General features: G+C 40.6%; 10 protein-coding genes across 14 annotated transcripts; 4 read left to right on the top strand and 6 right to left on the bottom strand.

Moving 5' to 3' along the window:
* Nucleotides 1–16,025: 16,025 nt before the first annotated feature.
* On the bottom strand, nucleotides 16,026–21,631 carry ca7 (carbonic anhydrase VII; the record flags this gene model as incomplete). The annotated part of the gene is made up of 7 exons (XM_079186232.1): nucleotides 16,026–16,145; nucleotides 17,683–17,838; nucleotides 17,938–18,000; nucleotides 18,609–18,704; nucleotides 18,938–19,056; nucleotides 20,885–21,082; nucleotides 21,595–21,631. The coding sequence occupies 7 exons, from the start codon at nucleotides 21,629–21,631 to the stop codon at nucleotides 16,026–16,028; spliced, it is 789 nt and encodes a 262-aa protein (XP_079042358.1).
* Nucleotides 21,632–22,793: 1,162 nt separating this feature from the next.
* Nucleotides 22,794–29,598, top strand: nae1 (nedd8 activating enzyme E1 subunit 1). Of its 2 annotated transcripts, XM_079179200.1 has the most exons (20): nucleotides 22,794–22,866; nucleotides 23,298–23,401; nucleotides 23,492–23,552; nucleotides 23,635–23,665; nucleotides 23,817–23,888; nucleotides 24,236–24,315; nucleotides 24,670–24,779; nucleotides 25,544–25,653; nucleotides 25,746–25,808; nucleotides 25,906–25,969; nucleotides 26,059–26,150; nucleotides 26,294–26,353; nucleotides 26,473–26,606; nucleotides 26,769–26,844; nucleotides 27,102–27,141; nucleotides 27,709–27,795; nucleotides 27,900–27,992; nucleotides 28,355–28,469; nucleotides 28,561–28,610; nucleotides 28,729–29,598. In XM_079179200.1, the coding sequence occupies exons 1-20, from the start codon at nucleotides 22,817–22,819 to the stop codon at nucleotides 28,836–28,838; spliced, it is 1,602 nt and encodes a 533-aa protein (XP_079035326.1). In that variant the 5' UTR covers nucleotides 22,794–22,816; the 3' UTR covers nucleotides 28,839–29,598. The 2 variants fall into 2 exon arrangements, with proteins under 2 accessions (XP_079035326.1, XP_079035327.1); XM_079179201.1 differs by lacking the exon at nucleotides 27,709–27,795.
* A 20,521-nt stretch (nucleotides 29,599–50,119) lies between these two features.
* On the bottom strand, nucleotides 50,120–54,678 carry LOC306697163 (uncharacterized protein). Its single transcript, XM_079160926.1, has 2 exons — nucleotides 54,588–54,678; nucleotides 50,120–52,564 (listed from the first exon to the last, which is right to left on the bottom strand). The coding sequence occupies exon 2, from the start codon at nucleotides 52,554–52,556 to the stop codon at nucleotides 50,679–50,681; it is 1,878 nt and encodes a 625-aa protein (XP_079017052.1). The 5' UTR covers nucleotides 52,557–52,564; nucleotides 54,588–54,678; the 3' UTR covers nucleotides 50,120–50,678.
* Nucleotides 54,679–58,304: 3,626 nt separating this feature from the next.
* On the top strand, nucleotides 58,305–71,553 carry dync1li2 (dynein, cytoplasmic 1, light intermediate chain 2). Of its 2 annotated transcripts, none has more exons than XM_079171643.1 (13): nucleotides 58,305–58,418; nucleotides 59,190–59,263; nucleotides 59,775–59,891; nucleotides 60,011–60,241; nucleotides 63,381–63,544; nucleotides 64,604–64,697; nucleotides 64,858–64,993; nucleotides 65,202–65,313; nucleotides 65,402–65,461; nucleotides 66,094–66,138; nucleotides 66,267–66,384; nucleotides 67,277–67,414; nucleotides 69,210–71,553. In XM_079171643.1, exons 1-13 carry the CDS (start codon nucleotides 58,333–58,335, stop codon nucleotides 69,224–69,226), a joined length of 1,392 nt encoding a protein of 463 aa, XP_079027769.1. In that variant the 5' UTR covers nucleotides 58,305–58,332; the 3' UTR covers nucleotides 69,227–71,553. The 2 variants fall into 2 exon arrangements, with proteins under 2 accessions (XP_079027769.1, XP_079027768.1); XM_079171642.1 differs by having other exon boundaries at nucleotides 69,205–71,553.
* Nucleotides 71,554–74,079: 2,526 nt separating this feature from the next.
* Nucleotides 74,080–88,865, top strand: cmtm4 (CKLF-like MARVEL transmembrane domain containing 4). Its single transcript, XM_079163398.1, has 4 exons — nucleotides 74,080–74,859; nucleotides 80,532–80,708; nucleotides 85,690–85,788; nucleotides 86,352–88,865. The coding sequence occupies exons 1-4, from the start codon at nucleotides 74,674–74,676 to the stop codon at nucleotides 86,514–86,516; spliced, it is 627 nt and encodes a 208-aa protein (XP_079019524.1). The 5' UTR covers nucleotides 74,080–74,673; the 3' UTR covers nucleotides 86,517–88,865.
* A 188-nt stretch (nucleotides 88,866–89,053) lies between these two features.
* LOC306699664 (CKLF-like MARVEL transmembrane domain-containing protein 3) lies at nucleotides 89,054–97,273 on the bottom strand (the record flags this gene model as incomplete). Its single annotated transcript, XM_079164361.1, has 5 exons — nucleotides 89,054–90,687; nucleotides 91,964–92,084; nucleotides 92,210–92,305; nucleotides 92,449–92,604; nucleotides 97,157–97,273. 5 exons carry the CDS (start codon nucleotides 97,271–97,273, stop codon nucleotides 90,659–90,661), a joined length of 519 nt encoding a protein of 172 aa, XP_079020487.1. The 3' UTR covers nucleotides 89,054–90,658.
* Nucleotides 97,274–97,564: 291 nt separating this feature from the next.
* On the bottom strand, nucleotides 97,565–99,097 carry cklf (chemokine like factor). The gene is made up of 4 exons (XM_079160174.1): nucleotides 98,960–99,097; nucleotides 98,390–98,545; nucleotides 98,212–98,307; nucleotides 97,565–97,894 (listed from the first exon to the last, which is right to left on the bottom strand). Exons 1-4 carry the CDS (start codon nucleotides 99,047–99,049, stop codon nucleotides 97,784–97,786), a joined length of 453 nt encoding a protein of 150 aa, XP_079016300.1. The 5' UTR covers nucleotides 99,050–99,097; the 3' UTR covers nucleotides 97,565–97,783.
* A 194-nt stretch (nucleotides 99,098–99,291) lies between these two features.
* On the bottom strand, nucleotides 99,292–117,351 carry galns (galactosamine (N-acetyl)-6-sulfatase). Of its 3 annotated transcripts, none has more exons than XM_079164673.1 (14): nucleotides 117,071–117,351; nucleotides 116,683–116,806; nucleotides 115,875–115,949; nucleotides 115,640–115,742; nucleotides 114,948–115,091; nucleotides 114,087–114,153; nucleotides 113,301–113,428; nucleotides 113,047–113,186; nucleotides 112,791–112,894; nucleotides 108,779–108,921; nucleotides 108,217–108,319; nucleotides 104,698–104,819; nucleotides 100,801–100,918; nucleotides 99,292–99,790 (listed from the first exon to the last, which is right to left on the bottom strand). In XM_079164673.1, the coding sequence occupies exons 1-14, from the start codon at nucleotides 117,275–117,277 to the stop codon at nucleotides 99,704–99,706; spliced, it is 1,665 nt and encodes a 554-aa protein (XP_079020799.1). In that variant the 5' UTR covers nucleotides 117,278–117,351; the 3' UTR covers nucleotides 99,292–99,703. The 3 variants fall into 3 exon arrangements, with proteins under 3 accessions (XP_079020799.1, XP_079020801.1, XP_079020800.1); XM_079164674.1 differs by having other exon boundaries at nucleotides 99,294–99,790; nucleotides 115,875–115,945; XM_079164675.1 differs by lacking the exon at nucleotides 117,071–117,351 and having other exon boundaries at nucleotides 99,293–99,790; nucleotides 115,875–115,945; nucleotides 116,683–116,738.
* Nucleotides 117,352–122,723: 5,372 nt separating this feature from the next.
* Nucleotides 122,724–124,513, top strand: trappc2l (trafficking protein particle complex subunit 2L). The gene is made up of 5 exons (XM_079164065.1): nucleotides 122,724–122,864; nucleotides 123,126–123,298; nucleotides 123,693–123,780; nucleotides 124,190–124,269; nucleotides 124,354–124,513. The coding sequence occupies exons 1-5, from the start codon at nucleotides 122,832–122,834 to the stop codon at nucleotides 124,397–124,399; spliced, it is 420 nt and encodes a 139-aa protein (XP_079020191.1). The 5' UTR covers nucleotides 122,724–122,831; the 3' UTR covers nucleotides 124,400–124,513.
* Nucleotides 124,514–124,889: 376 nt separating this feature from the next.
* Nucleotides 124,890–127,899, bottom strand: pabpn1l (PABPN1 like, cytoplasmic; the record flags this gene model as incomplete). The annotated part of the gene is made up of 6 exons (XM_079177051.1): nucleotides 124,890–125,219; nucleotides 125,748–125,835; nucleotides 125,947–126,053; nucleotides 126,133–126,200; nucleotides 126,735–126,858; nucleotides 127,828–127,899. 6 exons carry the CDS (start codon nucleotides 127,897–127,899, stop codon nucleotides 124,890–124,892), a joined length of 789 nt encoding a protein of 262 aa, XP_079033177.1.
* Between the last annotated feature and the right edge of the window lie 4,817 nt (nucleotides 127,900–132,716).

Raw genomic sequence — 132,716 nt, 5'->3', positions numbered from 1 at the left:
TAAAGGCATAATATTGCAGGAAAGAAAGTTGCTATATTTAGAGAATCAAGTTGTATTTTTTTTGTGACATTTTGAGTTTAAAAACAGAATGAGTAGGGATTTCTCAGTTGTGGTTTGTAAACACAACATTCAAAGTTGGCCCCTCCTCCTCAGCGAGGGTAACAGTGCTCGCCGGCGGGTGAAAGCCAACTCCAGATTCACACTCGTATTGGCACAAGCTTTGTCTTCTTGGTGCTTCACCTTGCTATATATGCGTTATTTTAGCACTGTGTCCGTCATTTGTATTGCTTCTTCTTGGATGCACGCTTACGATCTGGGTCTGGTTGCTACATTTTTATAAAGGTTGAAGCCCAAACACAATAAAATAAGAAAATACAGGCAGAAGGCAGGATCTCTGCAGACATAAACACAGCTACACACTTCTAGTTGATCATAAGTGATGATTGACACATATTATTTGAGTGAGTTTGAATGAATCAGTACATTGTTTTTCACGAAAATCCTACTCATTCTGCTTTTAAAGTCATAATTTGAAATGTGTGATATTTCTATTTTTAAGTTCAAGTGAAGTTCAATATTTTGACTTTATTCTCAAAATCACAATTTCTTTAACCTTGGTCCAAATACATAATTTACACTCCATGTTTCTGTTATTCCTATTTACAAAACACATCTGGTCAGTGATGATGTAGCAATGGATCCACTCATTCACTCATCTTTTTCTACCCGCTAGCTTCCACAATACAAAACAAAACATTTTTAATCTTATGAGACAGCCTGAAATCGTCCTGTGTTTGTAACTGCATTAGCAGAGCGTTCCAGTCTCTGTGATTAAGGCTTTATAATTGCTGAACCAGACGACCTCACAGGCAAGCAAACCTATATTCAGACCAAAGTGTTGCTATAAATACGACACAGCAGTGTCCAATGAACTAATCCCCTCTCATTCACAACAGACAAAGCTTTACAAATTGAATAGATGCTACATACTCATCCATTAGCCTGCAGTGACAAAAGTTTAGTTAATTTTAAATAATTGCTCATACTCGACAAAATGTTCCTCTCATAGACACCATATTTGAGACTAACTTTGCCTTTTCTCTTTTGCAGTGCCTTAAAATTAATCAAGGTAGCTCTAAGTGCTTTGTTATAGTTTGTTTCCAGGTTAATTTTGAAAGTCCTCTCCTCTTGTGTCTTGTCTTGTGTTACTTCCTGTCTTTGTCTTTGTTACCTGTCTGTTTTCCTCCACACCTGTGTTCCATTAGTTAATTAGTTCCTTGTGTGTTTAGTTTGTGTGTTTTCTTTGCCTCAGTGTCAGCTTGTCAGAGTCCGACCCCCGTAAGCAACGTTCTCGTTTGAAGTTCTCCCAGTACTTCTATAGTTTATGCCCCGCTGCCAGTCTTTTGGATTTCCCTGTTTTCCTGACTGCCAACTAGCTGTTGCTTGACTGCCATTATCTACCTACCTGTAGACTTCCAGCTTGTTAACCATATTCTTTAATAAATCGCCCAAATCATCCTGCGGCCTCCCCTTCTGTCCACATTTGGTCCAGTTCCTGTTGCTCTCAGTTAACGACTACAACAAACGCTAACACTGACACTGACTGCAATTTAATCCTAATCCCCCCCTAAAAGAAATAGAGCCATTATTCACATCATAAATTGCGACGCAGTAGGAAAAGCACAGGTAATACTAATGACATTAATGATGGCTCTGTTGTATTCAAGTGTCCCAGTAAGGCATGACAGTGTGACAGTCAGCATGAAGAATACCAGGACCCTGAAAGTGTCATCATTCATTTTATTATTTACACACGTGCTTGTCCTACTGTAACATATCAAGGTGCAGTATTCCATGAAAAAGGCCTATTAACCCAAATTGAATATCTACAGACAACTATATTAATGTTGTGATATTTGCCATGATTTACAAATTTTAATGTACATATTGTACTGTAGCGTCAGCAATAGATGAGCCAAAATATGGTCATACTCATCAGTATGATCCAATGTTCAGGTATTTCTTTTTTTTGTATAGTAAAGAATCACAGAATTGAATAGATGATTACGTACACAGCAGCAGACCTCATCTGTATGAAGGTTAGCAGCTGCATCTTTTTTTTTGTCTCCTACGTTTGTAGACTATTGTGGAGTAAACTAGCAAACAACCATATTTGTAGCTGCTTATAGTCTGTTTATAATGGAGCTGAAATGAGGAGCCAAATCTAAAAATAACACATTTACATATTCACTGATACAAATACATGTGTGTCAAGCTAGATGCTCACTTCACTGGACATTTCAATGTGCAGTGACTCGCCAAATATACAGACAATGCTGATGATAGCCTACGCAACCACTGCCCATTTATATTAGGCTATTTATATCTCCGGCTAGCTGTTCCAATCAAAGCAACACAGCTCCAAGTAACAGAAAAGCACACTGAGGAGGACGCAGAGGGAGATGAGAGAGCAGAAGGGAAGGGATTAGCTTGTGACATGGGGTCAAGCGTTACGTTTGGAAGCTAATGAACCTCCAACTTTAACCTTGATATGTTCCAACAGATCCTCCAAGGACAGAGATAGTTCAGATGACCGACTTGGGGTGCAGGGCCATAGAGAGACAAGGGGGAGAGATTCCAATCACTCCAAGTAGCTTTGGAAATGAGAGATAATTCACCAGATATAGTCGGACGCTCAGGGACAGGAACAGTGAAGCAGTGGACAGTTTTCCCCAAGCGACTGGCTGGTTTTCCATTGCTCGGTTACCGGCTCAGACAAGTATTTTTCCTAATCTCTCCTCCCTCTTTTCTGAGTTTCCCCACGGCTTCGGCTATTTTTAGCTTGTTTTAAGATCGTGTAGTTTCACTTTGGCTCCAAACTTGACAGTTTTCTCATTTGCCGCTGTCAGAGGCTTGCTTTGTATCAGGACTGCTGCAGGACATTTTATTATAAATATGACATATAGGGACAGTCACACGTGCGGGAGTGCAGGCGAGTGACCATCGCCTGTGGGGCGACATTAGCGCTGAAAGTTCACCAAATTTTAACTCTTTATGAATGCGAAGAAGCAGATTTGCTTCGCCACCGGAAGTAAATGTTTTTTCGCCTCTTCACTTGCAGATAGGCTCACATGGACTCCAACTTACTGCTAAATGTTAATATCTGCTGGATATATAAATTTCCAATTGTTAGCGAACAAGTTAGCTTCAAAAGGTGTTGATATTTCAATCTTGTGTTTACAGCTTTTTTTCAAGCATGTGGGAAAAATGTATTTGCTGTCACGTCGAGAGTTAATAAGAAGATTTATACCACTCTTCCATCGGCATGGTAAATATTTAGCTAACGCTAGCAGCGAGTTAGCTTAGCACAACGATTGGAAAGAAGGGGAAACAGCTAGCCCGTTGTTTCCAAATGGAAGAAAATCCATACACCATACCAGCACCTCTAATTCTCCCTAATTAACACGCTATATTTTGTTTGGTTAATCATTGTTTAATCCTCATGTTTTATTGCGCTGTGCAATTTTTTTTGCCAGGAGCAGAAACTTCAGTTTCCACTATGGATCTTAATGCTAAGCTAACCAGCTGCTGGCTCCAGCTTTATATTTAATGTGCAGACATGAGAGTGGTATTGATCTTTGCATCAGACTCTCGGCAAGAAGGCAAATAAGCATAATTACTAAGATGTAGAACTGTTGCTTTAACATAAAGACACCACCAGAAATATACTTATTATATTTTCATTAGTTACATTTTTCATCCCATAAGTGGATCACATTGTTTTGTTTTGAGCCAACAAAAACACTCAACAGCTCCTGCTGCCAAATCACTGCTAAGATACAGTAGAAATGTTAATACCTTGAAAGGGCTTTACCATCCATAATCACCTGGTACAAGTGACAATTGACAATGCTTAAAAGCTGCAACAACTTAACCCTCTTTGTTGTTTTCCCTATGTTCATCAGGCAGAGGTCAACTGCAGGTTAAATAACAAAAAACATTAGAAACTGTCCCAGTCTGATGCACATTTAATCAGGTTCAGCATCTCCATCTCTTGTGGGTTTGAGAGAGCTTTGGCGCAAAATCCAATTTGTATTTGTCGCGATACAAATCTACTCTCTGAAAACGTCTCTGTCAGAGACCTCAATGTTTGTCAGAGAGTGATTTGTCTTATGTTCAAACATTACAGAGGTACATAGATTAAATAGAGATTCATATACAGTGCTCATTGGAATTTTGATTGCAACATCTTTGATCACAATTAATTTGGAGGCAATCATCTTTTTAACATCTCATTTAGTACCACTGATTGCGTTATGAGCATACAAGTTTTCACTTGAATAATTATGGAATAAGAACTCCCACCAGCAGCGGCAGAGGAGCACTTAGGACATCTGCTTTCTGTTAATATTTTACTAAAATCTTAAAAGGTTAAAATCATGGACATTCCCCCTTTGTAATGACCTCAAGAAATGTTGCAATAAATTACCCGCAGTGTGTCTAAACTTGCTCTTAGTTGTTCCAGCAGCTCTTGCTCTTTCAGTAAATTATGTTTGGCTAATATAAATTGCCTGCAATTACTGGCAGTTAAGAAAGTACCAGGGCTGTTAGGGCTTTCCATTTGTCCGATAAACTGATTCACTGACAGGTATGGCTCTGCAAAACATTGACACAAGTCAGGCATGCCATTGTGACTGAGGTGCTCCAGCTGTCCACTTTTACGGTAACGTTATTTTAACAGTCAATCTGGCAGAAACTTTAAGATTCACTCAACATGCTTTTCATTGCAAAGGGAATCATGAATGAAAATACTGTGCAATCCAGTCTTCCTTCAACTTTAAAATAAGCTTGACGCTGTCACAGGCATCATGAGAAGCTATTAATCCTGTTTGCTAGCAGGACTAAGTATGTTTACTCAAGTACTGTACTTAAGTACAAATTTTAGGTGATTGTACTTGACATGTGTACTTTCCATTTATAAATCTACTTGACTACAACTCAGTGGGAAGTATTGTACTTTTTACTCAAACATTTATTTAATATAGGAACATAGGAACCAGTTACAAAACATATGATGACTTTTATCAAATATGATGCATCGTTATAGATTAAACTATCTAACAGTATATGGGATAGTTACCCACTAGCTACAAAGTAATGCAACCAGTAACAATAATAATAATCCAATAATATGCTATATAATGTTCACACTCACAGTGGGTGATTCAGGCATTTTATGAGGATTTTTACTTTTGATACCTGAAGGACTTTTAGCTGTCTCTTCTTACATACTGTTTCCTAAGTTACATTTGCAATAAGAAAAAAGAGTATTTTTATATTGTTTGTTTCCATTTTACAGACCCGGAGCCATGTATGGAATGGACAGCTATAGGGGACCATGAAGAAATATTAGCCGAATTTGACAAAATGTTTATTGTATGACAATCCCAGACTGCACGTTTAAGTAAAATATAGGAGTACTTTCTTAATACAAAAGCAGATCCGTAACTCATTTATATTCTCTTAACATGTTAAACTCTTGCAAGATGATATGCTCTATTATAGCAGTGTCCCATGTCAAAATATTAATTATGTTTAGCATTACAACCACCAAATAAAGAGGGATTTTGTGTGCAGCAGACTTGCTGGTTTGGACACATGAGAATTGAAATGTCTCCAGATAAAGCCCTTAAAAAACAAAGGGTCACAGTTCTGTCTCTTATTTTCTATAATTCGTTCAATGCAGTACTTTGATATCCTGAACAGGAAAACAGTTTAAACTGCTTGTCACATGAAATGGACATTTGACAGAGTATTTGCGTCATTTTTTTCTATTCATGGCATTTCAGAGACTGTAACCACTTTTACATGACAGGCCATCAAAACAGGAAGCTGGAAATCAACAATTTTCAGAAGCAGCTGGAATATACGCACATGAAAGCAAACCAGACTCTGTCACACTGCACTGTGAAAATGCTGCTCTCGCCCTCTAATATGTGGGGTTTCAGAAATGCTTAGTGGTAGATCAGCAGTACAGTCATCATTAGCAGAATTATTATTCATGCTTCATTACATTTCTTAGACTTTTTCATGAATTCATGAGGAATTAGGTGTTCACACAAACACTTATTTCATTATGATGTATATTTAGATTAATCAGATTTGTTCCTAACCATTTCTTTTAAAATATGTAATGTAATAATTTCCTCCTCTCCCCTACATCTTTAATGGATATTATATTAATCGATTACTGACTAATAAACATAACATTGGTAACATTTACTGTGGGACATCATCATACTCTTGACTCTATTTTTAAAAGTACACTTTTTTTTTTTTTACGACTACACCTTGAGTTTGACCATAATATGAATATAAAGGTGCTTAAAGGATAATATTGGCAATATTCCATAGTTTTGTTATTCTTCTAAAAATGAGTCATCAATATATACTTTTATTTTTAGTTCCTAGAATAGCTGGGCACTGTAGTTTTTAGCAAACTTCTCTCAAGCAGGAGTAATAAAGGGGACTATTTGCTCTTAATTTGGTGCTCTAGTGAGTATTTACAGCAATACTGAGATTCTGTGCATTGGCCCAAAGTAATATGTATATATAAAACTATGGATAGTGCCTTTCTAGTCTTCAGACCACTCAAAGCACACACACATTCATACACCGACTGCACAGCCTCTCAGTTTGGAAAACAGTATCTTGCCCCAGGACACATCAACTGGAGGATCAAACCAACGATTTTCCGATTAAGGGATGAGCCGCTCTCCCCCCTGAGCCACAGCCGCCCAGAAAGAAGCTCCCTCAAGCTGACTTTGGCTACTCAGGTCATACTGGTTAGTTGGATCAATTAGTTTTTTTGTTTTATACATTTCATGTGATTTGGTGACAATATGAAAAATATAACATATGACCAGAATTGTCCTAATTAATTTATTACAACTCAATTCATCAAACAGAACAAAGGCATCATGTATGATTGTTGCTTTAATATATTCCGCACAGCACTTGTGAAAAAGCCATGTGAAAGTGATGGAGGCACGGAACAGTTAAAGAGTCTGACATGAAAAGGAAACAAAAGAGAGCTTTTCTATCGTCATCCCCCCCCCCCCCCCCCATCCCCTTGATTTTATTACCCAGCAACCCGTTTCTATGGTAACATAAAAGGCCGTTGTGTCTCTTTTCACTTGGGTATAATTCCACTTTATAATATTTCAATGTCACTTGTTGCTGAATATTCAACGACATGCATGAGGTATACTCCGTCGTAAATTAAAAAAAGCAATCCTGTCAGTATGTTCTGGCGCTTTCTCGCCGACCACATGATCTTCATCAGCAGATGGAGTTTCATTCCCAGCTGACATAGAATTTTATTATTGTAGATGTTCAAATTTTCATTTTCTTCCAAGCTCTTCTCGTCCACGTTGTCTGTTCATTCTTGACGTTGGAAACTGAGTCTCACCTCAAGATCCATTTTGTCCATTTTGTAGTTTATTTTAACGTTTAGGAGGAAATGGTCATCATCATATCAAAAGACTTGTAATAAAGAGGAAAGCCACCACAGATCATCCACAGACCTATATCTTCTGACAGTGACAGCAGCAGAAACTGCTAACAAAAAACAAAACAACTACATCAAAACATGTTCCAATCACTCATCCCACACATATCATCTACCAGCTCTGACACATCTCCATCTTGGAACAAGCATTTGCATGATTGCGTTCCTCAGACTCAACACAGATACAATGCCATGTTCAATAGGAGATTATAAATACAAACAATGACCAGCGTTTTACCACATGGGTTAAAATAATCATTTCACGGAGACGATAAAAGAGCAACAGGCACTCGTACATTAAGACATGCAGCCCCCACATTTGGAAGCTCCGAGGCTTTTAGTGTAACAATGCTGTGGTCTTGTGAAGAGAGTAAGAAGCAAACGCACACGGACAAAAGACACACACACACACACACACACACAGTCCACCTACACCGTCTCTGTTCACTCTGAATGCGGCCTCGGCCATCAGTCATGAACTAAAGCTTGAGTGGGATGAGACCTTGCTGTCCTTGTGTGGGCAAACTCTGCTCTGAAATATTCTCGCCAAAACACATGAGAGAGGGGTTAGTAGGAGAGAGGAAGAAGAGGAAAGGTTGAGGACGAGTAGTAACAAACACAGTCTTCCTCAGTCTCCTTTAATGTGAGGTGCACAGAGCTGATGGATCCCAGACTCCCAAAAGAGTTTTAGCAGTTTTAAGCATTGCTGTTTGATATACTGTCACTCTATACTGTGTCTCCATATACAGTGTGTAAAGGTGCACCTTAATGATGTGTTTGTCCAGCAAGTTTTGTGGAAGATATTAATCTTTAGTAATAGCTTAGCTTTTATTCTCCTATCTGAATTTAAAACATTTGTAAGCGCTAGCACCACAATTACATTGCATAGTACATTTGTCAGTCTCTATTGAACATCAGGATGTTGCCATAAGCTAACATCTCTGTCAGGTTGTCTAGGTCACAACTCTAAAAGCAAGCTGCAAAGCTGTCACACCTCTACACTGTTGGCAGTTTGTTTTTCGCTTGGAGCTGCAGGCTTAGTGTGGGGTGTTTATTACGATTACATGTGTGTTACTTTGTGGCATTGAGTTGTACATTTTAATAGATTTATGACTTGTCCAGTGTATTTTGCTGCCTTTCATCCACTGCAGTCGTTGTTCGTCATGTTTTTAATTTTCACAGGTAATTCGAGCCTATCCCAGCATGCATTGGGTGAGGGTGGAGATACACTGACTAACACCAGGAAACAATAAAGGCACTGAATTGACAAACAATTTAGAAATTGAAGCAGTGAGCCAGACCATAGTCACATTTCCTGCAAATACATCCAATCTTTAATCTGCACACATTTAAGTCAGAAGAACTAAAATACAAAAAATGACTCATCTAACTACCTTGTTTAACATTTTGAATATATTTGTTCCATTCACTTAAACTGCAGGGCCAAACATGACTGTCTACCTTAGGTCCTTTGTTCTCGCCCTAGATTCATCTGTTTTTCATTTTTGTTTGTATTGATCCTGTATTCACCCATTCCTCTTTTCATATCTTATTTTGTGATAGAAACTAAGCTTTGTGATGATGCTGTCTGCTTTTTTGAACTCCTGAATAAGACGTTATCCCCATGACTGGTTGAGGCTCTCAATGGAAGACCTGGGAATGAGTTTGTAAGCAATGAATAAAAGAGACAAGCAAGACGGTGACATTAGTCAAGGAAAGCCACAGTTATGGGTCCTTCTATTTTTGCAGCCATCATCTAACAATAGTTCTTGTCATGTGACATAAAGCTAATCATCATTTCACAATAGTGGACATGCTTATCTGTCATCAGATGAGAGCTCCATAAACACTAAGTGGATGGAAAGAATCTGAGGGCAAGAATCATCAAGCCGTTAACTCAGCAGCTGTTAGGCGGTTTGTTTCTGTAAGGGATGCAGGCTGGCCGTCACTGTAGGCCCACTGATTACCGTTTTTACCCCACGGTGCTTTCCAACATTGGGCCGTGGGCTCGGCACACATGTGACCTATTGAACGGTGACTGGAAAGCTTTGCAAGTGGCGCTGTCAACACCAGGACATAAATAAAGCTAAAGATAGGGTGATGTGGCTTCAGCCCAGGTTTCTGGTCAGCCAAAGGCTTTTTATAGAAACACTCTGATTTATAAAAGGCTAACAGGTACTATTTTTGACCCAGTGGACTTGGGGATAGGGATCTTGGAAACTTGTGACGCTTCTGGGTGCATGACTGACCCCTTTGACTTGAATGTGTCGGCGGTGGTTGGTTGTGGGAGTTGTAGCAGATAGCAGATGCGGGATGGATCAAACCTGCCAAAGGCCTGTGATGTTTTTGGAGACAATCCAGAGAGACAGACAGAGAGATGATCACATTAGTCTAACCCAGTCAGACCCATTCATTTGTCAGATCACTCTTTAATTAGTCTGTCTGGGCAGGAAATTTAAATAAAGCTTTGGACACGTTTACTTGAACCGCTTCACTTGAATTGAAATTACTTGTTCTGAAGTTCCCGGACCAAATACATTCAGACTTCATTCATCTTTACGATCTATTATATTTCACCAGAAATATATAAGCTCTCACATTAAACCAATGTGTTGTTTTCTACTTTCTTTGTCATATTGTAACAGTGTTTGCAGAATTTAAACATTTATCATCAGCCAAGCTAGCAGTATGTCCCTATGAATCACAATGTTGGTCTGTCTCTCAGTTTTGCTCCAGACTGGAATACCTCTAGAACTATCGGATGATTGGTCACATTTTGTAAAGACATACATGGTCCTCAGAAGATGTATCTTCCTGACTTTGGTTATCCAATGACTCTTCCTCTAATGCCACCAGTAGATTAACATTTGTAGTTTCCAGTAAAAATGTCCAACAATTGTTTAATGGATTGCAGAAATGTGGTAAGCACATCCATGTTCCCCTCAGGATGACTTGTAATAATTGATCCCTTCACTTTTTTCTCTAGCACCACCATTAGGTCAAAATTTAAATTTGCCAAATTCTTTGGTTTATGAAATATTGACAATTCCATCAGCCTCAGCTGTGCTATGTGTTCAGCGCTAATTAAGAAATGTTAGCATGCTAAAAAGTAAAACTGATATGATGGATCTGGTAAATGTTACCTGTGAAACATTAGCATGTTAGCATTGTCACTGTGAGCATGTTAACACGCAAACATTTAGCTCAAAGCATCACTGTGCATAAGTCAGCCTCACAGGCAGTTTTGTAAGTTCTTAAAAAGCCTCTGAGGTCACACTTATGAAAACATGCTGTCTAACGATCAACGGTCATTCCAAATAAATGGTCGACGGTGGCATTGTAATGAAGTTTATATGATGTGTCAGCTCGATGGTACACCATTAAAAACACTAAAAAATATGCCTTTAAAATGTATCATGTCAATACTCAGTACTGGAAACGGTTTGCCAAGCAACAGGCTAGCTAACCAATTTCAACTCATGTATATCTGTGACCATTGGTTTATATCAACTCTCATCAACCTGGACGTAAATATCTGATTCTTAAGTCTACTGCAGTAAGTCTTATGTATCTATTCAGCGAGCCAAATGTGTCCGACACTGATTTTAAACAGAGGTGTATGAAATAAACAGGGGTTGACTGAGCCGTGATGCAGCGCTGACTGTGTGTGTTGCCATAGAGACCCTGTGCAAACAGTGAGATCTTGGATTGACTCAATGGGCTTTAAGGGTCACCGTGTAAAGTCAGACGAGTTCCCTGAACACCATGTAGGTGTCTGTTGCCTACTCGGAATATGTCATGACTTAATGCTGGGTAAGCCCACACTGTGAAGATCAGATGTCAGGGGTCAGGGTGTGACTGTCGTACCTCACAAACTGAGTGTCTCAGTCAACATTTACAGTATAGGCATGGAACAGATAAGGCCAAAAACCAAATACCGAGGCCATATTATCTGAAATATAGTCCATAGATCAAAGCCTTTATGGTATATGAGTTGACGGCCAAGTATAGAATTACAGATCACGACCCCTCTCCTATGGCCAAGAGGCTCTGTTTTCTTTAATTATCATAACAGACCACCAACAGAGTGCCCAAGAGAAGGAACCTCATCTCTTCTCCTCTGCTGTGATTTATAATCCACTCCGTGAACCAAGGCCACTGCCTGACACCCTTAATGGTATTTGGTGTATATACACGACTCATAAAAGGTGTATATAGTTTTTACAGTTGAACCTTAAAACCCCGACCATGAACCTGGGTGAAGGCAAAACATCAGCATCCAGGATAGACAGGTGGTGTGTGTGGATAGAATAAGTTAAACATCACAGGCCTGTTCACTGAAAAATAGATAACCTGCTGCTAAATGAAGCTCCCTAATGAATATAGAAACACACGTGTCACCACAGAGGTGTTTAGGGGGAAAAAGGGTCAGATATTCTTGTAGTATGGTTTTATTTTCTGACAGGGTGATGGCGATGGATCACCGGCTCGTAGACAAGTAGGGGAGATATGAGCTGGCCAACAATTGTGTTACATGTGCTGTTTGTATCCATGGCAACTGCACCGTTGGTCTTGTCCCCTGATTGCCAGATAGAGTCTATGTCCTTGGCAATATTGGAAAACTTAAAAGGATTTAGGAGTAGAGAGTCCCGTTTGTGGCTCTACTGCTAAAACAGAAGAAGTGACTGAGTCTGTGAGGACTGTGGCATCTTAAAACTGTGAGAGTAGAAGGTTAGATACAGTAGTCTGCTCCGGATGAGGCAGTGACTGTGGTATTAGTGGAACACGTGGTTTGAGCCTTTTCAGCTTCATGACTGTCAAAAAAATCAAATCAGAATTTACTGTCACTTAAAGGGACTCTATCCCACCACAAGGTCAGGGTCAACACACAGCAGCAGAGGGCAAGATTTTTTACTTACTTACTTAATGTGGGCTGAGCTCTGAAACACTGGATCCTATACTTCCCATAATGCAAATCAGTAGCATTTTATGTTCATCTCCTTCTGGCCTGTAAATACCTTCATCTTTCAAACTTCATGCCTTCAGCTCATGGTGGAATCTAACATTAACTGAAGTAGTGCTCCTAAACAATGTTTAGGTATTTGTACTGAAAGCACCAGTGAATAAGGTCACTCTGAATCTCAATGCAGTCATTTATCTATAGTCATTTTAAAAAACACATTGATCATCCAGCCATTCTCTCATAAAATTATTTCTTCTGTCTGACCAGCATCTTTTTCTGCTGCTCGTTTGTCCTGCAGGTTTGTATTTCATAGTTGCTCAGATGTTGCTGTGTCTGGGAAAAATCACTACAACAAGCAAGTAGATATCCTGATGCTAAAAATATGTGTGACTGACTCTATTTCTGAGGCCTGACTGTGATATTATATTACATGGCACATCGATTGTGGCTGAGAATGATGTGCCCGCTCAGGTATTCTCAGTCTCCATAAAGCTCCCTGATGCTATTTTGGAAGGATTATTTGAAAATATGTGTTGAATATACTTCACTCACACCCACTTTCATTCTTTATTCATTAACCTGAAACTGTTTTTTTTTCCACAGCCATCAGCAATAAGATGGAAATGAAACCAGACGGGGTAATGCAACCTCTTGATTCAAACAATACTTACATAGTGGCATGAAGGACGGACAAAGGCAAGGTCAAGTGTTACTGACAGCAAATAATATGCCGTCTCTTTGGATGTAAGATGTGTTACTGCTGTAGTCAGACATTTTCTATGAACACACATCATTTTCACTTGAAGCCATTTCCGTGCATCCAAGATGCCTGTGGTTTATTTTTATTTTTTAAAATGAAATCCTTGTGTCTGATAAAAGACAGACCAGAGTTCTCGCTGCATGTGGTACAACAGACAGTAGATGCTGCCCCCTACAGGAAGACCTACACAAGTTGAATTCATTGTGCACAACACAATGTGGCGTCAATAAACTCAACTGTTTTCTAATTAAATGTGTTTGAACTGTAATTGAATCAATGGTGTGTTATGTTTTCTGTACAAGTCTGTATTCTGTGGTATCCTTGTGTTACATCCGGCCCCAATTTTTTTTAAACTCAGTAGTTCAAATTGATACTAATAGCATTTATTTTCATCACAATCCAACCTTTGACAGACCTTGCTAAACATTTCAATCCATTTCAGTGACAATATTTTCTTACAATTATCATTAAAATATCAGGATACAGATACACAATCTAGGATTTCAGTCTGCAAATAAACTTCCATCTTGCCATCTGCTGGACAAATATTGTAGCCACATGTTGAAGCCACAGACTTGAATCAATTAACATTTTTAAAAATGTGTTCAAATGATACTTAACATACTTCCCACTGTCAAAACTCAAAACTGTAGATGGATAGCAAAAATCTTTCTTACAATTTCCTTCATGAATCCAAATCCACATTTGTTTTTCATAACGAATGCAATGACATCGGCATATTTATTCACACAAAGTTGTTCATTTATGTTTGTGTATCTCTGGATGGAGAGGGGGAGTATCTTATTTAAGAGGGCCGGGGGTTACATGATAATCAACGCATCTCCTTTATGTCAACAGATAAGACACTTTATTGATTCAAGACATTCTTTCTCCATTTGTCCCATTCAGAAATACAAGACACACAGGTAGAGGAGCAAACAGGTGTAATGGCGTCGCTCCACATTACAGTCACACCCATGTGCATTTCTTACAATATTAGTCTTTTGATATTATCAACTATAAAACACTCTAGCATGCTAAATGCAAGGGCTAAATATAACTGGCTCAATTAAAGCAGTTAGTAAATAATTGACTGTGATCACAGACCATGTTCCATCTCTTCGTCCCTCTGGGCTACAACTTGGCTACTAATTACCTTGAGCCCAGTATTGCTACTTCTGATCAGTGAGTGTGAGTTTAAACATTTGCTTGAATGACAAATTGACAAACCTATTGTAGATGCCAGGTACAAGGTTCAGTTACAGCGGACTAAACAAAGATGGTGAACAATGCTTGTACTCCTCTGTCAACAACCTGCCATGTGCCGTTTGTCTGGTTTTGAAACAAAAAACATACAAGAGCAGAAAGCTGCTGTGTTTCGTTGAGAGAAGCAAAGGCTAGAATATCCCAAATGATCAAATACAGAAAGACTTGTTTCTATATATGTAAAATCTGGGATTCTTGCATTAAATAGGATGAGAAAACACTGTAAAACAAAGTTGTTTTACAGTTGTTTTCATTCAGCAAACATCATACGATTTGGAATCATAAAATATATACTTAAACCACCCAAAAATGTTAATGTTCTTTCACATAAACAACCTAAATAATTATAACTGAGGTGCCATTCTTCATGTGTGCGTTTATTGTATAGGAACAAAATAAGTGTATCACTGCCGTACCGCTGCATTAGCACAATCTAGGTCCATCTAAATAAGGACCTGCATTAGACAAAGCTGCCATAACTCTCCCAAGTGAGACACCAGGCATTTACATACTGGACTACACATGCGTTTCTCTTACAAGTGCAGCTTCAGAGGTGAGCTGTTGATAACAGTGTGTATCACGTCCTGCATAGTAGAAACACAGCACCACAGGGAAATGCAACACTTCAGGTAGGACACAGTTTAAAGCCAAAGATTTAGTTTGATTGAAATATTGAATTCACACGGCATGTTGTTGGAGCTGCAGGAGATATAAATAATAAATCCCAAATGAGAAATAGCTGTGAACACATTATTTTAAGCAAGCTCTCCAGATTTAACTAAAATATATCACCCTGCTGGGGACGAATATCTCAAGTCTCTTGAGCTCTAAAGGACCAGAGACTTTCATGCTCTACGTCATGTCCAAACGGAGCACCTTCAGTTGGGATTGTTGGACTGGAAGGAATCTATGGCCATAGGGACTGGGAATCCACCAGCAATGGGCTGGATCAACTGGGGATCAATCGGGATCAGTGAGGAGGCCGAGACTGTGAATCTGCAGACGGCAGAGTGGTATGATACTAGTCTGCAATATAATATAATATAATATAATATAATATAATAGTCACATATGATAGCAACTTACAAGAGCTTGCTTTTGTAACACATCCAACATTTAAATCTTTATTAACATATAGCTTGTTATAATAATATAAGAACAAACTTGCAAATAGTTAATATTATTATTATATTGCTTAATGACATCCCTTTTATTTTGCACTAAAAACATTCAAAAACTGACTCCTCACTCTGCCATTGAAGATTCTGACCAGAACATGACATGACACATGACACATGCATGTAAATGTGCTGGCAGTGATGAGAATTACTCTTCTGTACAAAGTCAAATCAGAAATCCTCAGGACAAGCTACCATGAGGTAATAAAGTACAATCAAATCAATGCATTTACTCTTGTCAAAAAAAGAGCCTTTGTTGTCTACGGCTTCAGGTCTCTGGGGGTCACATTAATTGGAGGAACGCACTTTCCTGCCTTTGAGAAGCTGGGGAGGCCTGAAGTTGTTTTCCATGCGCGTCCTCTGATCCTCTTCCTCTCCGGTGAACAAAAGCGTTCTTAACTTGCCCAGCTACATTAGAGAGACAGAAAGAGAATTTCCTCCTTATATTTTTGCAACAAAATTACATTTCTGTTGTTAAACAGGCTCTGTGTACAACATTAGCTCCATACCAGACCCTGGTGAGACTGTGTACGTTATTGCCAACAACTCCCATTAAAAGACCAAAACCAACAATACATTAATATGTCCCTACCCACTACATTGAATATTATCAGATATATTCTTTATGCCCCTTTCAACATTTTAAACCAGCCACACATAACCCTCTTTTTGCCATTTCCTTTCCAGCACTATGTCTACCATTATAAGGGGAAATTAAAAACAAAATAATACCCCATTATGTAAGAGCTTTTCCCTGCTGCGTCTCCATGCAAGCATTTCTCAATTAAAGCCCTGCACACATCCAGCCATCCATCCATCAGGATAATCAGCTGGAGGGGATCAAAGGCTTGAGACCGGAGTCATAGGTTGTGAGGCCAGTTGCCTAGCTTAAGCCTCACCCCCAGCTATGCTACACACATGGGTTTACAGACAGATCGCTCATGGCTACACCCGAGGTGCCACCATCATTAAAACTCACGATTCCTTGTGTACAGTCCTTGAGTTAAAAATGTGTGTGAGTGTAATCCAGAGGCTGGCAGCAGTCGCACAGGGCCAGCTCACAGAGGGACCTGGAAGGCATGTGCTGCAGACATCCGGTTAGTCAGCTTAACTTGTCATCAACAACCTGGAGTTACCGGACCTAAACTTTCTGATTAAGTTCAGTGCAAAGACGGGTGGATAAAAACAAGCCAACCCTACACACGGCAACTCCCATGAATGATGCTCGCTTTTGTCTCTAAATATAGCATCATGCTTGGCAAAGATCTGGACAATCCTACAGCATAGAGGTAAACCCCACCCCCACAACTACTCAAACCTAGCATACCGATGCTCAACTTTAGATTAACAACAAAAGAGGCAGTGGATCCTTGCAGCCTAGCGGAGCATAGCCAAACATTATGCAGGCCGGGAAACATGGATGTCACAACTGACTGAGCTCCACTGACTTACAGCTAAAGCATAGCAGTACATGTCTCCAGGTATAGACTGTTATTTAAATCAGAATCTGCCTTTTATATTTAAAAACTACACATTTTGAGAGAAGATTAGAGAAATATGGGTACAGATCATTAGCTACAAGAAATATATAAAAGTAATCAGTAATACTCATTTGGGAATTAAGAAAATATAATGTCTGTTTTGTATAAAATCATATCACTGTCTTGATTCAGATTTGAATATCTATTTGATATTTTTTTCATTTATTTAAAAAGAAGAGATATATATATATTTTAAACTTTTATAGAACTGTAGATCCCCTTTTAAGCAGCGGTGGGAGATCTAGTTGTAAGGAAATAGATATTGTGCCAGAAGGGTTTCCCACTACTGGATTGGGGTTAATGCTGTGTTTGAATGGCTGTACCACATGACCTGGAATAATAAATAACTACTACAGTGTTTTACGAGCTGAAAATCTGGCGCACACACACACACACACACACACCTGTTTTTCCGACACTGTGATTGGCTCCTTCACAACGATCCAAATGACGCTCTCATGCAGAGGGGGTGTGGTCAGTGATCCCAGGTAGGTCCAGTAGTGGAGGCTGCTGGGCAGGAGGCACTTTGGGTTGAAACCTTTGAAATCTGCAACACTGCCCTTTAACAGAAATAAAAAGACAACATCTCTTATAAAAGCAGAGAGCAGGTCATAAACCACAAGAATATTACAATTAATAAAATCCAGTATAGTGCTCACCTTAAACTTCACTGTGAACAGAGCGTCTGTTATCGTGTGGAGCCATCTATGGTCATCACCTGTCTTATGTAACAGACGAGATTGCTTTTGAATTTGATTTGTGACTTGCGGAAGGAATCAATATGAATACCACACACACACACACACACACACACACACACACACACACACACACACACACACACACACACATATATACACACATATATATATATATATATATATTATATTATTTTGGAGAATATATATATATATATATATTCTCCAAAATATCACAAATCTTCATTTTTGTTGAAGCTGACACATATCTAAAACACTGGTGACGGTGATCATAAGAGCAGTACAGCTAAACACAACGCAGCGCTGTGACAAATTATTTTTCTCTTGTAACTTCTCCAACCTTATAAAACACCTCCCACATCTGAGAGTTTTGTCAGCAATTCAAAATGTGGAGTGAAAGAAAATACTAATTGAGTCTGATTACTATGCTACCACGCTGTTCGCACAACTAATGACAGCGGTGAAAAAAAAACTGAGTTGCTAGACAACAACTCTGTTCAAGTTGCCATGACCTAAAAAAACAAATGGGAAATGGTTACACTAATACAAAATGTAGAGGAAAGGGGGCACAGGGATGGAAAATGGGACTGCAGTTAAGAGAAACATCTTACTTCCAAAAAGATGCCAAGGACAGCGAGGCCGTCAGGAGCTGTTGCCGCCTCCCCAAACGTCTTGTACTTGACAGCATTCCAGTGTACTAAATGAAGCTAGAGGGGCAAATAGGAAGACAGAAATAAATCAAATTGCCTTTTATAGTTAAATATATTAAATCAAGTCAAATATACAGATGCAAAAAGATGGTAATCTTAAGCATCAAAGCTGGTGATTTTATTTCATACCAAAATATGTTACCACATATACCTTACTACACTTTAGTGAAAAATGAGTTATTCTGTGATTTGGGTTAAATGCTGACACAGTGAAGTATCCAGACACTGACCTCAGAAGCATAGCTATTTCCTGTGACAGTGTGTTCAGAGCCATGACAGCCCTTTCCGCCCCAGTGGAAGTGAAACTGTTTCAGCCTGTAGGGGTTGTCAAGAGGGCCTCCCCGGATCACTGTAGAAGATGAGATGTAGAGAGAAATAAAATGAAAAAAAAAAAAGGTTCAGGTTCAGCATCCCCCCCCCCACCCCCCACTGTCTGTGGGTGTTGGACAAAATGCTTTCCAGCAAAAAGCTACACAGAGCATCCTGTGTGAGCTTGGTACCACTGCAGGATGAGTCAACCCAGCATACTTTCTTCAAATTCTAACTCCCAAGCTGAGACATGAGCACCGACAGAAAGACCGCCCGCTTTACCAACAAATCTATCATAAGAGCTCTGTGGCACAAGCTTTAGTTGGAGACACACATAGACAGTCCTATGTTAATTAAAGCAACGTTAAAGCTACTTTTAGCTTGATTTTAGATTTAAATTCAGGATTATTGGCAAACAAGGATGAACAGTTAACTTTCATATATGTCATGACGACGTTCAGCCTATTATCAGAATAGTACAGACTGTTTTCAGAGCCTATGGCTTGCACTGCTGGGTATGAACGCCAGTCTAATCTGACTGTTATTCATTGTGATGCTGCTGACATCCTTCTGACAAACAGGCCACACCAGTCCAGGTCAGATTAGCTAGGCATGAATGGAACAAGGAGCAAAACACTCATCTGGTCCATATTAAAATATAGATGTGGATGACCACAAGAACAGTGTGATCCGTTAGAAGAAAATCTGTTAAGTAAAATGTATTATTCATCTTGAATATGAAGCAATTACTAGATAGCCATTTATAAATAACTGATGTGTTGAAAAGGGAATTAAAAGGTGATAATAATAATGTTGTAAAAGCCAACATTAATAATACCTAAAAGAAATGCATTAACTATAATCAACCCCGTCATGTTTGTTATTCTAACATTGAGAGACAAATCTTTAAACTCGTAATATAATATATTGTTAAAAATTTGGATTACGATATTTGTCCGTAGGTCTTCACAGAGATGTATCCTTTTCTTACCAAAATAACAGTGACACAGAACACCGTCACGTGGGAATATATGCATGTGTACACCCAGACCAAGCCACATGGGGCAAACTGACAACAGCAGGTTTAGAGGATTTGTGCACCTCATTTAAACAGCGCAGAAGTGCTGAGGAAGTGCATTAGTTTTCCTACAGGTCTCCACCTTCATTAATTACTTTCGGGTGATAGTTACTTGCTTGCTCTGAGGAAACTGTCTGAGCCAAACAGCCCAACATTTCTGAACTTATCATTCATGTTAATGACGGGGTGGTTAGCATGGATCCACCCAGTGATAAAAGCAAATAGGGTCATAATAACCATTGAGATCACCCAAGGTTATTATCTCTTGTCCAGCAGACAGATGCTCATACAGTTAACTGCTGGCTGCATTTCCCTGCAGCATAATCAGGGGATTATTTGTAACCTTTGATTATGGTCAGTTATGCACATGGTTTGCACTTTTTTTTCAAATCAAGGTAATCCCACCTTTCAAACTTACGTTTATTGAAAGCTAACTTTTAGCGCAGATTTCCACTGAATGCGGCTGACAACAGATACCGGCTTATCCCTTAACCGTTATCTCTGTCAATAATTGCAGTCAATAAATATCTAATACAGTCATATAAATGTATAATCTCTGCCAAGATGTTACTAACCATTCACAATTCTGTTTTTATTGTTGTTTTATTTATTCACCACATCTAGACCCAAGAGTGACTTCTGTAGATTGTGCAGATCTAAAAGCAGAATGCATTTGAACGGATTAGTTAGTTTTGTTTGAATGTGGGATTTCTGCTTTCTTCTTCTTAAAAAAAAAAAGAGTCAATGTTACATTTTAAGTAAATGCATATAAAGACCAGCTTTTTCTCACCTGAGCGGTCATCAGAGTCCTCAAACTCCACAACAACAGAGTGCCCATTGTTGGCGATTTTGATGGAGGTACACTGATCGTAGTTCAGGACAATCGGATCCAGACTGGGGTCATGTGAAGCCTGATGAGGGACGATGTCAATGGGAGACTGCCGGTCCCCCTGGGCAACGGGGTAGTTTTTGTGCCACACAGAAGGACCTTATCATAAAAGAAGACCATAAGAAATCAACAGATAATTTACTACAATCTTTATACACACACACACACACACACACACACACACACACAGCACTGCATGTGTGCCTTCAGCTTCAGCTCTCTTGGTGAAGATCAATTCTGAAAAAAATCAATTCTCCATAAATAAAACATAAATCAGTGATCAATTGACTAGAGGCTGCCTCTTCCACACCAAACAACTTGCCACAGAAAGTGGAGCAACTTGTCTTGAATTGGCCATGACACTGATGTAATGCAATGTCTCGCACTCAAGAGTCCAGTGCAAATCGGTTGGAAAGTCAGTTTAAAGTGACAGCAGGCATCCCTTTAAGCATGTTGCTAATCTCGCATTAACAGCGTTGCTCCTCTGCGTGCACCCAAGCAAAAAATAAAGAAGAGTAATCATGCATGTTATTGTCGGATATACGGTTAATTGCCTCCACTGTGGATCATGGAGAAAGCAGTAAAGAAACCTGCATGCTGTGAGATCTTACCGTCCTCTTTTCCATATCCCCAGTGATTCCCTGTCATCGTGCCTGTAAGCGGATTCAACTCTGACCAACTTGTCGGTGTCTGACTTCTGCACTCCGGTGCGCAGGTGGAGGACGGACACGGATATCAGACCATGCAGCGATTGATGAAGTTTATGTAGAGGTCGAAGAGGAATGGCAATTATCCCCTTTGTGACACGCCCCTTCACGGGCACACACACACACGCGCGCACACATACACACACTGTCCACACCTGTCTGAGGTTTAACAGCTTAGCTGCATTAGGTCAGTCCTTTTTGGATGATTACAATATTACTTTTTACAATCTATAATGTTTTTTCTATACTAAAATTATAATAAAATATGTTATCGTCTACTAATTAGACAAAATCATCAATATATACCATGGGTTAGAAATACACAATTTAGAGGGGAAAATGACCATCAAAAAGTACAAATGCATGTGTAATGGTCATATAAACGAACAATATCTGCTTTAATAATACTTATATTATTTATTTCGTCTTTCGGCTGTTTTAAATCATTGATCGTACCCTTTAAATATTTTAAAACATTTTGTTCTCGTTTTATTCTGAAGATAGGCTGGACAATGAACCAATGTATTTATATTGTCATATACAGCACTGACGTACTCTGTGTATCAAATATCAAATGCACTGTTATTAAATCAATGCTCGAGCTGATACAATTACAACTGTAGGCGATTAATTGATCAGTCAATTAAGAAATATATTTTCATTAGGCTTATGATTTAAAGCAAAAATGGTTCTAAAAGTCTTTGGTTTCAACCTTTCAAGTGTGAGGATTTGCAGATTTTCTCACATTGAATAGGCCTATCTTTAGGTTTGTCCTGAAGATAGAATTAGCAATTTCATGACATCACCGTGGGCTTTAGAAAATGTTTCACTATTTAAATAAAAAAACTTCCAGATTCATTGATTATGGAAATAATTGTTAGAGGCAGTACAATATCAGATACGTATGCATACATTAATTCCCGGCAAGGGGGCTCCTGTTACTTTAATATTATTAACACAATATTTACATTATTATTTAACTTTAATGCCAGTTAAAGTCTCCAAATATGTGTGGAAATGTGTGTCGAAAGTGCGCAGCCGGATTTCAACACGGGTATGTTTGTGTCGAATCTGTGTTTGAGGAAGTTAAAATGCGTCCGTAGACTTCACTCATTGAAAAGAGACCATGGCAGCCACCAAAGCCTCCAAAGAACAGAAATACGACAGGCAACTCAGGTAAATATAAACTTTAGCGTAGGTTTCGTATTCCTTCAGCTAAACGCGCTGCGGGTTTCTTTTGAGATGTCCCAGAAGAGGCATGAGCGCTAACGTTAGCCAGCATTAGCTTGCTATTTGCGTTATGGTAAACACAGCATTGGTGAGCTAACACGTTAGCTATAAGGCTAATAGGACGTGCTGCTCTGTTGTTGTGTTTGGTGTTCAGAATCAGACATGCCAGCTTGTCTAATGACAGCCGACATCATGTAACCCCATAGTCACTGTGTTTGATGGTTATACAAGTGTAACAATACATGGTAGTCTAATGCTAGAGAAGCTCTCTACGAGCTGGCTTAGGTCCTTCTCGCTAGGTGGCTAGCTGTGTTTTTACAGCGGTTCGGGGAGGATTGTATCACTAGGTGGCAACACGTGTCCATGTTGTGTTTCAGACTGTGGGGTGACCATGGTCAAGAATCACTGGAGAACGCACACGTTTGTCTCATCAACGCCACAGCAACTGGAACAGAAATACTGAAGAATCTAGTACTTCCAGGTAAAACAGACGTGGCTCCTTGTCATGTGATGATGCTGCAGGTGCTGATGAAAGCATCTTTCTGATTCAATTCATTGATCTCATTGTCAGGCATTGGAGCGTTCACCATAGTGGATGGACACACAGTTTCTGGGGAAGATGTTGGAAACAAGTAAGAACCTAAGTTGATCTAAGCTTGAATGTAGTTGTTATTTTGTGTGTTCATGGTTGACCCTCTTTATCTTGTCTTGCAGTTTTTTCCTTAGCAACAACACCATTGGAAAGGTATGTTTTGCTGAAGTTAATTCATTTGTGTTTTAGGAACATTTGCAAGTGCACACACAGATGCACAATGTCCTGTCCTATTGTCCATCTTAACCCCTCCTCCTTGGTTATTCATAAAGCCGTTTCTGACCTTTTAGTTTTGTTGTTGCAGAACAGAGCACAGGCTGCCACTGAGCTGCTACAAGAACTTAACAGTGATGTCTCTGGAAACTTTGTGGAGGAGGTTGGTATCGTTTACGTGTTGACATGATGCCACATATTTCTTTCACAACAGTTATGATTCAGTACGAATTGAGCCGATCCCAGCTGGCATTGGGCGAAGGCAGGGTACACCCTGGTCGCCAGACTATCGCAGGGCTGGCACAGAGAGACAGACAACAGCTCACGTTCACACCTAAAGGCAATTCAGAGTAATCAATTAACCTAAGCTGCATGTCTTTGGACTGTAGGGCCACACCAACGTGCAGACTCTGACTAGTTTGTGTGCTGTGTAAATATGTAAATGATTTGATCAGTGTCACTGCTCTGATAGTGACAGAGATCCCTCTGTATTTTCTGTTACTTCTGCAGAGTCCAAACAAGCTTCTGGACAACAATCCAGAGTTTTTCCACAGGTTTACTGCAGTCATTGGGGTCCAGTTGCCAGAAAGGTATGAGATATAGTTCATCTTCACTCTCACTTTCTATAGGCAGAACCTATAGTATACTGAATTCAAAGTTTTAGTGTCATTTCAAAGAACGTCCGTCATGGATGGAGCCTTGAGCACTTTGGCTGGGTTTGATGTTAAAGGAACAGTGTGTAGGATTTAAGGTGATTTAATATTTATGTCTTTGTTTTCATTAGTGTGTAATCACCTAATACTAAGAATCATTGTTTATTTAGAATTAGCTGTTTATTTCTACATAGTGGGTGGGTCCTCTTTAGGAGTCCAACTATTGTTGCACCGCCACATTTATTTTAAGTCGAATTAACGTGTCATTTTTTTTTCTCTGACATCCAACAGCACGTGTTTGAGGCTCGGCTCCGTTCTGTGGAGTGCCTCTGTACCTTTCCTGGTCTGTAAAAGCTACGGCCTGATCGGCTACATGAGACTGGTGGTGCAGGAGCACACGGGTGAGTTCAACAGCAGTTCACTTGGAATCACTTCTCGTATTATGAAACTGTAACACATTCAATAACAACCTTCAATCTAAACTTTTAACTGGTGTTATCATTTATATATGGTGAATGCTTTCAGTTCGCAGTTGAGCATGAACTCATGAAAATGCGTTACTGTGATGAACAACATGTCATAAATTACACTCTATAGTCTGGAGTGTTTACATGGATTATTGACATCTTATCTGCCTGCATACACACTTTTTGCTTCATAGTCATTTCACTGGGGCTCATAGTTTACATGTAAAATTAGAAGATTTAAAAATGTTTATTGACATTTTATTTAGTTTTATTTTATTATGTTTAACAAGACAATCACACAGAACATGCACAGAATCCCTTAAACGATGAGCAACAAAAACAACCAAAATTAACTTCACAACAATCTTTGTGTCCTAAAAGCAAAACTAATAAGCACTAGAATAGAAGCAATAAAAGCCTTCACAACAACAACAAGGAAAAACATAACATCAAAACACAATAAGATAAAAGAAAATACAGTAACACTCCCTGGACCTGCCTGTCATATTTGATTTGGTCACCTTACTCCATAGATGAGCCCGGATCTGCCCTTTAAAAACTCCTCTAGATTTTGACTGCTTGATTCTTAATGGAACTCCATAGTATTAAAAATCGAGCTCCGGGCTACGCTGTTTACTTGCTGCAACTTGCATGAGGGCACACTAGCCCTGGTGTTGTGACCATGCTTTTCTCTTCAGTGATTGAATCCCATCCGGACAATGCCTTGGAGGACCTGAGGTTGCTCCAGCCTTTTGCCGAATTCAAGAACCACATTCAGTCCTACGAGCTTGACAGCATGGACAAGAAGGTGAGTACTTTAGGTTCAGCTCATTTGTTTATAGACATCAGTCAGTTTAAACTACACTTCACACAACTGATAGTGCTTTATTTAATCTGCAGGATCACAGTCACACGCCGTGGATCATCATCGTGGCCAAGCACCTGGAGAAATGGCTCAGTGAGGTACAGCACATTTTCTACTCAATCACTGATATGTATGCCTGTCTGCATTTGTAAGGGTTGCTGTACATCAACATGTCACTCTATTTTGTCATTGTAGCCCAACCGTCAGCCACCAAAGAATTACAAGGAGAAAGAGGCCTTCAGACAGTTTATTCGGGAAGGTATCTGTGAACCTCTGGATTGTATTTGCCTATAAGTTCAGTGACTTGGCTGTGTGATGTGAATTTATGTGTGATGTGTGTTCCTTCAGGGATCCTGAAGAATGAGAACGGTGTCCCAGAGGATGAAGAAAACTTTGAAGAAGCCATCAAGAATGTCAATACTGCTTTGAATCCAACCAAGGTACCGGATCTCAAATACTCTTGGTTGTGACCCATTCAACACTTCTCACCTTTTACGCCCCCAATCAGTCCGTTTTGTATAGTGTAACGGTTGACAGTCAAGTCTAGTGACACTCCTCTAGTAACGTCTCTTCTTTTCCGCAGATTCCCAGTGCTGTTGAAGACCTCTTCAATAGTGAGGAGTGTAACAACATCACATCACAGGTTTTGACTTCTATTAATATTATCGTTATCGTTATGTCATAGTTTCAGATATGTAGTTTTTGAGACGAATGTTGTTATTTTGACGTGTGGAGTTAATTGTGTTGGTTTGTGTGGACCAGACTCCGTCCTTCTGGGTGATGCTGCGAGCTGTCAAGGAGTTTTCACTCAAAGAAGGCAATGGAAGCCTTCCTGTACGGGGAACCATCCCAGATATGATCGCAGACTCTCGGAAGTTCATCAGCCTTCAGAATGTGTAAGTGTGAAACATATGGGTGCTAACTGTGGAGATAGATTTGACAGCAACAGAAAAGTACTCGTACAAATTCCCTGATGTGGTTCTATGTCTCGCTTTCTAACGGGTCATGGTTTGATAATGTAGCTCTGTGTTGCTGTTCATTTTTGTGTTTTATTTCAGTTACAGGGAAAAGGCCATGCAGGATGCAGCAGCTGTTTCTAAGCATGTAGAATGTCTCTTGCAGTCTATTGGAAAGGTAGGTTGTAAACTTTGTTCAGTAGTCACTGAATAAAGTTAGTCTGAAACAATCTTTAACAATTTAGGGCTTAATTCAATCAATTAATGCTTACTCAAAATAAAAATAATAGCGTCCAGCCGTGGTAATATTAAATTATGATGGCATTGATACATTTCGCCCTAAAATACTCAATGTATGGATGAGTCTTGCACTACTTACACAATGTTTTTGACTAAAATGGATGTTCTGCTGAATTTCCTTTTACTTTCCACCAGCCACCAGAGAGCATCTCTGAGAAGGACATCAAACTGTTCTGTAAGTATTATGAAGTATGCATTTTATATTCAGTGGGTATATTTACATGCACACAAATCTGATGTCAACCTGATTAATGCAATATGCTCTCTATACTACACGCTATAGAGAGTGTTTTTAGAGGCATATATTTGATATTGAGATGCAGAGTACATAAGTACGTTGGCTGCAGCCTTTAATTACACTGCCTGATCTCATTTTTCATGGTAATTAGTGTATTCATACAAACAGACCCACTGGGGATTTCTTTTTTTAGACAAACATGCGTCTACACAGATTGGTATGATGCGTGAATCAAAACTGCCTCATGCGTGTATTAGTGTTACTAATTTAGCAGCTCTTCAAAGCACCACGTCTGTCATGTGTTGCCATCATGCAGTAGTGTTGCCTTCTCTGACTTCAATAGTTTGAATTACTCTGAACATGGAGAGATTGAGATTTGTAATGTTGTCACTGTATGCCCCTTCTGGACTCAAGATAACTCTCTCTGCATACCAGTGGAGCGTAATGTGCTCTATTGCTGCACCTGCATTCAGTAAATTGCTAACTGTAGGTGTTGGTGTCTAGGTAAGAATTCATCCTTTCTGAGGGTGGTGCGCTGCAGATCTCTGGCTGAAGAATATAGTGTGGATTCAGTAAATAAAGATGAAATCAGTAAGTTGGAGATTAATTTACCTTCTGATTAAACTGTTCCGTCTTGTTTATTTACTATTTTCTCAAAAGTTATTCGCCTATTAACGATAGCTGCGTGTCCTCAGCCTCAAGCATGGACAATCCAGACAGCGAGATGGTCTTCTACCTCATGCTTCGTTCTGTCGATCGCTTCTATCAGCAGCACTCCCGCTACCCAGGTAAAGACGAGGTTCACACAGATCTTTCTTTAAACACTTGAACAAGATGTGAAACACTTACTGACTTGAAACCACACAACTTCACAGAATTCAAAAACATCAGTCTAAATGTACTTATGTACAGCACCTTGAACATGTACGTTCCCCCTTGGGGATTAAAAAATGGTAAGAGGTGCATGCCTATGTATTCACCCCCTTTTCTAAGTGGTTATAAGAAAAATTTGAACATCCCACGGAACACCATTGAATTTACAAGTTACTGTAGATGATTCTTCCTAATGTCACTATACAGAAACACAGTTATTTCATTTGTCTCGTTCATTTTCTTCCCCCATCTTTTCCCACATGTCCTCTCTTACCAGGAGTTTATAACTACCAGGTGGAGGACGACATCAGCAAACTGAAGCTCTGTGTGAACAGCCTACTGCAGGAGTACAGCCTCAATGTCAACATCAAAGACGATTACATCCACGAGTTGTAAGTCACGGCCACTGTTGGATTTACTGGTGAGAGTGATTAAGACTGTGCCAAATAATTCCCAACTTCTTTTTTTATTACCCTTCTGCAGCTGTCGATATGGTGCAGCAGAGCCACACACAGTTGCAGCATTTTTGGGAGGTAATACATCACCTCTCTTCGGAAATTAAAGAACCTAAGACACAGCACGTCTCACAAACTAAACAGTGCTGATAAATCCAAGATGTTAATATGTTCTTTTTTTATGGTGTTCCTGTAGGATGTGCTGCTCAAGAGGCCATCAAGATCATCAGCCACCAGTTTGTGCCCTTCAACAACACCTACATTTACAACGCAATGTCACAGATCTCTGCTACCTTACAGTTGTGAATACAGTTGGCATTAAATCTGAAATATAAATAATTTATTTCAATTACACACTGGTTTAATCAGGAGGTAAATAGGCCTAAATCAGTCTGCACTGATCTGTGAATGAATGTGGGTGATTCTTACAGTATCAGCTGCTTTATAGTATGAAAAGCTTCTCCTTCAGTTCATGAAATCCCTGCTGCATTTGAAGGCAGCAGGACACGCACGGCCATTAACGCTGATTGCTTTTATTAAATTGCCCTCCGCCTTGTCCCTCGCTGAGCTCCGTACAAAAGACTGACTTGCGTTAATAAATCTAAACTGTAAACTGTTTTTTTTTTTTTTATCACGTTTGAATGGGGTAACTGCTAAAATGTTTGCACTAAACCTAAAAATGCTTCTCGTGCTGAATGTCAGAGGTCACAAGTTTCTATCGACCATCAAGCCTTTTCTGATTCCCAAAAGGTCTTGAAGGGAGAAATCAGGAAAGCTCCGACAACATTTTTTTTTCTTCGCACGTTTTTAGTGGCGGACTAAACAGCTGGAGCTGAAACTTGCAAATTCAAAACCGTCATGTAGTATTTTCATTTGTGAAATGGATGAAATATTACAATGTAGCAGCACTTTGTTTACTTTAGTCACAACTGTCTCTTATTGCTTTTGGAACAAGGTGGAAGAATTTTAGTTAAAATGAACATGCTGTTTGTAGTGTTTAACTCTCATTGCTATGAAACATTGAATATTTAACCTGAACTTTGATTATTTTTAATACAAAAGAGAAGTTGACACATAATAAACATTCATGTCTTACAGTGTGCGGATATGATTTGTCCCTTGCTCGTCGGCTAACTTTTTGATTTGCACCTGTGTTCAAATAGACTGGTGAACACTTTGAGTTAGAGTTTCTCTATTGTTGACTTAGTTAACAGTTGCAATAAGCATTACAGTCATTTAGCCTGAATAAATGTTAGATGACAAGCATGTGAGCTTCTTGAGAAGCCCGTAATGTGACTTTCCCCCATGCAGGATTCAAATGAGACACAGTTTACGATGAGGTTTTATCTAACACCAGAGGGCGCCCTGCCATCTTTAACTATTTTACATATAGTCCAGAGTTCATTTCAAATAACTGTTCAGTGACCAATTACTGACCATTGGATACCGACTGCATTTGACGTGATCGGCTGTGAGATGTTAACAAAAACCTTTATGAACCAATGTGTCTCAATAGCTGTCTTGAAATGCAGAGGATGCTGGTCTTCGTAATGAAAATGATCTAATAGGCGGCACAGAGTCCTGCTTGAGAATTATGCTATGAGGGTCATTGTGATGTAACTGTTGGGCAGGGTGAAGTTTGTCACATTTTTTTTTTTTCTTCAGACTTTGGCAGAATGGAAATTAGCCCTCAGCAGATCTTTTCCTTTCACCCCCCCCCCCCAGCTCTCCCCGTGCAGCGATCTGTCTCACACACACACACGCGCACCCTCCGTCTGAGAGAGAGGATAGAGCTTGTTGCCTAGAAGTGTTCTGGCCATTTCCTAAATGAAGATTTCATCCACTGATTATAATGTGTCCGTCCATCCACCCACTGCCTCTTAAGATTATCGTGTAGTGCCAGGTTTATTAGGCCAAACCAGACAGTTTAAGTTAGAGACGAAAAAGAAAAAAGGTTCAAGCTCAGTAAAATAAACTACATAATGTCATCAGAGGTATAATAGTTGTTCAACTCTTTACCCGCACAAAAATGTTGTACGGGTTCAACCATGCCAGGTTTTCTTCTTGTTCACAGTTCTGTCTGTGTCCCCCTCTTAAACAAAGACACCGAGGGAATAGGGTTTCCTTTAAAACACACTTAATATTACATTATTTGAGCGATGTGTGTTCTTGGTCATTGTATCCCTTAGTTAAACAAGACATCTCTGAGGGAAGATCTTTGTCTCTCAAGATGAGTTCCATTGTTATAATATGGTGTTGTAATCACATGTCCTATAGCAGCTTTTAAGCCCCTTCAAACTCCTAAACATCATTTGATTCACTTTTAAGCAGTTCAACATCTACTCCGTCTGTGGTTCTTTCTTGTAATGTGACTTCAAGACACTGCAGAAGAGGCACAAGGTGACATTTTGATCAGTGCGTCCAGCCAATTTGTACACAGCTGTGTCAACATCTAACATTCAGTGCTGACCATTTTAAAAACCCCGGGATGGCTTCAGTTATTGCCCTGTATCTGCTTCTATGATAGTGACTGGTGTGTCTCCTGTAACCTTCACTCTTGTTATGCCTACTGACAAGAGATAACATAGAAACAAACAGGCCGAGAGGGTCTGATGCAAACATTTGGGGCCTTTTTTTTACATTTTTTGTATTGAAGTGGTCATAGGGTAAACAAAGTGAAGAGGAATTAGAGAGAGAGGACAAGCATGATTATAAAAGGTAAAAAGCTGATCATATCAAATACATTTGATACAAAACAAACCACTACAACACAAATAATGCATACTTAGTTGCATAGAATGCTATGGTGTATAGCTGAACAGATGCTCAAATGTAAAGAGCATAAATAATTCATTTCTTAATTAAAATGAAATGAATGCAAAATATCAACATCAAGACGTTTAATCCATGTCAGTAAAGAGCAGCGTTTGTCTTATAGGAAAAATAATTGTCATTATACAATACCTCAATACATAAATGAGAAGTGTTGCGAGTTGAAAGTGATGCACCGTGTCAGAGTAGTCGTGCTTGTAGACATTCCTGTAACTGTACAATTTTTTATTATGTAATTAGGCAAGTGTACATATGTCACGTTTCAGTCAGCAGCAGGTTTGTTAGCATGAGGTTGATATTTTCCTCTTAGAACTAATGGACAAATTAAACACTTCAATGCACATTCAACTCCAGTTCATGCTGTGCTGTACATGCGTACGTATGTGTTTCATTTCTCTTGTGCTGTCGTGGAACATGTGCCTCTTTTCATAGTTAGCCTCATGGCTATCGCATGCCGGCAGGTGAGCATTTCAGGACACAGAACCTTCAGTACATACATGTTTCTCCTGAACAAGCAACACAGTCCACAGTAAACTAGCAGGGTTGGTTCAAATTAATAGTGAGAATAAGAACCGCTTAATGCTAAAAATACTTATGAAGTCTGCTAGATGTGAACACAACATCTATATCACAATATGAAAATGATATGGAGAAGGTTTAGAAGAGATTATTACCCCTGTTCTGTATTCTTGTACTTCATATAATGCCAAACTACAACCAAACCAGCTCATGATTCGTCAACCAAATATGTCATTGTAAAAAACAAGTTACAATTAACTCTACATATGATTTTTAGATTTACTTGAGTAATGTGTAGTTGGATTTAAAATGCCGCGAATAGAAACAGGATGGAAATTCACTCCTCTGTTGCATCCATTCATTATCAAGACTTCAGCTTCCAGGCTCAGCTTATCTTGAAGCCACAGGAGAAGTCTAACAATAGATACTGTGTGCACTTGTGTGTGTGTGGGGGGTTACTGGGTAGGAGGGCTGGCCATTAATGCTAAAATCAATCAGTAAATCAGCAAGCACAGCCTGCAGAAGGGCCACACTACCAATGGTGATTCTCACTAGAAGCTTCAAGCAATACCGAGAGAGAAAAGGGGGGAGGGAACTGGATGAGTCATCTTAGGGAAATGAAGGAAATTGCACACTAAAGGTGGCAGACTGGTGGTCATATCTCCCACAAGGACAGGGGCTGTATGTCCCCTTGTCACACCCTGTCACTGGATAAACGGTTGTGTTTTAAAAAAAAAAGAGGACTGAAGGAAGTAATAGGGGGTTGAGGGGGATGTCTTCTGACGGCTCATAGCTGTTACCTCCTTCACCTCCTCATGAGGCCCAGGCTGAATTAAAACCGGCCTGCCAGAGCTGAGTGGAGTATTCAGTGTGTTTGCTTGGAGACTGCAGGAGGCCGGCATACTTTAAACCTCTCAGGGGTCTGCTGAGGGCCTCTCCATTCTTCCTACAAACAGATGGAGCTGTGACCAAGGAATGTATATGCACAATACATACACATACACACTGACCTTTGTGAAAACCATCTACAATTAAATCTGATAAATACAAATTATTTGTCTGAGTGAATGAGCATTTAAGTAGTATTTATGAAATAATAAATTAGTACCACTGTAAATGTTTCACTGTGATGTACACTTCAGCGGTTTAAGCCAGCCACAGTCTGTGAGGGTGGAGCTGTCCCATGCTGCCAGACCTTAATGGTTATATGCTCTCCAGCTGCATTGTTAATGAGTTCATGTAACACAGACGCATAGGACAGTTGGCATCCAATCCACTGATTGAGGAGGAGATATGAGAATGACCTCTGCCAAAACTGGAAGGTATTTAAAGATCAATCAATCTCTCTTCTGGTTATATTCAGAATAAATACGGAATGCAATGCAATATACTGTATGCATACAGTACAGTACAGTACACACATGCTAGGAAGAGAGTCTGTGCTGCTTTCCCAGCTTAGCAAAACATACTCCCAGCTTACAGTGGGGCTCAGATCATTTGAGCTGGAGTTGTTGACAAAAACCTTCTTGTGATGTCAGTAAGTTGTAAATCTGTGCACTTTATGATTAATTCATACAATTATGTATTCTGCATTCATAAGACTCTGACAAACGTTGTTGTTTGTGAGTCAAGTAAAGCTGAGCTGAGAAAATAACAGCCATCTAAATATAAAACAGATAATAATTATTAATATGGGCATTGTCACAAAATGTATGTCAGTTTGTGTTGAACTTTTTATATATTGTAAATTAACAACACAAAAGGTAAACATCCTGACAACAATACTTTCACAAAACTAACCCAAACCTGTGGTTGTGTGTGTTTGAGCGATTTACATCTATCTGTGTGTGTAAGATGGGCAAAACACATCTGACATGCTGGCCACGTGAGATAACAATGATATCATGTTACTGCAAGATTTTGATAGAGTGCATCAATATAATGTACGAGTCAGAACAGGACAGATGCAGAAAATAAAGTTTTTGAGGCTCCTGTCAACATTTCTTCAACCATCTGAGATTTAAAAAACACTGTGGGATTACAGTAATTAGTATCACCTGTTTCCTGCAATGACAATTCAGAATGTCAGCTGTGAGGAAGGTCTAATTACATCAAACCTCAACCACACTATGCCCTGAACCTTACACTGATTCTGGAATATCGGTTTCATAGATTAGCCATCCTATTGTGCTTTTTATGTTATTTGGGGCAACATGGGCTGAGGCAGAGGAGGGGGGTTAATTGGTTTATTGTCTGTACACATTTACCCTCCATTCATCTGGATTCATGTTCCATTAGCAGCTGGGCCTTCAGAGAGTCTGGAAGTCGGCATCTCCAGATGGGGTCAGAGATTCAGTCCCCCCTGCGAGACCTGGGTGTCACGTTACACTCGTCCAAGGCACACTTACAGGCACACACACACACACACACACACCCACACACACACACACACACACGCCTATATAAGCAACAAAAAGGGGGACAGACAGCCACTCTGATATATAGTAGGCAGAATATTTGAATGATTAATCTGCAATCTGCCCAACTTCCTGGTACGAGTTGAACAATATATAAGTTTTTACATAATAGACATTCAGCCGATGATCATATCTTTCTATCTATCTTTGACAAAGCTGTGTAAAAAGGTCTGTGACAGCGTTGTATGTGGAAGTATGTTATGTTCCTTCAGAAGTACATGAACGTGCTTTAGAGTACATTCTCCAGGTGCCATTCTTATCTCTGTCGTCTGACATTCTCACTGCTGAGATCAGTCGGGAACGAGGCGCCTGGAATTCCATTCTGGAGTAAAACACAATATTCCTCTGTGTCTCCATGTCTATGTGTATGATGCTTTTGTCAGATGCTCATCTATATAAATAATGTCCTCACCTCAACAAACTATTGTCAGTTCCTTTTTTTTTTACCGTGAGAGACGTGTGAGGTTCGATCTGATCCAAAAGGAATTTCTGCATCTTTCTCAGGAAAGTGAAACTTCACCAACATGAACCACACAAACACTATCAGGAGAGACGCTTGCACGTGCTACTCTTTGTCTCGACTCATTTTTCAAGTTAAGCATTAATGAGGACCACCTGTTTGGTGAAGCCACGACACTGAAAACACGGTGACAGAGAACTATGTCAGCAATGTGGGCAGTTTATGGAAGTTCCAGGTGGTGTTTGTGGTCGTGTAGGATTTGCATGATGGACATTGTTTCAGGTACACACCCTCATATGTAAGTTGTGCTTTCTGCTATCCAAAAAGCACGCCATGGAGAACTAGAGGGGTGTGTATATGTGTGTGTGAGAGAGGGATGAGCTCCACAGGGGAGTGTTTATGAAGGGGAGATGTTCAGGGTGAATTCCTCAGATAAGTGACATGGCCTCTTTCTGTTCTGGATGAAGGAGAGCGCAGCACACCACAGGCTGTATATGGAAACCTCAGAAACACAAACTGGAGCCCATTGGTCCTTAGTGTACAGTAATAAAGTGGGTTGTAAAAGTGTTTTAGAGTGATGCAACGCCACTACTGCAAGACCAGCCTCCAAAAGAAAAAGCAGCTTAATATCAGCCAGTTATCTACCAGATGTGTCGTGTGATACACCATTCTTGGAAAACTGTGGAAAAAGTGTCATTTATGAAACATGGCACCCGCTAATACCAAGGTCAAAATCTCCCGTATCCACCCACACACTCTGGGAGTGGGTAAATCAGCTGCATGGGGCCCTATACGTGGTGTCAGGCTCAGTTCAGGTCACAGCATTCTTAAAATTCCTACCTGTAATTATACTAGTAGGTCTGATTCGGCTTTATATCTTATATCGACAACCTGGGAGGACGGTGCAGATCATCGCAGATTGTCCTCAGATCCTTCTATGTTCATTAACAGGCTATAGAGAACAACCACCTTGTGAGGGGAAAAACAGAGGCCCCATCCATTTACTGCACTTTTAAAACCAAAACATTTTGAGCATAAATACTGTCTCTGCTGTGTGAAGCCTAGGTTTGTTTGAGTGTATACATGAGTTTGTGTGCCCACATGTGTGGGTATGTAGGCGTTTAGAGGTTGGATTTGCCCGTGTGTGAATGTGTGTGCTTTGCATGTGTCAGCAGGCCAGTTTATACTCTATTGAACCACAGAGAGCCATAAACGCAGCAGTGTGCCTGAGAGAGTGGAGGAGGAGGAGGAGGAGGAGGAGGAGACAGGGAGAGGAAAGGGGTGACCTCAACAGGGGGCCGGTACAAATATGTGGTGTCTAATCCTCTCATTAGACAGTAGGGGGGGTGTGGCAGCAATCAGATTCAAGTGGAGGGTTGCACTGCCATGTTAGAAGACTGAGGCCTGTCAGAGTGCATGGGGAAAATGTTTGTGGCGGTTAGAATATTATCTAGTCCACACAAACACACACACACGCACACACCACACTAGTTTTATTCAGCCAAAACATTCTCTGTAAATACAGATTTCAAAACACATGCTGACAAGCGAATCGGTGCTGCTGATGCAACAGTTACCTTGTTTCCACAGCCTCTCTATCTCCCCGACATCTCTTTCTCCTTCACTCTCCAGGTTGAAAAGTAATGTATTATTTGCAAACGTCATGTTACAACAGTCTAAAATCGGTCATATATTTTAACACAAATTAATGTTTAACAAGGTGTTGCATTCAGCTACTTCTGGACAAGCCAGGAATTACAGAGTTTCAGTAATAGTTTGTTTTTATGTCTTAAAATGCAAAACTATCCTTTGAAGGATAATTCAGTTTTGTTACAATTTGGATCCTATATTTGTAGGGTTGTCCATCCTTCCTACTGTTAATAATAACAAGAAAAACAAACAAGAAAACTGTTGCCCAATCTGTCTTGTGTCAAAGTCTCTTCCCCCTTGAATAGTGTTTCCCTTCCACACACACAGTTTCCCACCCGGCTGTCCTCCATGGTTGGGTTTATGGTTAGGCCCTGCAGAGATAACTGGTCGGGGTCAGGTTACGATAAGTGGAAACAATAATCAATGGGGAAACAGACTTTGACACAACACATTAGAAACATTCATTACAGTTTACAGACAGACTTCCTTCTTCAATTTTGCTCTGCCATGCTTGCCGTATTAATTTCCTGCGTAATATTGGGATTATTACCAATATTACAGGTGATGGTAGGCAGGTTTTGTTATCTTCAGACAGCCAGGTTAGTTGTTTTCCTCTGTTTTCAGTCTGAATGCTGAGGTAAGCCAGGCGGCTGCTTGATTTAGCTTCATGATTACAGTCATGAAAGTTGTATCACCTTCTTATCTAACTCGTGTGAGTAAGTGTATTTCTCAAGAACTTGCTGTCTTACAGTAGTCTTCAAAAGAACCACTTTTGTTCAGTTGTGAGTTGTTTTCAACACAAGAAATCCTCAAGGTACAGTACCTCTTGAGTTGTCTACAGTCTCTGCCTGCCCTCACTCTCCTCACCCCTTCCCCTCTTACAGGCACGCTTTGAAGAAAAACACAGGACGTCTCATCTCAAAGGAGTGTTTTACATTCCATGTCCTGCAGCAGGCTGCGACTGTATAATAGAACATTGTTTGCAGAGTTTTCTACAATAACATCTTGTTAACGGTTAAGAAGGTTAATTCGCTGTAATCTCATATTAGTGTGAATATACAACTGCATGCTGGGTGTAATGCTGCTTGCCCACTTTTTTTGCACATGCACTTGTGTAATCTTATCATTCTCTTTAAGCCTCCTAGTTCAATAAGCAATGCAGTGAGGGTCAGGAGAAAGTCAGCAGCTTGTACATGTTGCTGTGCAGCAAACATATGAGGGATAACTCTTTGTTGTTTTTTGGAAAGAAACTTATTGGGAACCTTTCTAGGGGGTTACCTCTTTAGAGTTACACACACAGGGCAGCTCTCCTCCCACCTCACTGCCTCTCTGCTTTCCCTTTTGGCTGTCTTGCTAAGTCGTGTCAGAGAAGCTGTTTCTTCGTTGCCTCTGAATGTCAGTAAGAGTTTGGAGTGATGGCGGGTCCTGACCTGCTTCGCCTGACACTTTTCCATCAGAAGTGCACAGCAGTGATGGATCTGGGTCACGTCCCAACCCCCAGTGCTGAGTCACTGTGCAGGCTCTACCTGTTCCAGCCTCTCGCCAGGCCGGTTTGTCAGCAGACAGAGCAGCCCAGTGAAGGAGGGGAGGGAGACCCATCTTCATTGTTCACATATTGTGTATGTCCTTTCTACCTCAGAAATCTCCTATAGTTTTCCTTCTTTCACTGGATGGGAATTAGCTCTCAGTCTGTCTGTTTTTTATTAGATTTCATGTTTTACATGTCTTTATTTGACATGGCCATGTTGACTACGCTGTCAAAATGTTCACATCTCTGTGAAAAAGTTCAACAACAGAGCTGAGAGTCCTTTTTTTCATCTATTTATTTCTGATATCTGTAGTATCTTGGCATCCAAATTTTCTCAGATACTAAAATCTGGTTTTAAAATAGTTTTCCTGACACGTTAATTTTGTTCCGTTTCTCAAATCAAAACAAACAGCACTCTTGCAAGCATGCTTTGCAAATGTTCTGCAATTTGAGATGTTACGGTCGTTTCTGAAATATGACGCCCCCCCCTTCTCGACTGTTCACAGGATTTAAAGTAGTCTGAAGTTAGTATGAAAAAAAGTTTCTTCATCCCACTTTAAAATGAGATTCTGAGTGACAAGAATATATATATTATATATATACATATACACATTACTGGACTCTTGTCAATGGTTGCCTTGACCTAGATGATAGATAATCAACATTGTCAAATGATTACCCTGCTGCAGTAACCCAGCAGAGACAGCGGTGATTCTCAAAGTGCAACTTACACATGAGGTGTAACATGTAACATTAGAGGCCAGTAGCAGTCGCTGAGAGAGGGGCAGAGAAGGTTACACATTACAGCAACACCAAAAGCTATAATCAACATATGGCAGTTTATTGATTTCTCTTTATATGTAAAATAAAGGGGAGACACGTTGTGACAAGTTAGCTCGTTTTGGGTAAATCTTGTAGCTGCCAGGCAAAAAAACAAACTCTTCTAAAACTTGTATCATCCATGAAGAAAACTCTGGGCTGTTATACTTCAACATACAAAATGTTTTTAATGGTAAGTAAGAGCTTGCAGAAATTCCCCAACTGAAAAGGGAATATGTCATCTATTAAGAGAGAAAACTGCCAAAACTGACATGGAACGTAGGTTTTCAGTGGATAAACATGTTGTATCAGATTATGCTCTATCATGTCAATACCAATAGAAAATGATTTCTGTAAGGTGACAGTGGGATCGACTGAATCACCATCCTTCACAAAAGCCTGGGGTGTTTTGTACTTGCCTGCCAGTCAGTCTGCAGGGTATTTCTCATACGTTGCAGTAGGTTGGAGTGTGTGTGTGTGCAGAGAGTACAAAGCAGTAAGGCGCTGCCAGTGCCTGCATGGTGGACATATGGCAGTGCCGTAGGCCAGGGGCATCATGGGGGGTGGAGGCACAGGGTACTGTGTGTATTATATGTGTGTGTTTACCATATGTGTGTGTGTGCGTGTGTGTGTGTGTGTGTGTGTGTGTGTGTGTGTGTGTGTGTGTGTGTGTGTATGTGTTGGGATGAATCTATGACAAAGTTAAAGGATTTAATAAGGGGTGCAGGGGGTTAGCAACAGAAGGAGGTCCCAGCACTTGCCCAGTGATTCTCTGTAAGTGCATCTGAAGGAGGGGCCAGTTTGAAGTCCTTGTTACTCTAATACAATAAGACCCCCCTCCCACCTTCCTCTAACCCACACTTTCCATCTCAGTCCTTTTGTCCACCGCCTTCACTTCAGTTCCTCTTTTATGGACACTAGTGCACAAATACAGGCACCAAAAATATTTCTATAAGTGTATTATTAAAATATGTGTAAGTGCAGGTGGCTGAAAAGACTATGAACTCAATTTGGTTGTGTGTGTTGGTGGGGTGATTGTGTTTATGTGTGTATGTGTGTTGTGTATCCAAGCTGGAGGGAGTCCTGTCTGGTCCTCATTCTGAAAAAATAGCTGAAATTGTGTCTTGTATACAAAATGAGCCATACACAGACTGCTCGTCTTTAAACGAGAAAGTCAATTATATGGTATATGGATGTATATAATGGCTTGTCTGTGGGAAATCTCATGGCCTTAATGTGGTATAATTCATATGGAGCCTTGCTGGATAGGAGAGCTAGTGTTATTTCACAAATGATCATTGTGCTTTAAGGCAAAAATGTCTGCAATGTTCTTGTTTATGGTTATAAATTGTTAATTGAAATTGTTAATGCTTATTTGTTACCAATTTGGATAGAAACAAATCCTACTTTCTCCCTCTACATATCTCCCTCTTATCCTTCTCCCTCTCTGTTAACTTAACTGGACGTGAAAAGCTGGGATGACGATCTGCCACAGCACTTTAGAGCCCTCCACAGTTAAACAAATGTTGACAGGCCAAGAGAAAAGGAACTCAAAGAACACTCTACAGCTGATGTAAAACAATATGTGGATTCATTAGAATATGCATGAATTCAGTTTTTGCCAATTCAGCTTTACATTTTTTTATATTTCTGAAGCTTTTCTCTGTAGTTTTTATGCAGTGTTGGCACTTCTCAACCAGTGTGCTAGAACACACTGATGTGCCATCGAATAAACTGTTGTGCCGTATTGAGTATTTGCCAAAAGTGGGAGCAAAAAGAGGAAAGAAAAATCAAACAAAAGCTACAGCACTTTGTAAAGGTCAAATTTAAGATCTTCTGGTATGCTCATGTAGGTCTGTGACCATAGCCCATGTGCCTTCAGCAGCTGGACTATAGGTGACAGATGCTTAAGCTGCTATTTCCAGTTGGCTGCTAAGAAAAGCACTTTTCACATCTACCTGCCACAGAACAACCATCAGTGTATATTATAGTCTCTACTGGAGTATGAAGTGGGGTGTTTGGAGGGAGACAAAGAGAGAACGCATTGGCATTGGTGCTTTTACATTTAGGAAACACCTAAATATCTGTAATTTACATATTTTTTCACATTGCTAAATATATATATTTTATACAAAAAAAACGCGAACATTTGTATATGTGTGTGCGTGTGTGTGTGGGGGCGAGTGTGCGTATGTGTGCGTGTGTGTGTGGGGGCGAGTGTGCGTATGTGTGCGTGCGTGTGTGAGTTCATTGGAGAAGAATGTCAACTGTCCTGTCGACTTGCCTGCAATAATGTTGTCCTACACATCTCCTTTTCATGGCTGACTTTCTGTTGCATTTGGTGCTTGTTATGTTCAACATAATTTGACCTGCCCAACCCTATAGTTTTGTAACTTCCCATGATGACTGAATGGACAATCTCACAATACCAATGTGATACCAAACAGGAGTGACACATTCCAGTGTCAGGTTAAGTTAGAGTCTAAGAGTCTACCAGGTAACACCAGCTAGACGGGAAGGTCCATGTATTCAGCCTGCAATTCAACCAGGTCAACCACACAGCTTAAAAGCCAGCTGCTCTGCCAAGCTGTCAGTTATTCAGAATGTGTGCTAGTGGTGGAAGGATGGCTGGGTAATTAAAGATGGTGAAAAATTATTCTGCAACCCTTTACAGCTTTATACATAGGCCACCAACCTAGGCCAGTTAGTCCTAAAGTAGTTATGAATATAAGTTACAGTAGAGTTCAAACAATTATAACCACACATTTAGGGTCAAGATGAAATACCACAAATGTCTGATAAGTAGAAAGAAACACAGGAATCTAGAGCCAAAGGGAAACACTTACACACTTCCCCTTCGCCTATGTCACCTTCCTTTTTACTGAGCTAAATGAACTTCCTGCACTGGCACTAACTGAACATTCACCTTCAACATTAATCACTAATGCATGATTACGTATGGATGGAATTTACAGGAGGCAGGACAGGTCTGTGTGTGTGTGTGTGTGTGTGTGTGTGTGTGTGTGTGTGTGTGTGTGTGTGTGTGTGTGTGTGTGTGTGTGTGTGTGTGTGTGTGTGTGTGTCTGCTTGAAAAGGCAGTAGCCAACTTACAAGCAGAGTAGTCAACTCTAATAGCATCCATCTGAAAGCTATTCAAGCAGGACATTCTGTTATGCAACACACACAAGCACACGCACACACATGTTTGTACTGTTATACCTGTGAGGACCCTTATTGACATAATGCATTCCTAACCCCTAACCCTTATTTCAACCATCACAACTATTCCTGATCCAGTCCCTTACTTTAACCTTTATCCAAAACTAAGTGTTAACTTTCAAACATTCCTAAAAAGATGTGATGACTGGCTAACATGTTGTGAATTTTCAAAAACACCCTCACCTTCCAGGTATAAAAGTCATAAAAGCCCTTACAAAGATAGGCATTCAAGAGCACACAAACATACAGAGGGAGAGAAAAAGCAACAGAGCGAGTGCTCTAACAGGTTGCGAAAGACCTCACACATGAATCCCTGCAGGCTGTGAGCTTAGCGATCGGGTTCTCTCTCTCCAACCACTTCTTCATCTTCCCTCCTGCTTTAAATGTCATGTATGTGCAAATATACATTAAAAGCCCTGTTTGTCTCTGCAACTTTCTCTTTTCCCACCTCCTACCTTTTACCTTGTATGTCTTGTCCTTGCCCTATCCCTCTCTGTCTTCAAAGTGCCAGAGGTCATTTCATTTCATGTATAAATAATTCACCAGGGGCCATGCAGCCAGTGTGCAGTGGCTGTCTTAAACAAGCAGCAGCTTTGATTTAGCTCTGTCACCAGAGGCACAGTGAAGGTCATCTCTCCCCAATGGACACTCCTCTGCAGCCATGGTGGCTGGGGCTGAAACAATTTACAGCTGGAATTGTATTATCAGGGCACAAACACTGCATTAGTAATTTTTGATGTAGAAATAGAACAGCTAAAAGTGCTCCCTGTCTTCATTCGTTAATAAAAACAGTAGGTTGGGGGATATGACATGTGTTTCCCGTAGGTCCAGTTGCCACTTAAAGCAAACAGCACCTACAGTATATATTAAAGCCATCTTTTCTTTAGCATTCTGATTGTTGTTTTTCTGTCAACAAATAAAGGAGTTATGGCTCCTCTTGTCTGTGCTCTGTTGGCTCACAGAAAAGCAGTCAATGTTTTGGGTTCTCCTCTAAAAACAATTTGGTGAACTTAACTTTATACAACACAGCTACGAATCTTTCTGCCAACTTTCTGAACACTCCACATTAATCTTCAGGTAAAAAAGTTGAACATTTGAAGAAAGTACAATGTACTCTGATCTTTGTTAGTTTGGTTGTATCATTGTTCCTTCATTGAAATTAAATTACAAGTGCTAAGGTGAGTGCTTGAGTTCAGAAAAACACTGGTATTATTTCACAGTATTATTTCAAACACAGGGGAGTGTACCTTAAACCAGAGGAAGGCTAAAGAAGTCAAAGAGAGCAATAGACTTCTCACTGCATGTTTCCTTGAGACTTACAGGGCCCGGAGGCTTGATCAAGGTGACTGCACACAGAATAAGTTTCCATCTCTAATCTAAAACACACACTTATGCGCTCTCCGTAAGCAACCTCTTTTTCATTGATTAAGCTAAGATAACAGTTGTGTGTTCAATGTAAAACCTTGTAGATTGTTTCTTTTCTGTGAGGATGGTATAAAAAGATCACCAATAACACATGATTGTCATGTTATCTATGTTCTAAGACATGATTTTAGGCAGCATTAGTACCAGTTAACCTCTTGGACCATTTGGGGTTCAGAGCGAGATATTATTAGAGGAGAGCGTCGTAGAAATCAAAGAAGATCCGCCACAATATCATGCATTTTACGCCACAGCCAGCGATCCAACTACTCAGAAAACGCTTCAAACATCGGGGCCATTACATCTCCCCCAGCATATCACACAGCTAACAGCACGAGCATTTCCCACAGATTTCAGCGATAACATCCGAATTTCTCTCTGTGAAAGCGTTCAATAGTTACAGCCATTAAGCCACAGAACTCCAACACTCCAAATATTAGAATCGTATCATACCGTGAGTCGGTTTTCAGGGCAAAAACGGAGGAATCCCAAATTAATCCTTATTAGAAATGTGCTCGCTAGCTCACTATGCACGTCTGAAACTTAAAATGGCGATTCTCCGTACATTTGAGCCAAAATGGAGGTCAAAATGCCGGCTGGCGAGTCATACAGGGGCTTGGGGCTTGGGGGCTGATCGCGGCACGATTTTGGAGTTTTAGTGGCTGAAAATTCTGTCAATCACTTCATGGAACACATGGGTGTGTTCCAAATATCCTCCCGGTTCTAACGAGTGGTCACATGATAAGATGCGCCCACCATAGGCTGAGCAAGCACTCCATAGACACAGACAGAGACGAGGAAAATGCATGGAGGAGAGATATGAGAGGTCAAAATGGCTCAAAATGATGCCAGAATGATGCCAAACAGCTCTGGTATGATAGATTGTACAATATATTGTATCTGAGTGATAAACAAAGTGAAATATAGTGAAATATTTAGTTATATAGTATATAAAAGTACAATGGAACAGCTGCAAAGCCTGGTTCGAAAATGAGAATTTGGCATGTTTTTTTTAGATAAACACCTATAACTGGGGTTTGCTTCACTTTATTTACACCAAATCTTTTTGTGAGGCACCTGCACCCTTTTTGCTATGTATTGGGATTGTTTTTAGGCTAGCCAGGGCCTCATTTAATAAATTACAGTGCTTTTTCTTCAGGCAAACCTGGGAATTTTCCCTGATTGCTGTGTTCTGTCTTCAGCTACTATTAACCAGTAACATATACACAATATTTACTCATCTCATCTAATCTCACAATTCCTAGTGTTATTGAACCATCAACATTTTTAAAATAGACCTTGTAGTTACAGAATTGTAGTCTCTTTAGTATGGGTTACAATTTTCGAGAAGAGGCCTAAAAAAAGACTTAGGGTTCAATTTAACAGTACACATTTTTGTAATTGTAGTGTTTTAAATCCAAACTGGGGTCTAATGATAGAGGATGCAGCATATGCTGTACAGATTGTGAGTCCCTTAAAAAGCATTTAGTGACATGCAGGAAGTTACCTAAAGAATACAATATAAAGTATATTGTGTTGTGGAGGATCACTCTAATATACGTTTAGATAGGGGTATGAACTAATAAAGGGGGTTTTCACAGAAGACATTTTGATTTTGATGTAGGAAAAGCACAGGGGTAAATAATAAAATAAATGATGGCTGAAATTCCATCAAGCTGTTTTGGTTTCAAAGGCTGTGACTGAAATCACCCATATAGCACATTGTCTTTACAGGTTTGAATCTATGCTCTACTATAAATATTGCCCTCACAAAATCCCACATTGGAAAAAAGTAGTGTAGTATATGGCATGTGCACTGTCAGACTTGGAGATCTTGCACTCGCTTGCGGGGTCCCGCAGGGATCTATTCTGGATCCCCTTTTATTTACCATGCTACCCCTGGGGCAAATCATGCATAGATATAACTGTCCCTGCTACTAAATGATAAGTAACGGTATGTCCCAAGAAAGCCGGGTACCCCCGACGTGTTCTTTATAATGTTCTTTAAAATTCCTGCAGTTGAATGATTCCAAATCGTAAATAACACGTTCTTTTCTAGTGAGGGTGCCTGATCTAATAATGCTTAAAAAGAGGTCGTTATCTAGACATTATTTTGGACTCAGACGTTAGCCATACTGTATCTCCTCCAGACTTGACTCTGGCAATGCAATTTATTTTGAGACACTTGAATAGAACTGGGCCATCGTTAACATTATTGGTAACACCTGTGTGCTCTTCCTGCAATGACAAGTCAAAATGTTTGCATCGTAAACAACCTATTGTTTCTGAATTTCAAAGAATTAATGTAGTAGTTGTGATTGTGTCTCAACTTTCATTTTGGTGCTAACCAGCAAACATCGTGTCTTTGAATACTTCCTGATACGTGGAACGTGGGCTCTGAAAATCTCAGCAGGTGTTGAGCCAAAATGAAAACTAAGATGACATCTACACTGCTACCTGCTTCCTTTTGTGATGTCAAAACCCACAAAGGTTTCTGAAAATAATACGTTTTTCTGTTAGTTTGGTACATTTTGGTAAACGTGTGTGTGTGTGTGTGTGTGTGTGTGCGTGTGGCCGTGAATCTTCTGGTTGATCTTGTCTTGATAGCCTGGAATGCTTGGAAAGAGAAATACATATAGGTACGGCGGCAAACCCACAGGCCATTATATGTTTACGTAGATACTGTTTATATAGACACTAATGTTCACATTTACCCATCTCTCTCTCTCTCTCTCTTTCTCACACACACAAACACACAGACAAAATGGGCTTCTGTAAAGTGCTCACTCAGCACAGCAGCTGCATCAGCAGAGTGAGACAGAATAGAAAGCAGTGTCTTTGTTTCTGTGTGTGTGCGTGTGGTTGAGAGAAAGAGTGCGCATGTGTGAGGAGTTAAGGGTGATGGGATCTTTGAGCAGACAAAGGGGAATCACTGCTACTCTCAGCGTCCATTAGACCCTATGGATCAATATTGATCTTTGCTACCACCGAGCTCTGTCTAATAGGCTCCTGCCCGCCCTGATAAAATGACAGCATTAGCGCACATACACAGATGGATGGATTTGGGGGTGGGAGGGTGAACCATAGCCAGAAAGAGAGAGAGAGAGAAAGATAAGGAGACTAGAAAGATTTACAGGTCCGGAGGCGAAAGGAGAGGAGACAGTAAGGCTGAAAATGTGTGCAAGACGGACACCAAGAGCGAGAGAGGTTTAACCAGACAGAAAAATAGAAAAATCATAGTTTGTTTATGTAGGCACAGTCTAAACCAGGGGATGAATCCATAAAAAAACACTCCAGCTTTCAGCATGACAATTACTTAGTGCATCTTCTCCTGACTGACTGTTTTAGAGAACATAAAGAGAAAGAGAGGAAGTCCCTGTACAGCCGTCATAGTAAAAGCGTTTGACATCAGTGTATGTCTGGGATGAGAGAGTGAAAAGGGAAGAGTGAGTTTTTGACCGTGTGACTTGTGTCTGTACTTCTGCTCTGACACCCTATTGCTTGAATAATAAATAGTGATCTGCTGTTGCTGTTTATTTGGCCACCTGACTCTTATTATCTGTTGGATGGAGCGAGGGAGAGAGTATCTACTTATATCAGAAAGCAATTCAGAAGTCTGAGCAGTCGTCCCTCACACACACTCATCCTCCCTGTTTGTTATCACAGTAATAACCAATAGGAAACTAAAAGGTTCCAGAAGCACATAGGGCATTGGAGTCGTTTAATATAACAGCCCTCTAGGTAGGGAAAGGCGTGAAAATACAGTTGTGTTAAATATTGTCTGAAGAAAGTTTTTCATGAGATAGTGCCAGTTCAGAACAGAGTGAGACGCCACAGTCATCTATATAGACAATAATACTTTAAATTGTTTTTATTTATGTTGCCAGAACACTGTCTGTCCTGATGAAGCAGAGTTTTTGAGTTTTAAACTCTCAATAACTTTGATTTATATTGTCTGAACTCTCTCATCGATTCATTCCCTACTCCCAATAACAGACACTCAACAGTTTACTAAATAGTCAGCTGTAAATTGAGATTTCGACACTAATCTTCAACATTTTGTGGCATTGCCGACAGGTGTACACGACACAGGTAATTTCTGCATCTCTCAAATGGAAATTAGGGGGATTAGGAGAAAGTAGCATACATGCCATACATACTACTTGTTTATATTTTCCGTTGCATTTTCACCATACATTGAGTAAATGCACACTCAGAATTTAGGTACTCAAATAAAAAGGCAGTGGTTACTTTTTAATAATCATAAATAACAATAGCTGTATCTAATTCATTGAAGATATTGTGTACATTTGTAGTTCTGTCTTCCCCCCTTTCCTCCTTTCCGCCTCATTCATGCCCACACCAACACATTTACAATGAATCAGCCATTAAAGTTCCCATAGTACTGTATATGGATGAGTTTGTTAGAACGACATGTACAGAGACTTCTAGATCTGTGTATTCGATACTCCTAAACAACAAACTTGACCCAGTAGGTCAGTGCCTCATGAATTTCCTCATAATATAGCCTTTGGATTTAGTTCACGTTTTCTTTTTCCTTTCGCTTCTCAAAGGCATCAATTGGGGATAGTTAAAGCCTGCAGGCTAGTTTTCACACAGGGAAAAAAGAAGCTGGAACACAGTCTAAGCTTTGTGCAGGGGCTTGCATATAGAGCACATAGTGTTGGGGTAACCAGGCAGTGCAGCTGGCCTTTCACAACTATGCAACTTTAAAGCAGTGTTTAAATCAAGATGCAAAAGACAAGAACCCTGTTCTCCCACATGAACACACACATAGAAGGGAAAGAAAGTGATGGAAAGTGAAACAGGGAAATGAGGAAACGATGAGCCTTCAATACAGGACTTCAGTAGTAGCTATTTCAAAGTCAATATTAGCTTAAATAAATAGCTGCAGCAAGAAATGTCTTTGGTTTCTAACATTACTGCTTGTAAAACTGTTTCTCTGCTTCATTTGAAGCGTTTCCCTGTTTTTTTTACTGTGCTACCCACTGATATATATTGTTCATTGAAGGTTAGCAGGTCATGAAGCTGCAAAACTGACTTTTTCAGAAGTGCAATTCTATAAATAATGAAAGCCTGTCAGATAACCTATTAGCAGTAGTAAAACTATTAAAACACTTGCAAAACATGGTTGCTGCTGCTGATGGACGAAATTGGTATATACTTTTTTAAAGTGTAACACTTTGTCCCTTATATAAAATGATTTAGTGTACAATCTAACTGAACCTTTGTATTTGCAGCTTCAGGTATCATCTCTTTGTAGATTTGATGTTGTTGTCTTTTATTTTTTTATGATAAAATAGTTTCCAAACTGGAGACCTATGGCTGCAACCCACATGCATACAAAGTATGTCATTTTGGCAAAACTGCTCAGCAAGAAATATAAAAACATGCCAGTGAGTTCATCCTCCCGGCCCCCAAACCCTCTCCACAACATTCCTTTCATAAATGTGCAGTACTGGAGTATTTTTTTTACGAAACCGGAGTGAGCTGGTATGTGGATGGGCCGATTATGGAGCTACTTCTATGAGAGGTTACCTTTATCACTATCAGATCTCCTCTTATGTTCTGACCCATGGCCCAGTAGTTATTTCAAGGCTGGGTGACCATACTCTACTAAGGCCAACCCTCCAACTTACTTACTGCACACCCATACTCACCCATCTCCCCCACTGTCCATATAGCTACATACCAATGCACAGAAACACAAATATAATTTTTCTCCTTCTTGCTATGTGCGTTGGCACCTGCATGACAGAGCCCTTCTTGTCTCTGACATAAGTGTGAGCAGCAGGCGTGGCAGCATTCTATAAAGAGGCATCAGGTAGGTGTCAAAACATGTTTATCCCCACCAATTACCATCCAACTCATCCCCATTGCTTGTCCAATTTCAATCTGTGAAAAAGTCTGACAATGTGTGTTGCCGAAAGGGAGGATATTTATCTTATTTTCCTCTGTGCAGCATCATAGCACTTGCTTTCATCCCAGAGCACCCTCCCCCTGTACCCCTCCTCCTTCTCTCTGCCTCCTGCAAGCATTCCTGCCCCTCCCCCCCTTCAGTCCCTCTAGCCGGTATGGATCTGTGAAATGTTGGCAGGGTGTGCTGCTATGGCATAGAGCCTCAGCTGTAGGCATGGGGATGTGAAAGAGAAAGAGGTGAGGAAGATTATCTCAGAAAGTTGACTGATTTTTCTGGGTCCTTTTGTTTACCCAATCATGACATGCTGGCTGCGTACATTCGGCAGCCATGTTCCACCAACCAACATATTTGTAATGTGGCCATTGACCTAAAGGCCATTGCTCTTCGTAGATATGGATAATCAGTCAAACTCTTACCCACTCAAGCTAATATGAACTGTAGTGTCAGTGGATGTCAACAAGTGGTTTGTAATTAACAGATGTGTAAATAATGTTGCTCTGCTTCTCTTGCAACTACAGTACAAAATTATATAACTCATCCTTTGATTTTTTGGTTTGAAATTAGTTACGATTTATTGATTCATTAGTAAGAAAGTCTGATCATAGCTTAGATTAATGTACAATAAATGGTACTGATAACCCAGTGCCTTGGACACTTGTAACACACTTGATGCTGGGAGAATGCGTGAAAAGAAAGGAAGATCACTGTAGGCTATAACAATCTCTTTTTATTCTCTATTCCGAACAATCAATTTAAAATGAACAGTCCTCACAGGTACCATTATTATAAAAGGCCAAACATTTGTGTCATGTCTCTGCATACACTAATAGAAAGGATATATGACATTCTAAATCAGATAATATACGAATAATGAATGCTGATCCAAAAAAACACTCTGTAATATTCATTGGGCGCTCACACAAAGACAGATTTATTCCTTCCATTCATTAATATCATATTTGCAGCCCAATATTTTTGCTCTGCTGTCCAGTTGCACTCTCCGTCTGCACTCACCCTCCTATTCCAAACTCAAGTTTCCTCTCTGCACTTCCATCTCTCTTCCTATTTCTCTCTCTCTGTCTCTTTCTATCCTGAAGTGGTTGCATTTCATTTTTGGTTTCTCGAGAGAAAACTTCCTTTTGCCTGAGTTACCACTATAGACATTGCAGTGGTTACAGCATTCCACAAAGCCTAGCTGTGTTTGTGATACCTTGATGGTTTTCTCGCACCATCGGAGGATTAAACTGAATTCACATTGATTTTAAAGATGGCTTCTTTTTCAGACTGCCTGGGTGATCTCAGTGCTGAGGCCCTCTGCCTCAGAGACTGCATCGAGAACTTCCTGGACGTCCCCACTCAGGTTCACCTCCTTTTTCAGTTCAAAGTCACTCTGCTCCTTGATAGGCATCTCCTCTGGCTTTTCATTACCATTAACACATTTCTCTATCTGTGTGGCAGCAGAATGTGTGCACTCTCCATTCACAGCTGGAAGTGCATCTACTTCTACCACATCCTTTGTACCAGAAGGGCTCCCTATATCTCCATTTTCCATCTTGCTTTCTACCTCAGGCTCAGGGCAAGGCACCTCTTTCACAGAGGCCTCAGCTACCTCTTCGGACTCAGCCGTAATTTCGCTGGCAGAGATAGACTCTGAGATGACAATCTCAGGGACAGGTTCTGCTGCTTCTGGCTCAGCTGCTGCCTCAGTGCTGGGGGCTTCTGTTGCAACTGATTCCTCTACTACAGGCTGATATTCAGCGGGGACCTCCTCTGCTGCAGTCTCCAAGACCTCAGCTGATTCCGCTTCCTCATTCTCAAGTTGAGTAACCTCAGATGTGGCTACAATTGGTTCCGGTGCAACTTCTTTTACTTGTTCCTCTGCTGCAGATTTCATTGCATCAGCCACCTGCTTAGGCTCTGACTGTAGTACTTGCTCTGGTTCTGGCTCTGGTGATTGTTCAAGCTCTGGCTCTGGTGCTTGCTCTGGTTCAGGTTGTGGCTCGGATGCTTCCACTGATACTTGCTGTGGCTCTGACTCAAACTCTGCTGCCAGCTCTGGTTCTGGGGCTTGCTCCAGCACTGGCTCTGCAGCTTGCTTAGCCACTGGCTCTGCAGCTTGCTCAGCCACTGGCTCGGGTTCAGGGACAGCAGCAGGGACCACTGTCTCCTCCGAAGTGGCTTCTGGCTCAGTAACAGTCTCTGGGATGGGCTCTGGCTCTTGGTTCTTGGGTGCTTCCTCTGTGCTGATGGGAACAACCTCTGGCTCTGTAACAATTTCTACAGCTAAAGCAGGTTCTTCTACAAGGAGCTCTTCAGATGCAGCTTCAGACTCAACCTCAATTGGCACAGGTTCCTCTGCTGCTGCTGCTGCAGCCCCTGGAAGCTCTACTGGGGCCTGTTCCTCTACTACTGAGGCTGACTCCACTGCTGCTGCAGCTGGTTCCTCTGTTGCTATAACAGGTTCCTCTACTGCTGCAGCTGGTTTCCCTGCTGGTGGAGCTGGTTCATCTACTGCTGCAGCTGGTTCTTGTACTACTGGAACGACCTTCTCTTCTGCAGAAGGTGGTTCTTCTGCTGCAGGAACTGGTTCTTCTACTGTAGGAGCTGGTTCTTCTACTGTAGGAGCTGGTTCTTCTACTGTAGGAGCTGGTTCTTCTGCTGCAGGAGCTGGTTCTTCTACTGCAGGAGTTGGTTCTTCTACTGCAGGAGTTGGTTCTTCTACTGCAGGAGCTGGTTCTTCTGCTGCAGGAGCTGGTTCTTCTACTGCAGGAGTTGGTTCTTCTACTGCAGGAGCTGGTTCTTCTGCTGCAGGAGCTGGTTCTTCTACTGCAGGAGTTGGTTCTTCTACTGCAGGAGCTGGTTCTTCTGCTGCAGGAGCTGCCTCCTCTGGAGCTGCAGGAGCTGGTTCCTCTGGAGGTGCAGATTTGGGCTCTTCTGGAGCCTTTACAGCTTCAGTTACTGCTGCCACAGCTGACCCCACAGCTTCCTTTACCACATTGCCTGCCTCAGTTGTCACTTTAGCTTCTGTGGGCGGGGCTCCGTCCTCCAATTTAGCAGACTCCTCTGCACCAGCAGCAGTCGCTGTGGACTCATCCTTCGTCTCTTTGGGATCGCTCACATCATATCCTTTCCTCTTCCTGCTCAGTTTGCCTCCCATGATGTATCCTAGGAACAAGTAGATGAAGGTGTATTTTAATATGAGAGATAAAACATTGTTTAAAAGAGGCCTAGCTGGCTGGGTTAAAGCATGTTGTGAGGTAACGGTGCTAACCAATGAACCACTACCCAAGTACTGAGATGATCCTACTTTACTGAGGTACTTCTTAGGTTGTAAAAATATACACAACATGTGAACATTAGGAATGTATTTCGTCATACTTTCCAAAATTCAGCGTGAGTTTGACTTAGTTCCTTCAAATGTAACAATGTTTTGTCAGAAAGGAGCATTGAGAGAAGTCTATTATCTTGAAGTGAACTAGAGTTTAATTCGGAAACTGCTCTCAGCCAAACAGTTTGGCTAGAACACAAATGTAAATGTATGGGAACCTTACTTAAGTCAGACAACTCAACAGAGCCTCTACCCTTTCAGGAATGTTGGGTAAGGCTCAATGACAAATGAGCCCACAACTCTTAGTTCAACATTATGCTGTAGATGTACAACTATTCCTCTTTCCGCATGACAAGCTACAAACTACATAGTTCACATATGCAATTCACAGCTTGCAGTTACATTCACATACAAGATATACAGTATGTGAATACAGCAAACATTTACTAGCTAGTTGTACAACTAGTTCTTTGTGTGAATGTGTCAACACTGCTGTGGCCGTAGAGGAAGAGTTTCTGATTGCAACATAATGGAGCTTCCTTTCAGTGAGAGAATAGAGAACTGGAAGTTTAACTTTATCTTACTGACAATGTTTCAGCTGATGCTGAACAAATCAACCTGTTTAAAAACAAGAGAGCCCTTAAACAGATGGAGATTACAGGTTACATTTATTTTAAATGCCACAGCCTGATTATTTTATCTATTTCGGTTGGAGATATTCCAAAAAAAGCTGAAAATAGGCGATTATGTCCAAAATGTTACATGCAGGACTTTTACTGCCTCAGATGGTAGGAACAACCTGGGAACTGTCCATAGTGCTGCAATAGAGCAATCAAGACAGGATGCGCCATATACCATAATGGGATACAAGCTATCCGGTACACCAATCTACAGTAAAATGAACAGGTCATTATATCTGCTTTTGCAACAATGGAGACAGAATTCTGCTGTTGGACCTTCTGCTAACTAATCAGATTTTTTTGCCAAATCTTCTTGGTGCCTCAAAATCAGATAAAGCAAAAATTTACAATTTAAGGAGAAAGCCCTGATATTTTTAGATCGAATCATCGTGGATATTTTTCCACGCCATTTTCAGAGTAAATACATGAATGTACCGCCCACACAAAGCTTTATCACACACAATTAGAAAGATGTGCCGGCCGGTAACAAAGGATGGATTCCTTACCAGTAGATACTCACTGACAAAAAGTAATGTGAATGGGCTTAATTGCCAGCAAACACTGATGATAATATGTGCAATAGTGGGGGATACGCCTAGTCTACTGTACAGGGGAATTACACTGTGGCCATGAACACTGGAGTGATAAAAGCTGTAGAGGGGTCTCCATCCCCCATTTCAACCCGCCCACCGCTGCTTCTCTCAGCTGCTCTGTCCTTTTTGTTCACGAGCATTTGAAAACGTCGTACTCACACGACCATGCAAAAGAAAACGAAATTCACCACAGTAACGCGTAAATATATAATGAGGACCACAACTTCATAACTTTGATTTGCGCTTTTCTTTATCCCAGTTAATTTTTAAATAGCCAGGCCTGAAAAAAAAAACAGCTACCTCAGAAGACGCACTAAATCAAATCCGACCTCTTAGAACGGAAAAGAGGAAAAAAAGCCTGTCTTCATTATGCAAGTCTTGAAATGTTCTATTATGCAAGTTTGGATAATAGGAGCAAGGCAAAGAGAGAGAGAACAATAGGTAAGCTGCTGCTCAAAGGCATCTGTCTTTCTCACTCACTTCTCTTTTTTTTCATTTTACCCACAGAACATAGATCCTACAGTTGAAACTGAAACTGAAAAAATAAAGCATTAAAAAACTGAAGCAGTGCTCTGCATTAGACCGACCTGTATTCCTCGAAAGTGATCACTTGGGCTTCTTTTCCAGGTTCCGGCTGGATGTGATTATGGAGGTAAACCTTTAGACTGACAGCTGCAGATTCCGCCCCTGCCTCGGAGGTGCAGTCTGGGACTGTGTAGGAACTGAGGAGTGCCTCCTTTACAGTTTTCTAGACATCTGTCGCTATCACAATCCAGCCCACCCCTGCCCCCTCTGCAATCTATACCCTCCCAATATGTAACCCCTCCTCTCCCGCACACACCCACTTCAGAGCATTTTTCTCAGTTGCGTAAATACATCTGCGGACTGGGGGTAATTTTGAGCAGACTTGCACTAATTTCACGTTGTAAAATGTCCATTTATGCTCTGCTCTTGCCTTGCGAAAGAATATTGCCGTAGCATTTCATGTTAGCCCGCTCCCCACAGGAGTATCACTATAATAGCTATAATATAAATGATGCATAGGAGGCATTATGCCAGTAAAGTCATTATGCGGCGCGCACACACACACACATATACACACACACACACACACCCACACACAGAGTGAAAATTACAGGGATTCCTTGATGTTTTCTCTCTTTTCTTCTTACATGCACGCTCATCTCTAGTTACGTCATACATAGCAACCTTTAAAAAGAGCATAACACGTTTTGAAGAATTCTTAGTAAAGTATAAAGCAAACCAATTTGATTTGGTTTAAAAGTGTTGAATTGAATATACATGATTGCAAAATGTGGTTTATTCTTGAGCTGTGGTAAACTGTTGATATATTAACTTTGATGTGGGCTTCTGGATAACTCATCTAAATCATGCAACATTATAAATTAGAGGAACAGGCTGTGTAAAGTATTTATGTGCAATCCCATGCCTGGCTAAATTAATGTACAGTTCTTGTGGAGGACCGAAGGTTCACTCTAATGTATTTTGATGCATTGCGCCTCGTTGCTATTTGCCTTCCATGTGTTATAGGACAAGTTGGTCCGGAGTGAGACTTAATGAAATTCAACAACTGGCCCTTCAAGGTGAACATGTTGTCTTCTTCAACAGTTTGACCGAGGCCACTGACACACTGCCAGGTTGAGGCATCTGAAAACCATTGAAGACTATCAGATAATGTCTATATTAATCAAATAATGAAGACATTTTATCTTTCTCCAACAATATAAAACATCTCATATCTCTTCCAACAGCGATCTATTTGTTTCCACTGTGAAAAGAAAGGCAAGATTAGGTGTCTCCTTTACAGTTCACACAAACACAGTTCTTCCTTGTGAAACTGGAATCCTGGCATCGTTGAGAGTGATTTCGTAGATTTTAATACAATTTAAAGAATAGTGGCTACTTTACTACAATATATGTATACACTCAAAAGACATTAAAGCAAGGAATGCATGTCAGTACATGAAAATAGATATGATATATATGTATATATATAGATATTTCATGACATTTTAGATATGTTTTCATTGAACACAGATTTACTCAGACAGAATATATGTTCAATTCCAGGATGTGATACATCTAAATGGTTTCGGTAGTATTTTTAATACAAAATATGTAGCACTCATGTTGTATTAATGCAAAACACACAACATTATTGAGGAGACAGCACCCTCTCCTGTTACAAGAGTCCATAGCATAGCACCTGTGAAGAAACCTTGATGTGCATCAAGATCAATGATACAAGATAAACCTTTTAGATGTAACAATTTCAATGTTATATGCAAATATCTCTGTTGATGATAAATTAAATATTCCTGGTTCATTCAGTATGTCACCACAAAAAATATGTAGTGTAAGAAAAAAAAACGGTCACAGGAATGAAAAAACTGATTTCTGTCTAGTTGATCCACTAAATTCTTGTTTCTATCTGCCATATGATCCACCTTGTTTGTTTCCCCTGCTGGAAGCAGAGCTAAAGTGACAAAGGGGCAGTAAAGGCTGAATTTCACATGATGCAAATGCTCTGGAATGCATTCCCAGGAGTATAACACCACTCCAGCCAACCATGCTGCTCCACATAGACAGAGGACTCACAGACTGGGAAGGCCTTGGAAAATCCCCCAGAGCTTTCATGAATATGTCCAAAGCTCTGTTTACAAGTCCTGGGCCTTTTGGCCTCGACTGACCTAAAGACTGAAGAGGTGGATAAATAAAGAAACAGGTGTTGGGTGTGACAACACACTACGAGTAAATAGCTCCGTGTGTGCAGGAATGTGCAATAATTACTGGGTTTGTGTTGAGGCTTCCATATATTTTATGAATATATGAATTAACTGTCAATAATCTAATTTCAGAAATTTTACTTCAGAATTCACAGCCAATTTCCCAAAGTCATTCAATAGAGCGTTACACACTCTCTCAAAACATGTATGAAATGGCCTGAAATGAATGATTTTGAGCACAGTTGTTGAAAGTCACACTTAATGCTCATCATTAGAGACACTATTTAGTTTTTAACTGTGCTGCGATGCATACTGTGGTTCACCAACGGAAAATGTCAGCAGTGTCAACAAGACCAAGGTGATACACAAAATCATAATTGGTGCAATGTTAAAGTATTAGAAATCAATGTATGACACCTGCACATCAACCCACATCCATTCATAATTTTGACCTGATGCAGATTTGGTTTTCCAATGATTAAATAAAAGCTGTTTGTGTATATCTGCATTTAATTCTAAATAATCTGATCTTTCATAATTCTTGATAAATAAATGCCATAAAACTCAAATAAAGGGAAGTTATAGATTTGCTCCATAAATATGATGGCAGTTAAAATGCGTAAAATATTAGCCATTGGAAGAAAAGGGAGGAGAGGTGATGGTTTGGTTATAATTTCTACATATTCAGTTTCAGAGAAAAACAGCACCCTCTACTGGAGACATATCTCACAACAGTATGAATAGTATGAAATATGAATGCAAATGCATATACCACAGAGCCTAATTTTGAGATGCTAAAGGTTGATTCGGAATGGATTTAATTTATGACCAAATGTATGATGGTTTCCGAATGAATTGGTTCAATTTATATCTGTTAGACATCTTAATGCTATTGAATAATACGGTGACCAGGTTCCGGAGTTCCAGAGTTAACTGCCTGAGGTGGTTTAATCAAAAATGGACTTATGGATTGATTGTGGCGCTTGTGCAACTGTTGCGAAAGTATCGCTCCTTTTTTCTCCATGCAACGGCTTTGAATACAAGTTAACAGCCATCTGACATCCTGACATACTTGGACAACGAACATTTCGAACTGTGTAAAATCTCTGTAAGTTTCTAGGCTCAATTGAAAAGTTAAAACCACACTGGATCACGCACCACAGAAAACTGCTATTGGCTAAATATTCTATTGGCTTTAAGCACGTTGAAGTTGATGTCACACAGTGTTCTCCATCAGCTGATAAAGGGGGAAAACCTGCAATGACATCACTTATTGGCATGTGACCAGAAGTGCTTGACGGTACGAACTCACGTTTGAACCACGAAGATTAGTCAAATCCTTTATTCGCATATTCTTATCACATTTGTATAAATGCATGTTTATGGTAATCATCAAGGAGATACATAACAAAACTGTATTGCTACTTGAGAAACGTCAGTTAGATGTGCAGAGGTGCACCCACCCCTGCGCAGCGTAGCAGTCATTTGAATGCAACGCACCCTTGGCTTGCTTGGATGAAGGCGGTGCTAGTGGTGGTGCCCAAGCAGCAGCAGGGCCTTGCCTTTGTGGTTATAGAAAGAGAAGATGGCTCCCGTTCTGGAGAAACAGCTCCCGGGCGCAGCCGGGGCAGGCGACAATAATAACGAAGAGGAAGAAGGACAAAACCTGTGGCAAGTTTTTTTTATTGTTCGAACGACTTCATGTCCGCCGAGGCCTTTCTGTGAGAAACACAACCGTTATGGTTCTGCTTTGTCACTGACGCTCACAATCAAACACCGGCCCCGGCTAGCAGTAACATTAGCACCAGCCGAAGCAGGGCGGTCAGTGTGTTAACGTTACTTGTTACATTGTGGTTAACGTTAGCCAAGGTTGTCCGTGTTGGCGTGCTTTCCAAATACAAGGAGTGTTTTTTGAATCAACGAAACGTTTGAAGGAGCCATTCATAGTATCAGGGGGGTTGACAAGTGAATGTCAAGACAACACCTACATACTAGCGTCTTAATGCAGGATACGAGAAGCTAACAGGAACCTCAACAAGCTAACGTCAATACCGGCCACGACTCATGCAACTTTATGCAGAAACGTACTGTTGTCTATAGTCATCGAGTATCACAAGGGCTCGTAATGTTACTGTCATGGGGCTCAAGCTTGTTAGGGTGCATGTTTTAAGAACCCTCGCCAACGTTATATCAGTGGACATGACTTATCATTTCCTGTTGTGTTGTGGTGGACACATCACTGGGCTAGCTGACTGAATAATCATCTTGAACCATACACGTAACCCGTAGTTAAACTGTGTAACGTTAGCTGACCAATTAACCTTACCGTTTTGGTAGCAACTTATGTTTTGAGATAGCGAGCTGTCATCGTGTCACTTAACTGTCAAATCTAACGGTCATCTTTATGTTTTTCCTCAATATCTGTCTTGTTGTTTCTTGTAGGACCTCAATACTGAGTGAAGTTTCAACTACATCGAGTTCAAAGTTGCCATCAGGAAAGAATATCCTGATATTTGGTAAGCATAAGTTCTTGCACGTGTGAAAATCTATGTTTTTTCAGTGTATTTTTACTGGTCAACCCCGAGGGGAGTGGACTCACAGACGCTAATGATTGCAAATTAAAACCTTTCTGACTTTTCGCACAGTCTGCACTTTCAGCTGCGTTTCTTCCCACACTGTTGAAATGAAGACATAATAAACACAAAATACAGAGAGCTCTTCCTGTGTGTGAACATACTTATTTGAGTTGGCTTTCCACAAATGTGAGAAATAGTGCTATTGACCAAAAAGATGTTTGTGTGAGCCACTGACTGGAATGGTGGTAAAGTCAAGATATCTGTGTATAGGCAGGAAGTCGGAGTGATGATTTCTTGGCACATCGCATACATTATCATTGGAAAATGTCTATAATGATATATATATATATATATATATATATATATATATATATATTAGAACACTATTACGACTGCTACTAACAAGAATGAATAATATCACATGTAAGCTGATGAATAAAATGTCTTGCAGGTGAGGATGGATCAGGAAAAACAGCACTTATGGCTAAACTTCAAGGAGCGGATCACAACAAGAGAGGCAGGGGACTGGAGTATCTGTACTTAAATGTCCATGATGAAGACAGAGATGGTGAGTTTACCTGCTGTAGCTTCACTCGTGGTTGTTTTACAGCCTTTACAAAATGGCAGTAGTTTAGAGCAATGATAAGGTTGCTTGTATTAAACTAGTATTCTGTTTTCCTTTTGCAGATCCTACTCGCTGCAATGTGTGGATCCTGGACGGAGACCTATACCACAAAGGCCTACTTAAGTTTGCTGTTTCAGCTCAGTCACTACCTGACTGTCTAGCTGTGTTTGTTGCGGATATGTCACGGCCCTGGACCATTATGGAGTCACTGAAGAAGTGGGCCAGTGTGCTACGTGACCATGTTGACAAGCTAAAGATCTCTCCAGAGGACATGAGAGAAATGGAGCAGAAAAGTAAGTAATGTTTTATGACTTTATCTGCTCATATGTGACTTGTATCGTGGATGGTATCCAAATGAAACATCATCAAGGCTTTTATTTTGAAAATGTAGCTTAGTTTGTTGTAGAGTGTCTTTCTGCTGACTCTAGCTGGACAACCATTCGCCAACTTCTAGAAGTCTGAGTTATAGCTAAAATCTCAGGATATGTACATTGTTATCATGTCGGTATCTGTTCCCTGGTGGAGTATTTGTCCAGAGTAAAATGAACATGGAGGTAATAAGACTGAAGATTGAATTTGATTGATGAAGTGGTCAAATGTTATGAATGGCAGCGAATCTCGTAATTCCAAACGGGTCTTTCTTTCGTTAAAGCAGTCAGTTTGTTAAGACTCATACGATTTGGTGATTTGTTATGGGGTAGGCATCTTAATTCTCAACATGCAAAAAAAAATAAACGCATACATATTGTTGAATTATATGTCTAGGTAGAGGGTTTAAAGGAAACCGCACTGCGTGAAGCACCCCAGGTTGGAATCAATGGGAGTCAAAGGGGGAAAAAGAGACATTGGTAGCTGCGTAGCATGGAAGGCAAGCACTGTGTAACATTGCACATTGTCATGGATGTTTCTAGGTCATCATCAGAGAGGCCCATGATCTTCAGCTGTGTGTTCTGGCTGTAGGCGAGTTCTGCAGATCAATGTGTGTGTGATGCACTCCTGTTAATTTTAGAACTGGTTATCGCTCACTTATGAACGGTTCTTTTGTGTTTGGGGGAAAATGCTTTTGGAGGTTGCCAGTTATTTCAGCCTGCAGGGTTTTACAGAAGGTTCGTGTCCGCCACCAAACGCTGCTTGCTGCTGGTGTTCTTATGACTCTGAACTGACTTATCACAATGAAGACAAACTGTTTGATTTCAGATGAGTTTTAAAAATGTTTCCAGAATTTAACATGTAACATGCTAACACAGTGACAATTGGTATCAAGTCTACTGGCAAACGTGAAAAAGAAAAGGGAAGCTGGTAGCCAAGTGATGACAAAAGTGTTGTAGTGACTTTTAATGGGTCTACATTTACAACTTGCTTTACTGACTTGTTTAAGTTCAAGTGGCTTATTAGTTAGGCGTTGTTGAAATTGATTATAAAATGCAGTAGAAAGGAAATGTATACATTATACCTATCAATAGATGGCAGCTTGAGCACACATTACAGTTGTAAATTTGCTATCGTAGTGTTTACTGTAGAAATCTTCACAATTTGGTACATTTTTTTAGGCTTAACTTCAATAGTTTTTTTTTGTTGATTTTCTAGAGTTCCCCTCTACTTACTCTCTTTGGCCTTTTGACATGGTCAGATTTCCAGTTCAGCTGAAGCATATCATCAACATAAAGTACCTTCCTACATGTCAGTTGTGATGTCAGCAGCAGATTGGTGAGACCTAGTCAGAATACATATTTGTAGATATGAGCATGTCAGTGAGAGAGACAGACAGACTGGAAGTGTGTGCTCTTGTCCAGGGAGTCTTGCAGGCGTCTTGCATCATGGTTCCCTCCCCTCCAACAGCAGCGTCAGAGAAAACTGAGTCTGAATTCAGTCAGTGGGCCGGACATTCTGACTCCTGTTATGCTGTAACTGAAGTAGTCTGCCTGCTGGAGTCGTCTCAAGTTGAATTACAGCACCAAGCTATTGCTGCCTGCACAACCCCTTGAAATGAAAAATATATCACTTGGCTTCTGTGGTAGTGACAACACAGGGACTGTTCTTTTGCCTACAGTATCTGGGAATGGTGTGAAGGCAAACATTGAGGCTGTTTTCTTTCACTTTTTTATTAAAGGAAACAAGTATTCTGACACGTGTAAAAACGTTTTAGTCAGGAGCCAACAACATAACCAGGAAAAAGATTAAGGCTGATGTAATACTTGGGCTTGTCTTATAATAGCCAATGAGACCAAATTTACTTATTTGACATTTAGTTGACTGGAAATGACACCTTTTTATTTGTAGCTAAGCTTTGAGCTCACTGACATCTTTCAAGAAATGGATAGGATATACCTATTAGATCTCAAGGATTGATGCATGTCATTATTTTTCATTTAGTGACGGCTTAGCAGCTCTCGATTATGTGTGCCGATGTATTTTGACCCCACCTTTATTTGTGGACAGATAGACTTTGTCCCATAAGACCTCTTTGTCTCTTTCTCTTTCTCTTTTTGTTGCTAGTAGCTGCTCCTATTTTACGATTTCTTTTCTTTTCTCTTGTCTGTTTTCTCCTGCCACATCTTAGCTCAGCAGACCCCGTGTAGAGCTTAATGTCTCGGCATTAGAAAAGGATTAGATGAAAGAATGACATTTGTAGCCGTCATTTACATTTTTGTCAAACTAGGTTTAGCTGAAAAATGAAACATTTTGGATGGTGTCAAATCAGCATTTTAACTTCCTGGTGTACAGATTCTATCTGTGCTATGCACTGGATTTGTGTAATCCAGGAGGGTTCCCCTTTAGATTGATTGTAACTCTAGTCCTCTCCCCATATACTAAATCCCATGTTTGGAAGTAAAGAAGATGGCTCAAAACAGCAAGTCAGCAAGTCAATCTGGCTTTGTGGCCCAGAGGAAGTAGGCCAAAGCTTCCTGCATATAACTCCCCGCCCACACACACACACACACACACACACACACACACACATCACCACCTCATACAGCGCGGCAATTGTCTGGACAGCACAACAGGAAGGTGAAGGATGCCATGTAATTCACCTGAGGTCTATGTTGTGATAGTAGAAATTCCGTCCAATCATACAAAGCTACACAGGACCTACAACAGTAGTGATTTTCTAGATGTGCATTTACATTTGGAATCTTCTTCATCATTCATTAGGCAGGAGTGGTCATATTTGAATCTGCCAATTAAGTGCAATGCATTTGTGTTAATCCTATGATAATCTCATCTCTAATCCCAGAGACATAGTTTAAGGCTGAGCACAACAATTAACACTATTCTATAAAACCAAGTTTATAGTTCTGCGTCAGAGTATTAAAGCAAAGGCTATGACTGGTTACGTAACTTTACTAAAGGTCCTACCAATGATGATGTGCACCTCCCAAAAAAATGACATGTACAGAGATACTAAGTTTGCTCCCTTTGTCTCTCCGCTAGTGGTGAAAGTGTTCCAAGAGTACACAGAACCGGAGGATGCCACCCCTTCCTCTCCACAGAGACGGGCCCCTACAGCAGGGGAAGACGAGGCTGTTGTGCTACCACTTGGGGACAACACGCTCACGCACAACCTGGGCATTCCAGTGCTAATAGTTTGCACAAAGGTAAATTATTCTTACAGCCCCAATTGTCCCATGTGAAGCCATAGACTATCTAGAGACAACTAATGTTTTGGTGTTGCAGCTGTCGCTATTTTAAAGGTTATCAGCGGAAAAAAGCGTGATCAGCGATCTCTAAAAGTTACGTTTGCTCCTCTTTTTATCTTGTGCTGATCCGTGATCCGATCCGAACCGTAAGTTTTAAGATGCGTTGCACCCTGAACGGAAAGCCTTTAATGCTGTCCTCACTGCTGGTTTCCTCTAATGGGTTCTTTAATTGCCTCCATCATGAGCAGAGACCCTATGAACTTTTGTGTGTGCTTTCGTAATTTGTGAGACCGTCTCCTCTAATAAAACGCTGTCATTATATTTGATTGTTAACCCTCCAGGCAAAGACTAGTGCTGAAAAGCAGTGTATTCATCAGTAGAGCTTCACATGCTACCCGTGACAAGAAAATGGTGAATGTGCTTCTGTCTAGCCCGTATAAGACAAAAAGCATTCAACTTGGCAGAAAAAAGTCATTGTTCGAGACCACTATTTGCTGTTTAAAACAATTCAAACTGCTGTTGGTCTTCTTCTGAACATCACCGTCTGTCATGACTAATCATGGAAGCTTCACTACTGACCCACAGACAGGAAGTACCGTATTTCAGTGCTTGTCATTGCCACACCACCACGCACGGAAATCTGTTTTGGAGGTGTCCATCCTTCCAATCACCACCAACTCGTCACTCCTACCTCAGTCATCTGCCGTCACTGTCCTCAGCACCAGCTCTACTTTCTGTGGGTGGCCAAATGGTTATCACCAGGCAGACTAGTATCAAAAACAACAACAACACAACTGGTCTGTTAAAATGTTGTGCTGTATTTTACTCTACGCTTGTGTATTGTACCTGCGTCTCTCTCTGTCAGTGTGGTATGACGGAGAGAGAAGACTCACTTTTGTCATTACAGAATTGACTGATGCAGAGAGCAGCAACCGTGTTTATATTTGTGAATGCTGCCATTTTGATGACGGTCATTAAAATATGTATCTCTTTCCCTCTCCATCTTATGTCCTTCAGTGTGACGCAGTCGGCGTACTCGAGAAGGAGCACGACTACAGAGAAGAGCACTTCGATTTCATCCAGTCCCACATTAGGCAATTTTGCTTACAGTGTATCCTTTTTTATATATAATTGTCTGTGTTGTCCTTGAGAGAAATGTTTATTTTATTTTTTTTGTTCTTTCAAATGACCCATATTTTGTTGATTATCATCAATCCATCCATCATCGATGTGATTACCTCAACAATTGTTGCCTTAACGGAATGAAACAGATGGAGCTGGCCTGATCTACACTTCAGTCAAAGAGGAGAAGAACATGGATCTGCTTTACAAATATATAGTGCATAAGATGTATGAGTTCCAGTTCACCACACCGGCCTTAGTGGTGGAGAAGGATGCAGTGTTCATGTGAGTGAAGATAGAGATGCACTAGTTTATTCAGTTTATCGCGAGTCTTTGTTTTTTGTCTGTATGATGTAACTGTAACATTTGGGTAATTTTTCTTTCTGTATTTGTTGTGAATCATATTCTGTTAATCAGTTTTCTTCTAAGGAAATACTCTTAACAGAGTTTACATCATTGCACCTGCTGTAATTGGAGCGGTCTTGTCTTTCAGTCCATCTGGATGGGATAATGAGAAGAAAATTGGGATTTTGCATGAAAACTTATCAACAGTCAGACCCGAGGCTCCGTTTGAAGATTTTATCACGAAGCCTCCAGTACGAAAAGTAAGGGCAATGCAAGTACTGAGGAAATGTGAACTTTAGAAAATGACTTTACATAACTGCATGCGTTCTCCTTTGCTCTTCTTCACAGCTGGTTCATGAAAAAGAGATCAATGCAGAGGATGAGCAGGTATTCCTGATGAAACAACAGGTAAGTGTCGGTCTGTCTTGCATATTTCATGATTTCTGTCTACAAAGATACTCAAATTAAATAAAATACTAAAGAATTTGGCTGAAATTTTGTCAACAGCTAGATAAAAGAACCAGTCATTTTGTTTGCTATAAGTAGCATCCTAAACTGGCATTTTCACTATTAAACACATTTCTATACTGTACTCGTGTTGTGGTGAACATCTGAAACTTCCACATGACAAGTGACATTGCCTTCACTTCCTATTTTTTAAACAAATAAACCAGAAAGGCAATTGAGAAAAAAAAAAAAACACTCAGCTGAGGCTTCAGTTTTGCAAGTTAGAGAATTGATTGTTGAGGTTTCTTTCTTCCAAATTCCACTTGTATCTGCACTGACTGCCCCTCTATATCTAAATATAGAAGTACAGCTCATCTGACACAAGTTGCAGTCTTCAAAAATGAGATAGTGTAATTATGTATGTTAGTAGGTTCAAGGTTAATGTATTGTCGTTGTACAACGGAGTTACACAATGAAATGCAGTTGTAGTCCCAAGAAAAGCCCAAAACACTGGTGAATATAATTAGTTTTCCAGAAATGCAAAATTAGTCGACCATTTTTGTTGAATTCACTTTGTCTTTTTTTCTCTACAGTCTTTGTTATCAAAGCAGCCGGCCACACCAACAAGAGGAGCGACGGTATGTTTTTAACATCCCTCAATATGGATTCATTCAAATGTTTTTGCACGGAATACTTTTTTCTCCCGGCTAGACGAACCGGGTTATTTGTTTGTGACCACAGCTTTGACCCGGTTTCTGTGTTGCAGGAGTCTCCAGGACGGACAGCCTCAGGGTCTCCCAGGCCTGCGGGTCGCACCGGCCAATCCAACGTGACCAGCGCCTCACCAATGGCTGCTGTCAAAAAGCCTGACCCAAACATGAAAGGTAGGAGCTCTACAAACACACGAGAATTTTTTTTGAAATCGTCCACATTTATTGAAACCAATGTTTTGACCCCTGCAAAAAAACTGTGCTGACTGCTGAAGAGGTAACATTTAAAAGGAATCCCATTAACAACAGATTCCTGAGCTGGCATCCCATTAGCAGAAATATTGACTTTCTCGCCTCCATTAAGTGCAGAAGTGCGTTCCAACTAGAAAGTGGGTTTAGTCAGATTAAATGGAGGGTCAGTTAACCCTTGCCTATTGACGTTGGCAATTGCAATGTTAGTGGAGTTAATTGGATTTTTAAAGTTCTGTTTGTGTAGCAAGTTTATCAACACATTTTCTTCCCTGACAAAGGATGTTTTGTTGAGTATTTCCCCTATCAGAATCCTAAAATTGAAGGTATCATGCTCCACTACTACAGCTTGTAAAACCCTCTGACACAAACGTGTGATTTTAGGGATGGATTACACACACATACCAGAGTGCACGACACAACCCATTCATAGGGCTTTTGTCGACTTTACAAGATGAAGACGTGGCCTTATTTTGCAACAAGGTCATTATACGTGGTAGGAACAATAGATATTTAAGAAATGAAGATATAGATTTTAAAATATATTAACAGAAGATATCCCAGGCTGCTAATCTGGAATCATAACATTATAAGATGTTGGGCATTAAAGCAGGATGATCTGTTAATAATTAGCTTGTGTTCTCGGTATTCTCAGTGTTGAGAAGATAACTAGAAACTCAATGATTAAGTGTATGGTGGGTGATGGCTATTATCAAGTAACAATATGTACAACCTACTAAAAACTCTTTATATTATTATATTTGACTTGAATTTTCACGATGCAGATGTGATTTTAAACTCCATATTTCTCCTGCAGCGGGGGCTGCCAATGAAGGAGTGCTGGCTAACTTCTTCAACAGCCTGTTGAGTAAAAAGACCGGAGCCCCGGGGAGCCCGGGGAGCCCAGGAAGTGGAGCAGTAGGAGCTGGAGTCCAAGGGTCCGCCAAGAAAACAGGTACACTCTCTCATTCCAGTGCTCTGAGCTCAGTGAACCGCCTCACTAGTTATGCCTCCATGCCAGCGACCGCCTTTGCCATCGGCATTATTATTTCATATTGTCCGTCCATTCGTCCGGCCCATTCTCGTGAACGCAATATCTCAGGAATGCCTGGAGGAAATTTCTTGACATTGGGCACAAACGTCCACCTGGAGGCCTTAATCTCAAACCACGGTGTGACTCTACAAATGTAACGGTTCCTTTTGTAATTAAATATTTAAGATGATCAAACTTTCTGCGCTCCACAGTTTGTGTAGCACCCCGTAAGGCTCTGGTCTAAAAGCATTCCTTAAATTTCCCCTTATTACTCGTTTTTATTATGGAATGTAGGACACACAATTCAACAGCTACAAAAATGAAGGAAGTGCTCTATGCTCGTGTGTTTAAAACAATCTCACGTTGTGAGTTGAATTCCAATTAAATATACAGTATAGACTGTCATGATTATTGTTACGCTCATCTGACAGAGAGCATCAAATACAGCGGCATAACAACACACTGATGCAGCCAGAGACGGTTATAGAGCCTCTTTCATGCAGCTGTGCCACATGTCATATTTAATTGACGTCGCTTAACCAAGGAGGTCTCATTTGTTGAATGCCTGTTGCCTTGACTCATCTCTCCTCACCTCTCTTCCTCACCTCCTTCGCTCGCATCTCCCATGAGTGGGGCTGAGCAGGTCACTGCTACCTCACCTCTGTCCCGACACCTTGAGCGAACCGCTTCACATTTCTGAAGTCACTGTGACCTCACAAAACATGTTTAAAGCCAAAACTCAATAATTCACATGCTGATTATGACATTTACACACAAATGTCTAATATAATGATGAAGTGATGACATTTTGGACAGACGTCGATGTAAACTGCAACATGACTGTTTGCTGGAGGCGTACATCCGCGAGGCGGTAACTGTAGTTTTAAACCTTCCTCCACACAGGCTAACGGTTGTCCTTTTATCAGATCAGTTATAAAGCATTACTATTGGCTTTAGCATCCTTAGTATTTAGATCCATCTCAGAGCATGGGCTTCATGCACACCGAAGTCAAAGTGGAGAGTTAGAAACGGGGCCTTTTGTTGACCACTTTGCTGTCTGGAGGTTCATCTCTACAGAGAGAGAGAGAGAGAGAATGTTAAAACAGGAGAAAAAATATTTTTCTTTGACTGAACTTCTGACATCTGAAGAAACTTGTGACAGGCCTGTGTGCACCCAACCTTCTATCTTAAGTGCCCCTATAACACTAATGTCTCTCACTCCACATCATATCCCTTTGCTCTCTTGCTCAACTAATTATTTTTGCTTGAGTAACCTCAGCTGTTTTGCATGTCAACCGTTCTTATTTGCAGCTCCAGCATATGTGTAATATTTTTTTTATTTGACTTTGTTATATCAGGTAAATATAACAAAGTAGAATACTGTTTGTTTTGTGAAATGACTGAATGTAACTGGTGAGACATTGCAGAACTCATCTTTCCGACTGGGACCACTTCCTCTCCCAGCACTGAGCACTGTTTTCTTTAAGGCCCCGCTGAAAGGATAATGCATGAGCACATTTTCCTTTTGTCTTGTGATTAGTTTTGCATGAGTGTTAACTGTTGCAGCGAGCCGCCAAACTCCAGCATGGCACCTCATCTGCATCGATTCCCATCCATCTGCTTGCTGGCCGTAGAAGAACGGTTTAATGAACACACACACAGAGGCTACAGGAGATTACTTTTGGACTTTGTCTCCTGTTTTTTTTTCTAAGGGCAGAAGCCGGGTTTGACTGACGTCCAGGCGGAGTTGGACCGGATGACTCGCAAACAAGACTCCATGGTTTCAACGAACAACATACCAGCGCCGACCGAGAACGAAGCGTGAAGGCAACAAAAACCGCTGCATCGTCCACTGCGTTAATACTCTGGAAATATACATGTACATGTGAGCATAAAAAATTGACCAAATTCCCAATGTCTATATCAGTCAGCACACACAGTGGTTTCACCAAAATGAGTTTCAGATGCTACCAGATGTTTCTGTGTTCTGGTGAAATGGGAGGAGAGAGACGGAGTACAGAGATGGAGGTGTTTAATGAGATGATACGTGCTGATGGCTTGGCTTTATTTCTGTCCTCTCCACTGTAAATGTTCTTCTGTGAGGGATGTCGTTTTACAGAAATGAGTGCACACTCGTGGCAGCCCCCCAGTCTCTGGGGTGAAACACCCTCTCTTCATGGGTTAAAGAGGGGAAACATACTGGTCACTGGTTCAGCTTATCTCACGGAAGGAATTTGGTTGTGATTGGAAAGGTATTTAACTTTGAAATATATTCATTGATAAAAGTAATTGAAATACATGCAAACATAAGTAGTATATAAAAAATGTTGGATATGATACTGATGTATTGATACAAAGCTCCTTTTTCTTTTCTTTTGTACACCATTTATCGGGTTGTGGAAGCATTCATCTGTATCGCATAAACGTGTTAAAAATTCCACTGACGTCATGACACTAATACAAGTCCAAATCGCTGATATCGTATCATTTGCCCTATTCATCTCGAAGGATTCTGTAAATATATACAAAAAAAACAAAAAACTATTCAGGTTAACTTTGATTTTTGTATAAAATGCAATTCTGTCCAAATTATAAAATCGCTTGTTTGACTAAATGAGACTGTTTGGGATTTGGTGGGCTTAGAGGTTGCAAAGAGACCTTCAGCTACAGGTGTGTATATTTGGGGATGGGGTTGGGCAGCATCTTTCCTACTATAACTCCTAAGTGCCTCGCACAGTTAGCGGTTTGTGTCATAGTGGAGGTGCTCGTCTACACAAGAGGAAATGCACTGTAGCACCATCGGCTAAAAGGTTTTTGTCCATTTCGTGTCATCCAAATAATTTATTTTCGTTTTACATTTTTGTTAATGTACAACAAGCCTGTGGTCTGTTATTTTTCAGAAAAAAATGTCTGTGCCCTAGTTAATGGTATTCAATTGAGCTCTAGATTGAATGCCTTCATACAAACTGTAAAGGCTGCTGATATTAAGAAGAAACCACATGATGGAACTTTTGGATCCCCGAGGAGAACGCGTACTGTGGTTTAAACAACTCTCTTTGCAGCCAAAAGGCACACAATGAGATGTTGTTTCCTTCGGCACGGTCCTCCTTCTGGTTCCACAAGTTTTATTCACACTGTACTTCACATGTCAGTTAAAAACATTCCCAGTTTCTACATGAAGTAGCTGTAGAGACACATCCCTGCGGTGGCACCTGTTTGTCCAGTCAGGTCTTTTTGTTCGGTCTCTTTCAGTGCCGTTTCACACGATGACCTTTGCCTTCAATTTACAGCTAACGGTCACACTGGGCACCCTGCCTTCACAGGAATGCTCCTAATTTGTGTCCTTAAAGGGTTGCTTCATTGTGTTCTATAGTTTATTTCCTTTTAAAAACAAATTATACATTATACTGTACCATATCCAATAATCTAATATTTATGGTTTCATGACACCATTATCGATTCAAAATGAATTAATTGTACATTATCATTAACCGTATGCAAGGCCCTACTTAACCTTATGGAAATTGTACATCCGTAGCGTTCACAGAACTAATGACGAGTGTGAAGAGAGCAGCTATTTGCTATTCAAACAATAGCAAAAAAGGAAAACTGGAGTGAATTGGGACATGGAACCAAAGATGCATATTAGTCACTATTGTCTGCTTTTATAGTTGGTATTCATCCATAAGATTAACCAGTGGCCATTGTTTGTCCCACCCTTGCATTCCAAACTTCTGACCTGCCTTTGAACTCTTGTTTTGAGTAACGCCCTATAAACATGGTAGCAATGCCTTGCTCCACTCAACCATATCTGGGGTTTCATGAGTCAAAGGAAAACAAATACCATAACTGTGTACAGTAGATTATGGTAAATTCTCTAAATTGGTCTGTCTACAAATGCAATTAGGGTTTCTCTTTATATTTGCTCTGTAAGGGAATAACCACAGGACCATATGGGTGTACAGTTAATGCACAATTTGATTTGTTATCAAAATGATGCTACACATCTGTTCTGGATTTACTTTTGATCATATTGACGCTCTTATTGTTTTTATTTTTGCTTTGGTTTACTTTGTTTTGTGGGTGGGTGGGTGGGTGTGCCTGAGGGTCTGTTGCCCAAGTGGATGAAGCACAATTTAATGACAGCCAGGAGCAGCACCGCCGCATGTTGAAATAAGCACTTTTCCTTGGACACTTGTATCAATTCCCTGTTGCTACAGTTTAAGATACAGACTGCATATTTTTCTTTTTGCCTTGCCTTTAGTAATGAACCTAGAAGTTAATCTACACAGTAAAACTGCATTATTTATCTGCATTTGCTGCTTAAGTTATGGAAGGTGCCCCTGGTGGTTAACTATGGAATAACCGCTTTCTGCTGGTGATTTTGTACATTTTATCAATCCTTTTGAAATCGTCATAACACCTTTGCTAGGGATGTTTTAAAGACGTCGTTAAATAGATAAACCAAATAAATGTCTATTCATTTTCAGGTTTTACCTTTTTGCCCATGAAACCTCTGCTTGTTCATGTTTACATCCTAATTAGGCATGTTTTCTTTGTGTTGTCAAACACGGCTATGCCCATAGACACGTTCTGTTTAAAATAGTTTTGAAATGCCACCCTAACCTGACTGACCACACGGATACGTCATATCATTATATATCATATTTCATGTAACACGGCCACACTTGTTAAATTTGGCGTTTAGCCGAGTGGAATGAAGTGCTCTCATGCTGCTTGGGTTCAAAGTTGCACTCGCTCTTTGTAACGGTTGGATGTCGCTCCCATTATTGAATAATGAACAGTTGTATCTTTTGTACTCAAACGTCAGTTGAAAGCAACTGCCTCCTCACATCCTAACTGAATTGCCTTCGACCACTATTGCCAGTCTCCATCTATGTGAGACTGTGGGCTTCTGCTTCCAGTCCTTTTGTATTCCGGATAGCAACACATTGTAAGCACATGGCTGGCTGCATTTTTGTGTCCTGAATTAATTCAGAAGTTTGATTGTATGACTTTAACACAATTCTGTAGCCTTTAAGCTGCCGTGTGGATTCTCGCTTCTTACACCGACAAAGATGAGGAAAATGTTTATCAGACCCCTGGCTTCAATAAAACCAAGAATCCTAACTTTGGTTGACTTTCACATTTTTGTGTCTATTTATACAATGTTCATTGATTTGATTGACTTATTGACTTTAATTACTCCACCCTGCACTACAGCACAAAACTATATAAATGAGTGACATGATGCTGATTGCTAAATCCAAAATAAAAAAGCACATTTTAAAATGGTCGATTATTTTTCCATTGCACTGTAACATGTGGTCAAACACTGAAAGAGCACAAGCATCACCAAAGATGAAAATTGTTTGTATAGCTATTCATATTGTAGTTTAACTAATGGGCTAATAGGCTGTTTCGATGGAATTGCATTGCCAGACAACAGCTTGGGTATTTACTTCCTGTCAGCTGATGTCATTCACTAGACTTTAACAGGAAATAAACTGGGACACATATGCTCTGTTTACATTTACAACTGTGAAATGGTCTACAGCCAGAAGAAGCCCCTCTTTGTACCCATCCCATATTATGAAAGATGAAATGACTACAGTCCCAATTAATTCCATCAGAATCTCTTTATCTACGTAAACATTTCATAATCTTTCTGATTTAAGTCCTAAAATGAAGCTTTCTCAAATCTATATTTTTTCAACTGAACTTGTCATTCTTTTTTAATTGCCTCTATCCATCCTACTACTCCAATGTCCCCTGGTTTAAGCCTTAACAGTTTGCAACTACATTTTATTGGCTGATGCATTGTAAGGGTGAATCTTCACATTTGTATCTTCTTTATTGTTTGTAGTTACACAGCAGGGCCACTTAAAGAACTGAACTCTCCTGAACTGAAATGACTGTAGTGACTGCACCACTTTAGATGAGGATAATGGGAGTTAGTCACATATCGGAGACTTGTGCAGCATCCTTAGACCTCTGCAATCACCTAGGCAAGATTATAATAACCCAAACTACCACAAGAGGGCAGTAAAGTACACGGAGTCGCAGTTCATTCAATTTCAAGAAAGTTAGGCCTATCCCTGAATTCTGAAAGTTTACTTGATCTGACATCTGATTTAAAAAAAAGATCAAGAATGTTTTGTTGTCACACCTGCATCGATCAATTTTGAGAAAATAGCTGTAGAAAAGCAGTCATATTTATCTGTTCTTATATTTTAATATGTAAGCTTTTGTTTTAGACACATAAGCTTTTCAAGATAATACAGCCCAAACATTTAGGATCAGTTCAGTCAAATGCTACCCCGGAGGATAAAGTAGCTGCGGTATAAAGTCCATTCTGCATCCACACTGTAATCCTGTGGAAAATATAAGTACTTTCATCAGGCCTGGCTGGAGGTAACGAGCAGGACTGCAGATGGCACACCGACGGTGAGGAAGGACCAGTCCGAGAAACAATGCAGCAGAGCCCGGTCCTGTTGGTGTGGTTCGGGCTGGATTCGTTTTGCAGGCTGTTTGGGAACACTTAAAACGGGCGCAGAGCCGACACAAGAATGTGCCGTTTTCAGAGGGGCGGAGACAAGCTTTCCTCGCATCCATAGCGAGTCGAGCGGCGCACGGGCACAAGCCTCACTGTGGGCTGCCGTAGAGAGACTAGCCTAAGTTTACAATAGGAACCAGTACGCTCCTCTCGATTCTTCTGGGCCACAATGGGTGGATGTTTTTTCGGCCGCAGAGAGGAGTCACACAGCCCGGTAAGCATTGTTTCGGTGCTGCTGAACTAACCAGAATCGTCCACGCTGAAGTGACACTAGGATTCGTACAAGTGGCCCGCTAACATAGTTAGAAGTGCGGCTCTTTAGAGAGAGAGACGCAACATTGCAACCAGGAGGAAACAGCGCAGGGTTACATAAAACGGACCCCAGCCTGGTTTTGCAGCGCGCAATATTGAAAGCGCACCCGTCGCGGCTGTTTCCCCCGTCGGGTGGCCATGAAGAGTGGACTGCCTGGTTTCTTTTCTCCATCCACTTCCAGCCTGCATGGAACAAAGTGTGCTTTTTTGAAACACAACCTGCGCTCGTGAGGTGGATCCAGGCGGTTTGTCAGCGTGGGCTTGTGTGTCGTAACGTTGCCAGTTGAGAGTCCAGCTTCTCCCGACAGTCATCATGAGGACCACCGAGGAGGCAGAGGGCTTTGACGGCGAGGCCTCCAACACTTCTATGATCTCCGGGGCCAGCAGTCCGTATCAACCCACCACCGAGCCCGTCCATTCGAGGAACGTTTTGGGGGGGATACGGTGCGACATGGAGTACCTAAAGTCGTACTTTGGGATTTTAAAGATGGTTGAAGTGGTAAGTTTGAGCACATCACTGGAATGTCCATAGATGTAGCTACAGCTAGCCTGCACATACAAGTCAGTAAAACTAACTGTGACGCACCGTTAGTGGATCACATCCACCAACATATGGACAACATGGCTCTGCAGGGAAAGTGCTTTTCTCCTTTAAAGCAATACTCTTCATATGTTAGATAGAAGTCAACTGTGTGGTTTTAATGCCCAACATGTTAATTCAAACCGATGTGGCTCTACAGGTCCTGGTTTACTCTGCTCCACACCCCCTAGAGTGGTTAGTAAGGGTTCATGCTAACAGTATGCCTACCACCCCGTGGCACGTGAAGGTTGCTAGGATCCCAACTGTCAATTTAGAGAATTTAGCTCAGCTGGTCAAACTTGAATGACTCTTATTTTGAAGGATGCACATTGGCTCCAATACAATGGTACAGTATTTAAGTGGTTATCCCCAATAGTACATTTGTATCATTATTTGAGTGTGTAGTATTTCGGTAGGAACCTGGCATGTTTACATGTAGATAGACAATTACCTTTCAGATGTGTGCCCGCCCTCTGCTGTTCCCCTGCTGTTCCCAAAGACCTGTGGGGCCACTCAAAAATGCACCCAGTGATAGACTGTGTATCCTTAAATATGAATAAATGTTAGCACCATTTATTTGTCAGGATGTAGTAGTTACTGTAGGGGGGGGGAATAAACACATATTCACTGTTTTTTCAAATCAATCCGTTTTAACCAGATGTCTGAACTGAGACAGAGGCACCAACAAAGCAAGAAGAGGGCTCCTAAAGCTCTGGCAATTCACCAGAGGAGGAAATATCTATCGAGCCAGAGCCATTTCTTCTCTTCTGGTGCCAAAACACACAGGCCTGCACACTCATTCACATGATGTAGTCTGTCCACAACAGGAAAAACCATGGAGTTGAGGAAGCTAGCAATTACCTCTAACAATGTTTGTGGATAGCACAAGCAAACTAAAAGTCCCAAAAACTGCAGAGTTCTGGCTTCTCTGCTTCACTTTTCAAACTTAAGTTTAAAAAGCTTGTGGCTGTCTGAGTGTCCCACTTTTCTAACAGACGTGCACAGTCAGCCTGTGCAGTTGCAGACAACTGTGATGTTTACTTCTGAGTACGTGAGAAGGAAGCCATCTGTCATCAGTGTGGGAGAAGTTTGGAGCACCCAGTTACTAAGAAGAAGATTCATATTCACAGTCTTCCTCAAACAACATCATATTGTCTTTGGCTTGTCTGCTGAATGACAGAACAGACTTTTTTTAGTATTTCTTCCACATCCCCAAAGCTTTGTCTGACTAAAATTGGTAACATGATTTGATTGAGACACTAACGAGATTACAAACTGACGAGACATTTGATGCGAGTTTCTGTGCATTTCGGTCAACGGCTAAAAGGTATCAAGGTTCAAAACCAGCCTTTGTTCACAACATTTACCACCAACGCCCCCTGATACAACTAGAATGTAGATGCTGCTACCAAAACAGCACAACGTAGCACAGAAAGATAGAATGCCATGCAGATATTGCAACTCTGCTAATGTACCTTTTAAAACAATGATGAACAAAACAAGTGCACGCCCATCTCTCTGTGTTCCTGCAAGACCCTAAAGATGTTTCATGTATATGCAGTCAAATATAACAGCTATGGCACAGCTAAGGTAAATGCATTTTTTAAAAGCATTATCTTACTTCCTTCTGTTTGTACTTGAATGGTTTGTTCAGCGCTGATGCTGACTTTCCAGTTTGAGCTAGTCAAATCTCCTTCACCGCCAAGGACGGGACCATTGAAAGTCATCCAAGTTTACACTCTGTACCTAAGAGGAGGCCTACAAGGCTTGCTGCCAAACGCTAATAGCTTCACTGGCTTGCGTTTTTATTGTTCTGTCCTCTTAACTGTTTAGCTCCGTCCCGGCTGAGGCTGTGTGGTGATCTTTTAGAACTGATTGATGACGATACAAAGCTGACTGTACAAGGACCTCATGCAGGACAGTTTCCGCTTGATCTGGAAACACTGCGGAGGAGGTTTTGTGCCTGTTATTCACATCACTGTGTTAAAGGAAAGTTGCTCCGTGGCTGAAAGGGGCGGTAGTCATGTGTTGTTAATAGATCGTCTTTGCACAGAAATAAGTGGTTGTGGAGTAATGGTGAGCATCCATGCAAAATTGACTGGTACAGTACTCCTACATGCTGCATTGTACCACACACTTCTTAAAAGGTCCTCGTCATTTTTTGCACACATGGAGTCTTGCTGTATGAAATACAGGTTGAATGTAATGCTTTTGTGAGTTAGTGTGCCCTCAATACCTCACACAGCCCCTCTGGAAATGTCCATACTTCCTCATGACTTTGCCAAGGAAACCTTTACTGACCCTTGTTTACTGAGAAGCTCTCTGTTTCCCAATGCACAGACTAAGGTGCTAATAGAGCGTAGCTGTTTGTTTGTTTTTCATACCAGAGCACTAAAATGCATTTGCACAGGATTTTATAGAGCCATTGTACTTGTACGCAGGCTGCTGATCCGTACAGATCAGAAACAGCCCCCTGTAGGATGTAACCTGAGCGAGGTGTGTCCATCTTTGTCCCTCTACTGTGACTGGGTCAACAAAGACCAACTGATATTCAGCGTATGACAGGAATCTGATACCTTGTCGGACCCGACAGAACACCAATGAAACCCTCTTTGTTTCCAAACAAGCCTCATGTCTTCATGATGATTAGCAGTTCACTCATGATGGTATGTGAACCCACGTTTGACTATTCTAACAAGTGATAATTACATATTTTGCTACGATGTTTTGTAATGAAGTTACCAGATGCTCCCAAATGTCAGCGAGCACTTCCTGCTCTGAGAGAGACTGCATATGCTAAATTCTCTTCTGGTCGAAACATTACTTACTCGGGGCTTGATGGGAGACATAAAGACAACAAGGACATTGTGCATGCATGTGGGGAGACGTGCATGCTGTTGCCTGTACGCACGGCAACGCACACTTACCTTATTCCCTGGGGTGAAATATAACCTGCATTCAGGCTACTTTTTCCATCACATACACAATTGTGGGCGGCTGCTGAAGCATATTCGACAACTTGGGGTAATTTATTTTTGTGCACGAGGTCCCACAGCACTTGGGGTGCAGCATATAATGTTGCATAGTCTTTCCAGCGAGGCCTATTTGCTCCTTCATGCATTTTCTGCCCAGAACAGATGGTGTGTAAGAAGGGGATCTGAGTTCTAGAGGCCTTTTTAAAGGCAACTAATAATGTGCATAATCCCAAAGATAAGGATTTGTGTGCATGAGGGAGAGAGAAGAGAAAGAGAGTTGATGAACAGGTTGTGTAGGGGTGAAGGTTACTTACAAGATTATCCAGTAGTGCTTTGTGATCTCCTTTGGCTGCCTACCACCTGCTACAAATGGACCTGGGAAAAGCAATATGCTTTCTTCAAGAGATATGACCTCACCCCTCGGCCCATGTAGCCCTCCACTCCCATTTGGGTGTAACCTTTTTGGTTGTGTTACAGTCACAGACGGACTGCTATCCAACTGCATGCTCTAATATGGCTTCAGCAGCTGCACAAAATGAAACTTTTGTCATAACGCTGGCCGGACAGCAGATGGGCTTTCTCTTGTCTTTGCTTTAGCGTGTTACTGGTAATGTGAAAGCTGGACATGTTCTGTACATGCTTTGCTCTCTAGGATCTTTAGGTGTTTCCTGTGAGGCGATGTCTAAGCCAGAGACTTGGAACATTGGACCAAGAGTCTGTCACAAACGGTAGACTCTGCTCATTAATCTGGATAAACAGGCTTGAATGTTGAGCTGCTGAGAGCTAGGAGACAGGAGGAGGGGTCGTCTGCTAATGAGACTGTTTGAGTTTGTTCTTAAATGTATTTGTTCAACAGTGTCAAGCAATGCAACTAGTTGTTGTGGTGGATTTAAGATCGGAAGAAAATCCATATTGGGTTTCACAAACATTCCCAGTGTTAAGGTTTTAAGAAGTATTTCACTTTGAAGCTTGATGGACACTTCGGAGTCAGATTAGCGCCTTAATAAACAAGTTTCAAAGATCTAGATTCAAGTGCTTCTGAGAGTCCTAAAGACTTTTCTGCAAAAGAAACGGGACAACTGTCTTATCTCCAGAAAAGGCTTTGCTGTATAATTGGTTAAATTCAATTACTTCCAAAAACGTTGTTCCAAAGATAACGGAAGTCCCAGAGTGGCACACAAAAACAGGAGAAATATAAGTTTGCAAATAACCATTCCCCTGAAGTTTGTCACTTCTCAATGATGAACTTTGAGATTTGTGACCAGACCAGTCTCCATTGTGACAGAATTTACGAGTCATTGCCCTTCTTACATCTTCTATAAATAAGGCCTATTTTATCTCTCATTCCATCTTCATATCAATAGATGTTCAGAACGGAGCTTTGCATGGAGACCATATCTATTATTGTCACGTCATTTGTTTTAGTGGCAAAACATTTGTAAACATTCTCTTGAGATGGGGCTTTATGAAATAAATAATGCTATTCATATTTATGAAATAATGTCTTCTATCGATATTCTTATTTATACAAACTAATAAGTGAAAATATAAACAACCCCCAATTCATTTTTGCAACTACAGCGAACCACAGACCCACCCCTGTACAATCCACATGCTAATGACTTTATGGTCTTTATTTTTAAAAATCCGTTTCATCAGAGCCGGCATCATTACCCCGCAGCTTGGTATCAAGTGATCAAAGCAACCTGCAGTGTCTTGCTGATGGAGAATAAGCAGCTTATGAAGCCGCACTTCAGTCAACTCCGTCCTGTACCTTCAGTGAATGGAGGGGAGCTAAACACAGACGAGACTCCAGGCCTGCCATAGTTGACATGAAACTGCTCTTTTGGGCACAAAATGAGTTTGATACAAAGAGTAAAAGAAATGTAGCAAATATTGTGCCAATTGCAAAAGCTCAAAATGTCGCCGTGGACTATTTTCTTACAGTCTAACCTCCCATCATCCCTCAACTCATACCCATCATTACACAATATTATCAACGTTTAATACAAAATGTAGAACCTGCCCCTCTCTGGTAGACCAAGCAGATCTGGTCTAAACTAGTTTAAATTTGGCTGCTTCAGGTCGGTAATATGTTGCAGTGGCATTCTCCTGGTTCTGTTATGTCTCTGAGCCAATCGGTAATCTGCGTGTGGTTTCGTCGGAGGCTAGATGGCAAGAGGAGCACCTCAATAGCAGAATTCTTCCCATACTGTGGTTTGTTGATGGATGTTGGCTGGAGGGACGCCTCTTCTCGGGCTGCCAGGAGTGAGACATTAGAGATGGGCTCACGACCTCTGGTCTATTCATAGGACGATCCCTCCATCATCTGGAAAGACACTCACTTAAAGTTACAGAAATGGCTACAGTACCCCTTTATCCTTAAGAGCAGTACAACCAGGAATCATTTATTTATCATTTATCATTTGATACCTATCGAACAAAATATAACTCTGAAAATGTGCATGACAGGGCAAATTCCAGCCGTACAAATCCAACGTGTGGTGTAATTGTGTCAGGGTTTATGGGTTTGACTGATGTCACACTTATTTGGAGGGTGAGACATTTAACATGAACAGTCTCCTCAACATGTCCTTCTCCTGTTCCTCACTTTAGGTCCTATCACTCATCGGATTCATCTGCATAGAGACTATCATGATGTGTTCTCCCTGTGGAGGAGTGTACTTCTTTGAGTTTGTTAGCTGCAGTGCTGTCGTTGTGACAGGAGTCCTCCTCCTCATCTTCAGCCTCAACCTACACACCAAGGTGCCCCACGTCAACTGGAGCCTCACGGTAGGTACAGGCGGACCTAATGTGTCATCCGTAGGATGCCATAAAAAAAGTGATAGTTTCATACCCTTGTATTTATTTATTATCAGGCTTAACACAAGCTCATTCTACCAGCAAAACTGTGAAACTTTAGTGATGATGGAGCGGGTTGGAAGTGCAAACGGCTTCAGTGTTACGACCAGGACAAGCATTGTCAGCTGTAGGCAAATGAGCTGGTGGGTGTTCTCCAGCAGATACTGGTAGCCTGTCAGTATTTGCCTACGTACACACGCTTGTGTTCTGAGCTGCTGCCAAGTATCCTTTACAGAGAGGAGTGGGGGGGGAGAAGCCACACAGTGTACATACTGTAGTAAAGCAGTGGATGTTAAGCCAGATGTCCAAATCCAACCATATCAGATTGCTTTATGGCATCCTTGGTTCAGTATTCCACCTCATACATGAAGGGAGGGGGTGCCTTTGGCTTCTACTTTTGGTGGAATGACACCAAATTAAACCTTTTTACAGTCTCGGAGAGGCAGTCCTTATAATCTAAAATCCTACCGTTTTTCTATTGTGTTGAAGATCATGTGTAATGATACTTGTTCTTAGACGTTCTGTTCATTTTCTCCGGAGGCTCACTGGCATTTCTCATGTCAGCTCTCTCTTTATTATCTTAATTATTTTTCCATTCAGGCGTTTAATCGCCAAGAAATGTGCAATTGTCAACATGTATTATTTGTGTGCACAGGCCGCAGTAGTTGTGGGCTTTTTAAAAAATATATAATTACATATGTTTGGACGACAACAAATTCTGTGTTACAACACAAAAACCCTGTTCACTTTTGGTGGATGAACTGTGGCAAAGACGGACTTGCAGTTTGATTTCACAGTCTGTGCCCCGACTCCAAGCTGTTGTAATTAACAAGCAAATGATGCTCAGTTCCACTCCACAGTTGTAGGTTGCACCCCACGCTGTTTATGTCTATCAAGTTCAAAGCTGCTCCAGTCACATAAGGCCTCTGAGAATTCCACCGTTAGAAAGCTTTTCAGTGTTAACCAAATGTTCACCCCTCTGCTGCCTTCCCCCGTTTCCAAACTCTAAACCCTGGACTGACGCTGCCGTTCCTCCCCTGTGAAGTGAGCTGTTTTATAATGCGGTTCGGGGGAGGGTTTTGATCGTACAATTATGTGCTACGTGATCCCATCTCCTCCAATTCACCCTCTGTGATGACTTTGGCAGCACAGAGGGGGGAAACACAGGTCCTGACCGCCTCTCCCTCCCCTTCAACAAGGAAATGAGCGCAGTCCAGGGATATTGTTGTAAAGCCACTTGGTGACTTTTAGTTTTTAAGTTGAACTTCAGCGTTTAGTTCACGCGAATGAGCTTGCCTCGCACAACCGGCTAGAGACGTACGGGCAGACTACTCAGTGCATTGTTTTCCAAATAACTGTCGGCCACGCTGAGGGGTTGTGGGACAGAAATGGGGCGACCCTAAGGACACACACGGGGAAGAACATTCACAGCCTGAAGGGGAGGGACAGGGACAGGGAGAGAGGGATAGTGTTGTTGTTCTCCGATCAAAAGGAGAGCATCGGTTTGAAAACTCTGCCAGTGTGGCCGATACATTTTGTTTTGTTTTGTTCTGGGGACAGACGGTATCTCATCGCCGTTAATGCATGAATGAGTTGGGAAGGAATGACTGGGCCTGTCACACATCCTTACACACCAGGAGCGTAACGCTAAGCTGCTGTCTGCTTCTGTTCGTGTTCCAGAAATATCTGTATTAGTTGAAGTTTATAAATGTCGTCAAGATTGCTTCATGTTCTGTGTTAAATTGTTTTCTGCTTCCATATTTAGTTTTCATATGTATATTCAAGTGTCATAAGTTTAACTGCCAACAAAATATACAAAAAAACTATATTTTAACCACGTGCTTAAAAAACATGATTAGTATTTGAAACTGACATTTTGGCAAATCTGCAATTCCCGTTCACATTGTAGAGATGACAGTTATTTGGATAACTTGTTATACTGAAGTCAGAATCTAAGATCAGAGTTTATTTGATCCCTTATTTTTTGTGATTTCTAAACAGATTTATGTTTGTTTTCATTGTTCAAATAATGTATTTGTATTAAATGTACATACCTTTTGTCGAAACCTGTACTGGATAATATCGCAGGTAAAGATACCTGTTTGGTCTCAACATCATTTACCGTGTGTGTGTGTGTGTGTGTGTGTGTGTGTGTGTGTGTGTGTGTGTGTGTGTGTGTGTGTGTGTGTGTGTGTGTGTGTGTGTGTGTGTGTGTGTGTGTGTGTGTGTGTGTGTGTGTGTGTGTGTGTGTGTGTGTGTGTGTGTGTGTGTGTGTGTGTGTGTCCTTTCTTGGATGGCCCTGTGTTATTCTGCCAGTAATGATCTCCATCTCTCTGCTGAATCTGCACACACAGCTGAGGTTTGTGGTTATTATTAGCCGTAGTCATTAATCTATCATCAGTTCAGACCATAGACCACTCTGCTCGTGTTGTATTTACTTTACCTACAAGCGGAATCCAATAAAAGCTTTCTTGGTTTTGACAGCTGAAGTTTGCCACCCAAGCAGACAAAAGGCATGAAATACTTCCCTACTATCTTTATTTGTCTTTCAACAAGAGTCAGGCGTAGATGTGAAAGCCGGAGAGACGTATTTTTGCATGAAGCTTTCCGACTCTGTGGGACTAGATTCGACTGTCAAGAGAATAGATTTCATAATTAGTCTTCTGCTGCGTCCTCTAGGGTTTCCATAGTTGCAGTCCAAAAAATATTTCTGGCTTCTATCCTGAGGGCACAACAAAAACATAGAACCACATACAGTTGCATGGAGCAACATGTGGTACAATGCATCCCTTAACAAGCACCTTTTTTTTTATTTTTATGCAAAAACCCGATATACAGGCAAAAAACTAAATTATTACTGACTTCTGATGACAGTCCTGATCCTGATTTCTTCTGTAAGAGAACTTGTTGGAGTTTACTATTAAAAAGACCACATTGTTGATACAAATGGGGTAAAAATATCATATAGTTTAGTTTTTTTTGTATATTTTTTACTGCTGTGTTGTGGATGCTGTCTTGTTACTTGTAGCGGATAAAGTCATGGGGCCTTGTGCTTTTTAGGGAATGTATACATAGTTGGTCAAGGTTGACAGAGGTTTCAACTGGATTGTCCAACTGCTTGCTGTAAGTACTAGATCTCTCCCCGTTAGTATAGCAGACAGTATCTCCGCATGTCACTCTGATGACCACGGTTCGATTTCTCGACGGGGCAAAATATTCCATTTTTAGGGGTGGGAGTAGCTCAGTTGGACTTGACCTGGGTTCAACTTAAACTCAGTTAATTTATGTTTTATTTTTCAAAGCATACTACTTTGGTTCAACGTTCTGAATCTCAGCAGATAGAGAGAATACTGTAAAACCACGATACCAGCCGATAATGAGCCACAGAGCCAGTGGTTTGGTCCAGTCTGTGCTTGTGTTATTTAAAGTTTTACAGAGTGCCGGCCTGGTTCAGATGTGGAATTTATGAACTGAGTGAAGCAGAGAGGCTCAGGGTCAACTTCAGGGACTGAGCTGACTGGATCGTGAGAGAAAATGGGATCTGAAAGCTGCAGAAAAGCCTTTCTACTCCTGAGAACAGGACACTGGAATGTTAAACAGTATTTCCTGTCTAACCAGTTGGGCGAGATAGATGGGAGCGTGTGTTTGTATTGTGAGCAATGTTTGTAGTGTGCATCGGAGTGTGTCTTTGGGGATGTTTATTGTGTGTCTGTGTGTGATGGGTGGGGTTATGATTTTGTTGTACATTGACTGTGCCAGTTAGCATGAGGTGTTACGGTTCCATACTGATTAAATTGCACGATCAGTTGCAGTTGTTCTGTCCTGCTGAGTTGTCTGTTGTGTCTGTTTCAGTCTTTGCAAGACCGCTGTTGTATGAGCGTTGTGTGTCATATGAGTGACCACGCCATGATCACTATCACGCATGTGATCACGAGGGCCGTGCTGAGCACCTCGTTATTAACCCTCCCCTAACTGCCTGCACTGCTGAGAACAAGAGAGTGAAACATCAAAGGGTAGAATCTCTTTCATTCCCCTTATGTGTAAAAAAGGGTGGGGGATGGAGTGAGTTATGTGTGTTTGTGTGTAATATGAGGTGCTAGGTGGCTTTTAAGTGTGTGCTGTTGGTTTCTTTGCCCTCCTGCAGTTTTACAGTTGAGTTTAGCAGGATGTCCTACCTAGATGTGGCATCAGCCTTGTTGCTGAGACAAATGCAGGTTTGAATTGTGTCAAAAATGCCTCAAATGTGTGTGGACTCTAAAAGGGATTCATTTATCTGTAGCTTTGATATTAGCATTGATGCAGCTTTACGTGCAGCATTCTTTTTGGAATACATTTCAGATTTCATAAACACTTTCATTGATGTGCTTTGGGGTAAGAAAAACAAAGATCTCCTGCTGTGAGGAAAAAATATTAAAATGTAAAAAACAGGAGGCCACTGTTAACTGATAACATTGTTTGAGCGCTTTAGTTGCATTGAATTAAAGTGTTATGTTAAGCCTCCTGTGTGAATAGATATTTTGTGTATGTCATTGATGACTTTTTTGAATTTAAATATGACATATACTTCATGTGGGGCTGGGGATTGAACTGTAATACATTTTTGGTTTTCACCAAAATGTTTCCAGATGAAAAAAGTACCGAAAACTGGTATCACATGCTCTCTTTTTAAATCTTTTGATCAGCTAGTTCCTGATTTATTATTGTTTTTTTAAACAACATGTATATATTCCACAACTGAAACTCAAACATTGCCTTCACTGTATAAATGTATGCAGACATTTAATTTCATGCTTCACCACTGACAACATGATAAATGACAAATCATTTTTTAATTACTCTGCATCAGCAGCATAAAAATAGTATTGATGAACATCTGGTTTCTCATGTAATGTTTGTTTGTGTGTCCCGGTAGGATCTGGTTAACACGGCTGCCAGCACCTTCTTTTTCTTCTTGTCGTCTCTTGTGTTGGCCTGCATCAACCATAACACTGGAGCTGAAATAGCAGCAGTGGTGAGTAGTCAGAACCATCCTTTTTATATAAGATATACAGATACAAAACATGGCAGACATCTTTACAAACCTCCTTATCAATCATCAAGTTTCCTATCAAGGCATATCATTAAGAATTCTTACTTATAAATATACTGAGGCATTAAAAAGAGCTCAGCAAAGATCTCATTTAGGTACCCGACTCGATATCTCATATGTGTGGCCGAGCAGAGCACAATGCAGGAGCTGTTCCTGGTTGTGTTTTGTTCTGACCAGATCATTGAATTATCTGACTGCTGCTGCTGCCTGGTAGCTCCAGTTGCTATCTGATCTGAGTCACATGCTGCCTGATTACTGAGCAGATAGCATGTGCTGCCAAAAGCAAACCTGAATGCACATTTCTTTAGCACCAGACCATTTGTGTGTTTTTAGCAAGCATAATTAAAGTCATTCTTCTGTGTATCTATCCATGCAATTGAAAACATGTAAGCTTTTAAGCCTAATCTTATCAGTCTGTACACGTTTGGTCCTTTTTATTTCCCATTCAAATTCAGACATTGTTCTTCTACTTCCTGTTTCCACAGATCTTTGGCTTCCTGGTGACAGGTGTGTACGGTATAAACACCTTCCTGGCGGTGCGGAGGTGGCGCCGTGGCAATGGGTGTCAGGGGGCGGCTCAGACCAGCGAGTACATGCGAGCGCGCACAGCATCTCGTGGAGAAATGGAGGCAAGACCCGAGCTTGCGTGAGAGCTGGCAGACAATCGGACTAAATGAAAGTATTTCATTCAAGTCTTGAGTGGAATGGCCATCTCAAGATCACCACATGCTTGGGACTTCTCCTGACAACACCTCAGCTGTGCTTTCTGCCTGCGCAGCCACTGAATGAATCTTCATGTCAACGTCACAGTTGAGCTCTGAGGCTTTGTTTTTCAGGCACCCTGTTTTCAGTGACACATAAAGACTCTAAAGTGAAGAGCTCCAGACAGAGTTGAAGGTATTCTCTGTTTCATCCACATGTCTTTCTAAGTCAGTATGAAGGATAACTTCCACGAAAGAAGAAGGAAAAAAGTGCAACTGTGCACTAACTAGGTGTTGACTTTTCAGAAAGTTTTGTGTTTCACTGTGAAAGAAGTCGAGTTAAAGAAGGTCAACTTTTGTACAGTTTGCTTATTTCCCGCCTCTGGCTGTGAAGCCTGTGGTAATAAATGTGACCGTGGGTTCAGGAAACCTCTGGACCAGAAACATACAGTTAACCTGCAGCACAACAGACGCACCATAACTTTACTGTCCTTTCTTAGATACTGACATCAGCCTTTGGTTTCTACCTGTGAGCAAGGCTGTAGATATTTTAACCTAAAGATTACACATGCTGATGTTTGTTTCTCTTTCGTCTTGACTAACTTTACAAATGCCTTTTTAACGTGTGACCTTTAGCCGCTAGTAAGATCTCTCCTTCCAGCAGTTATTCAGTAACAGAACAAGGTCATTCTTAACTGCAATAAAGACAGGCAGCACAACAAAAGTTAAACTTTTTGAAATGAGTGAAAAAGAGCTACTTCTTTGCAACACAAATGCATCCACTGGATTTGACACAATAATGAGACCAAAATAAAAGTACCTTATTCCATCTATTTAATCCCCAAAATATTCACACTAGCATTCCTAAAATGGTTATTTCAAGGTCTGTGTTAGGGCAACACTGTGAGCCAGGAGTGATGAAGTTATTGGTAGCTTGTTACTTTTGCACATATCCACGGCTTCAGGTAAGAGAAATGTTGACGGTGCATCAGTGAGATTCATTTTGAAATCAGTAGGTGACCTGTTGACCCTAATAGACTGTTTCTCAGGTATTGACACACTCCCTCCCTCTTTAAAACTTAAAAAAAGATTTGAAACGAAATCACAGGGTGCCTCTAACTGAACGGTGTATTTCTTAATTAATGCTTTCCTAATTATTAGACATGACATGACTATCATAAAGAATGAAAATGACTGTAACTGATACTTTCATTAAGTGAAAATAATTGAAGGTAGAGATGGTCGGATGAAAATGCGGTACTTTTAGCATTATTGTCACAGCTTTTATTAAAATGTGTGCATATATCTCCAGTATATTATCACACTTCATGTATTATGAAATCACTATCATTCCACATTGCAGCTATTATAAAGCTCCTACATGCCGAGCGCAAAACAGATTTTATTTGTTTTTCTGTTCCCCTAGTGTATGTTACGAACAGAAAAAATGCTTTATCTTGAAAAATCACATATTTGTTTTTTAAGAAGGAAGAAATTTAAACAGAATTGTTGGTGTCTGATATCGTTTGAACGCATTGAATTTACACTACAGTTACACTTTGTGTGTTTTTTTTGTTGTATAAGACCTCTAAATGTAATCCGGCTGAGGAGAGTTTGTGCTGGGTCTAAATTGACTCTATGGCGCCACCTCCTGGTTGTCATCTAAAATGTATTCCTTGTGATTTCAGACGACTGTTAGAGTACAGCCAGATAAGTGTGTTGTGTGCGTGTGTGTGCGCATGTGCAAGAGAAGGACCAGAAATGTGTTTGACTGTGGGTTCAAATGAAAATAAAAACCATTTGGCTTCTTAAACAGCCTCAGAAGTTTCCACATTATACAGAAAGTTTGATAAATCAGGCTTTTCTCATGTTTTTAGTAACTTGTGCCGCGTACAACTGCTGTTTGTCCTGGTATGGTGACCAAACTACTTTTATGAATAGACAACATCTATTCTGCTTTTCTCTTTCATGGATGGATTTGTGTCTGAGTGATGTAAAAATATTTACACTTTGCAGCACAATCATGCAAGTGCATTATGCTATTTGATAATATCAATGTACCATCATATCAGTCAAAAACTATCAAGCTGCAGCCCTGTATATACAACTTGTTGCTAGTGTGTAATGGTCTATTTCTATAGAGAAGAGGAGAAATTACTTTCACTAGTTTCCAGATCGCACTATAAACGGTGAACATGCTCAGTCTGACTGTTTGGATGAAATTGGAGGCGAGATGCTCTTCTCTTTGCTTTTAATTCTGTGTGCTTTGATTAGAACACCACGTCTTGAACAGCATGGACCCGTACTAAGCTGTATTTTTGTGTTCAAAACATTTACAAAAGGCTTCACTTCAGTTTATAGTGACAATTTAAATAAAGTAATTTGGACATTATTGAAAATAGCTCACTTTTTTTATTCAAACTTGTTTTAAAAAAAAGCAAAACAGTAAAAAAAAACATCTTTATATTTCACCAACAATAGTTCAGCAAGGGACCTCCTTTATAAAATGCTGCTGTGTTCAACTTTTTTTTGTTTATTTGTTTATTTGCACGGCAAAGGGGTATGGTTGAGTTTTGTTGCTGTCCAGTGAAAATCATGTATCTTCAGTCTCAAGGATTCTGCCTGGATTCACCGTTCAAACAAAAAAGAGCCACAGAAGTAACACACTCTCCCATGAAAGGCAAACAATGTATAATTGCAACCTTGGAAGTATTTGTCTAACCATTAATATGCCAAATCCTCTCAACAGTTGAAATTCCACATGAAAGTTAGAGGCCACTGTTTCATCCATCTTCAAATCACAGTGCTGTTGTAACACTCGTGCAGTGCAGTGTATATTACATAAACAGTCGCTGTGGCTAGTGCGTGTAATTCTTCAGTAGTGGCGCTGGAAGAACTGAAGACTCAAAGATGCTTTTCAAAACAAAAAAGATTCACATATAGGATATCTAGCATTTAACAATATAATAATGCATTAAAGGGCTTCAATGCACTGTTATTTACACACACACACACATCGGTTGTAAGAACCACATACAGTAGACAAACTGAAACGGAAGAGGAGAGAGTCAATCAAACTTTGGGTTAGTTGAAGAGATTTCTGTCACATGACAACTTTCAAACATGGGTCATTGGGTCACATAAAAACTAACGATCCACAAAAGGTTGTCATGTGATAAAGCAAGCCACAGGAATTCTGTTGAATCAAAAGTCCAATTTAAAGGAAGACAGGTAAATATTATCCTCAAACTACAGAAAATGCACTCTTATAGAGTTTAGACAATTGGACAAAGGTTGTAACCAGCCAACCTGCAACCAATCTGTTCTTCTATATACTGTACATGTGTTTTTTTATAGAAATACTAAAAATGTATAAATGGTGACTCACATGCTTCATTATTGGCACACCAGAACATGTATTCAATAATGACATTAATTTAGTGTTGTACTTTAATATGTCTGTAAATAGGGTCGCAGTACGCGCCCAAAAGTCAATATTGATCATTATTTTAGGTTTAGAGATATGCTCCCACATTCAGATCGTACAAACAGCTTCTGAGAACCCAATATCATGAGACCCAACCATTTCCCAGCTTTATGATCTTTAAGGTACAAGGTTGGTATTTATATTTTCTCCAAATGATCTAAGACACTGAATATGAGTTTGGGCACAAAAAGAGCAAAGCATGTTTGGCATTATTTTACAAACTTCTTGCAATGACCAGTAAATTAGTAACTTAAAAAGACCAACATCAGCTTAGACTTGTTTCCTGAATGTCTTGATCAACAGAATTCAAAGAGGATAAGTAAAGAGGGTCCGAATGCCCTCTTTATACATGTTTGGCTCTAAGGGACTATATGGAGAGTCCCCAACTTCAAATAAATGCACATAATTATTAGAATTAACCAACAAGCAATGTAACTATGTGGTGATTGCTGCACACAGTATCAAAGTAACCTTGAGACACAATTATACACTCGCAGATCTTTACAGATGCTGGCTTCGTAGTGGAAATTTCTCCTGCAAAGTTTGTTTTATTTTGTATGATCAAACTTTTCAGCTGGTCTCCTGGTGGGGTTGGTCTGCGGTCTCAGTCCGAATCAGAGTCTGAAATCTCATCTAAAAAAAATGAATAAAAACACACCTCCGGTATCAGCATGACAGGGGAGAACTTACATTAATAAGTACAACTTTGGTTAGTGTTTCGTGCAAAAATTTGACTAAAATTTAACTGAAAATATGACAAAAAAATTATAATATGACAAAAAATGTATAGTATGCCATAAAAATAAGCCATAAAAAAGTATAAGATGTGATTAAAAAAAAAAGGTCGTTAAAAATGTAAAAAATATAATATGCCATAAAGAAAATCGTAGTATAATATGTCAGGGATCTCATAAAGATGGCATACTATAGATATCCCTTAAAAAGTCATTAAAGTCGTTGAAGTAAATGTCACACAAGCCCAAAATAAGTCATAAAATAATGTCATGGTATAGTTTGCCACAAAAGTCATAAAAGAGACTCATTAAACTCATAAAAACAAATACATTAGAAAAGTAAAAATGAATACATTAAAAAAGTCACAGTATGTCAAATGCAAATGTTTTTAAACATATCATATTATATTATGTCATAAAAGATGTAATATTGTAGTTTGCCAGGAAATGTCAAAGTAAGTAGCATAAGAAAGTTATTAAAAGAGTCAAAAAGTCAAGAGTGATGTAAGTGATAGTATAAAATCACTAAAAAGTCATAGTATAGTATGTCATAAAAATGTCAAGGTATCGAATCGATTAAAAAGTCAACTCAATATATCATGCAATAAAAAATATCATAGCAAATGTAACAGTATAATATGCCCAAAAAAATCATAAAGAGGTCATCGTATATCATTAAAACATTATAGTATATGTATGTGATAAGAATGTAATAAAATGCGTCATAGTAAAGCATGTCATAAAAATGTCATAGTATAGAATGTCGTTAAAAAGGCATTTAAATAATTTTTTGTATATTATGTTATAAAATGTCATGAAAATGTCATAGCATAGTTTAATTTGCCACAGTTTAGTTAGCCATTAAAGTCATTAAAAAAAGTCATAGAATAGTAAGTCATAAAAAATATCATTAAAATATCACAGTATACGTCATAAACGTAATGTATAGTATGATATAAAAAAACATGTTATGGTACATTATGCCAGAACAAAAGTCTTACAAATTAATATAAAAATGTAATTAAAAGTTATACTATAGTTTGTTATAAAAAATGTCATGAAATTGTCATAGTATAGTATGTCATAGAAATTCTAATATAAAAGACATACTGTAGTATGACATACACATTTTATAAAAAGTCACAGTATGTAAAAATGTCATAAAAGGTCATAACCTTGCTGTCTTGATGGCTCCTCGTTGGACTCCCCTCCTCCTTGCTTTAGGAAAGCGGCCAGCTCATTGAAAATTAGGTAAAAATCTAAAGCAAAAACGATGGTGGCAATGAACCCAAATATCTGTGAAAAAAAGAAATTTGAAACAAAAACTGAGATGATTCCAGAAAGGCTAGCTATTTGTGTTCTTAATACATAAATAATGGTGGTGTAGGCTATATTGAGATGAGCGCAAAAGTCGACTTTACCCCAGCAGCCTTAGAGGAACCGTCCACATATTTGGATACGGAAATGATCGAGATGATGAAGAAGATAATGGAGGCAGACACACATCTCATGAAATCCTTTGAGAGAAAAGCAAGAAACACTATGATTAAGAGAAACTTCATATCACTGTGCTATTTTTCTTCTTTCAGCATTAAAAAAAGTTTTACAATCAAGCATATCGACTTTAAAGTTTTACATTTTACGTGAAAATTGCTCTCACCATAAGAGGCCACAGGAAGCCTTTAAACCTCTCATTGAATTTGGTCGAGTAAGCGAACAACAAGAAGAGAGCAGCTAGGAACTCCAGCAGAGGAACCGTCACGAAGGCTGCTGCTGTGGATGCCGCGAAACACACAAATGACACAAAGGACAGTGCCTACAGAGACGATTAGAGAGAGAAAAACATTATGTACAGTATGGGGGGCAGAAACAAAGACGTTATGGTGGGTCACAGGCCTAAAGCAAAAACCTATTGTATTGTATTGCCTTTCTAAATTGTTCTTACCTCATTCATGCAAAGGGCCACTCTGCCTGCATGCTCAAAATGTTGTCGTAATAAATAAAAAGCAATACTACATATTTAAGAAACCATTTTACATATTACAATCTTTGTAATACATTTTTTCGAGCCATACAATTATCATTAAAAGTCATAGTATAGTATGAAAAAAGTTATAAATATTCATAGTATAGTATGTTAAAAAGAGCAATTATTAAGCCATAGTGTTGTTTTAAAAAAAAAAGGCATTGTAAATATTTGAAAATTGTCACAGTATAGATGTTAAATTAAAGTTTTAAAGTTACAGTATAGCGGCGACTGTGGCTCAGCGGTCAAAAAAGTCATGTTTGGGTTTTTTTAAGTCCTAAAAAGTCCTAAAGAGTCACAGTACAGTATGTCAAAAAAAGTGTTTGGCTTGTCGGTCAAAAAAGTCATTAAAAGTCATAGTATAGTATGTAAAAAGTAAAAAATGATAAAGTATAGTAAGAAAAAAAAAGAAAAATTGATTTAACTGAATTGTCTTTGCCAAGCAGCTTTAAATTCAGGTTATTCAGGTGGGAAGTGATGTCGTCCAAAAAGCAACGATCTTTAGGGTCTTTTAATTAATTAATTAATTTTTTTGCTACAAATATCTGGAGGGCCAAATCATACCTGATGGTAGGCCAACTGTGGCCCGTGGGCCCCACTTTAGTGAACCCTGGTTTAAAACAATGGAGAGTTGCGTTAACCCTTTGACCAAAGGGTTAACTCAAACCTTGACGTTTCTTTTTGGGATAAAAGATAATTAAGAGCTTTTGAAGAAGTCACTCCTGTCTTGAATTCATATTTAAATAAGTGAGCTGCTTCAAGCCAAAGGCAAATTTATATTTTAAACACAACTGGCTAAATAAAATGAATCTTCTTTGATCTTCTTCCTCTGAGATAATGTAAAACTGTCCCATAGCTGAAAGACTGAGGGAATTGCAGTTTCAGGCCCACTTCCTGTAAGGAGATACAGCTGTTGAAAGATAATGTGTTTTCGGAGTGACTTGTACACTGTTACACTGAATCTCTCTTGTTCTCTCTCAGACAAACATGCACGTGCAAGCAAAACCATAAACTTATAATGAAAGAGGACGTTCAAAAGTGCTCTTTGTTTGCTACAAGTAGATACAATGAAAGTAACTGAGCCTGCCCTGTGTTTGACGCTCTCCATTAGAAGTGCTGGACAGATTATATCAGTGCAAACGAATGCAAGTCCAGACACTGTAATCTCGGACAGGCCCGGCCATCTTGTCTTTGTCTCAGTCAGTCATCCTACACTGGCCTGAGGATAGGAACTCCCCCTGACTGAACCCAAACCACTGCAGCTGCTATTACTTAAAAATGCTGCTACTGAGCAGAGTCCTGTCAGGGATCGATACCATTTCTACATGTTAATTAGAAGCCTTTCTTTGAGTTCCTCAGTAGTTTATGGAGAATAGGGTCTGGGATGTTGGGATGACGATGATGCACTATAAAAATAGATGAGCTGGCATCTCTACATTTTCTTGTACTGTACATAATCCGGCCTTAAAAAATCTCACATCAGAAAGGCAACTGTCTGGTGAGTGATACTGTATTAAGGCTGCAACTAACAATTATTTTTTAGTTCCAATCCTATTTTTGTTGATGTTGTAATTAATGGTTTGGTCAATGAAAATAGTGAAAATAGTGAAAAATGTCCATCACAACTTCCCTGGGGCCTTCATAAAAAATGAACTGTACTTTAATGAACTGTACTATGAAGTGGGGTCAGATGGGAGAGAGCGTGTCTTCAAAGCATTGCCCTTAAAAGGTATGAGTCTACTGAGTAGGTCTTGAAGGTAGTGAAACTTGCTGTGAGTGCTTTTAAACTCACAAAAACATCATAAATCCTGAGGCCACAAACACATTAGGCTGCATCCTGAGCTAAGGATTCTGACAGTCCAATCAGTTTACACCACCTAGGCAGGAGGCACACTTTGCACACATTTACCGCACCATGCAACCTTTATTAACAGCTTGTTTGCATTTTGAAAATATTTCAAACGCTACAAAAAAATCTTTTTCCAGCAACATTAGGTTTACACCCTGTGATTTCACATTCCTTATTGGGCCTGTTGCTGGCTGCGACTGAGAATCCTAATGAGAAATGCACAGTACACTGACACACTGCGTACAATAATGCGTGCTCAGCAGGATCTGTGTCTGACTAATGCTCCCAAGAATGGAAAAGCTATGGGCTGTGTTCACTTTACTCACATCTAACAGTGGACTTCATTAACTGTGAGCTCATATAACAATATCTGTAAGCTTTAAACTGTATCCAAAAGACAATGCAACTATGATACTATATTCTGGGACAAAAAGCTTATAGCTACTGTACAGCGAGGAGGTTGTGCAAAGTACAGTACCATACAATACAGTACAATACCAGGGATGGTTAAAAGGCCATGGTTAAACTAGTAAAATATAAAGCTAAAACCAAACTAATCCCAATTTACTACTGCTCCACACCAATGAACAGCCATGGAAACTTAAACTTTAGTGTAAAGGGTCAGTTCACTCAAGAAAGCAATGTGTAAAAAGTAGTTCCAGTTAGGGTTGGGAGATATGACAACATAGTGTGAGACAACGGAGATGTGTCAACTGTCAGCGATTTCACCATACTGCTTTACTGTGGAAGCTATCCTTTTTATATCTCTGGTTGTATTACATCATTTGTACAAAGTTGCAAACTTCGATCAAAGACTGTTATATGGCAGTTTGGGATTTTTATTTTACTTTGTGATGGTCAGGTATTTCATTTAATTTAATGGATTAGCCAAATATTCTGAGCTATTCTGGTTATAAATGTGTCAATTGATTTTCCAGAAGATATACTACATCACATACATCACATACATAGAGAAGTTTTCTTTCCATTCTATGGATGTTCCAGAGTAACAGGGAAACTGTTTCTGTAATAAAACACTGTTGTTGAGTTTTTAAAATGTAATTTCTCAACAATGTGAGCGCTTTAAAATTAAATTCCATTCCCCTCCATTGTATTAAAAAACAGATCTCAAAACATGCATGATTAAAACCAAAATGTGAAAGGCCACATATTACTATCAGTAAATGAAACGTTTTTTCAGAATTGTCTATTTAAACTGCCCCTTTATGTCAAAGATAAAAGTTCAACCAAACAAACCATAAATTATAAAACATTAGGTCCTGTGCCACCTCACACTCTTACCACAAACACACAGCAGGATTTCCTCCAGAGATTAAATTAGCAGGGGTGGTAAAACACAGATGTGCCGACACAGCTTTCTGATCAATTTAATTATAACCTAACAACCACATTCATTTCAAATGCTATGTCATTTGCAAATAACACCTCATCTCTTTTTCTTGAAGCCTAATGTCCTCTTTCTTAAAGATGTTTTAATATTCTCTGATTTTAGAAGAGGTTTTGTCTGCAGTCACAAAAGTGAGTCTTACCAATGTAAGCTTAAACCAGGTGTACACTCTCAACCACATGCACATAGCAGCACACACTTCTGCTGCAGTCAGTAGAGGCCAGTTGGTTTTTTAGTATACAGAAGAATTTTAGCCTAGGGGTGAAGATAGCGGTCACATTGTTGAGTAGTAAAGAGGCTGTATCGTGTGTGTGTGTGTGTGTGTGTGTGTGTGTGTGTGCAGGGGGCTGCTGAGCTCAGCATTCACACAGCGGACTGTGCTCCAGGCTACATGTTTGGGGGATGTGACTGTGAGGGAGATGACTGCTCGCTCACATGACACTAGTTTAAGGGTTCATGCAACAGTTAGTGCAGCGAGACCCTTCCTGTAACAAATGCATGATGCTGGTAATCTCCCCACCCTCACCACTAACACCATCACACACACAGTCAGTTCCCTGCTTTGTTGAAACCTACTTGAACAGAGAATAAAAAGTAACCACTATACTCTATAAACGTTAACATAGCTGATTTTAAATTGGCACAACACTGAGAGACTGAAGCTTGAAGGGTTATTTAGCTTGATCACTGACAGCACCGATGGCTCTGTACAATGGACAAGATAGTTAGAGTGGTCTTCATGCAGTGTGTCTATAATCCAGTACAAATGTTTATTCCAAGTTCTAGAAGTTTACCTCATAGTTGCTTTAACCCCTCACTGCTCCTCCCTTTAATAATAGAAAGCCTGTGACGGAAACTGACTGACCCATATTTAAAATTACAGTAAAACAGTGAATTAAAGTTGTTTCCAAACGTGGATTAAAGCAACACATTAGCCTACTACACGCGGCCATAAAGCTTTGAGAACAGCAAATAAAAGTATCCAAAACGTAGCGCGCTTTGGGGTTTTGTGCGTATCTGGCGAAAGCAATGGCAGAGTAAGAGTTTCATTTGTTACAGAAGTGATCCCTCTGGTCATTTCTTACCACTTCAGCAATAAGCAGCATTCCTTTCCTTGAGGAGGCGAACTCTTTGCTCGGGAGAACAGAGAGAAGGACATTCTGGCGCGGCCGATTCGAGTTGGGAGCCTCGATGTCTCCCATGGTTGGAAAAAGATATCAACTCTCCTCAAACTCCAGATAGCTCAAACTACTACGTAACGTAACGGATTCAAGGCACAAAAAAAAAGATATGCGGAGGCGTGAGGCTTCTCGTTGGTGGAAACGGAAACAATGACAGCGCGGAAACGCAGCGCGAGCTCCGAAAAAGCGCAACATCTGCTTTCTCCAGATGTGAAATGCGATGCCCCCCAGCTGCATGCAACACAATCCTGAGCCACTCAGTGGAAATATTCAACTCATGGTGTCACAAGGCAAAGGAAAAGTGTTTATTGATATTGATATTTCATTACATTTGTGTCAATTAAAACATATTGAAAAACATATTTCAGAAACAAGTCGCATTATCAATTTTAACTATTACAACTGGAATCATAATATGCTGAAACCTGGTACAAGCTTTGAATCATGAAGTAAAAGTGAAAGTAATCAGTAGAAGCTTTGAGCTTGTTAATGCTCACATAGCATACTATTACTTTACTGTAATTGATTAATTCATTGGTTTTCTTGCCTCTGAATTTCGCTTCTCAGCTTGTTGAATGTGATGTTCTTGAAAAGCATGAAGCAGTCCACACACAGCAGCCCAGCTGATATAAAACCAACTATCTGCAAATAAAGAACAGGTTTAAAAATAAATGCACAACACTACATATCGACAACAGTGTGTGCGTGTGTGTGTGTGTGTGTGTGTGTGTGTGTGTGTGTGTGTGTGTGTGTGTGTGTGTGTGTGTGTGTGTGTGTGTGTGTGTGTGATAGAGATAGAGATAGAGAAAAGCTGAATCTTCAAACTTGATATTGTTTGGTTACAGCACATGTAAAATCAATGTTTCGATATTTGACAGCTTTTAGGGGAAAACTACAATCCCAATATATTTTAAAGCTGGGCCACACAACTGAGATTGCAATAAAGAAATATTTCTCACCCCTCCAACCAGTGTGCCTGTGACAGTGTATGTAGTCAACGCCAGCAGGCTCAATACAATAAAGTAGACTGCTGCAAACGCTGAATTAAAAACATCCTGAGAAGAACAGAACAAAAACTTGAAAAATGCAACCTGTACAATAGGCTGAAACTTGTATGTGCTGTAAAACATTACTCACAATGAGAGGCCAAAAGAAGAAGGTCAGCCTTTTGTTGAGTTTGAACACGTACAGCAACAGCAGAAGTGAAGTGATCACAAACTCCAACACTGTGGCTGTAATGTACTTTGGTCTCGATGCTGCAGTGAAACACACGAATGCCACAAACAGAGTCACCTGAAGCCAAAAGAAGAGACACAGACAGAACATTTTAATTCTAAAACCTTGTGAAATTATTGAACTGTGATATCATGAGTTGAGCTTTTTCACTAAACTTCCAGCAGAGACCAACACATCAGTTCCTCTGATTCACTCATTGCCTTCCTTCATACGAAAGAGCAACTGAGTCTCGGCACATGTTGCCACATCACATTTTTTAACCCAGTCGCTCTTTCAGCCTTTTAAAACTAGTTCTAACAACATTGTTGACTAACGTTTAAAGCTAATTTGTGATGCTACTTTGTTATCGCCTCATGTATACTGTATCTGTTCCCCTTTCTAACGTGCACAGGACACGTCTTAGCTCTTTCACTTCTTCTGTTGGAAACTAAAAAAAATGTCAGACTTTTGGAGATGTGCGATTTGTCTCACCATCTCTGCTACTTTCAGGATCCCCCTCTTGGATTTGAGAAAAGCAGCGTCCACCTCTATGGCTGTCATTCTGTTTTGATCCTCTGACATGTTGGTACGTTTTCATTTGCAAAACACAGCTCACTCTGTTTCCTGAAATGAGCAATTTCCTTTTAGCTGTAGGAAATGACTGTTGCAGGAATATGCGCAATATTTTCACACCAGCAGCTACTTCGCACATCTACTGAAACAGATGAACAAGACGACAACTCACAGATCCAGAATAATCTCCATCAGGGCTAGTAACCTGTCAAACTGAATAGAGAGAGTTTTGTTAACAGTTCCAATAATAGTCATGATACAATGTATTCAAAATAGATTTTTTTTTTATTAAAAACATGTTTTGCAGTATGCATGTAAGAAGGATACAAAACTAATCTAAAAATCCAACATGGTATAATTCATTACATTAGGCATGATCAAAATAAATACATCCCTATCTGCTCTACACCATTAAAATGAGTACTGACTTCCACAACAGGTAAAACTTGTGTTGGCTCATTAAAATCACAAATTTAAAAAGCTATTTGCATAATTAATATGATGTAGTTGTACCAACATTATTCCCTTCACTTTACCATGTCCTTCTTTTTAGCGTAGCACATGGCCCATTTTACAAAGAATTTAAAGACACATTGTTTTAAATAATCGGTTGTTTGTAGCTCCGTAGAAAGGCACATCTTTAGGTTTTGGTTCCTCTTTGTCTCAGTGTGGCCAGTCACACTTCCAGGGCTCAGACTTGGGCACTTTCAAACACTTTCCTAACTTCTCACAGCCTGCAGGGGCCCAATTCTGTAACAGAGAGCGGCCATCACATTAGAACAACATTATGATGTTATCAAAGATATTAGTTATACAAAGTAAAACTTCATGTATTTGCATTATATTTAGCAGAATGTATTAATAAAACAATCAGTTCATCATTGAGTGGCGCTATTACAGGCTAGGTTGGTAGGTGAATATTAAACTTGTAAGATTTTAGTTCAGTTGAATTTGTGGATAGAGCTTGAGTCAAAAGATATTATAAAAAAAGTCAAAAGATCCATATTAGCATGACACAGGATAAGACATAAGATATTATATTACAGCCAAACACAATGTATTCTAACGCTATTTAAAATTGGGCTCATTGTATTCACCACTAGGGGGCAGTACGATGCCACACATTAATCCACAACATTGAAGCTCCCAATCTGCGGTGCTTCTGGTTGACAAAGCCAGTGTTCAATTTAGCTCCTTTAAATAATCCTAAATTAGATTGTTGTTTTTTTCCTCACAAAAGTATGACACAAACACAATCGAGGAGAAAATGACCATATGTAGGTGATAATGTATGATTCTGCCAAACATAATACACATTTTGGAGCAAGTTAGTAACAATGATAAACAAACATTAAATAAAAAAATAAAAAGATATATATAGCTAAATCTGTTAAAGTGGACCATTAATATTCTGCAGGCTCAAAGCAGACTGAAAACAGATAGAAACTTAGAAAATATTTATTTTCAGAGACTTTTATTGATTCTCAGTTATTAAAAAGGCTTTATCAATTTATATTATGTATCAATTTATCTGATGTACAAGTGTGATGGAGAGAACAGAGCGCTAAGGTGGCTGGCCCAAAAGAAACGTAGAGTATCTGCTGTGAAAACCCAACTGGCTTTGGTCCACTGCCTCTGGATTAATTGGGAAAATAGTTCATGCGACACGTGCAACAAACCCTCTTTTCACAACATAATTATTCATTTTTCCAATTTCAAGAATAAAGTGCTTTATGATATTTATGTTATGTAAATCTCACCATCACCGCAACGTCACACATGTTGAGCTGGGGAACACCCGGCACCAGAGTCTTCTTATGCTGCTCCACTACTGGAGAGATCCCGCTCAGCACATCCTGGTACTCCTTAGTCAAAACACTGCAAACACACAATGCACAGCGTCAGTAAGGCTACAACAAGTAACAAGTTTCATCGTCCATTGTTTGACAATTTTATTATTTACATTTATGGATCAATCTAAATAAAAAATACAAAGGTGGAAAAAAGTCCATCCCAATTTTCATCTTCAGATATCTTGTTTCGTCGGACCAAAAGTCAGATTTTCAATTTAAAATGATAAATGACAAAGACAGGCAGCAAAATCCTGACATTTAAGAATGAAGTAACCAACGGATGTTTGGCCCTTTAAAAAAATCTAATAATTGACAATTATTTTTGGAAACAGTTGATTATTTTTCTGTCAATCAATTAATCCACCATTTTTTTAACAAACAAGTGAAACAATGGCTTTACCATCAACAGCACTAAGTGAGTTTTAAATGTAAATAGACACACACCCTTCCTTATTCTCTTCAGCATTAAGTATTGTAGTAAATGCACTGCGCACATGCATCCAGTCCAAGCTTTAATCATTATATCAGAGAGGGAAAATTATGTAGCTTTCAACGACAGAAACATGAACAGTCAAACACACAGGCTGTCCACTCAGGCACCCTCAGCAGGGTGAACTGTAACCTCTATCCCATCCCCTGTCTCTCAATTACTGCTGTTGGACACCAGTGAGCCCGAGCACCTCTGTGCATTATTATATTCAGTGTGTAAAACACAGGGGCCCCGAAGGCTTTCAAAGGAACGCTGCTCTCAATAGGACCTGTAGGGTTAATGGGCTATGTGTGCTCGTGTGTGTGTGTGTTGGGGGAGTGGACGTCTGGTGGCGTGACACACAGATAGACAAATATCAGCAGTGCAATTACACCCCTGATACACTCGCCGGCAGCACCTGTGCCAGCCTTCCATCCTCCCTCCACTGCAAACCCAGCCTTCTGATTGGCCCCTGGGGAACATGTGCATGTGTGTGAGGTGAAGTGTCAATTAGAGTAATAACCCCAGGCCCTGTCCAGCTCACACCTACCCCCCCCCTCTTAGATCTCCCACAGGGCAGCAAGGCTTTCTCCATCAGCTAGCACCTGCTCCTTTCCTCGATACTCTTTACTTTCCCCTACAATTACTCGACTGGTAGGGCACCGGCTGCAATTAGTCTCTCTCCTGGTGCCTTTTTTCGTCATGAGCTAACTATCTACGCATTGTGACCCTGGCTGGATTACTCCCCTCGGTTGCAAATCAAGACATTCAGATAAAATTGCTTCAGCTATCTAAAAGCAAATTCTGCTTTTGCCCGATCTCGATCAGCAAGAGGGATATTTCATTCCCCTCCTATCTGCGCCCGCTACTGATTGCAGAGATTCAGTTTGTGATAAGTGACGAAACAACTTAACAGAAGTAAATGTAAGGGAGATTTATCAGACTGCTGTAAGTATTCCATTGCCCACACAAGTCTGCAAGCAAAGCATGCCATGCAATGAGAAACTTGCGCGAAACATTACGTTTTCTTTTGTTTTGTCTATGCGCTCAAAATCTCACACTGCAGACCTCTAAATCAAAAACTAATAATATCATTTGTTTATGCCCCCGCTGCAAACAAATAACAAAAAGCCCACAGTCAGCACGGCTCATTATCATGATTATAACCCTTAGCTTACTGGTCTAGAGACAAAAATCTGGAATAATAAGCAGGCTCTATGCAAATGGAGTCTTTTGATTTATAATGTATGGCACCCACGGGGGATGGGGGCATTGCTCAGGTGTGTCACCACTCTGATTACTGATTCATAACACTATTGCTGGAACACACACACACACACACACACACACACACACACACACACACACACACACACACACACACACAGTGGCAGAAGGTGGGGGAATTGAGGAGACAATCAAATACATCTGTCCTGCCTACCCCTCCCCTCCACCAGCTTCTCCACCCCGGTGGAAATTGAGCACTTCAGTAAGGACTATTGATTGGGGACACAAGAGCTTGGTGGCAGGCAGCAGATGAGGCCAGACTGTGCAGGGCCGCCTGCAGTGTTGGAGCTGGGACTACACTCTGGACGGCCGGGGCTCTGGGGACGAGAGCTGAGGTAGGTGGTGTAAAAGAAGGATGTGTTAACCTCAGCCTTAGGTCACAGACATGGAGGGCAAAGTGGAAGGAAGCAAAAAGGCTTAGAACGACTCCAATGGGGAACCAAACTCTGGGTTGGTGCAGACCTGGCTGGGTTTGTGCTTCATCCTGGAATGACGGACCATCAACGCAGGACCTCAAACTCCAATCAAATTTGTCTAGGCCTCTGTAGTTTTGTTCGTACATGTTCTCTCCTGGATTGCATAATTATGATCTACTGTTTCCATGGGTGACTGTTCTGGACTGGGGATTGTGTATGTGTGCGCGAGTGTGCTCTCTGCTAGATCACATCCTGCGACAGTAGTGAAGGTATGTGTGCAGACAGGCCCTACATCATCTTAAGTGGCTCTTTAGGTGTAGACAGAGATTAATGACGGCCAGGCAGCCGGTCCAGCTGGGGGACCGAGGAGCACACGGACAAAACGCACACATACACATGTGTACACACACAAACACACACTTAACTAGGATGGAGGAGAACGGTCCCAGTGGATGCAGAGGGACAGCAGCTGAGTGGTGAGAAGTGAGTTGAGGTGGAGAGAGAGAAGTGGAAAAGGTAAGACAAAAGTTTGGAGAGGAAGGGGAATGTATAGTGCTGATTAGAAAGAAGAAGAACAGGGAAGAGGTCATACAGTTGGGTTTAGTGGAGGGGGAGGGGGGGGGGGGTGACCTTGTAAACAAACTCTACTGCAGAGGTGAAAAATGAGTGGGCATATTTGGTTTGTGTGTGTGGGTGCACATCTAGCACTCAGCCCAACACATGGCTGCGTACTGATTGCTTTTTGCTTCTTTTTTTTTTATTCTTCCAAGTGAATAGCAGGGCTAAAAGGTGAGCAATTGAAAAACAACATTAATGTTTTATCATCCAATCTCACTACAGAGCCGAACGAAGTTGGAGCAGGAGGCAAAGAGGAGATGAGGCCGGAGCAGAATGCGAGAGGCAGAGCTGCAGAAGGCAGAAAAGAAAGGTCAATCTACGAGGTTTTATGGCAGGACGGAGCCAAAGCGAACACTGAGCACAAGAGAATATTCTCTCATCAAAGCCGTGTTGAGATTATCTTAATGTATTAGTCATGATGTCAGCCTCCGTCATAGTTTCAAAAAGATTGCATCAATATTCTGCATTGACGGTACGCAGTAATAGACAACGCTCATCTGCCTTTGCACCCTTATTTAGTATTAATCTTAGTTCAGCCTTGGCTGTCTGTGTTCCATGGCGTCACTCCATCCTCTCTGCGATTCTTAACTCTCCTTTGAGCGAAGGCAGAGACACACAAAATTCCATTAAACAGCACTCGCTCTCAATTTAGACCCGGACAATTTATCTTACAATTTTAACCTGCAGCGGTGCACCGGAGTGTTGAGGGCCAGATAGTGATCTTTAAGGAGCTGTTTGCAATCACAAAGAGAAAGGGTGTAATCAGGTGTGCTCCGGCTGAGCGGATCAATCCAACGCCTTCTTTTTCATGCCACTGAGCATTGATCTCATACACATTCAGCGCTATCAACAGGCAGACTGCTTTCCTATTCTCCCCCCTCTCCAGTTCATTTTCTAGCACCTCTTCATTTGCTCCTGGTTGACTCCCTTCTCCCCCCTGCTCTCAATTGTTTTGCCTCTCCTCTCCTACTGGAAATCAGCTGTAATCAGGGTTGAAGTTTTCAGAGAATTAACCTGATGGGGTACTTTTCCCCAGGATCCCTCCCCAGGTGGAAAATGATCGGCTGCAGTGTGTGCTCTTTCTGGTCATGAGTAGTCACACCCGGGACGTCTTGACCTGGACAGAAGTTGATGCCCTGTAAGACACAAAAATACAAAAAAACGTTGCCTCGATTGCACAATACAGATGTGTACAATATTTGTATATTTATTATAATGTAACTTAAGCAGAGTATGAATTAGGTTCGTGACTGATAATACAGTATGCTGTAGAGAGTCAAATCTGACATGTAAGGAGGAACAAATGAACCCTTCAGATCAGAGAGAAGCTTTTCTTTCTCTCCATGATTCTATATTATCTGATGTTATTCTACATGCTATGATTTATTTGTACACCACTAAGAACCTTTCACCACTCAGCCTGAGCCCTTTGGCCCTGTCTTCTGTATGTATGCTGGAACAAGAGTGCAACCCACCATATAGGAACGAGAAGAACAGCCCTGTTTCTGCTCAAAAGCTCAGGCTTTCTCTTCAGAGCAACCTAACATTATATTTAAGGTCAGTTATACAGGATAAGAAAGTTTACTTTTCATACAAAATATGTAAAACCTAAGAAAAAAAAATTATATATATATATATCTTTATGTCCCATTTCTTCACCAATTCTGGATATTATTTTGCCCTCTGTAATGAATGACTTTTCTTTAACTTCCTTCCTTTTTTTGCCATGGTGTGTGTCGGATTTGGTTGCGTTCAGTGGTCTATATTTGTTTTTAGATGTTTTAGTTGAGTGTTATATCTTGTGAAATAAAAAAATCTAAAGTCAGTTAAAGAGATCTGGATGTCTAGATTCAGGCTGCTACTCTGAGCTAAATGCTAAATCTCATTGTAGTATGGCCTATAGGCATGTCTTCCAATCTGTTGTGTTATTCGTGCAGCTAATATTGGTACATCATAGTAACTGGCAAAATAGAAGACTTTTCTTCCTTGTACTGCCTCCCCCCCTTCATCTCTCCACGCCTTCGCTCCAGCTCCCCGACTCCATTCTCGTGAGTCTGGCAAGTGATCGCAGCCGGATTGAGTCACACTCACTCCTCCAGGGCCCCCTGGAGATCTGCCCCCTTCTTCAACAAGCACAAACACACACTTTTTGATGAGCACAACTAATATTGAGAATGCATTCATCTGTAAGGCACTGTTGCTGCCCCCCTCTGAGATCGCTCAACAGAGCACCTCAGAAATACATAAAGAAGAGAGAGCGAGAGAGCGAGAGGGGTAGATGCCCCCCACCCTGCAGAGCCTCCTCTGATCCAAACTTGTCCTGTCTTCTGAAGACAGAAGCTTAGAAATGCAGAAATAAATGAAAACAAATCCCAGAGGAGCAGCCAGAAAGGCCTGCTGTGTTGCTCTCTCTCTGTCTCTTGTACATAAGACATAACAGCAAGGACTCCATATCTCCTCTGACATTAATGCTATGGATACAACTCGGCTGCTTTCAAACCGGAGCAGAGCAGTCGCTATTACAAGATAAGGTGCAGGAGCATCCAGTGGTGACAGGATGGATCTTGGAAAAAGAAGGTCTTTTTGATCAAAAAAGGTAAAAGTATGACTTGAAAGAACAATAACTTTAGCTTGTGGCTGAGTATTTAAAACTATATATATACTGTTAATATTTTTACTTTCTACTTTATGGATTTGACAACATGCATGTAAAAATTGCAGTTCATCTATGGATTCTCTGCAAACTAACTTCAGTAATGTACGTTGTAACTTTTTGCCATAAAGTCAGTGAATCTGTGCTTTTTAGCAAGCAAAGGTGTGTTAATGTTATGAGCTACAATCTAGAGCAGGAGCTACTGCACAGTCTATCTCATGTCAATTCCTGCAACACAATTCCTGAAGAAATTGATGACATAACAAGTGTTCCGACTAACAGGGGTCTGGGGAAAAAGTCATTTTTCATTTTTTATTCATCACTTTGTGAAGTATCCAACAACGTTAAAAAAGCTATCCCTGCTGCCACAACGCTCCTATTGTATCAGAGGTTACTCAGCAATCCAGATACAAAGGAGCCACAGTCACGACAAACTATACTTTGCAATATTAACATCACAACACTGCCTCAAGAGAGTTTGATGAGGGCCATTTAAGCCTGTGAAATTTCTCATTTTCCTCATGGCTGAGCCGAACACAGCCAGGACGGAGCGATACGTCTCTCGGCTATTAACCTGTAATTTTGTTCTTCTTCACAGACACACATCTTCCCTTGTTTATTTCCTTACCATGGGCCAGGTAAAAAAAAAATATATATATATATATATATATATATTTTAAAATATTACCAAAGCTGAAGTACAAGCAGGAAAACATTACTTTTATTTCAGTAAAACGAGGATTGATTGTGTATTTCTGCTGCAAGACAGATTAAATTGAAGCCTATATAGGAGTTTTAAGGGTCCAGATCATTTTGAAATGATCAATAATCCAGGTCATTACTGCAGGTGAAGGCCTAAATAGGGACCTTGAAACATACTGTCCTTTTGAAGCTAATTTTCAAAACATGTCATGCGTAGTCTGACCGTGTGAAACAGCTCAATAAGTCAGTTTGTTTAGATTTCTCATGTTTATAAAATGTACTATGAGTTACATGAGATGGACAGTTTAAGGATTCAACCATAATGACACAAAGCATATTGGGAATTTAACTTTCCCTGGAAGGAGCTCAACAGTCACTCCATAAAACACACACAGACATCTATGGACAACCGAACGTTCATGTACACGTTTTCTCTCGTCCTATCTCTCTCTCTCTCTCTCTCTCTCTCTCTCTCATATACAGACACACACCAATCGATAGGCAACTCACAGGCAATCAGACGCCATTATTTGTGAAGTTCCACTTCAGTTCACATGAGTTGATAAAGGAGGCTGCTATTGATTCAGCGGCCCTGAAGGAGAGAGCAATTTAAGCGACCGATGGGGCATAAAACAAACTGGAAAACAGGAAAAGCAGAGCCATGATGGGAGGACAGGAGGACAGGAGGGCATGGTTTTATGGACAGAAGAAAGAAACAAGGACCACACTATCCTGCTTCTCAAGTGTCAGATTTCACATCTCTTCTGATGCAGTTAATCAGCATCGTGTTGTTGTAATTACGGCCGAGAGATACTGCTGGCATCTGCCTATCTTTCTTCCTTTTGAGCTCCGTGGTGCCAAAAGAACAAGTCTACAGCAGGGAATGTCGCTATGTAAATGGAGAGGAAGAAAATCTCCATGGAGTCAGAACAAACAAGTCAACTGGTTGATGAATGATGTAAGTTCACTGATGTGGGGGTTCTTCATTAATATTCATTACACTCTGATGTACACAGCAGTCAACTGATGAGCCATTTTCAAGATAACACCAACAGTGAATGTGTTTGTGTGTCTGAGTAAGATTAGGAGAGACAAAGAGGGAGGATGTAGCAGTGCAATTCAAGAACTGAGGAAACAGAAAGTGGGGACAGAGTTGCTGTGTTCCAGGGGAATCTTACGTTGTTAAACTCTTCCCATGAGTTGCTCCAGGTCCAGTAGTGTGCCTTGTATTCTCCAAGTCTCACAGCCATCAGCTCATTCCCACGGTAATAGAAGATCGGCCTGTTGAGGGGGAGAAGGGGGAGAAGTATTGCTCTTTAAAAAAAAACATTTTCTCTTGGCATGCTTACACTTCAGTGCACTCTCACTGTTTTCTACCCATTCTTGCAATTTTTTAACCATCCAGCAACATGAAGTTTCTAACTCCCTAAAAAATCATTCAAGTCATCGTCGTTTTTTAATTAAATTAACTTACATGAAACAACAAGATTAGGAGTCTCCAGCCATACTAGCAGCTCTGTGGGGCTGTACATATCCACAGTGGTGCTTTGGGCTGTACAATGTGTACAATGTGTACAATGTGAACGCTAACATCAGCATGCTGCTGATTACACTAGAGCAAAAGTCATAACACTGCTCTCCCAGTCAGGGATGTGATCATGAACATAAAAAGAGGATCTGGGCCCCAAAGTAAAGGCCCCAAACACCTAAAAGCAACAGCTAGTGTGCGAGTATACTCGCCTGCTTTGGAGTGCGTGTGAGCGGTTTAGCAGGACTGGTGTCAAGTCCAGACCATCCAGGGCTCTGTCATCAGGAGGGCTGATGCCGGCCAGAGCCAGACTGGTGGTGAACAGGTCCATCACATTGGCCAACTGGAAATTCACCTGTGTTAGGTAAATAAATTTAATCAGAGCTTTATGTGCTAATTCGCGGAGTTGCGAGTTACAGGTTATGAAGGTTTAAAACTCCAAGCGGGGCGCTCTAGCACTCGCCTGTACAAAGGAATGAGAAAACTGTAACTCTGAAGGACACGCTTGGGCAACTATACACTGATATCGAATCTTGGAGTAAACTGCCAGCTGAGAACAGTACGTACCACAGCTTGGGATAGCAAAACGTAGATTACACACTTTGGAGCCTGTTAGGCTTTCACAACATACACACACACTGATGACGCATCGAAGGAGGATCCCGGACGAGAGCCGGTGTGAGCGGATATGCTCAGTGCTCCAACCAGGCCGTCGCTCTGCTAAAATCGATCCCGCCTGCACCTTGACTTTGACCAATAGGCTCCTCTAAGGAGAACCTACAAAACTTACTGCGCTTCCGTGTCTAGGCGCCTTTTTACGTTGCTCTCAATCGGAGAGGAACGGTTAGGACCGTGCACGTTTAACTGCTCGGCTAATATCTCTGTGATAAATAAAACTATTGCTTGAATTTAAGTAAACGCCTCGAACTCAATTCGTTAAGTTGTTTTTACACAACACCTGGTAAAGGACAAAGGGATTGAAATCCACAATCACTATCTGGGCTATGACAAGCACTTTCACACATCCGTTGAGTAAGGATTGAGAAAAAGTGAAGAACTTTGAAGAAATGAGGACTGGCCAAATGTCCTCTGAAGGACTAAAACATAAATTGGTCCTCATTGGTCCTTGGTTGAAATAATAATACTTATAATAACACTCACAAATCAAGTAAGAACTGTTTCATGGTGCAGGAATACCAAAAGCGTGCTCTTTTACGCTGCATTTTCTTTATGACGGCGAACGAGGCAACAATGCATAGTCATGATCGGATGTTTGTATGTGTAGTTCTGTGTACACATGTAGGAAAGAGGTGCATTTCTTCAGTCTCCTCTCTAATCTCTGCTTGCAGGTTTATTATAGAGCCTGCAAAATGCCTCTCGTTCTAAATTAGTTTTTTGGGGGAGAAAAGGGAAAAAGGAGGAGCGAAAAGAAAGAGGAGAGAAAGTCGGGAGAGGACGAGGCGCGGGCAAGCAGACGGCTGGAGATGGAGCGAGCTGCTGTTTTATCTCCTTCTCCCAGTCCCAGTGAAAAGCTTTATTTTATTTATAAACTTTGAACTATTTTCAGATAAAGTGACATTTCTTCGTTGTCATCCTTGATCTTCCCTTCCATTCTCTCCTGAGCGAGCCTTAGAGGGAGACGGCACGCTCACAATCAGATAGCGCTATCAGGCCTCTGCAGCTGCACCGCCATGTGCCGCTGTGCTCCTATCGGCAGCCAGCACACATATAGACACACACACACACACACACACACACACACACACACACTCACACACACTCACACACACGCACACACACTCACACACACTCACACACACACACTCACACAAGCTCCTTAGCACTGAAATGAATTCCCCTTTCTTCTGTATCCACAGAACCAGCCACAGAAAAGGCTTTGCAATGCATTCCATGATCTATCTGCACATCCAGACACTCACCCTCTCTCTTTCGCTCACACACACACAGATTTAGTCCTTCACTTCATTTTTCTTTTTTTTAAGTCCCCCCTCACACAGACACACACAAACCATTGAAAGAAGACAGGACAAAAGGACACAAGAAAAGGCAAAACTGACATTTACTTAGTAATAACTTGCATGACCACAAAAGCAAAACTTTCGGACTCAGACTGCTCTGACAGAGGAATTTATCTAAGGAGTTGGCATCTTTTAATTCTGTCCGTCATTGGCTCTGCCCCCTTTTGCAGTCCACACTGAACTTCACTCTTTCTTCACCCTTTTTTTCCCTGACTGACTCATTCCTCTCTATTAATGTCACATTCTTTTTCTTGCATTTCTCTCTGTGTTGTGAGTGGTGATGTTGGCTATCTGAGGAGGCGGTTCTTCTATCCTTGTCCCTGCCATTCTGCCTGTGTGCCTGCGGCCTGATAAAAAAACACAACAAAAGGGATTGTGACCCTCGACAACGTAGTGGGGCCGACACCCCACCCGCCTCCCAATCTTTGTTCCTACATCCGCCACCCCTCATCATCCGGGCCCCTCAGGCACTGGGAGAATGCTGAATCTGCACCTGCTTCAGACCGGCCATGCTCCTCCATTCCAGTACACATCCAGCTATCCTCCTAAATATGAGAGAATGGCAAACGATTTCCAGCACATTCACACAAGTCAGTTAAATTAACGAGTTTCATCACTCAGATGCATTCACAGATAAACGGCTTTTTGTCCATTTAGGATGAAGTTGTCTCTCTATCACAAGCCCCCAACCCCCAAAAAGACATGTCTCCTCATCTTGACACTGTAAAGATGCATCTGTTCTCAGTCACTACAGTAAACCTGCTGGAATTGCCCCCTAGCAAAGGCCTGCATGACTGTTTGTTGTCTGCAGCATTTTGCTCAAAGAGCTTATGGACTTTTCAATACACAGATCGGCAGAGATTTCGGAAGACCACAAAACAAGAGAGGGGGCAACCCTAGGCCTGGTCTGTCCTCCTTTCCAGAGTGATGAATCCAGAGCTGTAGAGTACAGTAGCTCCAACAAAGCAGCTTTGTCATCACAACCCCAGAGAGCTAGTACTGACCCCTCGTTCTCACCACAAAATCTGTGACACATACAAAAGCACATACAAAAGCATGCATATATACAGTATATATATATATATATATATATACACACTGTATATATGCAGGCATGTAGAATGAAACAAAAATGACAGAGACATGATCTCCACATTTGCACACGCACACACAGACACACTGGTCAATTATTAAGTGGCACAGGTGCAGCAAAGCCCCGCGAATACAGCAACATTCCTGGCAGTGCCAGCGTCTTTAGCACTCTTCCTTCTCTCTTTTCTACACCAGCCACCTCTTTTACTTCTTCCTTGCACCCCCCCCCCCCCCCCCAAACCCCTCCCGTTCCTTTATCCTGAGCGCCTGGCATATTCAGATACTGAAGTCCTCATTACGGCTCAATCCAACCTCAGCAAACACACAAACAGATTAGCCGCTTAAGACGCTCCCAATCCCCCTCTCCCTCGCTACTCTGCTGTGCTATCAGGCCCCAGCACACCCCTGTGAGATGAGCCAGGGGCAAGGCTTACTGCAGGCTGCAGCCTCCGCTCGCTCCTCCACCAAATCCCTCTGCGTCACAGCCCCGTGTCACAGCTGCCCCTAATACAATTAAAAGTCATTTGCAGAACGCACAGGCTTAGAGGATCACGGTGTGGGTGGGGGGTTAAATTGGGGAGGGGGAGGGAGGAAAGAGAGAGTTTGGAGCATTAATTCCAGCCAAAAAATATTTGAGGAAACAGTGGAAAAAGCGCCCACACACTTTGTGGCCGCAATCCCACAGTTTATCTTTACTATTTCTGGGGTTCAATCCCTCGATAGAAGTTGAACATATTCAACTGGTTACAGCGCCACTGGGTCAGTGTGTGCACATGTTAAAGTGGTAAACGATACACAAATGAAACAAAAAGCAACAATCATTCAAAAGAGAGGATTAGTGAAATCATTTTTCCTTTACTCTCAACCCTGTTTTGCAGCCCTGTACATCCCCTGCAGCTTAATAGACAACATTTCAGCTCCTGGTACCTGTTGATAGGCAGAACATTAAGGAGCTTGGGGAAAAACTCGGCTCGGGATCCTGGGTCTAGTCTAGTCTCTAAAGAAGATGGTAGGGATTAAGTGAATGATCGTCTTGGACTTTCTTGTGGAGGCTTTATTTGGTAAAAGCTTTAAATCACAGGGGTATTCTCACCGTGCCTCCTTTGATGTGTCCAGGCCACCAGGCAATGGCTGGCTCCCTCATGCCCCCTTCAAAGGTGGTCTCCTTCCCGCAGAGGAACGGCCCGTTGCTCCCGCCTCAGGAATCAGACGCGCAAAAACTCAAATTACACACGTTCAGTGCAGAAAATGTGTCTTGGACAAAAATTCACTAACTTAGTTTCACAAACAAAAATCCGAGTGTGTGTGTGTGTGAGTCAGTTTAGCATTGAGTTGAGTTTAGTGCCCACCTTCGTTTGGACAAGATATCAGAGCAGCTCCGTTGTCTGATGTGAAGAAGACAAAGGTATTGTTTTCGATGCCCTGACTCTGCAGCAATGTCAGGATCTGACCGACGCTGTAGTCTAGCTCCATCACTGCATCACCATATCTACACAACACAGACAAACACCGCTTTTATCATTCCCCACGTGAATTAATTTAAGTTATAACCTTATGCAGCTCTTGGACAACAAAAAAGACAGTAAGGTAGTATATAATGTACCGGCCTCGCTGGCTCTTCCCTAGGAAGCGTTTGGAGGCATAGACAGGGGCGTGAGTGGCGTCCGCTGCCCAGTAGAGGAAAAAGGGACGCTGGGCCTCAGTCTGACGGACTATGAAGTCAAGACCTTCCTGTCGAGGTGGGAGGTGTGAGAGAGTGTTACAATACTGTCAGTGCAGATGGCAAATGTAGCTTAATTCTCAGTACTGCTGTCAATTGGTCCAAAAAAAGTAACCGCTTTCTTGTATTCCTACAACACACAAATTCTATGTTTGGCCTTTATTTCATTTTCCAAACAAGCAGCCACATCAAGAACAACGCTACTGAAACCAGTCTAGTACCAAAAGACATCATCTGAGCTTTACAAAGCTCCACTTGACAGATCTTCCTCTTGTGATGGCAGAGAACACCTTTCAAGCATGCAGGGTGTCTCTGCACGCTGCTTTTGATCCCTTCAGGAACTAAACGGGAGGGACTGACGTAGGCAGCAGAGATAATCAAGACGAGTGTGCGCAATCCAGTCTATTCAACAATCCACTTCTGCTGGTTGAAAAGCACCATAATAATCAAAGGCCAAAATCAGGCTTTAATTGTGCTTTTGATTTGTTGAATAGATGATTTATGTTTTGTGCTTTTTATGTTTTGGTGAGCAAAAGACAATTTTCCACTCTAGTGGACAATACAATTTTATTCTATTTCCTTCTTTTCTATGAATTGTTTTATAAGGTAAACTGTGAAACACTCTACTGAATGGGTTGTATCATCTGAGATAAGTGAGCCTTAACTTACCACCAAGTACATCTGTGTGAGGTTGGACTCTCCAGTCTTCTTGTCGATCTTAAACTCCTCATAGTATCTGGAAAACAAGTGGGTTGACATGATTTATTAAATAAGCCTTCATCATTAGTTATTTATCATCCCATCTGAATAAGTGCTGACCCCACACCATTCAATTTCTCCTCTGCTTATTCAACCGCATGAAATGATTCTTTCACAACGACCTGATTGTATTGTCAGGGCTTTCAATCTCCCTCTCAATTGATCGGAACTACTGCAAGCCATATCATTAAGACAATGGGGGCAAATTTCCCTCTTGCCGACTGTGTTTGCAGCAGATTTCGTAAAAGATATATTCGGGACGTCTCAGCAGAGCTGAGCAGAGGGAATTGTTATGAGGTGTTGCTGAAGCGTGGCGCGGCGAGCAGAGAAGCAGTGACAGGCATCTCTCTTTCTTACGCTTCACTTCCTCCAGGTGTCCTCGCACACAGTCAACGCAACCTGCCGTCTCTTGAGGGCGAAAGTGTGTGTCTGTGTGTATACATTTCTATGAGTGTGTGTGTATGTCTGTCCAGGGCCCAGGTATGCAGCGCTGATTAAACCCACGACTAAGCGAAAAACACGCCCGGCTGCCAGTTCCAATGACCCTGAATACACATATGGCTGTTTTGGGGAAAACAAATGGGCGGAAAATGGAATACACAAGCACAGCTGGTACAGAGAGGAAAGAGGAGGGGAGACACTCAACTCATCCAGAGGAGCAGCCAGCCAAACTATTCCACTGAGTCACCGGGGAAAGAAGATTTTAATAGATTTTCAGGCTCTGTTTCTGTCTGCTGTTATGTATATCTGAGTGCTTGTGTGTGATTCTACCTGCCAAGCATCTCAGAGTTGTTGTAGACAGGGATGTTGGGTCTGATGCTGCTGTTGTAAGGGCCAAAGTGGCAGTCCGGCGCACCAAACCACTCGTCAAAACCATTCTCCAGAGGCAAGTACTGAGGTCTGTGGCCCAGATGCCTGTAGTGACAAACAAAGTGCACTCACACACCGTAAGATCAATGTGACTGAAGGATCATTCTGCATGTTTACATTCAGACCAATACTACAAATGTACAAATGTACTTGTGCTACTAAACACCTTTTTCAAAAGCACAACATACTTATATTTATATTTGATTGCAGTGCCTGCCTTCAGTGCAGTACGCAAATAAGCTTTTGCAGAGCATTGAAACTTTGAGACGGGTTGGTAATCTAACACAGACAAGTTGAGCTTTTAAAATACGTAACATTAGACGTGTGTGGTGCATGCAGAGCAAAAGCAAAAGAGAGATAACATTGTGTGTGATCAATTATCTCAAAAGAACTTCATACCACACAGAAAGGAAGGCCAATGGGGGCCTTAATAAGAGGAATGTAAAAATTATCAGTAATCTTACATGATTTGTAATTAATTGACTAAAATATGCAAATATAATGTTCTATTTAAATTTAATTCACAGGCTCCATCACCTGTCGTCATCAACACAACCTCTGAAACAAAGATTACAGGAAGACATAGAGCTCACCATTTGCCAACTATCTTGCTGACATAGCCCTTTTTCTTCAGCATCTGGGGAATCAAAATCTCATCCTCAGAGATTCCTCCCACTATCTCCTGTGGTGTGTATGCTACAAGAAATGTCAAAGATATTTAGTGTACAAGACTTTCCACGACTTTATTGCACATTGTACATTATGGACTGAGTAATCAGAAAGCCAGCAAGGAATCATTTGCACAGTAAGGACGTATTGAGGTTATACCGTTTCTGGAGTGGGCATTCGTGGTGTAGAAACCGTTTCTGACAGGCAGCCTCCCGGTGAGAAGTGCAGCTCTGGCTGTCGTTAAAGTTAGAGAAATTATTTTATTATTATGTATTATTATAATTACATTATAACTGTGTTCCAAATGCTTTTATTACTGGCAAACGAATAGTCATGTGTGCTTTACTCTTTGCACCAATGTCACATCATGTCTCCAACTATTGGAGAAATTTGGTTGAATACTTGAATCAAATATAACATTTGTACTTTATTGTTATAGTAATAAATATATGGATTGTACAGAATATCATTGTGAGAATACGTTTTCTGTAACTAACAATACCCTTTATTTATCAACTGCTATGAATAGCTGTGATTCAACTCCATTATGTACACTGATCACTGCTGTACCTCCACATTTCTCTTCAGCTTGACTACCTTGTCCACAAGGTTTTTATAAGTTCTCATGAACTAAATGCACACAAACTCTATTCTGAATCCATAGCATTTTACATGGAGACCTTCAGTGAAGCATGGAGATGATCAAACAGTAATGTGACAACACCTACCGATCATGCTGTGCTCTGTTTTGCATATTGTATTTAAACGACGCAATGTGGTTCTGAGTTGGGTCAATAGTGTTACGTTGATACTTTCATCAATTAGCTGTTATTCCAACGTTTCATTGATGTGACAATAAGAACACACGTAGAGACAGAAGGCTGATGAGAGACGGAAATTAGTCTAAAATCTTGCAAAACAGGAAATGCCGGTTAAGGTTCTGTTATAACAGTATCTGCTAACTCACATGGGGAACAGAGTGGGTTTGCGGTGTAGAAATTTGGGAACAGCATGCCTTGAGCAGCCATGGCATCCAGGTTGGGGGTCTCTTTAGAAGGCTGGCCAAACACCCCCAAGTCCCCCCACCCCATCTGAAGAGCAGAGGGAAAGAAGAAAGATTATATACATTCACACCAAGAAAGATAAAACACACATAAACATTGTGCAAGCTGCAATGTTCAATGACATGTGCAGTGACAGAGGGTACTCCTCATAACCAACAGACAAAGACAAAGACTGGGAGAAGGAAAGAGACGGAGAAACATGTTCTGAGCTGTCAAACTGATTCACTGCTCAAACTAAACTGTGCTGCTGATATGATGAACTAAAGTCATACAAAACAGGACATAACTTACGTCATCCATGAGCATGATGATAATGTTTGGAGATGAAACATTTGATGTCTTTTCTGTGACGGAGCAACATATTAATGCATAGAAGAGAGTCAGAGTTACAGTAGACATCAGTCGCATTGCTGTGCTGCAGCTTGCTAAAGTCATGATCAACTTCGAGGAAGTGGTTTGTTTGCCTTCATGCGGGTCATCAGCGCAACGCTTACGCATACACAGCAGAACAATTGTTTTGGATGTGTTTTTGATTGGAATTCATTTAGGTTTTACATTCATTTTAGCGTAATGGATTGTATTTCTTTGACTTATGAATGTGTGTGGTAGCGTAACGAATAATGCGTTCAACTGTGAGTAACTGCAAAAGTGTTGCTTGATAGCTGGTGGATTCAGGGACTTCTGATAAATGTTGTACGTGCGAGAGGTCATTCTAAATAGGTCGGAAAAAGTAGAAAGTTGGACCAAATGTGTTCATGAAATACTTTTGGTCAATACAAATACAACATATTGACAAATAATACGTTGTATAAGTATTACATGGCTTATAAAACAGTCGTAATTCGTCTCTATTGCCACTTGTCCAACAGCGTTTGAATGCAGCGTTGTCACGTGACAGCGTCTGACAGCTCAGAGGAGGAACACCAACATGGCGGTGTGCATAGCAGTGATCGCAAAAGAGGTAATGATTGCTGTCGTTAAATGCCCCAGGTTTATCGGTGGCCTGTTTTTAATGTTGACACATGTTTTCCCTCTTCTTATGATTCTCTCTAAGCAAATGTCAGCGTTCTCTGTATGCCTGAAGGTCCATTAGGTTGAAACACTTCAACAGCTAACGTTAGAGAGCTAACAACATTAGCATTCTTGGCTGCGGTTACAATTTGCTGCAAGTGGTGAAAATGTGATGCTTTTAAAGGGTTCGTCGTTGTGTGTCTTTTCCCAGAACTACCCGCTGTACATCCGCAGTGTGCCCACTCAAAATGAGCTGAAGTTTTACTACACCGTGCACACCTCTCTGGATGTGGTGGAGGAGATTTCAGCAGCGGGAGACCAGAGAGAGCACAGGCTGTGAAGTTATAGAAATGATTGTATTATAATCATATATTATTATTATATTATAAGTGTCTTCCAAATGCTTTTAGTCACGTTGCTCTATTCTTTGCAACACTGTTGCATACAGTAAAGGATATAATTATTTGACCCCTTGCCAATTTTGTAAGTGCCCACACTAACAAAGAATTCTAGTCAGACTCCGAACCTTAATCACATAGAAAATCTGTGGAGGGAGCTGAAAGTTTGAGTTGCTAAGCGATAGCCTTGAAACTTTGAGGTTTTGCAAAGAGGAGTGGCCGAAAATCCCTCCTGAGGTGTAATGGAGGAAAAGATTTCAGCAGCGGGCAAATCTTTGGGAGACCAGAGAGAGCTGTACCTGGGTCTGCTCTATCCCACTGAAGACTACAAAGTGTATCCTTGTTTTTTTAAAAAGGTTAAAGGTTAGGAAAATCCCACGAGAGAAGTGCTCCAAGCGCCTGATTTATCTTTTAATTAGAGAATGCATCTTTGAAAGGGTTAAGACTGTTTTACGGTTTAATATCTTTTGATTGCCACCGCATCTTCATTAAATCTGAAGAACTTAAATATACACACCTCTACTCATCAAGAAAGTCTGAAATTGTTAGACGTATGTAGATGTATGATTCTTAGAATATTGCATTTCTCCTATTGTTGTTGTAGGATGGTTTATGTCTGAATGTGAAGTGTATACTTATTAAAACATTCTAAAAAGTAAAATGGAATCTCTGCACATACTGTAAATAGTCTTACAGGGGAAACCGATTATCCTTGACTGGTGAACTAGATATGGGTATGTAACCAACTCCAAGGTGAAATTTGTCATCGTTGTGGACTCGTGAAACACATCGTTACGGGACAATGAAATTAGAAGTGTAAGTTAAGCCTACGATTGGTCCTATTGTTGCAAGTGTACTAATCAAAAACAGCTCTGCAGGCATACTTCTCTCAAAGCCACATTGGAATTGTTTAAGTATCTACAAACTGTCAGGATGTTGATCTAGTTACACAGAATAGGCGCAAGTGTTGAATTAAACCGCGTCACCCTTTGCCTCAGGATACATTTTATGAACCAGTAACAGTTCTGTCTCCCACAATGTGTTTCACTGTAATAATCCGATCGATAAATGTAAGCTTTTCCAGAAAAAAATAGAACTACAGTTTTGTCAATGAGATTTGCATGAACAGAGAGCTTTAGTTATCCGACACTAGTGCAGAATCTTTACATCACACTCTGAAGAATGCCTGATGCGCATGCACACATGCAAAACCCCACAACACAATTCGTGATTTGCTTTTTCTTTTTTTCTTTACTTTTTTTTTTTTTTCAGATGTTCATAAAATTACACAACTCTTTTACTGATGTAATGTGCAACCCATAGCACCGAACGAGGAAAATGCAAACTTAACGGATACTGTGACGGGTTCACTTTAAAAAATTCATTACAGGCCATTACCACGGCTACTCACTCCACTCTCACCAACTGCCTAACTGATATTAAATCATTGATGCAAACCAACTTCCTCAAACTCAACTGTGATAAATCGGACATGATCATCATTGGTCCCAAATCCCTCACTAAAACCGGTCACAACTTCTGCCTCACCATCGACAACTCCACTCTGTCTCCCTCCCCACACATCCGCAACCTTGGAGTCATGTTCGACAGCAACCTCTCCTTTGAACACCACGTCAAACAAATCACCAGAACTGCCTTTTTCCACTTAAAAAACATCGCCCGTCTCCGCCCATCACTCTCCTCATCTGCTGCTGAAACTCTGATCCACGCCTTCTTCACCTCCAGAATCGACTACTGCAACAGCGTTCTTCACAGCACATCATCCAAAATCCTAAATAAACTCCAGTATATCCACAACACTGCTGCTCGCCTGCTCACCCACTCCCGCTCCCGTGACCACATCACCCCAGTTCTCGAGAACATCCACTGGCTCCCCGTCCCACAATGGATCGAATATACAAAATCCTTCTCCTCACTCACAAAGCCCTCCATAATCAGGCCCCCTCCTACCTCACCGACCTGCTTCACCACCACACTCCATCCCGTCGGCTCCGCTCCTCTGATGCCAACCTCCTGTCCCTTCCACTCAGGACCGAGCACCGGACATCTCCATATCTGCCCCCTCCCTCTGGAACTCTCTCCCCAAACACATCCGAGACGGCACTGACCTTTCCATATTCAAATCCCAAATCAAAACCCACCTTTTCAAAACTGCTTTTAATGTGTGACCAGTATTGTGTGTTTAATGTTTTTAGTTAGCTTTTATATTTATGATGATTTTAAAGTAAAGTGTCTTTGAGTACTCTGAAAAGCGCTCCATAAATAAAATGTATTATTATTATTATTATTATTACATGACCTTTTTCAAAAGCACAACATACTGATATTAATATTTGATTGCAGTGCATGCCTATAGGCTCTCATTGGTTTCCATTCACTTCAGTGCAGTACGTAAATAAACTTTTGCAGAGCATTGAAACTTTGAGACGGGTTGGTAATCTAACACAGCAAAGTTGTGCGTTAGGTCAGGTGGTGATGTTGTGAAGAGCTTTTAAAATACGTAACATTAGACGTGTGTGGTGCATGCAGAGCAAAAGCAAAAGAGATATAAAATTGTGTGTGATCAATTATCTCAAAAGAACTTCATACCACACAGAAAGGAAGGCCTATCAATGGGTGCCTTAATGAGAGGAAAAACACATTCTACAATCTGCTATAAAATCAGTGTATACTGTGAAAAAAATGACCATCAGTAATGTTACGAATACATGATTTGTAATCAATTGACTGAAATATGCAAATATAATTTTCTATTCAAATTTAATTCACAGGCTCCATCACCTGTCGTCATCAACACAACCTCTGAAACAAAGATTACAGGAAGACATAGAGCTCATTTGCCAACTATCTTGCTGACATAGCCCTTTTTCTTCAGCATCTGGGGAATCAAAATCTCATCCTCCCACTATCTCCTGTAGTGTGTATGCTACAGGAAATGTCAAAGATATTTAGTGTACAAGACTTTCCACGACTTTATTGCACAATATAGTCTGAGTAATCAAAAGCCAGGAAGCAATCATTTGCAGCTCGATAATTTTCACAGTAAGGAGTATTGAGAGTTTGCTATTTCTAGCGTTGGCATTTATGGTTCACAGTTTCTAAAATGCCAGCTCTGGCTTTGATTGTGATTGTGATGAATAGTATATTATTATAAGTGTCTACCAAATGTTTTTAGTCACGTTGCTCTATTCTTTGGAACACTGTTGCATACAGAAAAGGGTATAATTATTTGACCCCTCTCCGATTTTGTAAGTGCCCACACTAACAATGAAGCCTAATCAGACTCCGAACCTTAATCACATACAACATAAGTGGAGGAAGCTGGAAGCTTGAGTTGCTAAGAGACAGTCTCGAAACGTTGAGGTTTTGCAAAGAAAAGTGGCCGAAAATCCCTCCTGCGATGTGCGCAAACCTGGTGACCAACTACAAGAAACGTCTGACCGCTGTGCTTGCCAACAGCGGTTTCTCCACCAAGTACTGAGTCTTGTTTTGTTAGAGGATCAAATACTTATTTCACACAATCAAATGCAAATCAATTTAAAACTTTTATATGATGTGATTATCTGGATTTATTTTGATATTCTGTCTCTCACTGTTAAAATAAACCTAGGGGGTTTGCAGTGTAGAAATTTGGGAACAGCATGCTTTGGGCAGCCATGGCATCCAGGTTGGGGGTCTCTTTAGAAGGCTGGCCAAACACCCCCAAGTCCCCCCACCCCATCTGAAGAGCAGAGGGAAAGAAGAAAGATTATATACATTCACACCAAGAAAGATAAAACACACATAAACATTGTGCAAGCTGCAATGTTCAATGACATGTGCAGTGACAGAGGGTACTCCTCATAACCAACAGACAAAGACAAAGACTGGGAGAAGGAAAGAGGTTGGGAGAAACATGTTCTGAGCTGTCAAACTGATTCACTGCTCAAACTAAACTGCTGCTGATGTGATGAACTAAAGTCATACAAAACAGGACATAACTTACGTCATCCATCAGCATGATGATAATGTTTGGAGATGAAACATTTGATGTCTTTTCTGTGACGGAGCAACATATTAATGCATAGAAGAAAGTCAGAGTTACAGTGGGCATCAGTCGCATTGCTGTGCTGCAGCTTGCTAAAGTCATGATCAACTTCGAGGAAGTGGTTTGTTTGCCTTCATGCGGGTCATCAGCGCAACGCTTACGTATACACAGCAGAACAATTGTTTTGGACGTGTTTTTGATTGGAATTAATTTAGGTTTTACATTCATTTTAGCGTAATGGATTGTATTTCTTTGACTTATGAATGTGTGTGGTAGCGTAACGAATAATGCGTTCAACTGTGAGTAACTGCAAAAGTGTTGCTTGATAGCTGGTGGATTCAAGGACTTCTGATAAATGTTGTACGTGCGAGGGATCATTCTAAATAGGTCGGAAAAAGTAGAAAGTTGGACCATATGTGTTCACGAAATACTTTTGGTCAATATAAGTACAAGATACTGACAAATAATACGTTGTATAAGTATTACATGGCTTATAAAACAGTCGTAATTCGTCTCTATTGCCACTTGTCCAACAGCGTTTGAATGCAGCGTTGTCACGTGACAGCGTCTGACAGCTCAGAGGAGGAACACCAACATGGCGGTGTGCATAGCAGTGATCGCAAAAGAGGTAATGATTGCTGTCGTTAAATGCCCCAGGTTTATCGGTGGCCTGTTTTTAATGTTGACACATGTTTTCCCTCTTCTTGTGATTCTCTCTAAGCAAATGTCAGCGTTCTCTGTATGCCTGAAGGTCCATTAGGTTGAAACACTTCAACAGCTAACGTTAGAGAGCTAACAACATTAGCATTCTTGGCTGCGGTTACAATTTGCTGCAAGTGGTGAAAATGTGATGCTTTTAAAGGGTTCGTCGTTGTGTGTCTTTTCCCAGAACTACCCGCTGTACATCCGCAGTGTGCCCACTCAAAATGAGCTGAAGTTTCACTACACCGTGCACACCTCTCTGGATGTGGTGGAGGAGAAGATTTCAGCAGCAGGCAAATCTTTGGGAGACCAGAGAGAGCTGTACCTGGGTCTGCTCTATCCCACTGAAGACTACAAAGTGTATCCTTGTTTTTTTTAAAAGGTTAAAGGTTAGGAAAATCCCACGAGAGAAGTACTCCAAGCGCCTGATTTATCTTTTAATTAGAGAATGCATCTTTGAAAGGGTTAAGACTGTTTTACGGTTTAATATCTTTTGATTGCCACCGCATCTTCATTAAATCTGAAGAACTTAAATATACACACCTCTACTCATCAAGAAAGTCTGAAATTGTTAGACGTATGTAGATGTATGATTCTTAGAATATTGCATTTCTCCTATTGTTGTTGTAGGATGGTTTATGTCTGAATGTGAAGTGTATACTTATTAAAACATTCTAAAAAGTAAAATGGAATCTCTGCACATACTGTAAATAGTCTTACAGGGGAAACCGATTATCCTTGACTGGTGAACTAGATATGGGTATGTAACCAACTCCAAGGTGAAATTTGTCATCGTTGTGGACTCGTCAAACACATCGTTACGGGACAATGAAATTAGAAGTGTAAGTTAAGCCTACGATTGGTCCTATTGTTGCAAGTGTACTAATCAAAAACAGCTCTGCAGGCATACTTCTCTCAAAGCCACATTGGAATTGTTTAAGTATCTACAAACTGTCAGGATGTTGATCTAGTTACACAGAATAGGCGCAAGTGTTGAATTAAACCGCGTCACCCTTTGCCTCAGGATACATTTTATGAACCAGTAACAGTTCTGTCTCCCACAATGCGTTTCACTGTAATAATCCGATCGATAAATGTAAGCTTTTCCAGAAAAAAATAGAACTACAGTTTTGTCTGATTTAATTGGTTGTGACACTAGTGCAGAATCTTTAAATCACATTTTTAATGCCCGATGCACACACACGACCCCCACACCACAATTCGTGATTAGCTTGATTTTTTTCCCCCCAGATGTTCAGAAAGTTACACAACTCTTTCACCGATGTAATGTGCAACCCATTCCACATTCCCGGGGACACCATTCAGTCCAAGTGAGTTCATTCTTTACTTGATATTCAAAAGGATTTGTATCTGACATATTGCAGTGTTTTAATTGTTGACAAATGTTCCTCCAGGGCCTTCGATGGCATCGTATCTGGAATGATGGTGCAAACTGGCTGACTTCTCTTCCACCCCATCTTCTGAGTCTCCGCTGTACAGAACCCCCTAATCCTATTGTTTACATGTTGCCTTGATTAATGAAATGTGCAAGTAATAAAGCTTCATTGTTGCTGCACATTGGATCAGCGGATCATTGTTTTTTTATTTATTCACTTACATAGCAAAGAACTTATAAGTTATACATAGGGAGGATTTATACAAGACATTGCAGGCAGCAACAATACATTCGCATCAGTTTGTAAAAACAGTAAGAGATGCAACTGCATAACAATTTGAGGATTGTCCCATGCATTTCCAGCAACATAAGCTTATAATGCAACACCTCTGGCCTTAGGCTTCATCCTTCACATCTCTTGAAGCAACTTAGGAAGTCATCTCTTTTGTCCAATCTGGCATCTCACACGATGCGCAACTCAGAAATGCCTGGAAAACACTTCTTTAAAATGATCAGTTCTATTCGCCCACTTTAGTATGTATGCTGTGGGTAGTGCTAGCGCTGTTGAGGGTAGTGCTGTCCACTCGCCCCCGCCCCCAACTCCTCCGACGGTGGGGTGATGAGAAGAAGACACGGGTAACGCTTCGGCATCTGTTCCTGGTAGTCCATGTGTCCCCACTGTCTCTTCCCCACTGAGGGGCCTCCGTAGTAAGGGTGGGGGGTTTGGTGTTGTGGCCTGATCGACTGGTACCGGAACCTACCTCGAGAGCTGCTCTGGTATCGAGGTGGACGGTAACCACGGCCTCTGCCTCTGGTGTGGCCACCTCTGTGTCCTCCTCTGTCTGTGGTGCTGATACCTGGCATGTTGGTCCTCTTCGGCATTACCTGCAAGTCAAAGAACACAGTTTTTTTGGTGTACTGTTTTGGAAGAATGATCAGTGTTTGTTGAATAGCAAACATGGCATTTCCTTAATGATAATCTTGATGCAGAGAAAGACAGCGAGGAAAATTTTAACTTAAAACGGGTACTTTGACATTACTAGAGTGAAAATTAAGTGAGGACCAAATTACATGACCTTTTGAGTGAGGTTACAGTAACTGCAGTAAATAAGACCAAATGGCATTTCTCGATTCAACAGAAGGGATAAGGAGGTATCGCGGTACGAGGAAGTGTTGAATTGCAGGTTATAAACAGTATGGGCATAACTTGAGCTCTACCAATCAAAGAAAAAAAAAAAAAAAAAAAAACATATCCTTCCCCATATCAAATCAAACACATGCCCATACCTTCCATCTATCCATCCTAAACTCCCATGTCAGTGGTACTGTAGGCCGTATGGCACCTGACATTTGACTCATAGTTGCGAGTAGTAAACTAGTTTGAGGGTTTTCATGTAGTGCAACATTCCTCACCTTAAGGACTCTTCCTCTGAACAAGGTCTCATGCAGACCAATCGCACTCTGCACAGAGTCTCGATCAGAGAATTCAATGTAAGCAAAGCTGTGAAAAGTAAAGAGAAAAAAAAAAAGTATGGACAAAGAGTTGTATCTTATGGTCAAACAGTCTGGTCGAAAAAAATAAGTATAAACTGTATGCTCGAGCTGCACCCACCCCTTGGGATGGCCGGAGAACCTGTCACACAGGATGGTAACTCTGTTGACAGGACCACAGCCGTTGAAATGGATCTCCAGCTCGTCTGCAGTAGCTCCATAGTCTACCTGGGAGTTGTTAAACAGTGTGTCGGATCAGGAATGTGAAAAGAAATATGCCCAGTGTGAGGAAAAGACAAAGTCTTACATTTCCCACATAGACTGATCTGTTGTCTGCATCTATCCTCTCTTCAGGAGTCATATTGTAGAACGGTCCTGTGGAGGAAACAAAAACTGTATACACTGTTCTTGTGCATGCACTATGAAGTAAATACCACCTACACAGGGGCGCACTCCAGGTGAAATGAACACAATGATTATTCCACCAACATATCTCTTGTATCATCTTTGTTAAAACATATCTGAGACTACGGCTCCCCTCTGATTAAGTCTCTGTTCTGAGGAGGAACCAAAAGGGAGGAAGTGGAAAGTGAAAGGGACGAGGAGACGCACACGGGCAGAAAATAGCCACAGGCAGGAGGAGGACCCTTCTGGTTCTCTGGAGCTCACTGCTTCGTCTCATTGGGCAGTGATGAGGCACATGTGAACACTGTTGTGACCACAGTGAAGCGTCCCAGGTGTTAGCCAGATGGTGAAGGATGCAGCTACCTCACCTGCCTGGAGGCTGCGATGCTACACGCACCTGGCTACGCTGTCGAGGCTTCCCAAATGCATAATTGGTGTTTAGCTGTCCACCAATGTGACACAGTAACAAACCACGAGGCGGATAAAACGCACGTGCAGTCTCACCAAGCCGAGGGCTGCTGGTCAGGAGCTGCATGTCTACCGCATCAAACCTCTCCTCTTCCCTCAGTCTCTCCGACTCTTCTTCCATCTCCAGCTCCTGAACTCTGGCCTTGATGGCCGCCAGCTCCTGGGCAAGGAATCAGAACATTGAAGTCACTGTGGCTTATACCGAGAACTGACACTGAAAACCAGACTGGGGACAAATTAAAAAGGGAAATAAATGAGTACCTAAAAGTCTGAATAAATAAGTACTGAAACAGAATAGATAAAGATGCATCCACACCGGGCATACACTGATTTGGTAATGCAAATGATATGAATTATATGCTGTGGCCTTCAACGTTACCAGATCTCAATGCAATTTAACAATGTAGCATCAAAACACAAAAAGGGAATATGTTTCGGATGAGCAGTGTTACCTCAAAAGACGTGCGGAGGTCTATGACGAGGAGCCTTAAAGTTGTACTGGTGGCCCAACATCTTATGTATTGGTAGACTTTATTTTCCTGTTATTTGTCGCGCAAATTGGTATAGATTGTGATAAGACGCAGACTGATATTTTACTTTTAATTTCTGGTTTACAATGAAAAGTATTAGTTTTATATGAGAAAATGAAATGACCAGAATTGACAGCTTGAACAGCATTTGCATTGCGAAATTACTAAATTGTGGCTGTTTATATTTTATGAAAGCACCAAATGGATTTATTCAATCTTCTTAAATGATTTATTTAAAAAAGGCTTGAGGTTTCAGGACAGTATCTATACGGGAACGAGGGTTTCACAATCAGTAATTTGAGTGAGCCACAATTTAGAACCACACAGTGTTCCAACACTTCAACCAGGCCATGCACCGGGTTATCTCCAAGTCACCCAGCGTGTCGTACCGTTATGGGATGTGGCTCACTGAGGTCGTTCTTTGCACACCACGTTTATCAGTGAAATAACGACACCACATAGCATAGCTTGGGTCTGCGCTTGCTTGTCCAACGTCACAGTCCTCGTTTCTTCCCCCTGCACTACTGTAATGTTACTTGCACGCAGACAAACAAACGTGGCGGCACCCTTTTCCATTCACTTTAAACGATCATACCCACCGGGTCCTCGGCGAAACGCTCCCCGATGGACTCGCCCTCCAGGTAGCCGTACTCCAGATGATGTTCCGCCATGCTCACTGCTCAAACATGGCATCTGCAAAGCGGACTGCAGCTTGCCAAAACCACTGCCACACAAAATATCTCCCACAGGAAGAAAACGGTTGGCCGGTGGACGCGACACCTGACAGCATATGAGGTAATAGCTAATAGATATCACCTGTGAATGAGATCCATGACGCGCTGGATTGATTGACAGTGGCGCGCACGTGAGAAAGACGCTGGGCGATGTCCTCCTCCCATTGGCGCATCAACAAGGGGCCCTCCCCCCTCTCTGCCCCTGGTACCCATCCCTCCCCCCTCCTCACCCCCACGATTTATAGCTGGTAACATGACAACTGATACATCCTGAGATCTACATTCTTTTACAATAAATGGTATCATTCTTCAAAAATAAAACTGAATATCTTTGATTGATTTAGTGGTGTTTGACTAAAATTTCAGGACATTTCTAAAAGGCAAAATGGGTGTTGTAGTAATCCTTGAGTGTCATCTGGTCATTAAAAACATTGTGAAATGTAAAATTTGAAACCAGAAGAAATAGGAAACGAGTTAGGTTACTGTATCACTGAGCAACGTTTATTCACCCATCCATTTCCCCAGTTTTAGGGTTGGAAGAATTCGCTTCTGTCTGACAATATCTGTTCAGTTGTTCATTGAGGCTATATGATGCTTGTACTGAGTGAATTATCACTCATAACACAACAGTTTTACGGCTACATTATCCCATTAAGTGGAAATATTCTAGACATTTTCTACAAATTTCTCTAAATTCAATCTGACATATTTGCCATCAATGGAAACTTTGGGATCTCCACTATAATTTAAAACATCAGTCTGTTGGTATGAACAAAGTTTTGAGTCTGTAATGATTGATTTACCGGGCAGATTAAATAACCTGGCTAGAATGTTCAATGGATGTGATTACATTTTCTAAAATGTGTGAACTCGCTTGACATACATGAATATATGTTTTGAAGCATCTCTTAAATTGTAAATACTTGTGACAGTGAAGTGAGCTTGTTTGTGATTTGTATGTGTGATATTTAGTAATGGTTTGAAGTGTATGGGTCTGTTGTAATATCTTTTTTCAGTATGTTGTTTAGATCTGCTGTTATCGTATTTCTGATGAGGGAATGAAGTTTACATAATACGTTTGTGTGAGTAATGATTCTATAACAATGGATTATTTTCCTGTTCTGGGGATGTAGTCTCAGAATAAGACTGCACGTAAAGAAGAAAATCAACAAAGAGTGATGAATACTTAATTTCATGTTTTAATTACACAGTTACATTGTTCAACACAGACAATAACCTGAATTAGAATGTTTTACAGCTTCACACATCCAACAGAGCGAACAGTTAAAGAGCGGTATTAGCAACAGGGAGGAAAGCATGCAAGAAATAAATACAAATCAGAATTTAATTCTTCTGGCACAGTTAACTTCATCTAAAAACGGCAACAGGACCTTCTTGAAGAGGGAAATAAAACAAAAGGAGAAAGATCTTCAAAGCGCCAACCTTTCCTACAGAAACATGTTTTTTTCTGTAATAATGTATTGCACAATACAGTATAGAATGCTTCCCTACACATAAAAAAACATAAACCTTTTTTCAATTTATGTAAAGGTAAAAACAGGACCATCCTGAGCCATGGCTTTGGGGAAAACAAGTGCTGTATCCACTGTTTGCCACTTTAGCTTACTACTGTAGCTAGTCATCAATGCCTGTTTCACAGGAAGGACGTGTCACCATCACATTGGATGATCCTTGAAATTTCATTGGTAGAGTTACTGATTGGGGTAGGGAGCGACAAATGCCAACCTTCTAATATTTGCCTTTTCTAAACATGCGTCTTGCCCATATCATGTACATAGTAAAACAAACAGAAAAGTGGCTGATGTAAAGTGTTCGGAGACCCCTTGGATGATATTCACAACAGCAGAGCCCTTATGCGTTTGCCACCTATGATATCTTCACAGAGAAAAGTATATGACACCTCGGCACAAATATCATTTGTTTCATGCCTTAATGAAGCTTGCACCCAGCGTAACAGAACATGGTATTTTGTGTCCTGTCCAATGAAACCAGGAGGGAGAATGTCAGCGAGGGACAGTTGGAACTGTCCTGTACAGACTGCAGCCTCATGTCCCACACAATCAACCATGTTGAAGTTATCTAATGCCGGGATATAGCACAAAAACCTTAACCAAAGTGAAATCTGAAGAGAAAGTTGTAGCTTTTGGTTGTATTTTGGTCATTTATAAGTGGTCTAGTTTGGCTTAATGTTTATCTGAGGGCTTACTTGCAGACAAGGAGACACACGCAAAGCATTAAAGAGTTGAATGGAACTGTCATTGTGATGTTGTTTCAATGCGGATAGTGTGCACAAACATGGTATTTTACTGCACAAAGCTGTTGCTACATATTGTGAATCAATCTGCCACTAAAGTCTGTCTGGGATGTTTCATTAAAGCTCTGAAAGTTTCAAGTAGTTTGTACAGAGACAAGAAGAAAAAGGTATGATTTTATCTTTTTTTTTACAAAAGCACACACACCACCAGTCACACGCACACAAACACACACACCATCCATTCATTTTTTTTTTTCTTTTATCTCTGCAAGGCTTTGTAACTGTAAGAACAGGCAATCAGTAGGCTTTCCTATGAAGATGCTTCTATTATTTTTACAGAAGCATTATTCAATATGTAGACAACAAGCGCTTTGATTGCTTGAATAAAAATTCTACACATTTGAAACTCAGCCAGTTCATTAAACATGCTTTTCACTCTTGTGCCCTGATTGTGTGTATTTCAGACACTTTGGTTAACTGGTGTAGTGGAGCTCTAACCTTATTATTTCTGGTCTGTCAATACACACTGTGTCAAAGCCTATTATGGCAATAGAGTACTTTGGTCTGTGCTTTTATTGGTTTTGGACAACAAATGACATGTCATGGTTGATTCTGTGTTGAGTTTGGTAGTATGCAAGTTTGACTGTACAGTATGTGTACCTAATACTAAATTCCGTCAGTATCAGTTTGGTTAGTGGGATGTGATCAAACCTATGGATCAAACAGCTGAGGTCTGGTTAGAATAGATTTAACATCATTAGTAATGGCAATTCCTTTCAACAATTTAGTTTTTGTAATTTTCAGACAGAATCATGTGATCACGTTTGAATGTGCGCCACCATGTCTGCTCTCAGCCCAGCTTTTCAAAGTCCAGGTCAACCTCTCCTGGTGGTTAGCTGTATGGTCACAGGAGGTAGCTAGTGTGAACGATGGTCTGTGGTAGTAGTGGAGGAGCTGGACATTAGGGGGAAAAGAGGGAATGACACAAAAAGGCTGAGGTCAACACCATATCACAATGATCATAACACACATACATAAATGTTACACACAGAGGCACGGGTACCTCGTAGCTTATCCCATTTTAATTGTGTCTCAGATAGTCCAAATAAAATGGTTCACTTCATCCATCTGTTGATGAACATGTTTCCTATGCCACTATCGGCAAAAAGAAAGTTACCTATTTTTTTTCCAAGTTTGGTCGAAGTGCGTATGAGGCCAACATTGTAGCGTTTACAGTGATCAAAATTAAATTTGTAGCATGTCGGCTTCAGGCCCTCTGTTCCTTTAAGTAAAGGCCTGGACACTGTTTAGTATTCATGTGTTTAGCAGAGGCGAGCATATTGCTGGAACATGTGGGAAAGGCTGGGGGGGAAAAAACCTGAAGAGGTGACACTACTCTCTTGGCCTGGAAATAGATATTCAACTTATGCTCAACCTGCATCTTTACAAATAAACAGTAATCTGTTAAAAAAGCAACATTGCAAAGATTGGGTATCAAAATGAGCTTTTAGGTTTACTTCAGCTTAACACTGGCATATCACTTAATCCTACAGTAATGGCTTGCCATGTACCTTGGGGGAAACAAATACTCCTAACCTCACACACTCTGACTCTCACTCACTCACTCACACACACACACACACACACACACACACACACACACACACACACACACACACACACACACATAGGTCGATGAGGACCGAGAGAGAGAGGGTCACTGCAGTGGCAGAAACAGAGCACTTGACATGATATATCAAGTTTGACAATTCTTAAATATGTTGTGAATGATCTAAATTTGAAACTGAGCCATGACCTTTTCCTCTTTTGTTTTTTCAAATCTTTGAACATATTTGGGATTTTTTGTTACTACACACTGTTGAGTCCCCTCCTGCAGGATGTAAACTGACCTGGGGTGAATGAAGCACATGACAGCTTTGGGTCCCAATTGCACCATCGCATTAAATTAAGAAGATTAAAGTGAAACATAAATATATTTGCTTGGTGTTATATAATGTGGATTTTCAAATATTGTAAATTAAGGCCTAATTAATTAATTAATTAATTAATTAATTCAGAAGTCCTGTAGTGTCCATCCACCTTTGATCTGTTTTCATCCATTTTCAGCTACATGCATTGTATGAAGCCACTTTACCTCCACTACCAACAGTCTCCTCCACTCAGGGCCACATGACACTTTGATTTGAGTGAAAATTGAAACTGATTAACTTGTGTGAGAGAAAAAAAAAGATTGAGAAATTTGAGAAATAAATGTACTGTGAAAAAATCATAATCTGGACATTAAACTTTAAAGGTTTCTGTTATTTGGCAAACACATTTTTGGACCTCTTTAAATACTATGTACATTCACATTAAGTTACTGATGTTACTTTAAATATATTTATATGTATCTATATTATATGACACCCTATGGGCAGTTGAGGTTCCATTCAGTAGCTGAATTCTCTTCATATTGCAC

The sequence above is a fragment of the Pholis gunnellus genome (assembly GCF_910591455.1).
Source record: "Pholis gunnellus genome assembly, chromosome: 1".
NCBI classification, from domain to species: domain Eukaryota; kingdom Metazoa; phylum Chordata; class Actinopteri; order Perciformes; family Pholidae; genus Pholis; species Pholis gunnellus.
Note: the sequence above shows the minus strand (reverse complement) of the source record. Positions and strands in the feature narration are given on the sequence as shown.

What these genes read in the sequence shown, in the direction of transcription:
- cklf (XM_079160174.1), bottom strand. Translation starts at nt 99,049, where the DNA reads ATGTCAGAGGATCAAAACAGAATGACAGCCATAGAGGTGGACGCTGCT. An exon ending in TCCTGAAAGTAGCAGAGATG is followed by an intron (nt 98,546 to 98,959) that starts GTGAGACAAATC and finishes TTTTGGCTTCAG; the next exon opens with GTGACTCTGTTTGTGGCATT. An exon ending in TCTTCTTTTGGCCTCTCATT is followed by an intron (nt 98,308 to 98,389) that starts GTGAGTAATGTT and finishes TGTTCTTCTCAG; the next exon opens with GATGTTTTTAATTCAGCGTT.
- trappc2l (XM_079164065.1), top strand. Translation starts at nt 122,832, where the DNA reads ATGGCGGTGTGCATAGCAGTGATCGCAAAAGAG. An exon ending in TAGCAGTGATCGCAAAAGAG is followed by an intron (nt 122,865 to 123,125) that starts GTAATGATTGCT and finishes GTCTTTTCCCAG; the next exon opens with AACTACCCGCTGTACATCCG. An exon ending in CCCACTGAAGACTACAAAGT is followed by an intron (nt 123,299 to 123,692) that starts GTATCCTTGTTT and finishes CTGGTGAACTAG; the next exon opens with ATATGGGTATGTAACCAACT.
- dync1li2 (XM_079171642.1), top strand. Translation starts at nt 58,333, where the DNA reads ATGGCTCCCGTTCTGGAGAAACAGCTCCCGGGCGCAGCCGGGGCAGGC. An exon ending in CCATGATGAAGACAGAGATG is followed by an intron (nt 59,892 to 60,010) that starts GTGAGTTTACCT and finishes TTCCTTTTGCAG; the next exon opens with ATCCTACTCGCTGCAATGTG. An exon ending in AGGGTCCGCCAAGAAAACAG is followed by an intron (nt 67,415 to 69,204) that starts GTACACTCTCTC and finishes TTTTTTTCTAAG; the next exon opens with GGCAGAAGCCGGGTTTGACT.
- nae1 (XM_079179200.1), top strand. Translation starts at nt 22,817, where the DNA reads ATGGCAGCCACCAAAGCCTCCAAAGAACAGAAATACGACAGGCAACTC. An exon ending in GCAACAACACCATTGGAAAG is followed by an intron (nt 23,666 to 23,816) that starts GTATGTTTTGCT and finishes TTGTTGTTGCAG; the next exon opens with AACAGAGCACAGGCTGCCAC. An exon ending in CTGGAAACTTTGTGGAGGAG is followed by an intron (nt 23,889 to 24,235) that starts GTTGGTATCGTT and finishes TTACTTCTGCAG; the next exon opens with AGTCCAAACAAGCTTCTGGA.
- LOC306697163 (XM_079160926.1), bottom strand. Translation starts at nt 52,556, where the DNA reads ATGGGAGGCAAACTGAGCAGGAAGAGGAAAGGATATGATGTGAGCGAT.
- galns (XM_079164673.1), bottom strand. Translation starts at nt 117,277, where the DNA reads ATGCGTAAGCGTTGCGCTGATGACCCGCATGAAGGCAAACAAACCACT. An exon ending in TCACACAGATGTACTTGGTG is followed by an intron (nt 113,429 to 114,086) that starts GTAAGTTAAGGC and finishes CCACCTCGACAG; the next exon opens with GAAGGTCTTGACTTCATAGT. An exon ending in GGGGAAAAGTACCCCATCAG is followed by an intron (nt 100,919 to 104,697) that starts GTTAATTCTCTG and finishes GTGTGTTTGCAG; the next exon opens with TGTTTTGACTAAGGAGTACC.
- cmtm4 (XM_079163398.1), top strand. Translation starts at nt 74,674, where the DNA reads ATGAGGACCACCGAGGAGGCAGAGGGCTTTGACGGCGAGGCCTCCAAC. An exon ending in ACGTCAACTGGAGCCTCACG is followed by an intron (nt 80,709 to 85,689) that starts GTAGGTACAGGC and finishes GTGTCCCGGTAG; the next exon opens with GATCTGGTTAACACGGCTGC. An exon ending in GAGCTGAAATAGCAGCAGTG is followed by an intron (nt 85,789 to 86,351) that starts GTGAGTAGTCAG and finishes CTGTTTCCACAG; the next exon opens with ATCTTTGGCTTCCTGGTGAC.